A 144,179-nucleotide genomic window follows, 5' to 3' on the forward strand; every position below is an offset into this window, starting at 1 on the left:
TGTGTCCCAGGTATGCCGTTTTTCTTTTTAAAGTCCATCCTTCCATGCCATATAGGAGCACCGATATGCCATATAGCATTTTGTGAAACTTAGTCTTAGGTTTAGGTCAAAGTCAGAGTTCGTAAAGACGTTTCTGAATTTCATGAATGCACTTCTGGCTATTTCTATCCGACTTTTAATTTCCATATCCGACATCCAGTCTTCACATAGCCAGGTTCCCAGGTACTTAAACTTTCTTACGCGCTCTACATCTTGGTTGTTATATGCTAGTCTTGCATTTTGATGTTGACATAATTATTGACGGCTGATTATGAGGAACTTCGTCTTTTTATGTTGATGCTAAGTCCCATGTTCTCGCTATGCTCTCCAATTTTATTAAGAAGGTTTTGGAGGTCTTCTACATTGTCTGCTATTAAGACCGAGTCATCCGCATATCGTATTATTATTAACCCAGGTACCATTTATTTTGATGCCGTTTTCGCATTCCTCAAGAGCTTCCTGGAAGATACTTTCTGAATATAGATTGAACAGTAGTGGGGAGAGAATGCATCCCTGTCTTACACCTCTGAGAATTTTTTGAGCTTGCGTTGTTTCATTATCCACCTTGACGACAGCTGTTTGATTCCAGTAAAGAGCCTCTAAGCAACGAATGTCTTTTTGATCTATGTCGAGTTGTTTTGGTATATGTACGAGTTTATGATGTTGTACTCGATCGAAGGCTTTTTCATAATCTATAAAGCACATCATTACATATTTCCTTTGATCGTAGCAGTTCTAAGCTAGCCTTGGGTTGCAACTAGTGCTTCCCTGGTACCCAGGCCTTTTCGAAATCCAAATTGTGAACAACCAATATCATCGCATTTTGTGGAGATTCTGTAGTGAAGAACTTTGAGGAATATTTTTAAAGAATGGAATATATAATATGTGATAACAATTTCAACAAAGTTTATTGGTGCTAGGTAGAGGCATAAAGCGAAAATTAAGTTTAATAATAAACTACGCCCTTTTCCTATTAAACACGACGCAAATACCTAAACCGAGGTTCTTACTTGACTCCCTTTTAGCCTTTTTGTGTTGGTGACAAGTTAATTAAACATTTTAAACGGCAACTGTTTCCTTGTGATTTTCAATGTAGAAGGGTTTCGAAATTAAAATAACCTTTCTATTTAAACTCAAAATAATAGGTTTACATTTGAGTATTGAATTAAAAAAATGTCTTTTATTTAGAAATGTGTAAATAATAAAAGTAAACACAACACAAAAAAGGCACACAAAATAATCTTTATATTTAACAAAAAAAAATTAATGATGGTAAATACGCAAAATTTAGAAAACGGTATCAAATATTGCCAGGGCCACCTTCATAAAGATGAGAAAATTCTTCTGCAACAGAGTTATAAGCATCCCTCTACGATTAACAATGCTAAGAGGCTACGTATTTAGCACGCTACCATACGGTATAGAGGCCTGGACTCTCAAACAGAACAACATAAAAAATATTGAAAGTTTCGAGATGTGGTGCTACCGTCGAATGATGAAGATAAGTTGGGTTGAAAAAATCACAAACCTTGAAGTAATACGAAGGATAGGAAGAGACCCAGAAATTTTGTTAACGATAAAACGAAGAAAACTCGAGTATTTGGGTCACCTGATGAGAGTTCATAAATACGCATTACTTCAAAATATAATGCAAGGAAAAATAGAAGGAAAACGGAATCCACGCCGTAGAAGAATGTCATGGTTGCGGAATTTGAGAGTGGCTGCACCACTAATGAACTTTTTAGGTCAGCTGTAAACAAGGTCAGGGTAGACTTGATAATTTCCAATCTCCGATAGGAGTGGTACAAGAAGAAAAAGAATCAAATATTTTTGACTCCGTCTCACCCTTATTTTTAAAGAAAATCTCCAATTAACTGCTAGTCCACGAATCTGAGGGATTAAATCAATTCCATACAAACCGAAAGTTAGTGTAATAAAAAACCAGGATTGTTCTCTGGCTAAGGTCACCTGGTCACCAAAGACACCTGAAGCGGAACTGTCAAAATACGTTAAATTCTCTCTTTTCTATGCTACAGCCCAAGTCGAGCCCTCCTCCCCCAGCATTTGCCTCCAAGAATCTCTCTCTCTCTGATTGCTCTCCTCCAGTTATCCACCCTAAATATATCTCCATGGTATCGGTTCCCACTTAGTCTATACATCCCTTCCTTGGTCTTTCTACCATCATACGTCCCACCATAATTCCACTAAGGGCTGTACTTGGTGTTCTGTCATTATCCATTCTTATAATTCTTTGTAATATTATACCACGAGTTATATCAATATTACATATTTTGTAATATTGGTATAACTCGTGGTTGGACCTTATTCCCCATTCCCCATACAACATTGTCGCAAATGGTCCCCACTCTTCTACTTAGTATCATTCTTTCAAAAGTATTTATTTATTTATTTAATCAGTTAAGCCCATTCGTACCTTTCGGTGTTGGGCTGTTTACAACTAGTTCAATATCTACATTTCAATACATTTTAATAATTATACAAAACTTTTATTTTAACAATACAATTTTAATAAATATTAATTACTTATTTGACCCATTTTTCTGTCCATATGTTTTAATCTTGTGGTGCTTCTTTGATACTTCTTTTCCATGCTGTTCTATTTTGAGCCAATTGTTTTGCCATACTCCATTGCAGTCCTCTCTTCTCTGCTTCTTGTCTAACTTGTTCTTCCCATCTCATTCTTGGGCGACCTACTTTATTTTTTCCTTATACTCTGACTTCATATACTTTTTTCGTTATTCTTGTGTCGTTTAGTCTGTGGATGTGGCCCAACCATCCTAACTGTCGTTCCCCTATAATTGTCTCTATGGGTTTTATCTTTAGAGCATGAGTTATTGTGTCGTTTCTTATTTTGTCTCTTCGTGTGACCCCTTCTATTTTTCTCAAGAATCTCATCTCTGTAGCTTTGATTTTTCTTTTGTTGTTCTTTGTTAGCGTCCACGACTCACTCCCATAGACGATTGATGGTCGAACCACTTTTTGGTACACTTGTGTTTTGACTTCTTTGGGTACCTCTTTCTTTCCAAAGAACGTATTTCTTAATGTATTATAAATTGTCCCTGCTTTTCTTATTTTATTGTTTATTTCTTTGTCTATTTTACCATCTTCTTCAATAATTGTACCTAAGTAGTTGTAGCTGTTTACTTGTTCCAAAACTTGTCCTTCTACCTTAATTTTTATCACTTTTTTTGTAGTTGCCATAACCATTGTTTTACTTTTATCTGTGTTTATTTCCATGTTCATTTTTCTTAGTTCTTTTATATAAGTGTTTATTATTTGTTGCAGTTTCCCTTCCGTGTCAGCTAACAATACCATATCATCTGCAAATAGTAATTCTTGTATTTGTACATTGTTCATTTTCCATTTTCCCAATATCATGTCTTTAGATTTCTCCTTGCATTGCTTTATTGCGTCATCTAGTACCATTGAGAAAAGTAATGGACTTAGTACACAGCCTTGTTTTAGTCCTATCTTTGCCTGGAATTCATCAGATTCTTGATTGTGAGTCCTTATTTTTATTTTATTATTTTTATATAAGGCTTTAATTATTTCTATCATATCCTTTTCTATTCCATTTTTCTTTAAACATTTCCATATATCTTCCCTTCTTGTTCTATCAAAATCTTTTTTCAGATCAATAAAGCATATGTGTATCTCTTTGCCTTTCATCAATAGTTTTCTCCTATTTGTCTCAATATGAATATCAGATCTTGGGTACTCCTTCCTTTTCTGAAGCCATGCTGGGATTCTTCTAGTTTTATTTCTAGTTTTTCCCTTAGCCTTTTTTCAATTATTCTATTGAATATTTTGGCAGGAACGCTTGTCAATGTAATACCCCTATAATTTTCGCAATTTCTTGCGTCTCCTTTCTTAAACAGTGATACTATTATATCTGTTTTCCAATCAGATGGTATTTCCTTTGCTGTGATTATTTCATTTAGTAGTTCTCGGAATTTTTCTTTTGAATTTTCACTCATGTACTTTAACATTTCAGCTGTGATTTCATCTTGGCCTGGAGATTTTCCCAATTTTAATTTGTCAATGGCTTCTGCAATTTCCTCTTTTGTTATTTGCTGCATTTCCTCTGTATTTTCGAGCATGTCTTCCTCTCTTTCATGTTGATATTGTTTCCATTCTGTTAGTTCTTCAAAGTACTGCTTCCATCTTTGCATTATTTCACTTTTCAAAAGTATTATTAGGGTTAATTGCCTTTTCTCTCTTGATCTATGTTTCTACGCCATTATAATATAATGGCGTAAAGTTAAAATATATGAAACCATCATACGACATATAGCAATATTATTGCTATATACTATATTATTGCTATGGGTCGGATGATGGTTTCATATATTTTAACTTTACTTTCCTGTGGATATTTTTGGATCCAACTGCAACAGGGGCAAGTATGCTTTATTAGCAAGCATTATCCGTTCCCGTATTTCTTTGTCCTCGCTGCTGTCCTCAGTTATCCAAACGTCCAAGCTTGTGAGCTGTTTTACTACCTCAATATTAGCGTCTGTCATCATCATCATCATTAATGGTGCTACAGCCCTATGAAAAAGTCTCGACCTTCCCAAGTCTATTACTTCAGTCAGTCAGATCCATTGCCAACCGTTGTCAGTTTTCTGCACCTATTTTTTTCCCATCCACACCACACCATCCTTCCATATTAGTTTTGCCTACCCCTATTTCTACTTCCCACAGGTTGTGACATAAGAATTCTTCTAGGAGGGTTGTTCTGCTGTGATCTTGCTAGATGTCCTGCCCATCTTAGTCTTTCTATTCTTAGAAGAAATACTACGTCTTTACCACCAAATTTTTGTTTATATCTGTGGTATACCTCGTAGTTTTACCTCCTCCTCCAGACACCATTTTCACAGATTTCACCGAATATTCCTCTCAGGATCCTTCGTTTAAATATAAGCAGAAGGATTTCATCTGCCTTGGAAATGGTCCATGCATCTGATCCATATGTCAACACTGGTTGTATAAGGGTTTTGTATATATGGTTATTTTTGTTTTTTGGCTTAAGATTCTGCTTCTCATATGTCTACTCAGTCCAAATAGCATTTGTTTGCTAGGATTATCCTTCGCTTGATTTGTTCCGTCATGACGTTCTCCTTGGTGATCAGGGAGCCTAAGTACGTGAATTTTTCTACCACTTCAAAGGTAGAGTTACTAACCGTGAATGAGTCAGCGATGTTTCTGGTGGCTCTATTGTTGGGTGTTGATGCCATCATCTTAGTTTTCTCCTCGTGTACTTGCAGGCCCATATTTTTTTGAGGCATTTAAGCAAGTGGTATACATTTCTTCTATCTTGCGTGTTGTGCGGTCAACTAGGTCCACGCCATCTGTATATGCCAAAATTTGGGATGTTTTATTAAAAATATATCCTCTGTTGTCTATTCGGGCATCTCTGACCGTCTATATGAAGTACTAATTGTTGATAACGAGGATGACCTACAACGACAGCTCCTAACCTTTAATATCACACCAAAATAATTTAACATGAAAATATCAGTAGAAAAAACAAAATGTATAGTGATCAGTAAAGAGCCGCGTAGGTGCAAATTAGAAATACACGGCAAAATTGTAGAACAAGTAATAAAATTCAATTACCTAGGGGTTGAGATCACTAGTGATAGTAATATAAGAACATAGACCACAAATCAAGCAGCAAATGCAACAAGAGTAAGCGGTTGCCTCCGAGAAACCATATTAAGAAACAAATATGTGACCGCGGAAAGCAAAATAAAAGAATACGAGACAACATTAATACCAATCCTAACATATGCAGCGGAGACCAGGACCGATACAAGAAAGACGAAACAACAAATCAACAATATCGAAATGAAAGTATTAAGATCAGTAGCGGGCATATCATTAAGAGACTGGCAAAGCAACAGAAGTATACGCGAACAATGCCAAATTTAAAATATTACCAGGTGGATAAAAACAAGAAAAAAAAAACAAAAAAAACATGTAAACCGAATGGGACCAGATAGATTAGCAAACATTTGTAAAAACAACCGTATAGCAGAAGCCCCGCTGGAAGGCTGCCGAATAGCTGGAAAGACAATGTACAATGTACAGTCAACAACAACTAAAACAGAATAAGAGGCTCACAAACAGGATTAATCATAGTCGCACGAAGAAGAAGAAGAAGAAAAAGAAGAAGGAGAAAAAGAATACTGGCGTCGTCTTTTGTTAAATTTTACAAGTTTCGTTTATTAACTGCTTTATTAAAAAATTAAAAAGAAGGCACAAAAAAAACTCACTGAAAAATAATCTTTATAATCGACGAAAGAAATTAATGATGTTAAATACGCAAAATTTAGAAAACGATATCAAATATTTTTGATTCCGTCTCACCCTTATTTTGAAAGAAAATCTCCAATTAACTGCCAGTCCACGAATCTAAGGGATTAAATCAATTCCGTACAAACCGAAAGTTGGTGTAACAGAAAACCGGGAAGGTTCTCCGGCTAATGTCGGGACACATGAAGCGGAACTGTCAATATACGTTTAATTACACAAACTTTAACACTCCAACGGGCCTTAACCGTTTTAATTAATTTTATTTAGAAATTACATTCCACATGGCGTTGAAATTCTTTGCGTTTTACGTTGGGGGATAATTAACGAACGAGACCTCTCTTTCTCGCTCTATCTAGATTTTTATATAGAGATTGTGTGTAATAGTCCAGGGGATCGCATCTTATTTCTTTAGAAATGAATTAAGTCTCTTTCTTCTTCTTGGCATTCTATTGTCCAAGTTTGGACAAAGGACTCTCCCAAATCCTTCCACCACCGGTCGCATATTTACAAATGCTCCTATACTACGGCACCAGAGTGCCGAAATCGGTTAGCCTTTGAAATACACTTTTACGCTACAAACCCTCATTGATTTCGGCACCTATTAAATTATAATACTTCTATTAAATTTTGGTGTCTAAGTTTTTATTGCAGTTAATATTATTGTAAGTATTGTATATTTATATTTCAATTTATTGCTTGAAAAATAGGAATAGAAATGTCTTTTCTTTTCTTAAAAATGTCTTTGGCAGAGGCAGTTAGCCAGACTTGTTTGTGATTGATTGCAGATTCATAGTCATAAATTTCTTATTTCATAACATAACTGCTACAATATTATTTTTGTAGATACATAGGTACATTTAGTTGCTTTACTTTTATTTTTTTTTATAGAAATATCTAAACTGCATAGGTCTGGATCCCGCGTATGAAAAAAAAGTTGATTAATAGCAAGCTGAAAATTTGTTAATAGCTTAAGGGAGTCTAGTCGGACAAACTTTAATATATGGGAACACTGGAACAGGGGAAGTTTTAATTGTGGAACAGTGTTCCCTCCTTAATTGTGAATTAAAACTGCCTCTGTTACAGTGTTCCCTTATATCAAAGTTTATCCGACTAGACACCCTTAAGCTATTAACAAATTATTAGCTTGCTATTAATCAACTTTTTTTTCATACGCGTGATCCAGACCTAGCAACAAACCTAGCATATTTAAGAATGTGTTTTTTGACCCTAACCCGAGAAACAAATAAAACAAAAATTATAAAAAAAGCCATTGGATAAAAAAGAAATAAATATTTTTTATTTATTTATAGGTACAGATATATCAGAGGTATTACTCGTACACAGTGCGTTCATAAAGTATCGCAAAATTTCATTATTAACTAAATAAACAATATTATTAGAAATTATCGAAACAGGTCGACTTTTGATTTTAATTTATGATATTTGGCATATATATCATACTATTAACGTCATCCGTCTGGACGTGATGACGTAATCGATGATTTTTAAAGGAGAATAGGGGTCGTGTGCTAGCTCATTTGAAAGGCAATTCAATTCCCTATTCAATAATATAAACATTAACATAATTTTTTATACAGCGTGTTCTATTTTTTTTATATTAAATTAATTGACACAAAAAGACGAATGTGCGTAATTTATTTAATTAAAAATACATTTTACTGCTGTCATAAAAAAGAACTAAATTTTTTTATTTTTCAAATAAACATTACCTTTCGCTTACATTAAATGTTCAAATTGTCAAGAGGCAGGTAGGTGGCTGCTTAAACATTGAAATTAAGCAAAAAGTAATGTTTATATTTGAAATAAACATTATATTTCTGTTTTCTGACAGCAGTAAAATTTATTTTGAATTAAATAAACTACGCAAAGTCTTCTTTTTGCGTCAATCAATTTAATAAAAAAATTGTTTTTGAATACACTGTATAAATAATTATGTTAATGTTTATATATAACTGAAAAGAGTATTGAATTGCCTTTCTAATGAGCTATCACACGAGCCCTATTCTTATGGAAAAAATTATCGATTACGTCATCACGTTCAGACGGATGACGTCACTAGTATGATATATATGTCAAAAAATTCATAAATTAAAATCAAAAATCGACCTGTTTTGGTATTTTCTAAGGATGTTGTTTATTTAGTTAATAATGAATTTATGCGTTACTTTATGGACGCACTGTATACGAGTAATTATATCTGTACTTATAAATAAATAAAAATAAAAAATATTTATTTGTTTTTTATCCATTGGCGTTTTTTTTTTCGTTTTATTTGTTTCTAGGGTTAGGGTAAAAAACACATTCTTAAGTATGCTAGGTTTATTGCAATTTCGATATTTCTACAGTCGGAAAAATGGAAGAATACTTAAGAACGAACATATAAAACACGCTGTATTTTCCTGTCACCGTGTCACAAAGAAAATTGTCCAGTGCAAGTACATGTAACAATAATTATTACATGTATTTGAATACAATAAATTGAAATACACAAGACTTACAATAATATTAATAGCACTAAAAATTTAGGCACCATAATTTAATAGATGTCCGCACTCCTCTCTGTCCGCACATTGATATACTTACAGACCTCTTTCATCCATGGCTTTGTTTATTCCTGCCTGCCAACTTTTCCTCAGTTTGCCTCTTCTTCTACCTAGTGGTTTCCAGTTTTGCACTTGTTTTGGGATTGTGTCCTCATGCATTCTTTGTACATGACCAAATCATCTTAGTTATATTTTGTTAATTTCGTCATTTACTGTATGTGTGACTTTCATTATTTCTCGTATCCGTCCATTGGTGATATATTTTCTTTTTGATCTTCCTGCAGCTCTTCGCTAGAAATCCATTTCTGGGACCTCTAACATTTTATTTATCTTCTTCTTGTTTTGATTGTTTATCTGCTTGTCCCAGAATACTGAGTTTAGGAGCGTATATGCTTTTCTGCCCTGAATATTTCGATCTTTAATGCTCCGTCCAGTGTTCCGTTATTCGTGATTTTCATACCCAAGTATTTATAGTCATTACATTTGCTGATTGTTTCTCCTCCGTCTAGTATCAAGTCCTGCCGAGTCCCACCGATATTGATATATTTGGTTTTCCCTATGTTAATCTCTAGTTTTCATTTCCTCTATTCCCCTATTATTACCTTGCTTGTCATGTAACATATATCATCGTAGACTTGTGCTATTAGTATTTGGTCGTCTGCGAAATAAAGAGTATATTGTTTATGGTCATTCAATGACAGTCCCATATTCTTGCATTTCCGTTGCCAATTTTTCAAAGATTGTTCCAAATATGTTTTAAAACGTGTTGAAGAGAGGCAGCATTCTTGTTTGAGCCCTTAATTTGTCAAAAAAAATTTACACAAGGTTATTTTACAAGCGACCATAATTATGACAAGTGACAATGAAATGACATAAAATATTTTAATTCGTATTTATTTTTTATTTTACTGCTTGTGATATTTTGGAACAGCTTCGGATACAAAACAAATGTAATACTCAAAGACTTTAATCAGACTAATTTTACAATTAACCCGGGAGTAGTCGCGCTCACTTCTGTAACGTCGATAGTCGCGTGTGAGATTCTATCTCAAAATACGAATTTAAAACAAATTTTTATTTTGTACTATTTTTATCTCCTTTTTATATTGAAAATATATATTTCTAACAATTTTATTAAAAAAACCTGTGTTAACGGCCACATGCCAACATCGGCCACCTGTCCTAACGGCCTGTATAAAAATTTCCCAAACCAATTATATGTAGACTACAAAAATTGGCAATAGCGGCCACCTTTCTATATCGGCCAATAGTTCTTTTATTTTTTAGTGGCCGTTACTGACAGGTTTTACTGTATTACGAAAAAGGATGAAATGTGAGATTTTATCTAACGGCGCGACCACTCGCGGGTTAAAGCTAATTGGCTCTCCCCAAAGCCATAAATTCCACAAAAAGAAGAAGAAGAAAAAAATTCCTACGCATTACTACACCCTTCCTCGAGGCACTTAAGAAATTTTTTCAAAATCGCAAAATTTTTCATCAAGTTATCGCGAAAAAGGGTAAAAATTGAGATTCTATCTCACCGCGCGACTACTCGCTGGTTAAAGAATTTAAACTTTAAGGAGCAATATTTTTATTTTATTTATTTTATATGAATTTTGACTAATGAACTATGATTTTAATTATAATGATTAAAATTTTTTTCATAATAATAATTAAATTTTTTTATCTTACCAGATAGAGGAATACTTAATGTTTGCCTTGTACTCACCTAAAATAAGAAAAGACTAATTAGTACATAATAATGTAAGTTATATAAGTAGGTAAGGTGAAATAAATATAAACAATTTTTTTTTATAAAAACCATTACATTTATTAATCTAGTTTAATAAACAAGGCGAAAACGGCGGGTTCTTTGGAGAAAATATTCCCATGAGATTTTTTTGCATAATCACATTCGTGAGACATTCCACAATAGGATTCAAGAAGTCGCCCACGCGAAACGTGGTCCAAATTTTTTTTAACAATTTTTTTTAATCAAATTACAAAAATCAATGTTTTTGGCTGGAAAATTTTGTTTTAGGTTTTTTGGACCATTCTGGATAAAAAAGGTCTCTTAGAGTTTTTCTCTAAAGTTAATCGTTTCCGAGGTAAAAGCATTTTAAAATTGAAAAAATCGAAAAATGGCGATTTTTCAGCCAGCGCCATATCATCATTTTTTTTTGCTTTCATTTCTATGTGGTATCGGCTTACACCTAATTAGATTTCTCCATAAGTTTCTATCTTAAGATATATCAATGTGTACCTAAGTGTCTCCCCACAGGTCTTCTTTGGTCTTCTTCTCCTACTCCTTCCAGGACCCGCAGATCAGCAATTATTTACATTAGGGGAATAGCGTGTCGACGTTAAACATAAGCAAACCACATTAACTTGTACTTAATAAATTTGGACTAAATTCTTAATGTTATCCTTGTTTGTCACTCCACTCATCTATCGAAGCATTCTCATTTCCAACTGTATGCATTCGTTGTTCCGTACATCATAATATATCGTGTTATGGCTTTTTATAAAATTTTTTCTTCAGCTTCATTGGAATTTTTCTATCACACCCCACTCGCCTCCTTCCAGTTCATCTATCCAACCTTTATTCTACTGCATGTATCTCCATCTATTTCCCGATTACTCTGTATTTAATATCGATCGTAGGTACTTAAATCTATCACTTTTGACAATCATTTCACAATAGAAAGATATCATTTACCTATTTATAGTAGCTCCATTTTAAATGAACATTATGATACTATTTCAAGTTTTGTTCTAAGTCGCTCTCATTATTTTCTGCTAATACTAAATCATCAACATATATTAAGCACAAGGACAGATTACCTCATAGTGTCGCTGTCTTCTATTAAGTTTTTAAACCCATAAGACGTAAGTTTTTTTCTCTTTGTATTTTTTATCAATTAGTCTCTAACTAGGAGATACTAAAGATTGCAATAACTACCGAGGAATTACGTTGTTGAGGACAGTACTGAAAGTGTATGAAAGAGTATTGGAGAACAGATTGAGACCAATTTATTGAACCTACATTAGAAGAGTCTCAAAGCGGTTTTAGGAAGGGAAGAAGTGTCCAGGATAATATATTTGCAATAAATCAGATCATTGATAGGATTTTAAAGAGGAAAAAAAAACGTATTTTGCATTTATGGATTGAGAAAAGGCTTTTGACAGAGTACCCACGAATAAAGTTTGGGAAAGTCTTAATAGAAGAGGAACTCTAGAGAAGCTACTAACAGCCATACGAAGCCTATGCATGAAAAATGAAAACTACATCGCAACTAAAAATATGAAATCACAAACTTTTAAGACTGCTAACGGACTACGACAAAGAGGTGTATTGAGCCCACTACTTTTCATAGATTTTATGGATGACATCATTAAAATATGCAATGAAAGAACTCACAAACTATATATTGGACTAAGAAATCTGCAGCATGTAGAAATATCCAAATGCGCCTTTGCCGATGATGTAGTAAGCATGACTGGAAACGAAAAAGACCTACAAAAGAATATTACAATCTGGAATGAAGTACTAAAGGAAAATAATATGAGAATAAATGGGAAGAAAACGAAAGTTATGGTAATGGCAGAAGAAAAGCAACATTTGAGAATAAAGTTAGAAAAGCAAGAAATAGAGCAAGTTAGCCAATTCCAATATTTGGGAGTAATAATAAATGAAAATGGAAGAGAAGAAATCGAAGTGAAAGAACGAATAAATAAAGCAACGAAATTTTACTTCGCTATAAACAATACATTTATTAATTAAAAAAGAAGTATCTAGGAAAACCAAAATAAGTGTGTATAAATCAATGTACAGACCATTACTCACCTACTGATGTGAATCATGGGTGTTAACAAAAAGAATAAAAAGTCAAATAAAAGCTGCAGAAATGAAATACTAAAGAAGAGTTGGAGGAGTGACTAAAATGGATAAGATGAGAACTCAGCAAATAAGAAATGATTTAAAAGTACAACCAGTTTTAGAATTTATAGAAGAGAGACAGCTTAGTTGGTGGGGGCATCTCCAAAGAATGGACGACAAGCGACCAACAAGAACAATATGGGAAGCAAGAAGCGACTCACGAAGAAGAATAGGAAGACCAAAAGAAATATAGGATGATGGGATAGCAAAAATATTGAAGAATCCTGATAAGCCCTGGAGAGAAGCCAAGATGTTAGCTAGGAACAAAATGGAATGGAGCAGATTTGTACATAATAATTAAAGAGTAGTTTGTTATCATTTGCTATGCCGAAAGTACTTAGTTGATTTTAATAAATACTTTTTACATACTATCAGTTTTTCAGAAAATACCAGTATACCTGTTGCCGTTTGGGCAGTTTGGACTCATTGTTCTGTGGCTGACCATTATTGTTACAATAAGCTCTTCAATAAATTTACGTAGCTTTTAACGCTTTATTTAATTTCGTAATCAGATATTCTTTATCAGTTAATGTGTGAGCTGCACTAATCTCTATATGGATAGACAATTGGACCGTGTACAATTAAACTTGCGATTCTTTATTATTTTAACTCGAACAAAACGATGTTCTTGAAAATGACCGTTACTTTAAACGGTATAACCCGGACTATTATGTGGGTACACTGCTGGAAATTAGAAGGGGACTTTGTTGTCTTTATTTGTATTTAGTGTGATTGTGACAGCTTTCATTACCATTTGCTTTTTCTCTTTTTAGAGCTGCGAACTCGAGGAGTAATGACTTTGGCAATATTTGCCTTTTGATGGAAGCAGACAGAGCCGTGCGGTACATCTTTTCAATATGATGCAAGTCGTCGAAATGCCGCCCCTAAATATTATTGAAACCTAATACTAGTATTTATTTTTATTAAATGAAAATACACAAAATGAATGAAAACTTTTAATTTAAAAACAAAACATACTTAAAATTAAATAAAATATGTATTAACATTAAATAACATTTATGAAAATTACAATTTTATCCTTTTGATTTTAATTCTGGCAAACTCATCAATCAGATTGGTGTAGTCTAAAGTAGCAGCTAGTGAGGACTCAATTGAAACAAGTGCTATTTTTTTAGTTTCTTTTGTCTTATGGAGCTTCGTAAATAGTTTTTAATCATTTTTAATTTTGAACAACTTCTTTCCCCAAGCTACCGAGACAGAGAGTGTTAATAAAATTCTTAGGGCCGGTATTTTCTGCACCTCGCATGACAAAATTCCTCTAACCGGGGTTTAATTGGAACAGATAATACCGGCCCTTAGTGATACAACTATATTTGGGTATAAAGAAATTATTAGGATATTTTGGCACAAATAGTTCAAAACCTCTAAAGGTTTCATGGAGTATGGTATCATTTGGGATAAAGCATGCAATAATTTTTCTAGAAAATCATTTCCGATTTTTTTTCTATGAAAAGTATTGAATGAAGATTTTCTAGTATTTTGTCATCTTTCCCTTTTCTTATATTTCCCTCAATTTAAAAATATCATATAAAAATTTAAAAATTTTATTATGAGTTTCTAAAAGCGAAAATCGATCAATCAAAAAATTAAAGGCAATGTCTAAAATATAGATGAAAAAATTTATTTTAAATAATTGCTCTTCCTCTGTTGAGAGCTGATCCACAGATCAAATTGACGCATTTTTCTCTTGCCTCAATATTCATTTTCAGCAGGAAATTCGGAACTTATTTACAAGATTTTCTGCAATTTCATTATCAGTAATTTTCATTTGATCATAGCCAAATTGTTAGTAAATTTTCATTTTTTCCATAGTTTCTGACGACATTTTTACACAATCTGACAAATTTATAGTAACATGTTGCAACGTCTTCGAGACTGAATTTATATGAAATAAAATATCATGCCAAAAAACTGCATGGCATATAAATTTATAATTTTTAATATTTTTTACTAATCCTCGTGCTTTGACTTTAGTTTCTGAATCATTTTTGACGTCTTCTACTATTTCGAATAAGGCATTATATATTTCACAAAATTGAAATCTTAGAGGTTTCAATGCATCTATTCGACTTAACCATCTAGTAGTACTCAAAGGTTTTAGTGTTAGTTGTGCAACATGTCTCTTCAGAACTTCCCAACGCTTTGTAAAACCAGAAAAAAAGTGTACAGTTCTTGTATAATACAAAAAAGGTTGTTGTTTCTGTAAAAGAAGACGCTGCGTCATTTATGACTAAGGTGTGATGCACAGGGCACGTAAAATGCCCTCAGATATTTTTCAAATATTCTGTTTTGCACACCCTTTCTTATTCCTTTCATATTAATCCCGTTATCATAGCCTTGTCCGCTGAGCCGTTTTAAATCAAGAACTAATTTTTCCAAATTGGTCAAAATAAGTTATGTACCTTCACCGGTTAAATATTTTAGGCACCAGTTAATAGGGAAAAAAATCATCGATTTCACGTAAAAATGTTAAGCAGGGTTTTGAAGGTTTTAAACGATAGATGAGAGATAAATGATCATAATTCCGTGAAGACGTACAGCTAATTTTTCTTCTTCTTTTTTTTAAACAGTTACAAAGAATGAAAAACTCAGTTTTTTGACTATAAATCGTTTCTTGTGCATTTTAGAGAAGAATGTTTCAAATAAATATTGTAGACCTTAAAAAGTTATTTAATTTGTTGTGAAAAATATTAAAATATATAAACAATTGACCGAGATAATTGTAAAAAACTCTTATTTTTGCACTAATTTATAAATGTTAATAACTGTATTTTTTGCACAACGATATTTAATTTAACTACTTTATATTATGCCAATTAAAGGGTTATTTCAGTGTGATAAATTTCAACCAGATTGACCAAATAGTTTATGAGTTATTCAATTTGTTTATCTCAGAGAGCAATTGTTTAAACAACTGTTCTTGCCCTAACAGTGACTCTAGAGATATTTTACAAATCCCAATTGATTATTTGAGATTTCAGTTTTAAGACGTATTAAAAATGTTTTAAGATTTTATCAAAATTGTTATTAAAAAATCGTCTGAAGAAGACCCTACTTTTTAGGTTATAAACAATTGGAATAACTTTGACAGTTTTTATGATACACGCTTGTATGTAGGCTCACTAAAAAGCTGGTGAAAAAATACACATTAAAATTGAAAAAAAATTTTATATGGCCACTAGAAATCAAGTTACAATTTTTTTTTTCAATAAATCATATTTCCATTGTTTATAAACATTAAGAGCTGAAAATTGAATGAGTTGTTTAAGAAAATCTATATTTTATGACCCACTTCAATATTGCATATTATATAGTGAAAAAATAAAATGTCATGACCCGTGAAATTGATGGTACTCGTGAAACACCGCCAACGAATTTGAAGGTGAGAATAGCTTCGTTTTATTTTTTAGAATGGAATCCCAATTTAAAACAATTTACAATTAATTCAACTTTTATGTGCAGAGCTCAACAAATCTGGGTATCGAACTAAAGTAGCAGATGAAGATGCAGACATATTAATAGAGCAGACATCTCTTTACGAACATACATATGAACCTGACAAGATCGTTGTAATAATTTGTAATGATACCGATATAATCATAATATTGAGGCAACTCTCTGCTCCGGACAATAACATATATTTTGAAAAAAAAGCGAAAAAGGACAATCTATCTATCTATTATAGTTTTAATAGGTTTAAACATTCTCATATAAGAAAATACGTTGGGTTCTTATATATTTTTACTGGGTGTGATACAACTTTTTAGATCTGATAAATATTTTTTATGACGAGAATGCTAACAAGGACGACATCATGAAAAACGGATATCATATCATTGTTGCTTTGTATTCTGCTGCAATTGATGTTACATTTAAAAAAAACACAATAACATATTGACATTAAATGAGTTACGATTTTTACAATTTATAAGAAATACAGGGAAGAAAAATTTGCGTTTATCATCAATTACAACACTGGTTAGGTAAAAAACTGGATGCTACCCATACCCAATATGGACAGACAAAAACTGATATGGATTTTGAACCCATCTACACCTTAGATTGTTTGACTCCTGAAGTGATATTAAAACAAGTAACATGTAAATGTTCAACGGGTTGCAAAAGTACAAGATGTGGCTGTAAGAAATATGCTATAAACTGTACGGATCTTTGTACAAACTGTACAGTGGAAGAAGATGAGAAAAAATGTTGCAATCGCGCTGCAGTGGTTCTTGACGATGTCGAGTCAGACTTTGTAGACGATGAACTAACTGTAACTTGCCGAGAAGTTGTAGATGTTCACTAGAATAATCAAATTAAAATTCATAAACAATGTTTTATTTTTTATTTTTATACTTATTAGATGCCTACCTAGACAAAAATATTAATAGCTTCTTTCAATTAAAACATAATAAAACAAAAATTAATTTTTTAAAAACTATTAAGGACTTTTATATACTTTTTAATTATTGCAATTAAAATAAATATGTATTGTACTAATTTATAATTATTTTATGCTTATATAAAAAATATACTTTATTTAATAAAATTTAAAGATTTTTTACGAAATACTTGTAAAAATTCAATAACTTTTATAGTATAATTGAATCAATTTATTTTCAGGGGATTTTACAATTTTCCCGGAAGGTGAAATTTGCACAATTTTTATTATTTTCTTGAGCTACCCCAGTTAAAAAAAGAAGGTTGCGTGTGCAATGGAAGGTGATAATTTATTGCAGTTTTTTTTTTCAAAAAAGGAAGCGAAGCTCGAACAGTTCCCACCTTCACTTTCGTTGGTGGTGTTTCACGAGTACCGTCAGTTAACGATACCGTTATAATAATAAGTTTTTATTATTTCACTGTCTATGCAATCTATACACTTGATCATAAAATATAGATTCCCATAAATACAATATGTTCAATTTTCAGCTCTTAATGTTTATAAACAAGGCAAAATTGATTTATTAAAAAAGCACTAACTTGATTCCTATTACTCATATAAAATTATTTTTTCTTTTTTAATATGTATTTTTTCATCAGCTTTTCAGTGAGCCTACATGCAAGCGTGTGACATAAAAACTGTCAAAATTATTCTAATTGTTTATAACCTAAAAAGAAGGGGCCTTTTTCAAACGGTTTTTTTAATAACAATTTTAATGAAACGTTAAATTTTTTTAATATATCTTAAAAATAGAATCTCGAATAACTGATTGCGATTTGCTAAATATCTCTAGAGTCATTGATAGGGCAAGAACAGTTGTATAAACAATTGCTCTCTTGGATAAACAAATTGAATAACTTATAAACTATTTGGTCGATCTTGTTGAAATTTGGCACACTTAAATAGCCCTTTAAGTAGCATAATTTAAAGTAGTCAAATTATATATCGTTTTGCAAAAAGTAAAGTTATTAATATTTATAAATTAGTGCAAAAATGAGGGTTTTTTGCAATTGTCTCGGTCAATTGTTTATATATTTCAATATGTGTTCCACCAAATTAAACAATTTTTCAAGGTCTACAATATTTATTCAAAACAAATTTCTCTAAAATGAGCAAAAAACGTTTTATCGTCAAAAAACTGAGTTTTTCGTTTTTTGTAATTGCTTAAAAAAAAGAAGAAGAAAAATTAGCTGTACGTCTTCACGGAATTATCATCAGTTATCACTCATCTACCGTTTAGCACCTTCAAAACCCTGCTTAACATTTTTTCATGTTTTTTTACCTATTAACTGGGGTATGGAAGCAGACTTTATTTTTTTAGCCGAGCTCTCGGGATATATTCTAATTATAAAAATATAGCAAATATAAATTTTATATCTCGTGTCATTTACTTTTAATTAAAATGTGACGTATAATAGATAAACAAATTCAGACATGATTAGCACCATACAGTAAAAACTTATACAGTCAGATTAATCGGTACCGCGACCGATCCGGGTTATCGAAAATCCGGGTTAGCCGGAGAATATGGTAAAAAGCTCACTCGGTCATTAGCCATCTCATTTCATGTACTGCTTATGTTGTGTAATATTGTCCTAACTTTTCACAGTAATAAGCATAATATTATAAAATGATGAAAGGGTCGCCAATGTGAGTCCATTATACTATTGGATATAAAATTGAGTCAGTACTCGCAATCTTCGAGTTTGTATTTATTTGGTGTTACAAATTATGGGGCAACCGGTTTTCAGGCTTACATTATTTGCCTCATCATCAGGCCCAGTATATACAGTCTTCCACAAATTGAATCGTTTATGTCAGAAAGGGGTCAAGTAACTAATTTTGACAAAATGAGATTTTGGTGAAATTTTTTAATTTAAACGTAAATACAGCTTTTGTTGCAGAAAGGAATCAATTGCTGCCATAGTGTTGCTTTTGCAGCGCAGAGGAATTAATTAGCGTTTAGTGCAGAAAGGGGCCATGCAACGCATGACTCCTTGCTTAAAAATTGTGTAACCACCAACTTTATTTCAGAAAGGGGCCAAGTGCAATTAATTATTTATTTCTTTCTTAAACAAATTAACAAGATAAATTTTTGAAAAATACAATACTTTTTGACAAACACTACGGGTTATTAGTGAGAATTTTATTTTATATAAATAAAATTTTTGTTGAATGTAAACACCAACTTTATTTCAGAAAGGGGCCAAGTGCAAAAAATTATTTATTTTTTTCTTAAACAAATTAACAAGATAAATTTTTGAAAAATACAATACTTTTTGACAAACACTACAGGTTAATAGTGAGAATTTTTATTTTATATAAATAAAATTTTTGTTGAATGTAAACACGTTTTTTTCGTTTTTCTCAAAAGCAGGTTTTTGTGACTTGACCCCTTTCTGAAATAAACGATTCAATTACAAACTACAAGCTAAAAATTACAAAAAGACACAAATACATATACATATGCACAACAAAAACTATGTCTAAACAGAGTTGGGCGATACCCGGGTACAAGTACTCGAATTTTGTACTCTAAGTACATTTTGGGTACTCAGAGCCCAGAGCACGCCAAATAGAATTCTATTTTGCTGACGTCACAAAATAGAATTTTATAATGGGAGAATCGACGATTGCTAGGCAACGTGACGTCACTAAAATAGAATTCTATTTGGCGTGCTCCCGCACCAGTACCCAGTACCCGAGTATATTTTCAATAGAGTACTCGGTACTCGTACTCGTACCATGTGGGCTAAAATACCCAGTACCCGCGTTTATTATACGAGTACATTTTCCGAGTACCTTTTGCCAGTCTAAACTTGTCGCTGCATGTGGAAGAGCAAATTAATAGCAACACACAAAAACGCCGTTTCCAGGATCAGTTCAATAGGCTACAAAAATTATAGTTCGTCCCAAACCCTTTTTTCAATGTGTCATTAATTTTGACGTCATATAGGATTTTAAGAATGTCGCAAGTCATTACATGACCTTTTTGTTAATTCTGACAGTTTGTAAGAATATTTTATATTTATATAAACATCAATATTTCTACAAATATTTGCCAAAATATTAGTATTTTAAATATTTTAATATAAAAATAAATAAATATAAAATCAAATTTTAATAGGGTGGTTCATCTTATTCGCCTCGGTCTCTGTACGGAAAACTACTTGATACTTTAAAACAACTTCTTCACAGAAATATACAGGGCCTTTAATACTACAATCTAAAAATAATATGAATTATACAGGGTGCTCCAAAAAAGAGTGGTATATCAAAGTTATATTTTTTCTTATGGAATGCCCTATATCTGATGACATTACTAAATTTACCTTAAAAAATAAGCTATACTTTCGTAAGGGTTCCCTATACCTAAATACAGGGTGTTTTGATTTATTTCGATTTTTATGAAAATGTAAGGTTTTAGAAAAAAATTAATATCTATGAATCTAAGAATCAGTAAAAAATTCGTTCTTGAATCTTAATAATAGACTAGTTAGCATACTTAAACAGATGCTTACTGCAACAAAATTTCTTACAGGGTGGTCAAAATATGAGATTGTTCTATTAACAAATTCAAGCTGTAATAACTTACTTATTTTAAATAGAACACCCTGTATCTTACTAGTCTATCTCGTAGAAAATTTACTTAGCTTTCAATTTATATTAGGGTTTCCTATACCTATCTTTTACAGGGTGGTCAAAATATTAGATTGTTCTATTAACAAATTCAAGCTGTAATAACTTACTTATTTTAAATGGATCACCCTGTATCTTACTAATCTACCGCTTAGAAAATTTACTTTGCTTTCAATTCTTATTAGGGTTTCCTATACCTATCTCTCTTTATTTTTGAAATCTTTAAAGATTTCCTAATTTGTAAGCTTTAAAAATTATAATTAAGTACCTATGTCGTGGTTATGTACAACACATCACCAACACCGGCAATATACTTAAATATCTTAGTCAAAATACTTTCGTTAATAAAATTCATATTTTTATCATTTAATCACACAGAGTGTTCTTATTTTAAATGACATACTCGATATACTATTCTTTATAATTGAAGATATTTAAAATCTCTTCAATTCCATGTAAACATTCTCAATACACATGTTATTCTGTAAATGTAAATTCCCATGTTATTCTGTAAATACCCATTTTTACATATTTCTGTACAATAGGCTCGTTTTTGTCATAGTAGCCATTGCATTTAATTGTTTGTAATTGCGATTCAAAGATTCAAACAAAAAGTGGTGTTCTTAAAATTACTTAATAACCGTTGGTTTAAGATATGAAAAATACTTATACGAAATGAAATATAATTTAAATATCTTCCAGAATACGGCATCTAATATAGGGTATGCAGTTTAATATAAACATATTTATTCAATGCCACATGTAGGCCAAAATCAACTAAAATAATACAACACTCTGTGTGATTACATGATAACAATGAAAATTTTATTAACGTCAGTATCATGTCTAAGTATATTGCCGGTGTTGGTGATGTGTTGTACATATGTAGCCACGACATATTTACTAAATTCTAATTTTTGAAGCTTGTAAATTAGGAAATCCTTAAATATTTAACAAATGAAGGGAGATAGATATAGGAAACCCTAATAAGAATTGAAAGCTAAATAAATTTTCTACGCGATAGGCTAGTAAGATACAGGGTTTTTTTATTTAAAATAAGTAAGTTATTACAGCTTGAATTTGTTAATATAACAATCTAATATTTTGACCACCCTGTAAAAAGATAGGTATAGGAAACCCTAATACAAATTGAAAGCTAAGTATATTTTCTACGCGATAGACTAGTAAGATACAGGGCGTTACATTTAAATTAAATAAGTTATTACAGCTTGAATTTGTTAATAGAACAATCTCATGTTTTGACCACCCTGTAAGAAAATTTGTTGCAATAAGCATCTGCTTAAGTATGCTAAACAGTAAATTATTAAGATCCAAGAAAGAATTTGTTATTGATTCTTAGATTCGTAGATATTCATTTTTTTCTAAAATCTTACATTTTTATAAAAATCGAAATCAATCAAAACACCCAGTATTTAGGTATAGGGAACCCTTATGAAAGTATAGCTTATTTTTTATGGTCAATTCAATAATGTCATCATATATGGGGCATTCCATAGGAAAAAATTTAACTTTGATATACCACTCTTTTTTGGAGCACCCTGTATAATTCACATTATTTTTAGATTGTAGTATTAATGGCCCTGTATATTACTGTGAAGAAATTTTTAAAAAATATCAAGTAGTTTTCCGTACAGACACCGAGGCGAATAAGATGAACCACCATGTACAATGTACAATGCCCAAATATACAAATGACATAAAATATTTATATTTACGTCGCTGAAAAATACTAACTTAAAAATTACAATTGTCATTTTATTAGATGATATTGTGAACATACTGTCACGATCGATGACTTTTGTGTCAAATTATCTTTATTCGCATCACTGATTGGTTATATATTTAGAGTATACATCTATAAATGCCATACTCGCTACTACACTCGCCAACCAATTATACATCTTTAAAAATATAAGTCTTTTTAATATGCAAATGTCCGTCAACGAATACATAATTTTTTCAGTTAAATGTATAATAATCACGGAGGTACGTTTTTTCTGCCACTTCCAACTGTACCTAATCCATTAGAGAGAATTCGATAATCTATGACGCACTGAAAAAAGGGTTTGGGATGACGGATAAACTGTAATAGCCCTCGAAGAAATGCTGTAACTTATTAGTCCGTTCTTTAACGGTAAAATATTGCAAAATCTCTAAATGTTAAAGAACCGCTTGGATTGACATGAAATTTGGCTTACACATAGCTAACAAGTCAAAGAAAAAAGTGATATTGTGTCGATATGTGCTTTTGCCCTGGGGGTGGTTTTCACCCCCTTTTGGGGGTGAAAAAATATTCGTCCAAAAAAGTCAGGAAATGGATAAACTGGCTAATTTTAAGTAACTTTTGTTCCATAAAGTTTTTTCACTAAGTCAATACTTTTCGAGTTATTTGGCAGTGAATATGTTAATTTTTTCAACAAAATAACCACGCTTTTAGACGGTTTTTCGCAAATAAGTCAAATAGTAAGTATTTTGTCCAAAAAAAGTTCATAGCAAAAATATAGCCTGTGAAAAATTTATAAAAATGGTGTATATTACGTCTCTACGCCTAGTAGAAGAAGAGTTATAGCTAATGAAAAATAGGTTCATATTCGTCAAATTCCAAATGGAATACTTTAACGTGAAATAACCAAAAATGAAGCACATTTCAGGAGAAACTCACTACAACTGATTTAAAGTGTTTAAAAAAAGCTTCATTTTTGTTTTATAAAAAAATTTCTAGCATCAAAATTAAACAAGTTACGCTCAAAATAAAGTTAGTTCCTTTTGGTTTTGGTAAAAAAATCGAGAAAATCACCCACTAATTAGTATCTTAAATGAACTTAATCGTTACGACTTCACAAGTTTCTTGACTCGTGTATATATTGTTTATATGATCTGTAAGTTTCATCGGTTCAAAGTCCTTATTATTGAAAGGGCTGTAGTTAAAAGGGGTTGAACGAGTCACTGATCACGAATGTATGCAAATTTAGAAACACCAAATATTAATCAATTTTTGTCTAACAAAAATACATGATATTCAGAAAAGCAAATCTGACTTTTTTTTGTTTTTCGAGATTTTTGGTATCTCTAACAATTTTTAAGTTATTTTGAAAAAAAACATATTTTTCAAAATTTAAATTTTTAAAAATTTTACTTTGAAACCAAATATTTTCAAAAATAAGCACTTTGTATCGATAAAACTTACAGATCATATAAAGACAACATAAATAAAATAATTTCTGGAGCGGTAACGATTAATTTCATTTAAGTTGCTAATTAGGGGGTGGTCTTCCCGATTTTTTTTTGCAAAAACAAAAGGGACCAACTTTATTTTGAGCGTAACTTGCTTAAGTTTAATGCTAGAAACTTTTTGTAAAAACAGAAATAAAGCTTTCTTTAACCACTTTAAAAAAGTTATAATGGGTTCTCCCCAGAAAGTGCTTAATTTTTTGGATATTTTACGTCGAAATATTTTATTTGAAATTTGGTGAATATGAATCTATTTTTCATTGTTTATAACTCTGGTTCTTCGAGATCCAGAGACCTAACGCGTACACCATTTTTTTTACTTTTTTATAAGCTATATTTTTGCTAAGAACGTTTTTTCGACAAAATACTTACTTTTTGAGTTATTTGCGAAAAACCGTCTAGAAATGTGGTTATTTTGTTGAAAAATGAAATCACTCGCAAATAACTCGAAAAGTGTTGACTTGGCGAAAAAGCTCTATAGAACAAAAGTTACTTAAAATTAGTCAGTTTACCCATTTCCGGACTTATTTTGGACATATATTTTTTCACCCCCGAGAGGAGGTGAAAGTCACCCCCTGGGCAAAAGCACACATCGGCACAATATCACTTTTTTTCTTTGACATGTAAGCTATACGTATGCCAAATTTCATGTCAATCCAAGCGGTTTTTTAAAATTTAGAGCAAAAACCTTGAAAGAATGGACTATATATATGAAAACTTTGAAAAATTGGTTTAAAAAGCCAATAAAATTATTCAGTGAGTGCAAGTGGTATTATACTGATTATTAATCGATGATTAATTTTTAAAATCCTTATTTTTTTATTTCAGTTAGAATTGTGCGTTATTTTATGTTGTCATGACTTATAAATATATGTTTAGAGATGCAGAGATAATTATTATTACCTTCTTACCTTTTTTCGGGTTCTACTTATATTCGAATGTACTCGAAATAAGTACCCGAGAAATTCGGTTAATTGTACTTTGAGTATTGTACTCTGAGTACTTTTCTTGAGCAATGTACTCGGTGCTCTGTACTCGTTCCTCAAATATGAAAAGTACCTGGTACACTGTACCCGAGTACAATTTATCAGTACCCGGCCCAGCTCTGTGTCTAAATATGTGGTTTATTATAATAACCCACATATTAACACATTAAGAGCTACTAAACTAGTCTGCTGTTTGATGGAGCTGGTGACATTTATGAATATTTTTGGCTGTAGAAAAGTCTTGTTACTGATATGTAAGTACATACCTATTATTAATAACTTTATGTGTATTTTGATCGTATACCATCTTGTCAGGACTCCATATCAGTCCTTAATCACCCAAGGATTGATAGTAGTATATATTATATAATATATCAATCAATTAATAAATTCTCATCAGATTGGTCATTCCCAATGGCAAAATATCTCCATATATATTTTAAAGACTACTCAATTAAATACTCTACATTTGTTTGCTTTTACTGTATATATTTCTTAAATCTATATCAAGGCATAGTTGTTTTTGTATATTTTTGTCTTTTTGTGATTCTTAACTTGTAGTTTTTAATTTATAGAAGATTGTACGTACTGGACCTGATGATGAGGCAAATAAAGTACAATTTATCAGTACTCGGCCCAGCTCTGTGTCTAAATATGTGGTTTATTATAATAACCCACATATTAACACATTAAGAGCTACTAAACTAGTCTGCTGTTTGATGGAGCTGGTGACATTTATGAATATCTTTGGCTGCAGAACAGTCTTGTTACTGATATGTAAGTACATACCTATTATTAATAACTTTATGTGTATTTTGATCGTATACCATCTTGTCAGGACTCCATATCAGTCCTTAATCACCCAAGGATTGATGGTAGTATATATTATATAATATATCAATCAATTAAAAAATTCTCATCAGATTGGTCATTAGCAATGGCAAAATGTCTCCATATATATTTTAAAGACTACTCAATTCAATACTCTACATTTGTTTGCTTTTACTGTATATATTTCTTAAATCTAACTCAAGGCATAGTTGTTTTTGTATATTTTTGTCTTTTTGTGATTTTTAACTTGTAGTTTTTAATTTATAGAAGACTGTATGTACTGGACCTGATGATGAGGCAAATAATGTAAGCCTCGAAACCGGTTGCCACATAATTTGTAACACCAAATAAATACAAACTCTAAGATTGCGAGTATTGACTCAATTTTATATTCAATAGCATAATATTATGGTTTAAAATGACATCGTACGCACTAAAAGTTTTCTAACAAAGTCTTAATTCGAAAGCAGTGTAAAACAACAAATCTCACCGAACATTCCGCAACCTCATTGGTGATAGCGGGGTTTGTGTGAAACTACCTCAATTATAGAGATTCGCCGAGTTATGCGGAATTACCCACGTCAGTCGTGATGAACTTTGTCCATTCGAATGCGCAATAATTTACATTATTGAATTGCAATTAATGGTAGACAGACACGTCATTCAATTACTATATAATATTAATCTTCCATTATTGGAAATTTCCTGCTCACTTCTCCATTTTCAATTGTTTCAGCACGGAAACAGTGGCCGATGAGTTGCATATTCGAGTTGCACAAAAGACTGTCATTTAAATTCAGGCAGTATCGAAATTCGATAGCTAAACTTTGAGTAAAAAGCATTAGAGTATGGAATATAACATTATCATTCTAGACTTGTGGTGATTGTGCAGTTTGGCCAAAAACTGATTAATTAAATCCGACGCAACATGAAGTACTACTAGACCGTAAACCTTTATTGGCATAGGTATAGTAGTGATTATAGTTCATTTAATTTAATAAATTACTTATGGAGCCAATTTATATAATAATTATAATTTCTACATTCTAAGAATCAAATTAGTTAAATGGTATCTTCTTTAACTAAAATAGTGTACTCACGCCAGTTACGCTAATTAACACCAATTTTTAAAAGATTTATATAATCTGCCCATTAATAGTGTGGTAACAGACTAAGTTTTCATTCTAATAGCACATAAAACAACTCTAATGATTTATTTTGAATGACGTGATTTTTTGACGTAAATTATAAATTGTAAAATTCCCTCATCTTCTTTAGTCTCAGCATCCGTGATCGCTTGCAAATTTTGGAAGCCTCGGAGGTGTAACCAGAGAAGGTTCCCAGTGAACCACAATCTGGTGGGATGTAGAGTAATATTTTTAATTTTGTTTTATGTGCTATTAAATTGATAACTTAGTCTTTTGCTAGCAGTTGCCGCTAGGGTATCCCTGCCATTTCGTTCGTTGCAATCCCTAACTGCACGCCGAGGTTTGTCCTGGTTGGGTCAGAAAAAGCACCATATTATATGCCTCCTGATGAGAGACTAATAAGTTCCTAAACCGGTAGAGGTGCTTGCTGCACTCTCTGATTGAACTAGGATATGGTGCGGCTGTAGTTTCGTGTTGCAACGAAATTGAAAATGGTTATACAAATTTACAACAAATTTTTACAAATTTTCAACGTTATCTTGGTCCTCTTTTTACTTTCACTTTCCCTTGTATAACCAATTGCATCAAGTCAAATTTTTTATTTCTTAGTATGTGATCACACTAGCTCGTTTTTTGTTCTATCATAGTCATAAGTATTTCTTTTTTTTTCTTCTTTATCTTTCTTAATGTTTTCGTGTTTGTTACGTGTTTTGTCCATGATATTTTCCACATACTTCGATAACACCACATCTCAAAGCTGTGTCTTTTTCAGTTGCGTCGATAATTTTCCAGGCTTTAACTCCATATAAAAGGACAGATACCTACGTAGCAATGTTCTAGTTCTAATTCCTATTCCCAGTTTTCCATTACATAATCCTGCTTCATCTTATTGAAAGCGCTTCTAGCCTTCCCAATGCGTCATTTTATTTCAAAGCTGCAGTCCCATTGTTAATTTAGCTCACATTTCAAGTAATCGTATCTGGATTCTTTCTCTAAAGCATTTCTTTTAACGTAGAATGATTCGTATCTAATTTGGTTCTTGACAACCATGATTTTTGTTTTTTTTTGTGTTCAGAGTAATATCATACCTCTCGCAGTATTGCGTAGTGGGATCAATGAAAATTTGCAGCACTTCTCTACTGTCCGCAAGGCAGCCTGTATCGATGTCTTCTAGTGCAGGTATCACCAATTATATTCCCTGGGGGTCCGTTTCGAGAACCTATGATACATTCGGGGTCCGGATTTATTACTACCTGTTTCTGGTTGTTTTTTTTCTGCAACTATGAATAGTGTTCAACAATTTTATGGTACATATTTGAAAAGAAAAATAATGCATTTAAATTTTAAATTTAGTACTAGTTCAGGTTGAGAGGGGGGGAGGTTTGAAATTTTCTATTTTATTAATATTTTAAGTGAAGCTACATAACTTCAAGGACACTCTCTGAAAATTTCAGATTAATAGCCAGCGTTAGTGAACAGCCGTAGCACAGCGGCGTGATAACTGGTCTCATAAGCCAAAGCGCCCGGGTTCGAGCCCCGGCACAGACAATCCATTTTCATTTCTAAAAATGATACGAGCTGTTCACCGTGCCTCGGAAAGACCGTTAAGCCGTTGGTCCCCCTGGGCTAGTGTGTACATCGACACTAGTTACTTGAAACAGGGATAAAGATGTAAATGGCTCCGGAATCTGTAAAGTTCTGTTCCCCTTCTCTTTTGTAAATTACTCCACGATCTACAAACATATTCCTGCGTGCATCAATTTAGGATTTTACAGACAAAAAAAGAGAGTGAAAATAAAAGTTGTCAAAACTTTAAACTTATTATTCTCAAAACTGCTTTTTTCAAAGGCAGTGGACATTGTGAGAAAACTACTTGACCGATCTACCCAAAATTTTGCATATTTTCTTTAGAGATTTCATGAGGTAAAGCTGTTAAAATATTTTTTGTTTTATGCTTATTTTTTGTTTAACAATAATGCATATTATGTTGATTTTCACCCTTTTTTACGAAAAGTTTCGTTATTTTGTATTCTGAGTGATACCAAAAACTCAAAAATTGGATAGAACTAAAAAAACTAGACAGCGTTACCTCAAGAAACTCATAGGCTAATAAAATCTTTTTGAATTTTTATTTCACATGGTCCAATGAGGAGTTCTGACGTCCACCGCAAAAACCATTTTTTTAGGTGTCTGTAAAAATTTGCTATAATATTCTTTGAATCGTACTGAATATCGCACACCTAGTTCAATTGTGCCACAACTGCAAAAAATTCGAATTTTGGGTTAAGGCTGTAAAATATTGCCTATATAATGGCCCATCTAATTCAATACAGCCTGAACTAAAATATTGTTTTGGATAAGTATAAAGTAAGTTACTTCGGTATTTCACTGTAGGGTTTTTGGAAGTTTTGAAAAGGCAATATGGCCATAACTGGGAGATGTGGCGATAATATACATTGCCACAATACAACCGATGTAATTCAATACGTTCAATATGGCCACAACTGCAAAAATCAAGAGAGATGTGGCGATAATATACACTGCCACAATACAACCGATGTAATTCAATACAGCCACAACTGCAAAAATCAATTGCTTTTTTCATTATATTGCCGCCGTATCTCCTAGGTATCGTTTTATAAATGACTTTCTTCACAATGCAATATCGCCATAATTATAAAAATTATAATAACGTTTTATTTTTAATAAATTGTAATAAGATCCAGCGAATATCTGTATAATTTGCTACCTAAATTGTAATTTCGAAGCTAGTCATTCTCAAAATAAATTATTTACAAGGCATAGCGCGTTTGCTACAGAACGTTTTGCTCATGTCTCGAGAATATTGTGTTTTGCACTTGTGGCACTATTGAACTAGGTGTGCGATATGATTATTTAATTTAAAAATAAAATAATTCTACTACAGTTGAAAAAAAAATCACAAAAATTTGGTTAAAATGTTGATTTCAAACCAAATACCGCGGTCCGCTATTTGGTGACCCCTGTTATAGTGCATCTCCAAATATCTCTTCTGAGCATAAATTAAAAAGTAGAGGGGTTAGTACACATCTTTATCATACTAGAATAGAATAGAAATATGCTTTATTGTCATGAAAAATTTAACAATTTTATAGACAAAGCTTACAAGAATCATAAGAACAATAACAAATAACAAATACAATTTACTAAAATGATATAAATCGTCTACATAAATAAAAATAATGAAGATAAACAAAAAAAGGCAGTAAAAATCTATTGCAAAATTTAAAAAAAAATTGCAAATTGCATAATTTACCTTAAGAAATTTAATAAGTTAAGTCAGTGATTCTCAACCTGTGGGGCGCGCCCCCCTAGGGGGGCGCGCTTTTAGTAGTGGGGGGGGGGGGGGCGTGAGCATATAAAAAATACACCAACATCATTAACTAAATTACTAAAATCAAATCAAAACAAAATTCTGACAAAATAAAAATAAAATACACATGAACACTGAATAGGAGTTATAATCATAAAGAGCACTCAATACTAAAAAGTAAGATTTTACTGTTTTTTGTCAAAATTATTGAATGAGGGGGGGAGGCGCGGTGAAAATAATTATGGAAGATTGGATCGCAAAGGGTAAAAGGTTGAGAAACGCTGAGTTAAGCTAAGCTGCTGTATATGACACTCAAATATAGATTAAGATTATACTTATAAATAAGAATACTGTACTTTCTTAGTTATTGGTTAAGAAACTCTGCTGTTGAATAATATGGTCTTTCAGATAAATAGGCTTTAGTCATTTTACGGAACTTGGGGAAAGATGTTGCAGATTTAAGTTGTAGAGGGAGATGGTTGTAAAGTTTTTTTGCAGAATATAATATAGATTTCTTTACTAATTCACTGGACGGGATCGGTAAATAGATGTCAAAGGTACAATTTCTGGTGGAATAGTCATGTCTAGGTCTTGCTGGAAAGACATGTAGATGTTTACGAATTAAGCAAACAGTTTCTAAAATATATAAAGAAGGTAGTGTTAGAATCCTGTGATCTTTGAAGTAGCTTCTGCAATGTGTTGTTCTTCTGAGGCCAAACAGATATCTTATTGCTCTTTTTTGTAATTTAAAAATAACATCTGATTGGGCAGCCGTACCAGAACCCCAAAAAGGGAGACCATATCGAAGATGTGCCTCGAACAAAGAAAAATATGTTATTTTGGAAGAGGCTAAATTCATTTCCTTTGAAACAGATCTTATTGCAAAGCAAGCTGAGGATAGTTTCTTGCTTAACACATCAATATGAAGGGACCATTTCAGATTGCTATCTAAAAAAATACCAAGGAACTTTACAGAATCAACGATACTGATCTGGCTGTTATGAAGAGGTAAGGGTTGAAGAGCTCCTTTATAGGACAATGCTACTGTTTTATCTACATTAAAAGAGAGTAAATTTGAATCGGACCAAGATTTTATTGTAAGTAGATCAGAAGTTATAGTAGCATGAAGAGTTGCGATATTTGATTTGCTCCAAGTGATACTGGTATCATCAGCAAAAAGAAAAACTTTTCCATCGATTTTTAAGCTACTGATGTCATTAATAAAGATAAGGAAAAGTAGAGGACCTAATACTTAACCTTGTGGTACCCCACATACAACATTTTTGAGACTAGAGTCTGTATCATTTGCTCTAACCAGTTGTTTCCTATTATCCAAGTAAGATTGATACCAGTTCGAAGAAATACCTCGAATTCCATAGAAATCTAGTTTTTTTATCAAAATGTCGTGATTCACATAATCAAAAGCTTTGGCATAATCACAAAAAACAGTGGCAGTGTGCAGATTATTGTTTAATGCTTGACAAACCTCATGTAGTACAGAAAACATGGCATCTGTGGTACATTTATTATTTAAAAAGCCGAACTGATTTTGTGATAAAATATTGTTATCAACGAGAAAGGACATAAGTCGGGCTTTTATGAGTCTCTCAATAATTTTGGAGAGTACCGGTAGTAATGCAATAGGTCTATAATTGCAGGCATTTGATTTTTCACCACCCTTATGAAGAGGAATAATGATGGCCGTCTTTAGGCACTCTGGAAATTTACCTTTCTCAAAAGAATCATTAATTAGAGAGATGAGGACTCCCAACACACTGTCTGGGAGATTTGAGAAATTTTTTATGGATAGTCCATCGGTACTACAGGAAGATTTGCTTTTGATAAACTACTCTTTTGATACTCCTTTTTAGATTTTTATTGATCTACTTGTAATATGGCTTTCTGATATCGGTATGAATAGATCGATTTTTGAAAATTATTGAACACGTATTCTCCAGTTTTTTGATCCCATGTTCGTTTCGCGGAATATTAGACCATTACGCTACTTTTGGGATACCCTGTATATTACATTCTCCTTAACAAACACCTCGTTTTCTTCTCTAAAGAAAATTGGTTTCAAATGTTTACCTTTTACTCTACTAAAAGGAAATTGCTAAATATATTTTTGTCAAAATAAATTATGCCTTCACTTTGATTTCGTTAGTAGCAATAAAATTAAATTGAAAGAGAAGTAGTAACAGAATATTCGCATCTTCATCATATTTATGTTTCTGATCGACTGACTTTCAAGCCCACACATTTAATATTCGTGTTTCATGAAATTCAATTCGAGATGTATTTGAAACAAAATAGGCTATATTAAATTTACAAAAATTTCAGTCTTACCGTTCAAAGGGACAGTTTTCCTAAAAAAGGTATATAAAGCTCATATTATCAATTTTCTTTTAATATTAGATCCAAAATGTAGATACAATTTTTATTTTTAGAGGATTGCTATATTGAGCCAATAATGATTTATCTCCAACATCTATCGCTATTTCGCTCATCCAGAGGAAAAGTGCCGCAATTCAAAAACAACATTTTTCAGGAGTGACCAATACAGATTTTTTCTACGGTCGAAAGTAGCACTTTCCCGCACGGCGTGCGTGAAAATAAATTTTCCCGCACGGCGTGCGGGAAAGTAAAATACCTTGTAATATGGCATTACGATATATTATAATACATGCAATAAACTAATATTTAGATATTATTTACTAATTTATTTCAAATTTATCTTATTGTGTTCATGTTTTAATGAAATTAGCGCGATTCTTTGATTCATAGGAGATTCTAACCAATAGAAAGCTACAGAAATCTAAATTAAGCTGATTATTTTTTGATGATTTTAAGTTCCAATCGTATAGTAAGATATTTGATCACGTGTTTAATTCTGTCCAATCAGATTAAAATTTTACTAAGAATTATCTTCTGTAGAAACTTACCGATAGAATTTTTTTAAGTAGATTGTTTCTGTTTAATGGCAACCAGTTTCCTAGTTTTGACAACTGTCACATTTAAGAAAATATATCCATAATATACGTATTAAAAAATAATCATACGAATATCACACGAGAGTAAGAATAAATAAGAAAATAATGCTTCATTTTTACTCAAATTTGTTGTCATTGGGCAATAGCCAGTCGAGCCCTGCGGGCTCTCGTGTCTATTGCCAGACAACAAATTTTCGAAAAACTGTCGCATTATTTTCAATTTATTCTCACCCTCTTGTGATATTATACCCGATAATTTTTGATAATTTCCCGTCGTCAAGTATATTACGTCAGATGCCCTTCGTTGCTATGAAAAAATACATTCAGTGACATTAATGACAATTAATCTTTTAAAAATTATAAAAGTGATGACTTTCAACCGTAAAATATTTATAACCAATGTGTGTTTAATTGTACTAATTTGTACTTACATAAATAAATTACAATAAAATTTTGGTTTTGAACAGTTTTATTCATGAAATAATCGCAACAAATTGTACTCGATCTCTAAAATTAAGATAGAATTTTAGAGCTCTTTTGCAATTACTACTGATTATTTCAATCATAGGAGATTCTGACCAATAGAAAGCTACAGAAATCTAAATTAAATTGATAAGTTTTGGTAATTTCCCGTCGTCAAGCATATTACGTCAGATACCCTTCGTTGCTACGAAAAAAATACATTCAGTGACATTAATGACAATTAATATTTTAAAAATTATAAAAGTGATGACTTTCAACCGTCAATATTTATAACAACTGTGTGTTTAATTGTACTAATCTGTACTTACATAAATAAATTACAATAAAATTTTGGTTTTGAACAGTTTTATTCATGAAATAATCGCAACAAATTTCACTCGGTCTCTAAAATTAGTATAGAATTTTAGAGCTCTTGTGCAATTACTACTGATAATTCGATGAAATAAAATTATTTTGACATAATATTTAAAAGTCATATCAGTAGAAAATTACAATGGTTACAATGGTGCGAATGCTAGCGCATGTAGCTGTTCGTTAATTTTTGTTCTCTTAGCTTAGTAGTCAACTTTTTAAAAATTGTGACATTTTGCAATATTCACCTTATTTTTCAAAGTGACTGTGATGGAATCGAATAATTTAGGTAAGAATGAATATTCGTATATAACAACACAAGAGAGAAAATTTTGCCGGCAATATTTTCGACTGGTATGAAAGTTTGTTGCCTGGCAATTTTCGCGAATTAAATTTTAACTTAAATCACGAGACGTCAGTCTAGTGATTTTGTCAAAATTTCATAAGCGAAAATTACCAAAAGGCAACGAACTTGAATGAAACCAGGAGAAAATTTTGCCGGAAATAATTTTCTCTCGAATGATATTCGACAAGACTATTTCACGAGACAATTAATGCACCATATCAACGAAACATAATCTTTATTTATTTATTTGTTTATTTATCTTTATTTATTATCTGTCATAATTTTGTCGCTGAGATTTCACGTCGTTAAGGAGTTTTGTCAGTAGGAAACAAAGCGTTGCTATGCCGTTTTATCAGTTAAAAACAGTCTAGTGAAATAGTCCTTTAAATATTTTAAGAAAGTTTACTGTTATTTTATATTATTTTTAGATAGTCAATAGCAAGCCGTTTTATAGTGACATTTTTGTTTATTTTTTATGTTTATAATACATTTAGGTATATTATCGCCTCCGATCGAGCAATACTATTTATTTTATAGCAAACTGCATATATTTGGCTAATCAATGGCATACAATTTAGCTGCGGATAGCTGCGGATGCCAGAAATACAGGGGTTTTTAATTTTGCTATATAAGATGACCTCACAAAAATAAAAGTACCTACATATTTGTTTTAAATATTATAATTGCGATTTTGTTTTGTTTTAACTACATCTGGTGACTGCTCTGGCCTAAAAATAGTACTCCGTAAATATCTCTGAGACCAAATGGAGCTACAAGATTTTCCTAATTTAGAGGACAAATTAAAATATTTGGAAATTAACTGATTGAACTAATATATCTGATTATTTCATTCATAGTAGATTCTGACCAATAGAAAGCTACAGAAATCTAAATTAGACTGATAATTTTTGATAATTTCCCGTCGTCAAGTATATTACGTGAGATGCCCTTCGTTGCTATGAAAAAATACGTTCAGTGACATTAATGATACTAAGGGCCGGTTGTTCGAACGCTAATCAAAAATGATCATTATCAAATATTTAATTACTGTCACCAACTGTCAATGTCAACTTTGTTTGGGTTACTGAAAACATAATTATGGATTACAATTATGAAATTAGTTAATCAATTATGTTAATAATTGTTATGTTAATTGATTAACTAATCTCATAATTATAATCAATTATGTTTTCAGTAACCTAATCAAAGTTGACATTGACAGTTTTTGACAGTAATTAAATATTTGATAGTGATCATTGTTGATTAGCGTTCGAACAACCGGCCCTTAATGTTTTAAAAATTATAGAAGTGATGGCTTTCAACCGTAAAATATTTATAACAACTGTGTATTTAATTGTACTAATTTGTACTTACATAAATAAATTACAATAAAATTTTGGTTTTGAACAGTTTTATTCATGAAATAATCGCAACAAATTGCACTCGATCTCTAAAATTAATATAGAATTTTAAAACTCTTGTGCAATTACTACTGATAATTTAATCAATGTAAAACAAAGATGTTGGATACATTAGCTCAGTATTCAAGAAAGGGATAAACGCATATGCTCTAATTATAGAGGAATAACTGTTACCAGCTCAGAAGGGAGGTTGTATGGTCGAATAATAAAGAAAAGAATAGAATCAGAATACGAAGACGTGGAAGAACAAAGTGGATTTCGTGCAGGAAGATCGTGCACTGATAATATATTCGTTCTGCAGCAGGTAATAGAAAAACGGAAGGCAAGGAATCTATCTACCCACCTATTGTTTGTAGATTTGGAGAAGGCGTACGATACGGTACCTTTGAAAAAATTGTTTCAAACATTGACGAAGGTAGGTCTCAGTAGAGAGTATGTGGATGCTATCGCAAATATATACAAAAATGCAAGAAGTGTCGTTAAAGAAGGAAACTTTATATCTGACTCATTCCCTATATCAAAGGGACTTAAACAAGGATGTTGTCTGTCTCCGACTTTATTTAAAATATATATTCAATCATCGCTAGAGCAGTGGAGGAAACAAGTATCCGGAATGGGAATAGACATAGGCAGTGGTAAATGTCTAACAACTTTGTTTTTTGCAGATGATCAGGTAGTCGTAGCGAATGATGAGGAAGACATGGACTACATGTTTAGAAAACTAAAGAAAGAATATGAAAAATGGGGCCTCAATATGAATATGTCAAAGACAGAGTATCTTAAAATAGGGGATGATGAAGAAGATCCAGAGTTAGAAATTAGAACCACGAAAAGATGTAATGAATATAAATATCTCGGATCTATAATATCTAAAGAAGGCACTACCAAAAGAGACATCGAAAAGAGAACGCAGCAGGGCAAAAAAGCGGTAAACATTCTGAGCTCTATACTGTGGTCTAAAGATATAAGGCAAGAAACGAAATTGACAATATATCGTACCTTGGTAGAGCCTATTATGACTTATGGGGCAGAAGTTTGGCAGATGACAAAAAAAAGATAGGAAAAGAATAGAAGTAGTAGAAATGGATTATCTAAGGAGAGCGTGTGGTATATCTAAAAAAGATCACATCAGGAATGAAGATATTAGAAGGAGGACACATACTGTATATTCCAGTGTAGATAAAATTGAAACTAGACAACTAGTGTGGTATGGTCACGTGAAACGAATGAATGAAGATAGATGGCCAAAGAAAGCTTTAAATTACATACCACGCCAAAGAAGAAGAAGGGGAAGACCTTCAGTTGCCTGGGAAGAAAATGTACGGCACATCATGAAAGATAGAGCCATTAAAGAAGACGAATGGATGGACAGAAAACGATGGCGGTCGAAGCAAATAAAGATTGGTTAAATGGAACTTTTTAAACTTGTAGAAAACAAATAAATGGAACTAGCTCGGCTTCCCAAATTATTTGAGGACTCCAGTGAAAGGATGAAAAGAAGAAAAACAGAAGAAATACGTTCTTTGCTTGATGGTGAAGCTATCGTTCATGCAACACAGACATTACCGGCTGGTGAAAAAAGGAATGCTTCAAAAATACAAAAAGAGATCCTAGCTAGTGCAAGGAAATTCATAGTTGGCTAAAGGAAATTAAACTTCTTTTAACTTCTGACCAGCTATTAACAATTTTAAGAAGCAAGAAACGTGTAGAGAAAAGGATCAAACCACGGTCATTTTGTTCTCAAACTCCTTTGTTCTGGGTGACTCCAAATACTGAGTCCGATATGTTAGATACCGACTGAGGTATAAGTAAAAACTTGCATATTTTGTATTAATTTTAAATTTTGATTTTTTCTGTGAAAAATACAAGTCAGTTTTTAAAAAACAATATTTTTCTTTGATTTGTACCAGTTTTAGTAGAAATGTGCTGTAAAATAATTTTGGCCGCGTAAATCCATTAAATCGACCTATGTGGCCGTTAAGCTATTAAAAAATTTTCAGCTTCCTATTAATCAACTTTTTTTGGTACGTGGGATCCAGGCCTATACTATATTATTGTGCATTGTTTACTTTAAAAATATTATAGTAATATACGTGCCGTAACATAAAATGACCCTAAGTTATCACAATTATAATCACAGATATATTAATGTAGAGTGTCCAATACTCGGTGTCGAGCACAATCGTAGATCAAAGATATATGTATATCTGTATACATCCATCTCCACCTACTACATGTAATTAAACTATGAATAACACTAATGCTAGAGTAGCAAATTATATTATGCTTCCACTGTCTAATATTACAATGGATATTGCTGTTGACCTTAGATTGTTATATTGCTCTGCTTAATAGAGCAACATGAGGCAGTGCCGTTTTATGCACTGGCGCTTGGGGCGGGCGCCCAGGGGCCCGGGCCCCCGAGGGGCCCGTTCTTCTTACTAATGAAAAGTCCTCTAAATAATCTACGTATTTTCCAAAATAGAAAAAAAAACGACGAAATACCTGCGATTTCAAAATGGTCTGATTTTAAGACTGAGGACTTTATAAAAACTGTGAACTTTTAAATAAAAAAGTGATTCCTTGGAAAATTGTAAAAAAATGTTTGAAGATGGAGGAACAGCTTATTATAGAATATTAAATAAAAGTAACTTTTATAGAGGAAAACCCAATGGAGGCAAAGAAAAGAGAAATTGGCTAATATACGACGCAAGTGTTAGAGCTGTTTATTGTTACCCGTGCAAATTATTTCCATTTCAAAAAATAGTTTAACTGAATTTGGATGGACCCACTGGAAACATTTGGATATTTTGCTCAAATCTCACGAAGAAAGTAAATTTCATCTGAACTCTATGGTTACATTAATAACAAGATCATCATTGATTGGAGTTCTAGACGCTGCCTTGAAAGAGCAGGTAAAATGCAAGCTGGCTATTGGATAAACGTCCTAAGATGAGTTGTTGTCACTAATAAATGACTTGCTTCTAAGGACTAGCTTTCCGTTGATGACATGAGGATTTAACGAGTCATCATAAAGGAAATTACTTAAGTTGTCTTGTATACTAGGCTAAATTTGACTACTTCTTAGCTGAACATTTACAACGGAATGCGAATAAATGAAAAGGTTCAGTTAGCTATCTGTCTCACCAAATTTGCAGTGAATTCTTGGAAGTAATGAAATCAAAGCTTGTAGAAACTTTTGACGCTGTAAATGCTTTAGTTAAAAACTAGGGATCCATCAAACCTATTTTTGCCAGTTTAGAAATAACAGAGACGAAAAATTAGCAATTAAAAATAAAGCCAAGACACTGCAGAATAAAATCTTTGAGACAGCTCTATTGACACTGATTTGGACAAAAACTTTGGAACGAATTAATGCAAAAGCAATACGTGAACGTGAAGAAACTGTGGACTTAAACGTGTCAGTTGGAGTAGAAATAATGACATCTATTTTGAGATTTGTTGGAGACGTACGAAATATGTCAAGCGAAATTGAACTAGAAGCCAAAAATATTTTTTTGCGAAGAAAATAATATATGCTACAAAGACGTTACATCCGCTGTTAAATGATTTTTTACGCTAGATAAAGAAGCAGTCACGACGTCAATTAATGAAACCAGATGAAACCAAAGAGAACTTGCATAATGAAATTACCCATTCTATGAAATTATGCCAAAAATTGAATAAACATTTATAAAATTTGGTGTCATCCAGGATGTAAAGATGGTAAAGGCAACATTTCTCAATATTTTACCTTTACTGCAAGTTTATTTCACGATACCAACTTCGAATGCATCAGGCCAGCGGTATTTTTCGACTTTAAAAAGAATAAAAATATATGTAACGCCAAATTTGGGTCAAGAAAATCTAGACGCATATCACTATTGTATAGAAAATTAAGACCTGGAGCAACTGAATTGTGATAGTATTATCTGACAGATTGCTAATGCTTAGTCAAGCAAAAAAGTGATCTAATTTTTGTCATGTATTTTTTAGAATATATTTTTTTTGTTTGTCATGTGTTGTTTTGTGTAACTTTCTGTTTTTTTATACATTTTAAAATGTATTTTTTGGAATATTTTTTACGTTTGCTATTCTTCTTGTTTGCTAAAAATTGTGTATGTATTTTACGGGTATAAATACATGTATGTGTTTTATTGTAAAAAAATCTGACAATGAATAGCAATCCTAAATATTCAGCGCCCAGGGCCCGAAGTTAGGTTAAACCGGCACTGAATGAGGGTCAATCTAGGTAACCAAAAACCCTTTGACACAATAGATAGATATATACATAATATATTACATACATTATACAGAGTGGGCCACATATAGAGTGGGCCAAAGAAAACAGTGCACCTCGATATTTGGAAGTATGTATTTATTAGATTTTAAGGACGAAGCAGGTCGATTTTTGATTTAAGGGGGATACATTTTTACGGTACATACATCTGCCATTTGTCAACCCCCTCCCTTCCATTCCCGCACCCCTTATTTTTAAATAGGGAATAGGGGTCGTGTGCTAGCTCATTTAAAAGGTTACTCAATTCTCTATTTAATAATATCAACAATAACATAATTATTTATACAGGGGGTTCAGGAAAAAATATTTTAATTAAATTAATTGACACAAAAAGAAGAATGTATGTACATAATTTATTTAATTTAAACTACATTCTAGTTCTATCAAAAAACAGAACAAAAATGTTTCTTAATAAATAAACATTGCATTTCGCTTAATTTCAATATTCAAGCTACCACCCATCTGCCTCTTGGTAGATTGAATATTGACTCTAAGCGAGAAAAAATATTTATTTGTCAGATAAACATTTTTCTCTGTTTTCTGTCAGTAGTAGATTGTATTTTGAGTTAAATAAATTGCATACATACTTCTTTTTGTGCCAATTAATTTAATTCAAAATAATTTTTCTTGGACACCCTGTACAAATAATTATGTCAATATTAATATTACTGAATAGAGAATTGAATAAGCTTTCAAATGAGGTAGCACACGACCCCTATTCCCTATTTAAAAATAAGGGGTGGGGGAAATGGAAGGGAGGGGTTGACAAATGACAGATGTATGTATCGTAAAAATGTGTCCCCCTTATATCAAATATCAACCAGTTTCTTCATTTCCTTAAAATCTAATAAATACTGCCAAATATCGAGTTGGACTGTTCTATTTGGCCCACTTTGTATAATAATAATAATAATATACATACAAGTTAAGAAACAAGAACTGCTAGTTCAACTACATGATTAAAGCGGCCTCAGCAGTAGTATCTGCAGAAGAATACTTATTGGACGACCGAGCAAACGATGAATTGACAACCTTCCATAGATTATCAACCCGCCAATGAACTAGCAGAGTTGCTTACCAATAAACAGGAGGGGGCAGAAGAAGAATAGTTCTTTTGGTATGTTGTCATACATATGTACAGTGTACACGTTACGTTACATTTTTTGAGTTATTACGTCGGTTTCGCCATATACTGTTATCAAGGCATCCTGCCAGTCTATTTGTTTTTTTTAAGTTATACTTCTTTACGCACGAGAGTGAATTTTTATATTCCCGGGCGCATGCGCATACCGACAGTATGGTATTAGTCGCCCAAACGTTATACGGGATCTGGTTGGGTGTTAAATATTGAGATTATGGATAAACAAATGTTGTGTATATTAGTTTTTATTGTTGTGATGGCAGAGAAAAAAGCAAGCTTATAATTGAAGTGACTTTTTCAGCAACATTTTAGACAAATTTTAAAAGCGATAGGTACGTAATAATTGTAAATGTTTCAGTATCCTAATAAAAAATTACATAGGTACCAACCTATTCGGAAAATTTAAAATGAACCTACCTCCAAAATAGTATGTAATGCTTTGATTTACATAATTTGATTACCATCAAAATTTCTACCAATATTTGCCTAATATATTGTTATTCCACAAAATATTCCTTTAGTTCCATAAAAATCAAACTAATTTAATTAAATTCATATAAGTAAACAACTGTCAAAAGTTTATGGTTTAAACGATTAGTTGATATATATTCCCACATGACAGATACGCGAAGGTGGCGCAATGGGAAAGCACTTTAATTTTCGATCGGCGGGATCGACGGGAAGCGGGTTCGATCCCCATGCAAGTTACTATTTTTTATTTTTTTTTTATACATTTTATGACTGTAAGTATATTATTATATAATTTTTTTCAGAAAATACTTATTTAGTTACAATTTTTGGCAACAACAGGTAAGAAGTTATACTTCTTTTATATGATTCCAACGAAATTAATATACTTTAAACAGTTTATTTATATTTAATTTAAATATTAAACTAATTTTAATACTTACTATTTTCCAAAAAAATTTATTAAAACAATACCAAAAATTAAATTAATAAAAGAATAAAACACACACAAACACATTGAAAAATCCCACAAAAAAATAATTTCTGAACAGTAATTATTACTGTTCAGAAATTATTTTTTTGTGGGATTTTTCAATGTGTTTGTGTGTGTTTTATTCTTTTATTAATTTAATTTTTGGTATTGTTTTAATATATTTTTTTGGAAAATAGTAAGTATTAAAATTAGTTTAATATTTAAATTAAATATAAATAAACTGTTTAAAGTATATTAATTTCGTTGAAATCATATAAAAGAAGTATAACTTCTTACCTGCGTACAAAGTATACACATTCTTTTTTTACTTCATCGCTCACTGCTTTGTCCAGATCTCCATAGCCGGACAGCCGGAATGTAATTCCAACGTATTTAATTTCCATTAGTTGTTCAATACTGATGCCATTCATTTCTATTTATCATCTGATTGGTTATTTTATGATTACTATTGTTTTAGTTGTTTGATTTGAGATAGTCATATTAAATTCTATTGCTTTTATGTTAAGGTATAGGACTAAATAGGTCCTCATGTTTTCTTCCGTTGCCTATGTCTATAGGTTCTATTGTACATATTATGTACATCCATTCTGATTTCTATTTTTTTTTTCGATAAGTTGTACATTATATTCTGACTTTCATTTTGTTGCTTTTATAGATGCTTTCAATAGTTTTTATAATATTTAGAGAAACATCCCTATTATACAGAAGATAGATTACAGCTTTGAGTCTTACTCTGTCAAATGCTTTATTCAAGTCAATGGATTACAAAACCACTGGTCTATGGTACTTTAGTAATTCTTCAGTACAGTGGAACCCCGATAAGTCGGCCCCCGTAACCCGGAAGTCCGGCTAACCCGGACCGATTTTCATCAGGCAAATATTTTAACAATAAAAATGTATGTAATATATTTGAGAGATAATGGGTATTTGTGTATTTTGAACTATATGATAGTAAAAATGACTCATGGCACACGGCGTTCATTGTTTCGGATTATCGGAAACAACAGGCACCTGTTATTCCTTTATTTATTTCAAATTGTCTTAGCATTGTTTAAAAAAGACTAAAAGACTATTTAAAAATTCTTTTTTAAACAATGGTGTTAGTCTCTTCCTCCACTGTTCTTAAATAACATAACATTGTTCCGATTGTTACCGTATTGTGTGTACCTAGTACAGTTGTACATATTTCAATTATAACGGAGTTTATCTGTAAGTGTTCCGTATTTTATTAATTTTTACCATATCGGCCGTTGTTCCGATTAATCCGAGTTATCGAGGTTCCAATGTAATTTGCTTTATGAGAAATATTGTCGAGAATATAATTGTCGAGCTGGGCGTACCCAAGAAAATATCTACGGTAACACAAACGTATGTAAGTAACTGCTTTGCACAAGTTAATAGAGTTAATGTATTGGAAGAAGAAATTTACTAATTGAAGGGAAACAATATGCATTAAAACTAGACGCTTCCTTCTACTTTGACAATTTGCCGATATCGTTCTCGATCTTGTGCGGCATATAATAGTTGATCTGCTGATAAGTCAGTCGATTGACGAAGATTTCGGAGCCGTGAATATTTCTTCCTACCAATTCCACTTATTCCGTCTATTTTTCCGTTGAGTATTAACTGCAGCATCCTGTATCTGCTACCTCTCATTATATGCCCGAGATATTCAACTTTTCTCTTGTTTATCATTTTCCAGTTGTATATTTCTCATCAATTAAATTCAAATTTCCGTCGTATAGTACAATTCATAATATATTTCTCCCAGAATCATTCTGTTTCAGAAACAGAAAGAACATGCAAACCCTTTAAAAGTAAAATGAATAATTCAGAATTCCTGCAAATGAACTGTATGAAGATATCTGCGAATACTCTAACAAATCGCATTCTACGACCTAGGTGCAGTTCATTTTCATTCGTAAGGTTTTTATTGGCATATAAATCGACGATGTATGTACCCTTTAGAGAGAAAATCAAATAGATATCTACTACCGAACTTCTTCGGACGCAGGTTTCCTTTTGGATAATTTCCGAGTAAAGATAGGAGTAGGTGAGTTTAGGATGATGTAGTGGCGTGGAAATGTATCTTTATTTGCTGGGGGCTGCTTTATTGCAAGATATATTGCTTTGTAGTAAAGTACAGAAAGTTTTGCTTTATAGCTATTAGCTATTACTAAAGTTATTCCTTCAGTTAAGTTAAAAATAAATAGTTTAAGGATAACTTAATTCTACATGTAAATTACATTGAACTAAATACCTTAATGAATTATTCCAAAGTCCAAAGAATTCTAAAGGATACAAACACAATGAAATACAAACACAATGAGAATAACTTAGAAATAGTTGGTGCCTCCTTAGCTTCTTTTAAGAATCGGATTAAAAGGGCTTGACAGGTGTAGGTATTTTTTTGTCTATTTTATAATAAATTTTGTAATAAATAAATAAATAAATAAATAAATAAAAATCTCAATAAAGATGCACTAGAAATACACAAACCAATACATTTGAATGTTACAAGGAGCACTCCCAACTCCTGATTTAAAATATATTATTTTACAGGGTGATTCATTAAGAATGTCCAATCTACGAGTTGTAGATTCTAGAGCTCAAAATATTAAGATTTAACTCAAATCACTTAAATAGAATATGGCTCATTACTGAGTTACAGAGTGTTTTATTTAAAAAATTTATAATTATTTTTACCCAGTACTTTAAAACTGTATGATATATCCTTGTCATACTTAGCAGAAAGGTTAGGTACTGTACACCCTATTAACTTATGATAAACAAACGTTTCTGGCTACTACCAGAGGCGTACTATAGGGGTCAGTGAATGGTTGACCCTTACCAAATTCTACACGACTGGCGGAATTGCTATTTTAGTGCAATATTTCGATTCCCCAATACTTTCTCTATAAATTATATGCTCTTCATTTGTAACGATAAAGTCATTAGTTTTCGAGATATTTGAAGTTGATAATGAAACGGCACAGCTATTTTGGTTAATACCCATAAATTGTAATTGTACCCCTAAAATTTTTAACTTCAAATATCTCGAAAACTAATGATTTTATCGTTACGAATGAAAAGAATATTATTTACATGGAAAGTATTGACGACTCTAAAAATTATGCTAAAATAACAATTCCGTCAGTGGTGCAGAATGTGGGAAGGGTCGACCATTCATTTTTCCCTGTTGTACGCCCCTGGTATTCCATTAATTAATTATTAATGCAAAGAGGAGACTGACTTTTATTATAATAAAGCAGAAGTAAGTAACATAACCTAAATTTTGGATTTTTAATATTGCTCCACAGGCACTATGTATTGCTCCAAATATAATATAATTCTGATGTGCAATAATTATTAGGTAAACTGAATTTAATTAATTAATTGTATCTCACTGTGGATATGAATGCAATCGGAATCGTAATTGTTTACGTTTTTATAAACATTGTATATTGATATTTATATAAACATTGTTTATGTTTAAGTCAAGTAACTAAGTTAATTATTGATATAAATTGCAATAATTTTTGTATTAAATAAACAAGTTTAAGCAATTTTATTTGCAGTTTATATACGACTATTGTATTAAAAGTGCTAAAAATTCATGACAGTCTATTTCGACCTCAATATCTGTCACATATAAGTCACTAGGCATGTATCGCTTGATTAATTAAACCCGTGAGTAATGACTCGTGAGTAATAGACTATTACTCACAGGTAAAATAATGGGTGTTATTACCTATTCAAAAATAGTGTATAATGAGCATGTTATTAAACGGTCTTAGAAAAAAAAAATAATGTGTGTACTTTGTACGCACGTAAGAAGTTATACTTCTATTATATGATTTCATCGAAATCAATATACTTTAAACAGTTTCTCTACTACTTTCCAAATTTCTTATTAAAACAATACCAAAAATTAAAAAAATAAAAGAATAAAACACACAAACACATTTAAAAATGCCACAAATGATTTCTGAACAATAATTGTTGCCAAAAATTTTAATTAAATACGTATTTTCTGAAAAAATTTTTATAATAATATACTTACAATCATAAAATATATAAAAAAAAATTAAAAAAATAATAACTCGCATTGGGGCTCGAACCTCCTTCCCGTCTATCTCGCCGTACTAAAGTCAAAGCGATTTTCCACTGCGCCACCTTCGCGTATACGTCATGTTGGAATATACACAAACTGAACGTTTACACCATAAACTTTTTGACATTTTGTTTATTTATATGAATTTAATCAAATTATTTAATCAAAGAGAACCATATATTAGATGACGATTTGTAGAAAGTTTGTTCGTAATCAGATTATGTAAATTAAAGCATTGCCTGCTAATAGGTTAGTACATTATTTTTTTACATTTTCCAAATAGGTATGAAGATAATTTTTCATTGCAATACAACTGAAACATTTAGAATTACGTACCTGTGGCTTTTCAAAACTATTTAAAAAGTCACTACAATTATAAATTTGATTTTATTTCTGTCCTCACAACAATAAAAACTATTATAATATACAACATTTTTGTTTACCGATAACCTCCATATTGAACAATTATTGACAGATCATTTCAACACCCAATCAGAGCCCGTATAACGACTAATACCATAATGTCGGTGTGCGCATGCGCCCAGTAAAATAAAAATTCACTCCCAGTCGCGCCTAAAGAAGTATAACTTCAAAAAATACATTTTAGATGCAAACAAAATAAAAATTTTAGACCCATAAACAACTTTCGATAACATCTTCAGCAAAAGTGTTAAGAATACGAGTTAAATTCTAATTAAAATTCCTTTAAGACATGGTATAGGTTGGTGTACACGTTGTAGACTTCCCGAGGAGTTGATGTTAATCTGGCTGTCGCAGGATACTTCCATAATTGGAATTATATATTACTTATTATGTTTAGGTTTAAAATCGAATCAGAAACTTCCTTTACCTAGCGCGCCATTAAGCTGGTGCGAAGTGTGTTTCAATAATTAATCTGAAACTGGGAAATACTTCGGTGTTCTAAATACGTAATCCTCTAAAAGGTTTATGTCTGTATGAATGTCGGCATTACGTTTTGATCACCAATTTATTACACCTTATTTATTGGAGTTTGCGTATTTCTACGTATGAATAAATTTCTTAACGTCTGAGAATCTGATATCGATATTTAAGTATAAAAATTTAATGTTATAATATAATCGAGAAAATAAAGCATTACAGCTCTAACCTTTTTAACACATTGAGTGCCACCATGGTAACACAAAAATAGGATTCCACAGGCCGAAGTTTTCAAAATGAAGAAAACAAATATAAAACATGGTTTTAGTATGCCAGTTTAAGAAAAACCTGTAAAAACATGATTTGATTGTTATATGACGTCATTTTTAGGATGTATCCGCATTGGATACACGCGGCCACATGTATCCGGCCACACGTTTTTATGTATCTAGAAACAGTTTCATTTCGTTCATTTTATCGAAAAATACTATCTTTTAATTTGTTTTTTAACCTACAAATGTTTTATTATATATTTTTTTCTGCATAAAATAAATAAATTGTTTCATTTCCCTTTATTTTGTTTAAAAATATGTCTAGGCAAAAATCATCGCAGTACCAGCAGGCCAACCAGAGTTTTGGATTTCGTAGGCCACTACTTACAAGCACCCATAAAGATATTTAGACAGTGTGTATCTGGTGCGGATGTACACGGCTCAAAATACATAAATACATGTGCATCCACATTGGATACACGCGGCCACTAAATCACCGTGACGCGTGTATCCATGTTGGATACATGTGGCACTAAACGTGTTAAGTAAGACGGATTGTTATGAAACCTTTTGCATTCGATTCCTGAGAGCTTCAGAAAAAAGTTGACCTATTGGTATGAGGGACAAATGAAAATTGCATTAATGTAGGCGGAAAATGCATTTTCCAAAGTGTGAAAAAAATAAAAATTCACAACTCGGATTTTGAGGTCGCTGAACAAGAATATCATGCCGGCGAAGCTGTAAGAGGTCTTCTTCTTCTTGTAGTTCCTATCCGTTTCGGATATTGGCGACCATCATGGCAATCTGTACTTTACACACTGCTGCTCTAAAAAAATTGTGGTTGTTGTGTTGAACCACGTACGTAGATTTTTCAGCCAGGAAATCCTTCGCCTTGATGGTCCTCGCTTTCCTTCCACTTTTCCTGGCAAGATTAGTTGCAGCAGTCCATAGCTTTTACTGTTCCTCATGATGTGACCGAGGTATTCGATTTTGGCTGTTTTTATTGTGATAAACAACGCTTTTACTTTTTGTATTCTCAGCAAAACACCCTGATTAGTAATGTGGTCTGTATAAGATATCTTCAGAATTCGACGATAAAGCCACATTTCAAACGCCTCAATTTTCTTGCAGGTGGCGTCTGTGAGAGTCCACGACTCAACTCCGTACAACAGTATAGGAAAGATATGACATCGTAGTAACCTAATTTTTATGGGTATCGACACAAGTCATGAATTTGAATATCTTTGCCACTTTTTGAAATGCAGATCTTGCTTTCTCTATCCTACATTTGATTTCTATGGAATGGTCCCAATTTTCATTGATGTTCGTATCAAAATAGGTGTATATGTTTTTACTCTTTCTATTTGTTGACCGTTCACACTGATTCGTCCAAATTGCTGTTCCTTCTCAGATATTATCATACATTTTGTTGTCCTAGTGTTAAGCGAAAGACCGTATCTCTGACTGACCTCTGCGATTCTGTCCATTAGCTCTTGGAGGGCTTCAGCACTGTCAGCGAATACCACTGTGTCGTCTGCGTATAGTAAGAGGTACCTTTTTATAAAACTCTAGGATATAACGTACATGCCGGGCACCATGTACCTCGTACAGTATCGCCTCAGCTATATTCGTGTTCAGCGACGTCAAAACCTCGGGATATCAAGTTTCAATGATTTTCATAATGAATTTCTATAAAACTCTATGAGACGACGTGGGTACCGGAATACTGGGCACCAGGTACCTCTTACCCGATATTCGGGTTCATTGATCACAAAAACCGCCCAATTATAAAAATTGAACTTTGAGTTGGTTGTTAACCTCTCACCTGATCACAACCTTGTGCTAATTCCGAGCAAGGATGACATACATCCACATGTGATACATTTTTAATCTTAAGACATCGACTTATTGTCGATTACTATACAGCTCATAATGTAGCAATAATGTTATTTTGAGGTTTTACACCTATTCAAGTGGCTAGTTTCAATTACTTGTACACTGGACGTTTACACTGAGGATGGTCAGTTTGACCGAAAACGTTTTGTACAACCACTCCCTTGTGGATGAATTTTAAAAATTTTTTAATAAATTTATAATATACCTATATACAACAGAAGTGTTTACTTCATTCTACGTTGTCTTAACAAAGGTATACAGCCAACTACAGGGTTTACCCTTTTAATGTTTTAAAAATTGAACTCATTTTTATGATTAATTTCTGAGTTGAGAATTTTTATTTTTTGAACACTTTGAGATGCACTTTGGAAAAAGCATTTTCCATCTACAACAATGCAATTTTCATTTGTCCCTCATGACAATAGGACAACTTTTTTCCTAAAGCTCTCCCGAATCGAATGCAAAAGGTTTCATAACGGTACGTCGTAGTTTATAAAAGTTAAGAGGTTTAGGCGATTTTGGTGCTTAATATCCTCGCCTAATAATAAACGTTAATCCGTCCTTTAACGGTAAAATATTGCAAATCCTATAAATTAAAGAACCCCTTGGATTGACATGAAATTTGGCATACACATAGCTAACAAGTCAAAGAAAAAAAGTGATATTGTGCCGATATGTGCTTTTGCCCTGGGGGTAGTTTTCACCCCCTCTTGTGTGTGAAAAAATATTCGTCCAAAGTAAGTCCGGAAATGGATAAACTGACTAATTTTAAGTAACTTTTGTTCTATAGAATTTTTTCACGTTAATTCAAGTTAATTTTCGATTATTTATTTTTCGAATTATTTTTCGAGTTATTTGCCAGTGAATATGCTAATTTTTTTAACAAAATAACCACGCTTTTAGACGGTTTTTCGCAAATAACTCAAATAGTAAGTATTTTGTCGAAAAAATATTCTAGCAAAAATATAGCCTGTAAAATTTTTTAAAAAATGGTGTATATGTTATAGTCAAAGCCCGAATTTCAGGCACTCCTAGGTTTGACTAGGCAATCCTCAGGTCTGACTGACGGTCTTAGTCAAAGCCCGAAATAAATTACAGTTTCGGCCTTTGACTAGTCAAACCTAGGAGAGACTAAGTCGGTCAGGCAAAGGTTAATGAGGTTTAATAAATCGTATTTTTTTAATTTTAATGTTTACTATTTTTATATTGTCGTAATTAAAATAAAAAAATTAGTGTCTATTCTTACATATTGAGGCATTATGGCATTTAAAGTTGCACCATACGCTGTACCTTTTACACTTACATAATTTTAAAGAGCATTTCTTATTGCAGTAGCATTTTATCCTTAAAATTTAGAATCTTTTGTACTAATTTCTCTTAGAGATAGCTTAACGTCTGGAACATCTTCGAAATTAAGAAAATTCTCTTTGATTTCTTGAAAAATGTGTGTTTATTGTTCTGTATTTCGTACCAACTCTATATAAACCGTCAATTGTTTTATCTTATATATTATCCAAAATATTTCGAGCATCTCCTTTGGTTCTATCATAGCTGGAGATAGGTATTGTTACAGTTTTTTCGATCGAAATTGGAGTACTTTTTTTTTCTCTTAATTGTTTCATAGTATTAACAAGGGCATAAAGACCGTCAATCGCCTTTCCTTTATTTATTTTAATGTTTTCTGTCTGTGCACAACGCATGCATGTAACTTTTCTTTCACCTTCATAGTATGCACCAGTGTGCTTTTCAGCGCAAAAAATATGTGTATTACCCCAAAATATTTTTATTCTGTGTAAAAAATTTAATAATATTTTTAAATATTTAATGTTAAATAATTTTCTCATTTGTTATGGTGTAAATCTGTAAATAAATTATAATTATTTATTGGCGTAAAAATTTCGTCCAATTTCGATCGGAAAAACACTGTAAGAATTCCTATCCCCAGCTTTGATAGAGTCAAAGGAGATGCTCGAAACATAGCATATACAGTGTGACCCATTTAGATTGGAAACACCTCTATAAAATTTGAAGTTGTTAACCGATTTTAACCAATTTTTTTTAATGTCATGTAATTAAAGGTCAATTGCGGGACAAAATATGAAATATTTAGATAAATTTTCAGAGCATTCTACGATACTTTTTCTTCGTCGAAAATGGAGAATGTGTATTAGCGATTTTTTTATTAAAAAAATTTCTACGCCACTGGATTTAGAGTGGCTTCAAATAGCTATGACAAAAATTTCATTTTAAATTTATTTTAAACATTTTTTTGTCTAGTAGTGGTTTATTATTAAAATTATTTGAAAAATAATTAGTTTTATGTTTATCTGTTGCTACAGGCTGTTCTTTTTTGACTCGTAGCTTAGTGAGTTTTAAAATTTTAAGTTGTCGTAGCTTCGTTATTAATAATTATATTTTAACGAAATTTTTGTCATAGCTATTTGAAGCCACTCTAAATCCAGTGGCGTATAATTTTTTTTAATAAAAAAATCGCTAATACAAATTCTCCATTTTGGACGAAGAAAAAGTATCGTAGAATGCCCTGAAAATTTAACTAAATATTTCGTATTTTGTCCCGCAACAGACCTTTTATTACATGACACTAAAAAAAAATTTGGTTAAAATCGGTTAACAACTTCAAATTTTATAGAGGTGTTTCCAATCTAAATGCGTCACACTGTATAATAGGGTTGGTACGAAATACGGAACAATAAACACACTTTTTTCAAGAAATAAAATAAGAGAATGCAAAGAGAATTTTCTTAATTTTAAAGATGTTCAAGACGTGAATGAAGCTCTAAGAGAAGTTAGTACAATAAGTTCTAAATTTTGAGGACAAGGCTTTATAAAAAATTTGAGGACAAGGCTACTGCAATAATGAGAAATGCTCTTCAAAATTATGTAAATGTAAAAGGTCTAACGTATTGTGCAACTTTAAATGCCATAATGCCTCAACATGTGAGAATAAACACTAATTTGTTTATTTTAATTACGACAATATAAAAATAGTAAACATTAAAATTAAAAAATTACGATTTATTTAACCTCATCTAACAAATTACGACATTTTAATAGCTAATCGGGGTTTGACTAGGCAAACCCCGATTTCATAAAATTAAATTTCGACCTTTGCCTGACCGACTTAGTCTCTCCTAGGATTGACTAGTCAAAGGCCGAAACTGTAATTTTATTTCGGGCTTTAACTAAGACAGTCAGTCAGACCTGAGGATTGCCTAGTCAAACCTAGGAGTGCCTGAAATTCGGGCTTTGACTATAACATATATATCACGTCTGATCTTCCACAGCAGGTAAGTAATCCAACAGAGCCATAATATATTATTTCATTGTAGGTAAGCCAGGAAAGGCTATACGCAGGATTTGCTTATTAATACTAAAATAACATTTGATTTTATTTTTCTGCTAAATATTTATGTCTATTTGTAGTGAAGATACATCTATTAGTCGAAGTATGAAACGTAAAAGCTGTAGGTATGAGGAAGATTTTTATTGAATAGCGCTGTCCGTTAAAATAGAGTTCCTGTACCAAATTTTTGTTGACATTGTAATAAATCATAAAATTCGTTACACTTTAAGTTAATACCCCAGTACGTCTCTGATTCCCACACATCTTCTAATAACAGCGGCTTAATTTGACACCGCATATAATCCACTTAATGGCCAACGTTGAAGCTGATGACTTTTTAAATAATAATAAGGACAATTTTAGTGAATTTGACTGACATCGCCGACGTTGATAATTTAGACCAACATTAACATCGTTTACACCATCATAAATTTTATCTTGGCAATGAAAAAATGACAGACTATGATTCATTAAGTAAAATAAGTAAGTAGAAACATCCTACATTAAATCCCCACGTTCCGAATTTTGGATACCCGATCACAAAAGATGATTATATAAAATCAAAAATCGTAGCAATAGTGCGGCAGCAAATATACTACACATATACTGCCGTGCTAGGCCCAAAGGCGGTAACTAACATTTGAGAAAATGGTGGCAAAATCGATTTCAAAATTGAATGCTAAAATTTTGGCCCGTTAGGGATTTATGGACTAGCTAATAGTTTTTATGCATGGATATATGCCCCAGTTTATTAAGGGAACCGTTAATTATATTTTAAAACACAGTTTTATATAAAAAGAGGTAGATACCGCTAAAACGTTTTATCAAAACTTACTATAAAACTAAGCCTATTAGCGGTATGTGGTTTATAGTTGTGATTGATATGAAATAGAAAGGTTTTCTGTGTATTCCAGTTTATTAAATTGAAAAAATTAAAGTACTATTAAATGTTATTATTTTGTTGAGCCACAATATGACAACAACAAATTGACAATATTTAGTTGTCGTTATATCTGTTTTCTTTCAAGAGTCAATAAATACATATTGGTTCATTAATATTAATGTTCTATTTGCAATTCAATATAGACAATTTAATAGACAATCGAACACCATACCTTGTGTCCGGTACATACACAAACCTATTTAGTATTACAATGGTATTACCTCATAATTATCATTTTTTTATAAAATCTTTTATAGTGCGTCTAATAATTTGGGCAGAACTGTACTTACTTATACAACGAAAAACCAGAATCCGTTCAGATTGTTATAGCTGTTTAAACATCTGCGTTTTAAAGAATTCTTCAACTGTAAATGTGATTGTAAACCATACTTTTGACTTTCTCTTCTCAGCTATTTTTATTTTGTTTCTTGAAAACAAATTTTTGGATCATTATCCAGGTACCTGACGCATTCTTAGAAAATTTATAAAGGAATAAAAAAAGCATTTTTGTATAAAACTTATGTAAATGATTCTCAAAACGTAAGGTAAAGATATCCCAAATCTACAATCCCGTATCTATAATAGCATTGTATAACTAGACTACTATTAAACATTGTCTAGTTAAACAATGATAATAGCTTGTATTGAAACAAAAAAAATGCAATCAATGGGTTGCATTGATTTAGTTGTTGCAACCTAACAAAGGGTTTAAACATACATATAAATCATCCACTTGGCGCAGATTCACATTGTTTAGGACAACATAAATGGTTAATTCTTGAAATAGTATAAACAAAAATGAAAATATATTTCAATAGATATAATAATCTCAAAAAGTTCTTACCATCCTCGCTAATTATTTCTTTTACTAACACAACTCTTTTAACTAACACAATAATTTAACCTTGTAAAGTTAAGCCGAATTTACTTTGTAATACTAAGGCGATTTGGCGGTTTCTAACTGTAGGCGTAGAATTCTTGAAAGTAGATTAGCGGTAAGTGCAATATGCTAAGGTATATGGACGGCAACTGTAGCAGATACCGTCAAAACGCCATAATATTCAAAAATCTTATTTTCGATAAAAAATCAGATCCCGCCTTTGGGCTTAGCACGGCAGTATAAAGGTTCAAAATTAGATAGAAGGCCATCTCAGATTTTGCATTTTACAAAAATGGCGGGGATTCAAAATGGCGACTATACATAATGTGTGACTAATATCACGATAACTTTTAAACGAGATGTCAGATTTCAACCAAATTTGGTATAAAGGTTTTTTTTATGAATAATATCGAGGTCTTAAAACGGAAGAATCGCTTTACCAGAATTTGTGTTTTTACTGTTTTTTTATGTTAAAATATGTTGTTTTTTTTTTCAATTATTTCACCCTGTATATATTAATTTTTCAAAAAGGTGATAAACGGCGTTTTAAAGAGCGTAAAAATATTTTTTCGGAAATATTTTGAATTCTTTAGTTATATTAATTACCATTGAATACATGCATAAATTATCTTCACATGTAGGTTGCGGCAGATTCGTGCAAATAATAATATAAGAATTATTGTGCATTTAATGGTAGGAGCATATAATTTGAACCACACATACTACACATACAAAGATTCAAATTTAGATATTAGGCCATCTCAGATTTAGTCTTTTGCAAAAATGGCGGGCATTTAAAATGAATCTGCCGCCCATAGATACATGTGAATATACGTTATGCATTTATTAAATGATAATTAACACAACTGAAAAGTTCAAAATAATTCCTAAAAAATATATTTACACTCTTTTCAATGGCGTTATTACCTTTTTGAAAAATTTATATATAAAGGGTGAAAGAATTGAAAAAGAAACAATATATTATTACATAAAAAAACAGTAAAAACACAAATTCTGGTAAACCGATTCTTCCGTTTGAAGAAGTCGATATTTCTCATCAAAGAAAGAACCTATATACCAAATTTGGTTGAAATCTGAGGTTTCGTTTAAAAGTTATCGTGCTATTAGTCACATATCTATAGTCGCCATTTTGAATGCCGCCATTTTTGTAAAAGGAACAAAAACTGAGATGGCCTCGTATCCAGATTTAAACCTTTTTATGTGTAGTATATGTGGTCCAAATTATATGCTTCTACCATTAAATGCACAATAATTCTTATAATATTTGCACGAATCTACCGGATAAAGGTACATGTGAAGATAGGTTTTGCATTTATTAAATGGTAATTAACACAACTAAAAAGTTAAAAATATTTCCTAAAAAATATTTTTACGCTCTTTTCAATGGTTGTATTAACTTTTTGAAAAATTAATACATACAGGGTGAAAGAATCGAAAAAAAAACAGCCTATTTTTACATAAAAACCAGGAAAAACACAACTGGTAAACCCATTATTCTACTTCTATCATTAAATGCACAATTGTTTCACATATCAGCTGCACATACATTGAAAAATCATATCTTGTTTAAAAATAGTCCGAGATTATTTTACAAACACCATTTTAAACTAAAGAAAGTAAGATTTTTTTTATTCAGAAATGTATATACCTAAATGAACAAGAAAAAAAGTAATAATAAGAAATTTAAAAAATAATCGTTAAAAATATCAAAAATCGTTAAAAGTATAAAATTTTGAAAAACCCTATCTTGCTTAAAAATCTTTATACAACCTTCTAAAGTAGACCATTTTTAAAGAAAATTTACTTCCCTTTCTACTAAATGTACCAATGCGTATACCTAAAACAGCGTAGAAAAAAGTTGCAGAACAATGTTTGCAAATTCTGGAAAATGGCTCAAAAATGCTGTGAGCGGCGAAATTTGAAAAATTATATTTATATCAGGAAAATATATTATATCCTAAAACTTATACCAAACGAGGTTTTAAAGAGGAAGGATATAAGTCTTTTTTCTGTGAAACAATGCCTATACCTACATATATCCCCGTGGAAAAAAGTTATGGGAAAAAAACAAAATCGCTTTCTTTCGTGTCCTATTTTTCTTTTTTTGAAATATAGTTTTACAAAAAATATATATACATTTGACTTCAGAAAGTGACATTTCAATTGAAAATTTAATTTGAAACAATTTTTTTGTAGATGTGTTTGTACGAAAAGCGCCCATAACTCACACAAATGCATCCTAGTGCATAGGGACTAATTCACCCTTTTTCAAAAATTCACCCCTTTAAATGGTATCTAGCAACTGGAACCAATTTTTTTGAGTAGGGTGGATATCTATATTAATAACCTATATGTTTCCTGAAGCCGATGTTGATAATATGCATAGTTATAAACAAATGAATGTCAAAAAACGGTAAATGTTTGCTTTTTTCGTCTATTACTGACGATGCATTATATGATGCATTATAAACAAATGATGCATTATAAATGCATTATGATGCATTATAAACAAATTTCAGGATAAGAAACTCATAAATCGTAAAAAACTTCAATATGTCGTTCGCTGAATATATCTATCCTTATTTGTCGCTTAGAAACTTGCAAAAGTCATAAATTTTGAGATTTTACAAATGTTCATAACTTATATAAATATTAAGCTAGAACCTTATTACACGGAATGCTGAGAATTCTTGTGCTTAAATTATATTTAAAATTTTAAAGCAATTGGTCAAATAAACTGTTCGTCAAAAGTTAGGGATATAGAAAATTCTGCTGAATTTTCATAGTAGATTTCTTCGTGAACAGATTAACGGATTCCGCTAATTTTTTTTATTATTTTAGATTTTTCTTTAGTATTTACACAGTTATGCAAAGGTTTACTCAAACTTTTTTTTTGTACTTATACCGGGTGGAAGAAAAGAAATGTTTTTCTTTTGTTAAGTTTGAGACGCCCTGTAGGGAGGACGAGGTACAAATGTGAGTATACATCGAAATCGCATTGTAGTCTTATGTTTTGTGAACATTTTTTTCAATGTCCCTGATATCTTTAGAAACAAAAAAATAGACTGTTTTGTAATTTAACATGTGTTTTAACCGAAACAAAATTTGAGACACCTTGTAGGGAGAAAAAGGCACAAATGTGAGTATACCTCGATATTATGTTGTCGTCTCATATTTTGTGAATATTTTATTTTTTTAATTTCTCTAATATCTTTAATAACAAAGAAACTAGACGGTATTACTCTTTAATATGTATTTTAACTGACGACATGCATCACATCACACATGTGAAACATAGAAACACATATTAAAGAGTAATACCGTCTAGTTTCTTTGTTATTAAAGATATCAGAAAAATTAAAAAAATAAAATATTCACAAAATGTGAGACGACAACATAATGCCGAAGTATACTCACATTTGTGCCTTTTTCTCCCTACAAGGTGTCTCAAACTTTTGTTTCGGTTAAAACACATGTTAAATTACAAAACCGTCTATTTTTTTTTGTTTCTAAAGAAATCAGGGATATTCAAACAACATGTTCACAAAACATAAGACTACAATACGATTCTGATGTATACTCACATTTGTACATCGTTTTCCCTACAGGGTGTCTCAAACTTAACATAAGGAAAACATTTCTTTTCTTCCACCCGGTATAAGTAAAAAACATAAATTTGAGTAAACCTTTTCACAATTGTGTTAATACTAAAGAAAAACCTAAAATAAAAAAAATAGCGGAATCCGTCTGTTCGCGAAAAAATCAACTATGAAAATCAGCATAATTTTCTATATCCCTAACTTTTGACGAGCAGTTTAGTTTAAAAGTTATTTAATTTGTTTTTCCCAATTTCATTTTTTTTGCGACGCTATCATTCAGAAAATTATGAGGTTAGAGTAATACTTCGGACAGTTTATGAAAGAAGAACATTAATTTATACTATTAACTTAATTAAAAAAAATGACAAAAAGTAAATTTTAAACAGTGTAAAATGTTTTTGCAACACATGTCGATTTGTTGCTTACTTATCAACAATTATAACCTTTTAACCGTTACCAGTAGAAAAATTATTTTCTCATATTTAGAAAGACTGAATTTTTATACCCATTTAGAAAGAAAAACAATTATTGTCCTAGGACAATTAGGGACGAAGTTAGCCTCCCCCATTTTTTTAATTCATATGTTCTTTCAAAATAATTTTGCAATATTTAGAATTATTTTTTTATCATTTTTTTAATTCAATTAATAGTGAAAATCTTCTTCTTTCATAAACTAGCCAAAGTCTTAATGTAACTTCATCATTTTCTGATTTATAGTAAGGCAAAAAACATTAATTTGGGATAAACAAATTAAATAACTTTTAAATTGTTTGACCAATTGCCTGAACTTTAGGGTGTGATTTAAGCACCAGAAGTCTCAGCATTCCGTGTAATAAGAAGATTCTAAGTTAATTTTTACATAAGTTATGAATATTTATAAAAACTCAAAATTTATGATTTATTTTGCAATTATTTTCTAAGCAACCAATAAGGATAGACATATTCAGCGAATGCCATATTGAAGTTTTTTATACAAGTTATAAGTTTCTTACTCTCAAATTTGTTTAAAATGCTTAACTTTTTGGTAATGGACGAAAAAAAACGAAAATTTACCGTTTTTTGATCTTCATTTGTTTATAACTATGTATAGCATCAAAATCGGCTGCAGGAAACGTATAGGCTATTATTGTAGATGTCTATATTACTCAAAAAATGTGGTTTCGGCCCGGAGGGGGTTGTGTCACCAACAGGATATTTTTTTTCCTTATTTCTCTGAACTAAATATTTATTTAAAAAAAATATTATTTACAAAAAGAAGTAAAATTTACGACACGCGCTCGCTCATATAAAATTAAAGGGCGCGCCCCCTGAAACGTTAAATTAATGTTGAAAATGCCTTTCTCTCTTGACATGAGCATTTTTACCTCTCAGCAAAAATTGCTACTGCAAATTTGGTAGTAACAAGAAGTACGGTATGCGACAAAACAAAGGACACTGAAATCAGGAAGCCTGTGAAATATAATCGCGTCATATGAAACAAATGACAATAGTTGTCATGGTAATTTTAAACATTGTTTATTCTAACAAACTGTCAAGAAGATTCAAAATGGTGCTTACAATGCAAGAAAAAATATTTATTATTGAGTATTATTTCCGCTTATACGGGAATGGACGATCGAATGGACCTAGTTTGTTAATGGTTGCCAATCAATTTCGGGAAGAGTGTCAAATTTTGACACCATCTTTTATTGATCTCGAACAATTCTGTCGTGCCAGAAACTTACACTGCCGTGCTAAGCCCAAAGGCGGTAACTGATTTTTTATCGAAAATGAGGTTTTTGTATTTTTAGGTAGAATAGGGTATTTAGTATATATTTACAAAGTCTTTGGAGTTGTAGAAGCATTATATTTTAAATAAAATTGCAATTTTGTTAGCGGTATCTACGCTTTTCAGCTAAAATACTAAGCCATTTGACGGCAAATGTTAAATACTATGGCGTTTTGACGGTATCTGCTACAGTTGCCGTCCATATACCTTAGCATATTGCACTTACCGCTAATATACTTTCAAGAATGCTACGCCTACATTTATAAACCGCCAAATCGCCTTAGTATTACAAAGTAAATTCGACCTAACTTAACAAGATTAAATTATTGTATTAGTTAAAAGAGTTGTGTTAGTAAAAGAAATAATTAGCGAGTATGGTAAGAACTTTTCGAGGTTATTATATATATTTAAATGTATTTTAATTTTTCTATATAGTATTTCAAGAATTAACCAATTATGTTGTCCTAAACAATATGACTCTGCGCCAAGTGGATGATTTATATCTTGAATTAGGCGGTAAGAGATTTTCATATTTAAAAAATATTTTTGTTTTATTAGGTTTTAAAAACTTAATAATATATCCACACGCTGTTCACAAGCACTCTAAAAAAAAGAGACTTAAAATATTTTGTTTTTTTTTTAGAAAATCAAGTAGAGTCTAGTAAGAGTTGTGAAACACGAGGTGAAACCACTGAAGACAATATTATAGAAAGAGAACAATTTATTGTAAAGCAATTACAAGAGGTGGAAAAAAATTATGTTCAGCCTGTACAGGCGCAAGGTTTGTTTCATACTTAAAGTTTTCTGTAATTAACTCTTTGTTGGTCGTACATGGGATTAGCAGTCCCATTGATTGCATTTTTTTTTGGTTAAATACAGGCTATTATCATTGTTTAACTAGACAATGTCTAGTAGTCTAGTTATATAATGCTATTATAGATACGGGGTTGTAGATTTGGGAAATCTTTACTTATTGTTTTGAGAATCCTTTACCTAAGTTTTATACAAAAATGCTGGTTTTATTCCTTTATAAATTTTCTAAGAATGCATCAGGTACCTGGATAATGATACAAAAATTTGTTTGAACATTTTAAAAATCTTATATATCCCATAATTAGGTATTTTTCGGCCTAAAAGACAATGTGATCATATTTTAATCATAACATATAACTAGTTTGTACAATACAACTAATAAAATGTTAAAATTTGCCCTAATTACTGTAAGTAATGGTATTTTACCGAATATAATATTGTGAAATACCCAATAATATAACAATGCATAATAATATTAGGGTAGGTGTCGGCGATCATAAAAATTTTAAAGCTCTATAATAACATGTAACATAGCAAACCTTTGTCGCTAAAAATATAATAGCTGAGAAAGTGAAAAGTATGGTTTACAATCACATTCACAGTTGAAGAATTCTTTAAAACTTTTAACATGAGCAGATGTTTAAACATCTATAACAATCTGAACAGATTCTGTTTTCTTCGTAGTATGAGTACAGTTTCGGTCAAATTATTAGACGCACTATAAAAGATTTTATAAAAAAAAAGTTAATTATGAGGTAATACCATTGTAATACTAAATAGGTTTTTTGTATGTACCAGACACAAGGTATGTTGTTCGGTTGTCTATTTAATTGTCTATACTGAATCACAAATAGAACATTATTATTAATAAACCAATATGTATTTATTGACTCTTGACAGAAAGTAGATATAACGACAACTAAATATTGTCAATTTGTTGTTGTCATATTTTGGCTCAACAAAATAATAACATTTAATAGTGCTTTAATTCTTTCAATTTAATAAACTTTAATACACAGAAAAGCTTTTTATTTCATATCAATCACAACTGTAAACCACATACCGCTAATAGGCTTAGTTTTATAGTAAATTTTAATAAAACGTTTTAGCGGTATCTACCTCTTTTTCTATAAAACTTTGTTTTAAAATATAATTAATGGTTCCCTTAATAAACTGGGACATATATCCATGCATAAAAACTATTAGCTAGTCCATAAATCCCTAACGGGCCAAAATTTTAGCATTCAATTTTGAAATCGATTTTGCTACCATTTTGTCAAATGTTAGTTACCGCCTTTGGGCCTAGCACGGCAGTACAGTTGAATACCCAATGGTCCCAACAGGATAGGGTTACTTGTCATACCACGACAGCATCCTTAGATCTGATTCGAGAAAATTTTGAAAACCGCCTAATTTTCCGTAACATGAATTTTCTTTACCCTTCTCATTCACCTGATCTAACAACACTTGATGCGTAATAATGGGGTATGCAGAAATAAGCCGTTTTTACAGAAAACCCACCGGCAACTATTGATGAACTCCGTGAAAAAATTTTGACTTTTTTCAGAAAAATACAGCAGCCTATTTTTAATAACATGCTAAGCAATCTTGTTAAGCGTTATGAGAAACGATTGCAACGCAATGGCGAGTACTTTGAACACATTTTGTATAGAAGCAGAACTTAAAATTCGCATTATTTGAAATGTGGTTATTTAATTTTTCATGTTTAATAAAGCTTTAGTTTTTCAGTGTCGTTTGCTTTGGCGCATACTGTACGTACCTATGCTTTAAATATCGACTGAATTATACAAAGTTGCTTAGAACGAAGTTCTTGCAACTATTGCAAAGCTTTCAAATTAAAACTGTGAAATATGTATATTTCTCCAAAGGTAAACTCAAATTAATGAATCAAAATATTTCTCTAAAGCGGGTTTAAAGTTATAAAAGCTTTATTAAAACAGCCCATTCCTCGTTATTTTTATTTCGCTTACATTAAAATTATTTCATAATATTTAAACTTCGCCATTAAGCCCCATTTTGCAGGTCTCAAACTAAAAGCATTACTCTAACCTTATTACTCGGCAAAACAAGATGCATCCGAATGAAAAATGATTCTAGCCGTTTTAGTTCAGCTGTTCATCCAAGCAATAAAATTTTTACTCCGGATAAAAAGCTTTTCGGTGTAGAGCGAAGAAGCTTTCTCTTAAGTTATCAAAAGTGTCGCAATTAATTTTATTATTTAATAAGAAACTTTTGGAAACCCATAACAGCGAGGAATGATACGCTCAATTTGTCTACCAGGCCCCGGGCGTTTGTAATCAAGGGTGTAGCGACAGAGAAAATAGAAAAAGTATATGAGGCTTTCCGTGAAAACTGTATTAATGGTTTAGCTAACTTGAATGAGGTCGTTTGTTGTAGTGCAAAAAGTAAACACAACATTTTTGCTCCAACGTATTGGATTTTGGCTCCGCTTCGATCTGGCGCTCTACTCTTCAGAAACGTTGATTTAAAGCTTAATTGTTTTTTTTTAGATCTACAACCCATTTTTTATGACCAAAAACTTCAGTATTGGCGTTATCTTGCAATAAAACAGAAATTTACACAAAATGTATTACAAATTTATGCCACTACAGCAGATTGCCTTTCTCAAATGGTGTATTTCTAGTAGGCATCTACACAGTTATTAACTGAATAAGTTCAGGGGGAGCTGCTTCTGTCAAGTTGGTGATTCAGAATTACATCTTCTATATTGGTTAATTTATTAGATTCTATAGATTATAATAATGATAGCTTAAAGCATTTATTTTGAATATGGAGAATTTGAGATTGGTCATTAAAAGAATGATTATAATCCATAATTTAAGGTGCGTACGTAGAATCTGTTTTTATATTATTGAAAGTCCTTTGGTGTTCTGTTGTATGTTTATTAAATATTCTACCAGTCTGGCCAATATAAGTTTTTGGATATTCGCTACATGTAAGTTTATATAAACCCCTTTGTAAGTACTTTTCGTTTTGGCTCGTGTTGTTCTTAATATATTTGCTTAAGTTGTTTGTCTTGAAAGCTGGTATTATTCAGGGTTGTCTACCAGGCCCCGGGCGTTTTGTAATGAAGGGTGTAGCGACACAGAAAATAGAAAAGTATATGAGCCTTTCCGTGAAAACTGTATTAATGGTTTAGCTAACTTGAATGGGGTCGTTTGTTGTAGTGCAAAAAGTAAACACAACATTTTTGCTCCAACGTATTGGATTTTGGCTCCGTTTCGGTCTGGCGCTGTACTCTTCAGAAACGTTGATTTAAAGCTTAATTGTTTTTTTTTTAGATCTACAACCCATTTTTTATTACCAACAACTTCAGTATTGGCGTTATGTTGCAATAAAAGGGAAATTTACACAAAATTTGTTACAAATAAATAATGTCATTACAGCTGTTTCTGCAGAGTGCCTTTTTTCTCAGTGATGTATTTTAGTATGCGTCCACACAGTTATTAAGTGAATAAGTTCAGAAGGGGAGCTGTTTGTGTCAAGTTGGTGATTCAGAATTATTATATCTTCTATATTGGTTAATTTATTAGTTTCTATAGATTCTAATAATGATAGTGTAACGGTCCGTCACGTTACTAAAGCATTTTGAAATTATTTTCTCCTAATCTCTTAATTAATTTCTCTAATTCTTTTAATTAATTCTCCAATTTTCTCGTAATTAACTATTTATAATTATCCACGAGGAAAAAACTTACTATTGTTGGCTGTATACCATTAATTACAAGTGAAATTTAATAAAAAATTTTCTTCTTGGTAAAAGGTATATTAGTTTAAAAAGCCCTAAAGGGCTACAACCATATGAACAAAACGTTTTCGCTCTGTAACAAGAGCATCATCAGTGTTACAAGAACATGGTGAGCCAACCAAAAAATACAAAAGTCAAAGCCTTTCAAAAAACAGACAAAAGTCTTATATAAAAGATAAAATCGTAAAATCCAAAGGATGGATAAAATTCCTAAGGATATAGCCCTATATTAACATATGACTCCCACACGTTGTAAGTGGCTCAAAAGGTAACTAGGTCATTCTGTTATGAGAGGTGGCAGGCAACTAAATTAGTTCAGGCAACTCTCATAACAGAATGACCTAGTTACCTTTTGAGCCACTTACAACGTGTGGGAGTCATATGTTAATATATAAGGGCTATATCCTTAGGAATTTTATCCATTCTTTGGACTTTACGATGTTATCTTTTATATAAGACTTTTGTCTGTTTTTTGAAAGGCTTTGACCTTTGTATTTTTTGGTTGGATCACCATGTTCTTGTAACACTGATGATGCTCTTGTTACAGAGCGAAAACGTTTTGTTCATATGTTTGTAGCCCTTTAGGGCTTTTTAAACTAATATACCTTTTACCAAGAAGAAAATTTTTTATTAAATTTCACTTGTAATTAATGTTATACAGCCAACAACAGTAAGTTTTTTCCTTGTGGATAATTATAAATAGTTAATTACGAGAAAATTGGAGAATTAATTAAAAGAATTAGAGAAATTAATTAAGAGATTAGGAGAAAATAATTTCAAAATGCTTTAGTAACGTGACGGACCGTTAGACTATCATTATTAGAATCTATAGAAACTAACTAAACTAACTAAAACTTTATTATTTTTGATCGGTCTTACAAAATTATGTTCTTTAATTTCCAGATAATTTTTTTTCCTAAATTTTGTTTTTTTTAGTTATATTTTTTTGGGTGACACTTTACACCGTTAGGTAGAAAGGTTAAGATTATATATATTTTTTTTAGGCACGATTGGGAAAATTTTTGATATATAATTTTTATAAAAGCATCAGTATGGAGTACGCCCACTCGACAGTCTGAAATTAGTTGCTAAATCTTTTTTACGTATGTATCAGTGCAAATGAAGTGTGAAAAATACATATTGGTGTTTTAAGTAAATATATTTTATTATAATTTTTGCCAAGCGTACTTCATACTGTTGTTTTTATAAAAATTCACTCAACAGTTTTCCCAATCGTACCTAAGAAGTATAACCTAAAAACATAATTAGGAGAGAAAAAATTATTTGAAAATTCTAGACCATAATTTTGTAAGACCGTTCAAAAATAATAAAGTTCTTTATCTTTTTACCCCGAAGTCATTTTAAACGTCACGGTGACTACCTTAACGGAGCTGAATAGAAAATGAATGATTTTAAATTTCCTCGAAACGAGAGAGTTCGCATACATATAAACTATAACCACAAATAACCTAACAAACCCTTTCTAATCCTTTCGAAAATCCCCAGTTTACGACTATTTCCCATATAAAACAATAAAAAGTCTTCTAACATTCACAATAATTGTCCGGTCCCTTCCTCGCCATTTCCTTCCTGGGGCCATGCTCTGTGAGCATTGTTATGGGGAGAACAGTTAGTAAGAGAAATACCATGGACGATGTGAACTGAATTAAGGTCAAATAGGCAAAACATTAAAATAGCGTTTTTAAAAATAGATACAGAAAACTTTTGATTTTTCTAAATTGTATTAGATTTTACTTTGCATACATCACACAATACAAAATTTAAGTGGTATACCTAGGGCTTACAATACCGAGCCAAAATCTCAATACCGGTATTTGGTATTTAAAATTTCAAATACCGGGATACCGGTATTAAAACCGGTATTATGAATAAAAAATATACACGTTATATTTATACTATAGTCACTTGTTATATGATTGGCTTGATATTAAATAATATATGAAACCTATTAAATTTTGTTTTGAAATGTGTAGATGTTGTTACAGTAGTAGTACAAAAAATGTGCAAATAGAAAAACTATATATTTGATTCTAGGATAAATTTTGCATATATAATAGGATAGTACTTTCAGTTATGGAATTTGCTATTTGTAAATTAATTTAACTTTAAAATATATTAATACAAACATTAACTTACTCTGACAATTATTTTATATGGATTACTCTGTATTTAGACCGCTATATAAATATGGTAGGGGAGCAAAGTATGCTAAACGTGCAGTCACTCGAGCGCTTTGGGGACCTATTGGGTTGTGAAGAGTAGGTCCTAAAACCAAAAAAAGTTAAGTAAAGTTTTCCATTTTAGTGGGCGCTTGCCATTTTTTAATTTAATTTTCCATTTCCAACAATCGTTTTTCCCGAATATAACGCCATCTATCCATAATTTGAAAAAAATATTTCGAATAAATGTTACTTATTTTTACGTAAGGAATCCAAATCTGCAATAAAAAATGGGGACTCCTATTTAGGATTTTAAAGTAACCCCCGACCCCATCTCCATGGGATATCGTGTGTGGTGCCATTGTATAGATTTATCAAAAATATTGAATAAGTGTATTTTACAGTTTTTCGATCTGATGTTCATTTCGCGAAATATCGCGGGATTCGTATTTAAAATATTAAATTTACCCCCACCCCTCTCCGTGGGAAGTCGTGTTTAGTATCATTCGACAGATTTTTAAAAAATATTGAGCACAAGTTTTTTAGTTTTTCGATCTGTCATTTATTTCGCAAAATATTCGCTTTTTTCTTGTGAAATTTTGGGACTCGCCCATTTCCTTACGCCCGGCTCAAATCGTCAGATTTTTGAAATATACACTCTTTTGCATGTATTTAACTTACCTTATCTTAATCTGACAATTTTGAGTTTTTTTAAGGATAGATTTTCTTTTTCGGGCCCCCCTTAACGAACTTCCCTGTGTTAACAGCCAATATGGTAGAGGTACATCTGCAGGGTACCAGGTTTCTCCCCATATGATAATCTGACGCGCTCGAGTAACTGCAAAAATCACCGCTTGGGCTCCCCTACTATTATTAATAATTCAGAAAATAAGTGAGCCTAATTTATACACCACAATACACAAAAAAAATGAAAAATAGATCTGAAAATGTAAAAACAATTCTGATTAATAAATCTTACGGCTTATTTATAAAATAAAGTAGTCTAATTTTAAATATTTAAGAATTTTTATATAACTCATTTTATGTATTTGTATAGATAGTCCATTCTTTCACGGTTTTTGCTCTAAATTTTAAAGAACCGCTTGCATTGACATGAAATTAGGCATGCGTATAGCTTACATGTCAAAGAAAAAAAGTGATATTGTGCCGATGTGTGCTTTTGCAGTGGGGGTGACTTTCACCCCCTTTAGTGGGTGAAAAAATATATGTCCAAAATAAGTACGGAAATGGGTAAACTGACTAATTTTAAGTAACTTTTGTTTTATAGAGCTCTTTCGTCAAGTCAACACTTTTCGAGTTATTTGCGAGTGAATATGTTAATTTTTGAACAAAATAACCACATTTTTAGACGATTTTCCGCAAATAACTCCAAAAGTAAGTATTTTGTCGAAAAAAACGTTCTTAGCAAAAATATAGCTTATAAAAAAGTAAAAAAAAATGGTGTACGCGTTCGGTCTCTGGATCTCGTAGAACCAGAGTTATAGCCAATGAAAAATAGATTCATATTCACCAAATTTCAAATAGAAAATTTCGACGTGAAATATCCAAAAAATTAAGCACTTTTTGGGGAAAACCGTTTATAACTTTTTTAAAGTGTTTAAAAAAAGCTTTATTTCTGTTTTTACAAAAAGTTTCTAGCATTAAATTTAAGCAAGTTACGCTCAAAATAAAATTATTCCCTTTTGTTTTTGCAAAAAAAAAAATCGGGAAGACCAACCCCTAATTAGCAACTTAAATGAAATTAATCGTTACCGCTCCACAAATTATTTTACTTATGTTGTGTTTATATGATCTGTAAGTTTCATCGATTCAAAGTGCTTATTTTTGAAAAAATTTGGTTTGAAAGTAAAATTTTTAAAAATTTAACTTTTGAAAAATATGTTGTTTTTCAAAATAACTTAAAAATTGTTAGAGATACCAAAAATCTTAAAAAACAAAAAAAGTCAGATTTGCTTTTCTGAATATCATGTATTTTTTGTTTTTCTGTTAGACAAAAATTGATTAAGATTTGGTGTTTCTAAATTTGCATACATTCGTGATCAGTGACTCGTTCAACCCCTTTTAACTACAGCCCTTTCAATAATAAGGACTTTGAGCCGATGAAACTTACAGATCATATAAACAATATATACATGAGTCAAGAAACTTGTGAAGTCGTAACGATTAAGTTCATATAAGACACTAATTAGGGGGTGATTTTCTCGATTTTTTTACCAAAACCAAAAGGGACTAACTTTATTTTGAGCGTTGTTTAATTTTGATGCTAGAAATTTTTTTATGAAACAAAAATAAAGCTTTTTTTAAACACTTTAAATAAGTTGTAATGAGTTTTCCCCGAAATGTGCTTAATTTTTGGTTATATCACGTTAAAATATTCCATTTGGAATTTGACGAATATGAACCCATTCTTCATTAGCTATATCTCTGCTTCTACTAGGTGTAAAGACCTGATATGTACACCATTTTTTTAAATGTTTTACAGGCTATATTTTTGCTAAAAATGTTTTTTGGACAAAATAATTACTATTTGAGTTATTTGCGAAAAACCGTCTAAAAGCGTGGTTATTTTGTTGAAAAAATGAACATATTCACTGCCAAATAACTCGAAAAGTATTGACTTAGTGAAAAAACTCTATAGAACAAAGAATACTTAAAATTAGCCAGTTTAGACCTTTCGTGACTTTCCTTGGACGAATATTTTTTCACCCCCAAGAGGGCGTGAACACCACCCCCAGGGCAAAAGCACATATCGGCACAATATCACTTTTTTGCTTTGACTTGTTAGCTATGTGTATGCCAAATTTCATGTCAATACAAGCGGTTCTTTAAAATTTAGAGGTTGTGCAATATTTTACGGACTAAGACGAGATTTAATAATTTGGTTGTAGAAGCTGATATAAGACTTCGCCTTAAATTAACGACATTCACGCTTTTAGAACTTGACTTGTATGTGTAATAAACCTGTTTAATAAATATTTTTTACAATGATATGGTTGTTTATCTTCAAAAATAATTTCTTGTAATAGCAAAAAATATCTTAGAAGAAAGTTTATTGTGCATCAATTCACTTTTTGTAAATTAAGCTAATACCGAAATACCGGTATTTTTATTATAAATACCGGTATCGAATATCGGACAAAAATCGTCCGGGATCCCGTAATTACGGTATTGTAAGCCCTAGGTATACCCCAGGTACAGTTTATTTCAACCGCAAGCAAGTTTTGCACCAAAAAAATTTCGCTCTTCTTCACAGTTGACTTTCTGGTAATAGTCTAGGCCCTAGGCGCCTAGAGATGCATCAAGTCAAACTAGTTTGATTTTACTCAACCAACTTGACTTGAAAACCAAACTTATTTTGTAAAAAAGTTTGACTTGACTTAATTTCAATATCTTTAGGTTTGACTTGAAATCAAACTTCTTCAAACAGTTTGAAGTTTGAATATCATATTGCTTTCAGTTACGTTCGTTGTGAAGTGTGTGCTTTGTGCGATAATGTCTCAGTGGCGGATTTACGGGGGGAAATAGGGTAAATCCCCCCCCAATTAAGGCCAAACATTTTTTTTTTATAAATTTTAATAAACATGGAAATGTTTTAGCTGGTATGATACTTAAACCTCAGAATAAAACCCTATAAACGCGCTAGTTTGGATAATTTAGAAAACTTAATGCATATAGGTATATATTTAAAATTTAAACCCAAACATAACATTTGTAGAATGTATTTGAAAAAAAAACATTAAATTATAGGCATAAAATCAATAACCCTATTAGTATTACTCCATTATTTTTAAATATTTTCTTTTTTACATAAATTATAATCATCAGGGGTAGGCGGTATTACAGCACATGAAATATAATAACGAGCGATCCACAATTATTGGAATCAAAGCTAGCCGTGAAAAAAATTACGTATGTCTTGTTTTAATCTGAATTTATATCATTGGTGTATCAATTAATTTTGATTAACATTATAAAACATAAAAAATCAGTCAAAGCGTAACACCGAACATTAATCAGAAATAAAAAGAATTAACAAAATTATAAGTAACAATAATAAATAAAATCAAACAAACTACATAACCTAACTTTTCTTGTTAAATTGACGTACACTGCAAAGTTGACATAAACTGGAACGTATATCTGAATTAAGAGTAGACATGCACTGTATAGCTATCTCTGTCGTTCAAAGCCACCTATGGTGACAATCATTTTGGATCACACGTTATGATGTAAAAAGGAAAAACAACCTTTAAGAGGTAGATTATTTATGCACAGCATAATCTTGAATTAAAAAAAAATATTTCTGTATTGTTACGTTTTCGAAACTGACAGCTTGACACCATATTATGTCGTTTTCGACCTGGACTTCAGATAAAAGAAATAGTACAAACATTCTCATAGATATTATCTCAACTATTCATTGACAAATCCCAGTTTATCGTTTTTAATTGCATCCCTTAACGAGAATTCTTACTCAAGTTTTATTGCTGTTTCAAAATCAAACGAATATCCGTTTCTGCTATGGCTTGCGGTCTACGAGACATAATTAGTGCCGGCAAAAAAATCTTGAAATCCTACAAACTGAATAAAACGCATAAATTATGAGAATTATTATTTTAATTGTTAATTAAATGTAATGTAATTAATACTCTGTTATACCAATTTACTATTTTAACAAATATAAAAAAAATTATTGGCTATTCGTGTATTGTTCTTGCGAATGCATAAGTCTGCAAATTTTCATTCATTTGCATTGAAAAAAAGTCAGTATAATTAACGTTTAAAGATTTGACCCAAACGATTGAAGTAAAGAAAAGCGTTTACTAATAATGCGTCTTCTTTTAATTAAACTTATTATCGTAATTTAATATCCACAAGAGCAAGTTCGCCCCTGCAGGCGTCTATCCCAAGAATTGTGGCGAGAACAACCCCTAGTTGATAAGTGTTAAAATGCAAGATGAGGAGAGATTCGAAGTGATAAAACTCTGGGGAGTGTTTTTAATAAGAGTAAGAGAGAAATGAGAAAGTTTTGTACACAGAGAGGGTCAAAGATCAGACGGGACTCCGTTCATCATATAAAATGTCGGAAGTAAACACGAAATTTTCTCAGTTATGAAGTTAGGCTTGGGGGGTTAATTTAAGTTTCTTGAATGTGGTTGAACTGTTATGAAAAAAATAATTTGGGTAAAATGTTATGGAGTTGTGCGGGAGACGTGATAAAAATTGAATAAGTAAAGCAAAGATCCTTTATGTTAAACATGTGATATATTACTTTAAGTTTAAAAGTTAATAAGAATTTCAGGCCGCCTTAACTTAATATAGAGTTTTCTTGTATGGAGACATATTTTGGGGAAAACTAAATAAAAGATAATCAGCAGAAATTAGGAAAGATTAAAGAAATTATAATATTAACGTAATTACTTAATCAGAAAAGGAACAAAAATATTTAAAAGTAATGAAAAAAAACTCAGAAACCGTCAGGATAGGACTTTTTATTTATTTATTTATTTATTGTTTATACATATGACCTGGCCTCTAGTGATTAATCCAGGTCATTTTTCCTGATGGGATTACAGATATTTTTTTATATTTTTACATTTTTTACTAAACTACTAAATCCATGTTTACATTTTATTAACTAATTTGCCATAATCTATTAAATACATTTAACATATTTAACTAAAAAATATACATTTGTTAAAATATTTTTGGTACCATCAACTCCCTTCTAAGTTATGAAGACAGACTCTATTTCAGAAGAGAGTTGGTAGTCTGTTTTTTTTTTTAATTTAATGAAATATTTATTGAATTATTATTTTTATTTATTTATTTTATATTGAATTATTATTATAATTGCAAATATCTATTTTTGAATTTATATTTTATTTTATTTATTTTAACTTTATCTTACTCAACTTCGTCAGGGTTGGATTATTTGTTGTCTTCTTCTATTAATATAAATTTCTTTTTGTTTTTTAGATATTATTTCTGTTAGATTGTTTAATATTCCAAAATATTCTTCATTTTGTAATATATCTCTCTTATTTCAATTCTTTCTAATCTTCTTCTCATTTCTTTATGTTCTTCATTTTCTATAGTATTTTCACAATGTAACACTATATGTTCTAGTGTACCTAGTTCTCCACATTCACAATATGCATCATCTTTTAAGTTAAATATTTCCAAATATGTTGGGTACGGTCCATGTCCTGTTAAAAAGTGTACTAAACCTTTTTTTGGATTAAAATAATTTGGAATGTTTCCTAATATTGGTATAAAGTTGTATATACGTCTAGATTTTCTTGAATTTTCCCATTCATTTTGTCTTTTTCTATTTATTATTTCTTTTAATTTTCTTTCATTTCTTATATCTAATCCTATTATTTGTATTATTTTTTCATATTTTTCTTTTTTTAGCCAATAATTACATGCTCTTTTTTGTGTTTCTAAATGCATTGGAATTACTCCAGTTAAAACTGTGAGTGCCTGTGTTGCAGCTGTTCCAAATGCTCGCGTCATTCTTACAAGAAGTCCTCTCTGAGCTCTATATAATTTTTCTGCATTTTTTTTATTTATTAATCTATGTGCCCATACACTTGAACTGTACCCTAGAATTGATGCAAGTATTGTACTTAGGTATATTCTCATCTGTCGGAACGAAATGCTATATTCCTTCTGTGCTAGACTAGCAATGCTATGCATGATCTTTGTTGCCTTTTCACAGACACAACTCGTGTGTTTTGTAAATAATTTTTGTTCGTCTATTATAATACCTAAATATCTTGTTTCCATTTTTCTTTTTATTGTTTTCCCTCTAATTTTTACAATTGGATCTCTTTCTAAATTTCCTTTTATTAAACTATATGTTGTTTTTTACATCCAAACATCCAATCATTTACTCTTATTAATACTTCCTTTGATTTATTTTCTAATTCTCTTCTTGAGTTTGCATCTATTATCAACAACAAATCATCTGCATATGCTATGCTTCCAAGCACTTCAGGATCTATAGTCAATTGTTCCAACAGTTCCTCTAGCATTACATCCCAGAACATAGGTCCACATACTGATCCTTGTGGACATCCTTTTGTGATATGTTTTGTCTTTTTTCCTGTTGGACAGCTTAGGCTTGCATATCGGTCTTGACAGTAGTTTCTGAGACTTCCGTACAGATTCTTTGGACATCTCATTCTTCGAAGTCTTTCAAAGAATGACGGTCACCAAAGATTGTCAAAAGCCCCAAACACGTCTATAAAGATCATTAAAACCTACTTTTTTATGCTTTCATTTACTATTTCAAATACTTTATTTATTGCATCTTCTGTTGATCTACCTTTCCTAAAACCATGCAAGTAAGGACTGTCATAAACAGGGATATAAAGTACTTTTACCCATTAGAGTGTAAGAAATAAGAGCAGCTTTAGGAAGAATGAAGAAACATCGATTGCCGGGCAATGACGGACAACAGAAATGTTAAAATATGGAGGAGCGCAGCTATCAAACAAAATACACAAATTACTAAAAAAACAGATGGGAAAAGGAAGAACTACTAACGGAATGGAAGCAAGCAATACTATGTTCTCTTTATACAAAATGAGATGAAGCGGAATTTCATAATTTATGGCACTATTAAAAAATGTAGTACATTTATAAGATTTTAGTAATCCACATAAAAAACAAGTTAGCAAGAAATCTGAACAATAGCAGTGTGTGGAGAAATAGGAGAATACCAGTGTGGCTTTAGAAAGGAAGTACTATAGAAAACATCTTTAGTTTAAGGGAAATACAAGCTGTGATTTATTAATAAATATAATAAACCGACAATCAATGGCCCTCCCCATAGATTTTAAGTTAGCTTTTAAGAGAAAGGAAATATAAAACATGAAAAAATAAAAAAGTTTTACCAAAAATAATAAGAATGAAAAATACTTACGAAATCAAAAAATAAAGCGAAGATAAATAATCGACTAACAGAAAAATTTGAAGTGACAGAAGTACGACAGGAAGGTACTGCAGAAATTAATAGACGTATATATTATCTAGAACAGTGATACTCAACATGCGGCCCGCGGGCCGCATACGGCCCTGTAGCATTTTTTATGCGGCCCGAAGGCTAAATAAAGGGCCCTGTGATCAAATTATTTGTCAAATTTCACGTGTTTTTCAAATTATTTGATAGTGTGCGGATGTGTTTGAGGCGTGTTTGGGCGTGAGGCAGACAATTTAATGACTTTAATTTTAAATTATATTGAATTTTTTAAGAACTGATTAAAAATCACGGTATTATTAACTTTTAATAATAAATTATTAAAGTTAATAAACAAATACTCATTTTAAAAATAAATCAGTACTTATTTACTACACTGCAACGACCCATTTAGTAATCACAAGAAAAAATCAGGTCCGGATTAACAAAAAAAAAATTAAAATAATTTTGACCTTGAAACAACACCCTGTATATTAAAATTTTCAAAATTCGTCTGCACATTTGAAAAGAGCACAAAAAGCTAAGTTTCATTGCTCGTTTCAATTTTTTGCGCAGATAATTTAATGACATTAATTTTGAAATTATATCGAAATTTTTGTTTTGAAAGTTCAAGTTTTTAAAAATTTCGACATAATTTCAAAATCAAAGGTATTGAATTGTGAGTGCAAAAAATGGAAGCTCCATTAAAGCTTTTTTCAAATGTGCAAACGGGTTTTGAAAATTTCAATATACAGGATGTTGTTTAAAGGTCACAATGAATTTATAATTTTGTTTAATCCGGACCTGGATTTTTCTTGTGATTAGAAGTTGGGTGGTTTGGGTTCTAAATGTGACATATGTGTACCAAATATCAGAAAAATATACAAGGTGGTTCCAAAGTTATGGGTCCAGAAAGAAATGGGCAAAATCGATAAAACACCCTGAACTCAGTTATAAAGTCGGTGAAGCAATAAATCTAGTATGTCTAGAACCTCTTAATTTACCTCTATTCACCATTAAAGTATTTCCGTTTCCCAATGAAACACCCTGTATACTACTTCATCTTGATTGCGGCCCGCAAGCTGTGGTAATAGCTTCTATGTGGCTCAGGAAAGAAAAAGGTTGAGTATCGCTGATCTAGAAATTAGAGCATACTTTCGATTAAAAAAACTTTAAATTTTAATATCATACATAGTTACAAAACGAACGAAAAGTTCAATGTTATTCGAACTTCCAGTGTTGCCGGTGAAAATTTCTGCTCGTATACGTATAACATTTCGAAGGACGTTCAAAAATGCACATTCACGTTCGTATACGAATTTTTTCATTCGAGTTAACTCGTATGCGAAAATATTCGATTATATTCGAAAGTACGACCCCTGGTCACTGGTCCATGTATGAATACCGTTGATTGATGAATATACCCCCTATATTCATCAATCAACGCCAATACTATGTGCGTTCATTTTCCAAGCTGTTAATATTCTTCTTCTTTTTTTCTTCTTCTTCTTCTTCTTCTTCATCTTTTTGTGTAGACATAATTCTGTCTGTTTTTCAATGTGCCTCCAGTAAGTTGTTATTCCATCGTTTTCGTGGTCTTCCCACTGATCGTCTTCCTATTGGGGAACCGTCTGTCGCCGTCCTTACTACTCTATTTGTTATCATTCGGCTTATTTAGTCGTTCCATTCTACTTTTCTGCTTTTCACCCAGTTATTAATGTTGTCCACCTTGCATCTCTGTCATATATCTGCACTTCTAGCTCTATCCCATAGTGTTTTACCATCGATTTTTCGAAGTGTTTTCATCTCTGCTGTTTCTAGCATATTTTTTGTCCTGCCTGTATCAGGTCGTGTTTCTGCCGCGTATGTCATTATTCGGCAGTTCATTCGATATTATGTCCTCTCCTGGCGATTTTCTATTTTTTAATTTCCTTAATGCTTCCGTTACCTCTGCTATTAATATTGTAGCGTAAATCTACAGTTGTTAGTCCTTCGGCATTCTTTACCCCATTTTGTGGTTGTTTGTCATTTCTAATATCAAGTGTGTATATTTTTGCTTGAGTTAAGAAATACTTTGGTATATTTGATTAAACCAGGTCGATACAACAGGAGTAGAAGAAAATAAAATAAATAAAACATCTCGTCAATAAATTTTTAAGTAGGTATATAAAAATAACAATCAAATATTGGAAATTATATTACACATAAAAAAATATGAAAAAATATTTTTAAGAAACGCTTTTCTGTAGTTACGAGTGACTAAAATTAAACATCATAAAAAAATCAACGAAAAAGCAACAAAATAAAAAAAAAATTGAAAAATCTAACACATTCGTCAAAGAAAAGCGTGGCGCGTCTTCATCGAATAAACGGTTTTCCCACCACGCTTTTTTTTAACGAATGTGTTAGATTTTTTCATTTTTTTTTTATTTTTTGCTTTTTAGTTGATTTTTTTTATAATGATTAATTTTAGTCACTCGTAACTAAAGAAAAGCGTTTCTTAAAAATATTTTTTCATATTTTTTTATTTTTTACTTTTTAGTCTTACACTTTTCAAACATTAAAATATATCGTCATGTTTATTAAAATATGTATAAAACATATGATGTACAAACATGGAATGTAGTCGGAATCGGCAAAAAATTTGAAAATTTATTGTTGATATAAGAAGCATAACGTAAACAATTAATGTAAAAAGTGAAATTATGTATAGTTCATTTAATTAGCTACAATCTGTAAAAGTTTCAAGTTTCTTCATTGTAAAAAACCAGAGAATTTAAGCATTTTCCGTTAAAATCGTTTTTTATTTAAACAATTAATAAACAAAAAAAATGTTATTGAATATTCGTGTATTGTTCCCGCGAATGCATATGTCTGCAAATTTTTAGTCATTTGCATTGAAGAAAAGGCTGCCAAATTAACGTCCAAAGATTTGACCCAAACGATTGAACTAAAGAAAAGCGCTTAATAAATTAATTAATACGACAAAACGAATTCTAATGTTAATTGTAGCACAAAACGTCTCTACCGGTGGTTTTTCTAAGACTACGATAAAAAAACGAATTTTTCGAATTCGAGTTTTGGTTGAAGTTTTGTTTTGTATCGTATTGAAATTTGACACGAATAAACGCCGATTATATATAAACAAATATATGAGCGTTCAAAATTTGAAGCTTTATTGTTTATTTATGAAGCATAACGTAAACAATTAACGTAAAAAGTGAAATTATGTATAGTTCATATTATTAGCTACAATCCGTAAAAGTTTCAAGTTTCTACAATGTAAAAAACAAGAGAATTTAAGCATTTTCCATTAAAATCATTTTTTTTATTTAAACAATTAAAAAACAAAAAAATTTATTGACCATTCGTGTATTGTTCCCGCTAATGCATATGTCATATATTCATATAAAGAAGAGCGTTTAAAAATCAATATAACTTGCATATATATGAAATTTGCCCTATCTACAGGGTGTTTCATTAATAATTGTCCATATAGTAACTGGAGAAACCTTAGCACAAAATACGAAGATTTAACCTAAAATACTTAAATAAAATGTGGTTCTTTACTGAGTTACAGGGTGTTTTATCAAAAAATTTAAAAACTATTTTTGCTCGGCATTTTAAAACTGTTCGACGTATCCTTTTCATAATTGGCAGGTGGTATAGGTACTGTACAAACTACTAAATTAGGTTAACCAAACGTTTCTTGCTATTACCAGAGGCGTACGACGAGGGAAAGTGAATGGTTGACCCTTTCCAAATTCTACGCCACTGGCGAAATTGCTATTTTAGTTCAATTTTTGGATTCTCCAATAATTTCTATGAAAATAATATACTCTTCATCTGTAACGATAAAGTCATTAGTTTTCGAGATCTTTGAAGTTAAAAATGAAACGACACGGTTATTTTGATTAATGTATTGTGTCGCTTTATTTTTAATTTCAAATATCTCGAAAACTAATTATTTTATCGTTACGAATGAAGAGAATATTATTTACATAAAAAGTATTGCAAAATTAAAAAATTACACTAAAATAGCAATTTCGTCAGTGGCGTAGAATTTGGGAAAGGTCAACCAGCCACTATCCCCTGTCGTACGCCTCTGGTAGTAGCTAGAAACGTTTATTTATCTTAATTTAGTGGGGTCTACAATACCTACACTTTCTGCCAAGTATGATGAGGATACGCCAAATAGTTTTAAAGTATGTACTGGGAAAAATATTTTTTTAATTTTAATCATATGAATCATATCATAAATTAATCAAAATAACTGTTCCGTTTCATATTTAATTTCAAATATCTCGAAAACTAATGACTTTATCGTTACCAATGAACAGTATATTATTTACGTAAAAAGTATTGGAAAATCTAAAAGTGGCACTAAAATAGTCAACCTCCAGTGGCGTAGAATTTGAGAAGGATCAACCATTCACCATCCCCTGTCGTACGCCTCTGGTAGTAGCTAGAAACGTAGCTATTTGGCTTTGAATATTTCATATTATGCATTTGACGAAAAAAGCTAACTTTGAACATGCCGTATCTCGGTTTGTATTGGTCATAAAGATATTATAGGACAAGAATTTTGTTTGTGTTATTAAAAGATACATTTCGATATCTACAGTTTTTTTTGATTAAATGCATATTTTTCGAGGTATTCTCAAAAAACCCTCTAAAAAAGTCGATTTTTTTCGTCGAAAAACTGTTATTTTCAAGCGCGAATAACTCGAAAAATATAGTTTTACGAAGAAAATGTAAAAAACATTTTTTTCTTAGAATCACTTTTTTCTTCGAATTAGATGGTTAAAATGTAATAAAAAATTACCACCTCCGAGATGGGGTGGCAATCACCCCCAAGGTTTTAGCGTATGATAGCGGCATTATATATAAAATTATTCTTGGACTATTCTTTACCTTCTGTGAAATTTTCAAGTAAATCCATGCTGGGCGAAAAAATTGCGAGCCAAAATGCTTCATTTCCTCAATCGACTATTGGGGCCGACCGACCGGCTCTGTCCCGTCATACAGCTGACCGACTATAATAACTTTTATTTATATTTAATTTAGAATGTGTGTACTGATTTTCAGCCTTAGTAAATGGAAATAATTACCTTCGTAGGAAAGCAACTTTGATACCCTCTCAGTAACCCCTGTTCTACGTTTCGCTTGACCGACCGCAGTATGTTTCTCTACACACTCACAGTAATCAACTGTGAAAAATCAAGCTTTAGTAAATTCAAATAGATTTTTCAGCGCTGCCTCTTGGTCTACAAGTTTCGCTGAAGTTTCGCGTCTGCAATAAACCTCATTTGCGCCAAAGTTTACCCTGGAACAACATATAGAGCTATAAAATCCGAATTATTTTCCCCAACCAACAGCTGGGATTTATCTTCCCATAAACCACTGATAATCTCTTATCTAGCTTTCTCCCTTTTTATTGGAGCATCATTAGTCTCTTCCGTAGAGCGTGCCTTTCCCCTCCCTTATATACCACTCTCCTAGTAAGTAATTATTATTAGAGCGTCTGTTCTAATTCTTCCCTATTTGTGTTACTCTCATAGTAGCGCTGCTTGTTGACACGAGTATAATTGAATATAATCGGGGGGAATGTTATCCAAACAAGATGGAGACTCTTCGAGAAAATAGTGTTAGACTGAAATAACAATGCTGTTTGTGATGTGAACAATAATGCATTATAAAATAGAGTTATAGAGTTATTTTTTATTGACATCCCCATTTTTTTAAATCTGATTTTTTTACAAAGTAAGCATTAAGTAAATCGGGTAAATTGTTGACATGTGACGAACATATCAATTAATATGCCGCTCTTAATGTTAGTCAATTGAACTAATCACTAGTTCCGGCAAAAACATAATTAGCACACTTGTTTTTTGCTCAGACTAGATCACTAGGCACTTTATGTGGTAACCTATGTGCTGTAATTACTTGCATCAAATTCCTTGATAGGTAATTTGGGTGTTCCCGCAATCGGTTTCTTGTATTTTTTTATTCTATAATATGTAACTAATTTCTTCCTTTACAGCAGTTTTTTCTGGTAGCGTTGTTGGTGATATACAATGGTATACTTACTCATCCTTAGTATTTTGGTTTGAAACCTTTGTATAATTTATAGAATTTGCCGCTGTTCCCCAAGTAGTTATATCCCATAACACCGCTTTGCATCAAAGTAATTTTTTTGAGTTGTTAATTGGTATTGTTTTCGTATAAGCCAGTATTTGTCTCTCACTTTACGACCCAGTTGTTTTATTTTGGAGAATATCAGGAAATTTTTCTATCCAGGTGAATTCCAAGGTACTTTATATTATATCTCTGTGATATTATATTTGCTGTTAATACATACAGATTGAAAAGGTTACTCCACTGTTAGAACTGTTACAAGTGTTGACTTTTTGCTCATTCTGTTTAATTCTACATTTTTTTCAGCCATTTTTCGCCTCCTTTAAGTTATTTTGCAGGAGTTCTGATGAAATGTGTGGATCCTTGTTGGAGCACAAGATGGTGTTATCATCTACAAATGTAGCTGTTGCTGTGGCAGGTGATATTATCAGATCATCAGTATAGAGTAGGTATATGACAGACCTCAGTACACTTCCATTTGGGGCTCCCGCTGTTATGGGTAGGAGTTCTGTTATTTTATTGTCATATTTGACTCTAAAACTTCTATTTTGTAAGATACAATTCTAGTAGACCAGGACTATATTCTGTAAAAAACGTGTATTTTTGGATGTGAGAGGTGGCATTCGGATTTTTGCAGATAAAGTTAGGTGACCCCTTCAGTAATAATAATTGACTTATGCTCCTTCTCAAATATGCCCAGAACATTAATAAAAAATTTAAAATATTTAAAAATTTCGAAAAACATAGACTTTTTTCTGCTTTCTTTGCTTATAACTTTAAAATGGTTCGTTTTGGAACAAAGTCGTAGAGAAATAAAATAAAGATAATTGAATTTTGTATGATATACGACTGGTCAAAAATGTCTTAAGGTATTACCTTTTCTGCAATATAGCAATAAATACAAAATAAGGGGGCAAAATACGCCTGTTTATATTCAATATTTCTTAACCACTTTGGTGACACTTAGAACCTTAGTAATTCGCTTAGAAAATTCTTATAACTTAATTAATTGGTGTACCAAATTTCATTAAAATCGACCCAATAGATTTTGCATAATAAATTTGCAATACAAATGTTTTTAAAAAAGTTCAAATTTTTTAAAATCTTTTTGAACAAAAAGTACATAGACCATTTAGAATTTGCATAATTTTTTTACATATAAAGAGGTGCTCTACCTATCTAATACACTTTAAAGAATTAAAATCAGATTGTTTAAGGGGCCTCAGCAATGTTTTAAAATTATAAACAATTTTTTGGCTTATAAACAAATAGCTTTGTTTATTAATAAAAAAATTAATTTTTTCTACAACCGTGTTAAAAATGCAATTTTTAGCACTCTATACGAGCGTTAAAAATACTATTTTAAGGCACTAGTGCTTTAAAAAAAATTTCAGGCACTGCAGTTCGTATTGACCGAATTTTGATGTAATGTCAAAAAACGCTGGACGGAAGGGCCGTCCGAGAACTTTCTCGTACCGATCTATTATCATTATGGTACTATATACTGGCATTCTATAAAGATAACAAAATTACTCGTTATTTTGATATTTTAGAAACAACTTCTGTACTTGAAAGTATTTTATGGTTCTACGCATCATTAATTCCTGCATTTGAGAAAATGTTCGATGCCATATTTCGGGGACACACTATAGATGTATAGATTATTGCATAAATAAATAGAATATTATAGTCATACTTTCATTTCAAATTAGTTCATTTTTCTGAGAAATTAATAGTTTACAATATTTGCATTTCATTCTATTTCGATTACGCAGCCAGTCAATGCGCGAGATTAAGAACAAGATATTATCTCCGAATTCTATCCTACTGCATGGATTTTAATGAAATTTTGGGAGTAGCCCAATCTCCTAATTCAAAGAGATTGCTCTTAATTCAAAGTCTATCCTATATACTATGGCACTTTTATCATGGGGGCGGTTCCCACCACTTCTCAGGGGTGAAATATTTTTATTTTCGAATTACATGGAGAAAAAAGAAGATTTTTAAGAAAATTTAAAAATTCATTCTATAATTTGATCACATTTTTTACAAAAACCATTCATTTTAAACCCGTTCAACTTTTTGAAAGTAGAAATAACACTATATTAAAAGGTATTGTAGAAGGAAAACAATGCATTTAAATTATGGTGGATGGGGAGTTAAATGTGTATATTCTTTTAATTTTTCCTTAAAGTACATTAGACATATATTTTTTGCACCATATCTCGCTTAGTTTGTAAGTAACCGACGTTTAACGGTGCTCGTTTTAAAGGCCTTTTCAAACACTACAAAAGGTGTTGGTAGCATTATACACCTAAAACCTACCGTTCCTCTGTTATTTCAAGTTGAATACACCAATTTGAGCATGCACCAAAAAACAAACTATTTTCACCTACCATATCTCTTTTTGTATTATAAATAGAACATTTACGAAGGAACGAATCTCTTTATTATTTATAATCTAAAAAATGTTTTATATAGTGTTTTTAGTTCGATGCATAGTTTTTAAGGTATTCACAAAAAATCCGTCCGACAAGGTGTCATTTTTCAATGAAAATAGCCAATTTTCAACTAAGCCTAACTCAAAAAGTATTTGAGTTCTCAAAAAAAAGTATAGACCAGTTTTTGCTTAGAAATAGGTTCTTTAGCCACTTCCGTGCTTATTTTGACCAACAAATTTTCCACCCCCTTGAAGAAGTGGGAACCGCCCCAAGATAAAAAGCGCCATAGTATATAGGGTAGATTTTGTTTCTTGAGCTATTCCCTACTTACTGTGAAAATATCAAGAACATCAAAGTAGTAGGATGAAATTCGGAGCCAAATACCCTCATTGACTGCCCTACAATAACGCTCTGCTATGAACGCGTGAGAGAGGACACACAGAAGATTATAGCAAAATTCTATTTACTGTAACTTTTCGAGTTTTTGAGCTACAGCAATGAATTTTATGTCATTGGAAAGGTAATTTTGCATTCTTTCAAAATGTGTTAAAATATACAGGGCGTATCTAAAAAAATTAAGATTTTTTATTCATTTCCGGTTCAGCCGGAAGCCATATTTTTGGTAAAATTTATTGTGATAATAGATAATAAAGTACCATATATGTCTCCGAAATTTTAAATTTTAGTTTCTATTAAGAAGGAAGTAACGGGCACTCGAATATTTTTTTATAAAAAATTCATAACTCCCCTCTTATGGGGAGTTAAGATATATCACTAATGTCATTAAATTTACTGATAGGATATCAAAAATATATCAAAAAATAAAAAAATTCCTTGGAGCCATTTTTGAGAAAATCTAGTTCAAATTTATGTCAAAATCTGACCCCTTAAATATAGGCAACCAGTAACTTTTTCTGAAAAACGATAACATCCTTCTTATAGCCCCATCTTTAGGCTATATAACAACTTTTTCAAATTAAACTTATCTTAAACAAGTTTTTAGATAGATAGGGAAATGTGTCGGGTGGGCTGTCGGCCATGTTGGCCGCCATTTTGAATTTGGAAATGTCAAATTCCGTATTTTTATTTACCTATCATTGAGCTTACTTTGAGTTGAATTTCATTCATTTCGGTCAAAATTTGCAAAAATGGGCCCTAAATAACCCCCCTATTTCGGCCCCCCTTTGAGAGGTTTTTTTTAAAAGCTTAGTTTCTCGACAAAATTCGCTAAAACTTACTCATACCGAATTTCATCAAAATCGGTCCAGTAGTTTTTGCTGGGCGGTGGCGACATACGTACGTACGTACATACGTACGTACGTACGTACGTACGTACGTACATACTTCCGACATGTTTTTTTTATTTGCTTTTTAGACTGAGGGGGACTCAAAACGTCGAAAAAAAGTGAAATCTGAAAAAAATTTTTTTGCACGATCCTATAACTTTATCTATTATACTATACTACGTATATAGTACGATAAAGTAAAAATATAAAAATGGAATGTCAGTCAAGTTCAAGTAAAAGTTTGTGTAGATATAGTCCTGTAATTACGTTTGTAGAAAAAATATTGTATGATATGCGTGTTAAAAAGTACATTTTTAAGGCACTCATGTGAATTGCAGAACTCGCTATCGCTCATTCTGCAAACTTTCACATGCGTGCCTTAAACGTGTACTTTTAACACTTATATCATAAATAACTATTAAGCAATGCAAATAATTAAAACCGGTATCATTTGACTTAACCTTTCAAATGCTGTCAGCAGAATTGCTATTTTATTTTTTAATCAAAAGTTATTCTCGTTCAAAAATTGCAATTATTCGATTTTTTGAATGTTCCACCGCGTTTAACTCGAAAACTATGCATCCTATGAAAAACTTGTAGGAGAATTTTTTGCTTAGAATTACCCAAGAAATACAAAAAAATGTTTTATTTTGCGAAAAATCGATGTTATGTAATTCCTCAAGTTCTTTGTTTATAACAATCTTATCGACATCCGGATCAACTGTTACCCAACAATTTCGTGTTCCACGGGTCAAATAACATAAAAAACTTGGGTAAGTCTATCTAAATAAAGGAACCCGTAGCACCCCCTCTTGGACACAGCACTACTTTGTTTAAAAGCCAAAAAATTGTTTATAATTTTAAAACATTGCTGAAACTGCTTAAATAATCCGATTTCAATTCTGTAAAGTGCATTAGATGCAGGGGTGGGCAAACTTTTTCTAGTAAGGGCCACAAAATGCTTTTGGTCTATTACCGAGGGCCGCAATATTTATTACCTTAACATGTTCGAATTTTGAACTGTTTACTAACTTGGGGTGGGGGTTGAAATAAACATTTCAAACATATTTTTGTGATTTTTTTAAACTATAGTATAGTTATTTTATTTTTAATTTAAATAAACATATTCAGTACAATTAAAAGAATATTAAAAAAAAATTCAAGAACAAATATTGAAAATTAGTCAACGCTGACAAATTTTTACAGACACCTAAAAAAAATGGATTTTGCAGTAGATATCTGAACTCTTCATAAGATCATTGCATATGAAACAAACAAATATTTTATTAGCTTATGAGTTTCTTGAGGTAAGGCTGTCGAGTTTTTTTAGTTTTAACTATTTTTGAGTTTTTGACATCACTCAGAAGTCAAAAAAACGAAATTTTTTTAAGAAAGAGTGAAAATCAACATGTTCATTATTGTTAAACAAAAAATAAGCGTAAAACAAAAAATATCCCGACAACGTTACCTCACGAAATGTCTAAAGAAAATCTATGATAAACTTCCGGTGGATCTGTCAAGTAGTTTTTGAGTTATCCACCGCCATTGAAAAAGGCACTTTTGACAACAACGCGTTTAAAGTTTTGACAACTTTTATTTTCAATTTCCTTTTTTGTTTGTCAAATCGTGATGCACATCGAAATATGTTCTTGAATGGCGGAGCAATTTACAAAAGAGAAAGGAACAGTTGTTGAACGTTTTTCACTACGCTCAAGCTGCTGCAAAGCTAATCGAAGATATGGATATTAAAGATGCTGTATTTCTGGTAATTTTACTCCGGTCAAACTCATATTTTCATAGAGTATTCTTGAAGTTATGCCTTCTTCTTCTTCTTGTAGTTCCTTCTCCTATCGGAGGTTGGCTATCATCACAGCTATCCGTACCTTATTGGCGATTGCTCTGAAAAGATCTACTGAGCTGCAACTACATCACCCTCTTAACTTTCTCAGGTCGGAAATTCTTCTTCTATCTATGGATCTTTTACCCTGCATTATGAACCTCAATATCTCATATTTAGCACCTCTGGTAGTATAACCCAAATATTTCAGCTTTCTTGTTTTGATAATCTGTATCACCTCGCTATCCTTTTGTAGCCTCCTTAACACTTATGCATTTGTTGCTCGTTGGATCCATGGTATTTTCAAGATCCTTCTATAGCACCACATTTCAAATGCTTCCAACTTCTTTATATTGTGTACTTTTAGTATCCAGCTTTCCATTTCATACAACAAAGTCAAGAAAACGTAGTATCTTAAGGCTCTTATCCTCAACTCCAGAGGAAGGTCTCGATTAACAAACATTTCTATAAATGCTTTTCTTGAAAATGCGTGTCTTAATTTCTCTACCTTGGTCATTGTTTTCATTTACCCAGTTATGTGTACTTTTATGTTATTAAAGTTATGTACTTTCATTTACTTACCTAAAATAATAAAAAAAATCGAAAATTTCAAAATTTTTAAACCATACCCGTGTCACTGCCTAAATAACATTTGCACTTATTTAAGCACGCTATTTCCCTCAAATATATGTATATAAATATTTATTTGTTTTTATTTTATCTAAAAACCTATTTCTTTTTTACTAATATTGTTCAGAAGCTATTTCCTGGCGGCATCTTTGCAATTTACTATTTCATTTGGGAATAAACCACAATTTAAGTTTGAAATTAAATTTATTTGACGTTTCGATTTCCACTTCGGAAATTGTTATCAAAATACAATACATTAATAAGTTAGCATTTATTTAATTAGTTTAATTTATTAATGTTTTGCATTCAATGCGATTCAATTTTTTTTCCGCGGGCCGCAAAAAAATGTCTACAGGGCCGCATGCGGCTCGCGGGCCGCACTTTGCCCACCCCTGAGATAGATGGAGTGCTTATTTATATGTAAAAAAAAATTGACAAATTTTGTATGTTCTAGTTTTGGTTGTGCAAAATTTAAAAAAAATTTAATTTAAAAAAAAAATTTAGATTGCAAAATTATTATCCAAAATCTAGTAAGTCAATTTTATTGAAATTTGGTGGACGGTTTTAGCACAGTACAAATTTTCTAAGCGAATTAGGATGTTTCCAAGTGTAACCTAAGCGATGGAAAAACATTGAATAAAGACAGGCTTGTTTTGCCCCTTATTTTATATTTATTGCTATTTTGTTATAAGCAAAGAAAACAAAAAAAAAACCAAATTTTTTAAAATTTTGTAATGTTTTATTTTTTTTATTATTGTTCCGGGCATATTTGAGAAGGAGCATAAGTCAATTATTATTAACGAAGTTATCATCTAACTTTATCCGCAAAAATCCGAATGCCACCTCTCACATCCACCTAAAAACAGATCCTTACTGGTCTATATAGACCGGGCAGTATCGTCGCCCCCGCTAGTGCAATTATTCCGATTGGATTTTTTTGCACAAACTTACTCAAAAAGAGGTCCTTGTAACATATCTACAGGGTGCCGGGCGGTGCCGTGGTCGAAAAATTTCTTAAACAATTTTTTTTAAACAAATGCACAAAAATAATTTTTTTATTTCCAATAATTTTTTTTAGATAATTTGGATCATTCTGAGCAAAAAAGGTCTCCCGTCATTTTTCTATAAAATTGACTGTTGTCGAGTTATACGCGATTAAAAATTTGAAAAATGCGAAAATGGCCATTTTCAAGGCTTAATAACTCGACTAAAAATGATTATTATGAAATTCAAAAAGTTAAAAAATCAAGATTTAAATACCTTCTTTAGCGTTCTGAAGAGATTTTTGTCATTATTTTATTACAAAGCTGTTATTTTTAGTTATTAAAAATTAGCGGTATAGTCAAACTGTATCGTCGCCCCCGTTAGCGGAACTATTTCGATTAGATTTTTTTGCACAAACTTACTCAAAAAGAGGTCTTTATAACATATCCACAGGGTTACGGGCGGTGCCGTGGTCGAAAAATGTTTTAAACAATTTTTTTTAAACAAATTCACAAAAATAATTTTTTTATTTCCGACAATTTTTTTTTAGATAATTTGGGTCATTGTGAGTAAAAAAGGTCTCTGGTAATTTTTCTCTAAACTTGACTGTTGTCGAGTTATACGCGAATAAAAGTTTGAAAAATGCGAAAATTGACATTTTCAAGGCTTCATAACTCGATTAAAAATTATTATTATGAAATTCAAAAAGTGACAAAATCAAGACTCAAATATCTTCTTCAACGTCTTGAAGAGATTTTTGGCATTATTTTATTACAAAGCTGTTACTTTTAGTTATTAACAATTAGCGCTATAGTCCAACTGTATCGTCACTCCCGTTAGCGGAACTATTTCGATTAGATTTTTTTTGTACAATCTTACTCAAAAAGAGGTCCTTATAACATATCCACAGGGTGCCGGCCGATGCCGTGGTCTAAAATTTGTTTAAACAATTTTTCGATCACCGGCCGGCATTCTGTGGATATGTTATAAGAACCTATTTTTGAGTAAGTTTGTGCAAAAAAAAAGGTTTTATGGTAAATCCTGTTAAAATTAGCTATGTGGTAATAAATTTATTATTTTAATAAATTTGACATATTTGGGGTGTCCGGCGCGACATATGACCCAATATTTTTGTCCGACAAATTTGGTTTCGCTGTTTATATGATAAGAAAAATATTGATTAAAATAAAATGACCAAAATGGCTATAAATTTTTTTCTTGCATAAAATTGACAACTTTGTGACAGCTTGACTGACAAACGCCCCACTACCATAATGCGCCAAGCTCCAAATTTGTCCGACTCCACCCAAATAACAAGTACAGAAGTTTCGACTGTGTGGTCATAAATAATAATTTTATACAAGGTCCAAGGACTATAATTGTTATTTGTATAAAAACAAAACAGAAAAAATCGGCTCTATCTGGGTTAACCTTCCGATCACCAACCTTTTTTTGTTAATGTCAAAAATGACATTTAACAAAAAAATTAAGTTTTTTTATGGCATGGACTTTATGTCATTCAGCCAGTCTCAACATGAATATTAGTGTCATGTGTAGTGTGTATGTTGAGTCAGTGTCTTGTTACTTTGCAAAGTCGACGCATTAGCGTAAAACTACTTGGAATTACACATTATAGACCGTATTTTACTAAACATCAACTTCAGGATATATTTTTTATTCGTAAAATATAGGGAATTTTTTTTTATTTCCAAATATGAGGATATCTAGAATGATATTAAAGTCAAATAAAAAGATAATGGGTTAAAAATTGAAAATACTTTTGAATTTATTAAAGAAAAACTTACGCTTGGGTCACAAATTCCCCCGCTTGGTCATCCGAAGGTTAATAAACAACACATAAATAGAATACTAATCTGACGCCTTTGCCTTTTCACGTTTAACTTACCGGCCAATTTGCAAGAATCCCTCTAGGTTTCCTAAAGCAGCCTTACCATTTCGCTTTGTTTAAGACGTCATATTATAAATGCTGCAGGGCTTCTGAGATTAAAATACCTGCGAGTGTATATCTTATGAACACACTTCTGAATAATATGCTAAATACGACGTAGAGTATGTTGTATTACAGTTTATACAGAAAATTAGCTCTCTTGTGTAAAGCAAAGGAAGTGAAAATGATAAATAAATAAGAAAGATTACGTGGCTTGGAGATTTTTCTTCATTTTCTGTATATTTAGCAGGAGGTTGAGACATGCTAATACTCTAAGCAGCAATGTAAATATAGATACAGTGTGAAACACCACATTTATATGGTATTTAAGACTTTCTAAATATCTTAGCATTGAGTTGAATAACACAATCTCATAGTATGGCGGCTCGTTTACAGTTTTCATATCAGGCTTTTTTTACAAGTGCAGGTTGTTGGTCTTCCGCTTGACCCTTCTCCTTTATCCGGGCTTGGCATTAGCGACAATAAGTGTTAAGCTACTAGATCCACGCAACAGTCCTTGCAGGCAAATTTTTAGATGCTATCGAGGTATTTCCCAGGCTTTACGAGGAAAATAGGGCTACCCACTGATTAAGCTATTTTGGACAAAGGTTTTAGATGGAAACTATTTTAGTCTGGGCTGATTATCGGAGAATAGGCCATTTTTGGGAAAAGTTTATTGCGGGAAAAGACATACCAGCAAATTTATTGCTGGAATCGAATTATAAGATCCTATATATTAATAATATAGGTATGTAAAGTCCTGAGATAGTGTGCTACTTTTTTATAAACAAAATGGCGCCCGAAAATCGTGTTTTTTCAATTATTGCTCTATAACTCCGAAGATTTTAATTTTACAACAAAAACACCCAAATAAAAATTAACCGTGATTAAATTCTGCATAGAGACGTGTTTTTCCCGATCTGCTCCGACGAAAATTTTCCTCGGCAAATGCGGGTATTCCCAACAAAATCTTTAATTTTCAAAGAAAGTTTTAGATAAGTAATTATCTACCAATAATTAAATAATTTGGTGACTTAAAAGCCTTCTTGGTTTAGATTAGATATAGTCCCAGAAGCTGGTGAAAACTAAACAAATATTTTAGCAACAATTCAATTGTTAATTAATAATTTACGGTCGCAATAATAACCAAAATAATTATGACACACTGATCAAACTTTGAAATCTTATAAAGATGAGAAGCGTATTTAACATTTTGTCGACAAAATATAATTTTTTAATTTTTTTGCAAAATCTTTAAATGTTTAAAAAAAAATAGTTATAAACAAATTAACGTTTCTCAGAAACTTTTTATTATATTATAATTTTAAATAATAGCTAGAATGCGCATTTCAAATATCTTGAAAATGAATGCTTTAAATCTTTTTTGCAACCATTTGCAAAAAAGTTATGAAACAGCAAAGTAAACATACGATTACTACGGTGTTTATTAATAAAATATAACCATTACACTAATTTTTGACATTCTTTGTGAGTGATTAGTTTGTACCATATACTCACATTTAAGCCTTGAAACAATTAAAACAAATTATAAACAAAGGAGCAATCGTATATTGCTATATGCTGTTTCATAATTTTTGTGCAAATGGTTGTAAAATTTTTTTAAAAAGCATTCATTTTCAAGACCTATGAAATACGCATTTTAGGTATTTTTTAAAATTAGAATAAAATAAACAATTTCTGAGAAATGTTAATTTGTTTATAACAATTTTTTTAACTTTTAAAGATTATGCAAAAAAATTAAAAAATTTATATTTTGTCGACAAAATATTAAATAGGCATCACACCTTTATAATCTTTCTAAGTTTGATCAATGTCTCATGATTAATTTGGTTGTTATTGCGACTGTAAATTGTTAATTAACAATTGAATTGTTGCTAAAATATTCGTTTCATTTTCACCGGCTCCTGAATTTATAATATATACCAAGAGAGCTTTTATTTCACCTAGCTATATAATTATTCATAAATAATTACAGGCCCAAAAAATTTATTTAAAAATTCGAGATTTTGTTGGGAAAAACCACATTTTCCGAGAAAAATTTTCGTCGGAGCAAATCGGGAAAAACTTGCCTCTATGTAGAATTAAATTGGGGTGAATTTTATTTGAGTATTTTTGGTGTAAAGCTAAAATCTTCGGAGTTATAGAGCAATAATTGAAAAAAATACGATTTGTCGGCGCCATTTTGTTTATAAAAAAAGTAGCACACTATCTGCGGACTTTGCATACCTATATTAATAATATATAGGATCTTATAAATCGATTCCAGCAATAAAATTGCTGGTAAATAACCTTTCTTTGTACTTTACTTATTAGACCCAAGTTATTCAAATGTTATGATTTGTCGATACCCATAAAAGTCAGGTTACTACGATGTTATATCTTTCCTATACTGTTGTACTGAGTTGAGTCGTGGACTCTCACAGACGCCACCTGCAAAAAATTGAGGCTTTTGAGATGTGGGTTTATCGTCGAATCCTGAAGGTATCATAATATACTGATCACATTGTTAATCAGGATGTTTTGCTGATAATGCAAAAAGAACAAGAGCTGTTAATCACAATAAAAACAGCCAAAATCGAACACCTTGGTCACATCATGAAGAATAGTGAAAGATATGGACTGCTACAACTAATCTTGCAAGGAAAAGTAGAAGTAAAGCGAGGACCAGGAAGGCAAAGGATTTCCTGGCTGAAAAATCTACGTACGTGGTTCAACATAACAACCACAAATCTTTTTATAGCAGCAGTGTGCAAAGTACAGATTGCCATGATGGTCGCCCACATCCGAAACGGATAGAACTACAAGAAGGAGTCTTTGAAGAGTGATGAGAAAGGTCGCACAAGATTGCCAAGCTGCCTTTTCCACGAAAGTACGGAACCATAAGTTCAGTATATTCGTGGAAAGTCGTGTCGCCCTGTTCAATTTTGACCTCATTGGTTCTTTCTAGTTCCTCCCCCACTCAGTCTAGTAAGCTTCGTCTTATTTGTGAAGGATACTAATTTAATTAGATAAGGGTTCACGGAGAGGTTCCTTTTCAGATACTAATTCTCTATGTAATGAATGGGAGGGGGACAAATATGAGAGGAATCTGTGAAGGAATTATTTCAAGGCCAGAGATTTTTTTTATGTAATTATGTTTATTTACAATCTACATGATTAAAAGAGTAGTAGGTAAATTTGTTTTATGTTTTTGGGCATGAAGAAGAGACTTCCAATGATGTCTTATCTTATTCTATTTATGTTTACGTTTTAAAATAGGTCCTGAGGCCACGTTTCATCTAGTCTCCTTGTGACAGGGCCATTATGGAATAATTCCCTTACTAACTCATTTTCATGGTGAATGGTACGCTTGTGTTTTGACTCCGTGGCTCGATGGATTTCTTCTCTGATGAAAGGTACATATATTTAAGTCTTCCTGAAGTGTTTGATTGCTTACGTACCATGGTGCATCCACTATTGATCTTAGAACTTTAGACTGAAATCTTTGGATGATATTCAGTGATGTTGACTTTGCACAGCCCCAGAGGTGTAGTCCGTAGTACCAAATAGGTTTGAGTATTGCTTTGGTTCTGGATGTTGTGTTTTGATCTGTTCCCAAGGAGCCAATACATTTGCCGGAATTCCAAGTCTAGCTGTCTTCTTTTGGTCTGGATATGTTTTTTCAAAGTAAGACGTTGGTCAAGATGGAGGCCAAGTTGGTATTCGTACATTTTCCATTTTAACAAACAGGCATGTGTTGTGGTGGTTGGTAAACGTTATTTGAAATGATTTTGTTTTGTCTACTTTTGTTCGCCATTTTGTTTACCATTAACTGATTATGTCCAGATGTTGTTGCAGGTCTTGTGAGGCTTGTATGGATCTTCATTTGCAGCTAGTATTGCTACGTCATCAGCAAATGAAGCGATCGTAGTATTATGAGACTCTGGTATATCGGCTGTGTAGAGTGAGAAAAGCAGTGGCCCGAGAACACTACCTTGCGGAACTCCGGAGTAAATAGGACAGAGGCTGACAGACCAGAGATAAGAAAATACTTATATGAATGGTCTTAGAAGAGCAGAGATTACTAAAGCAAGTTTGTTTATACCCGGAGATCGATGAAAATTCATAAATATCCGGTACAGATCGAATACCAAGGGATTTATTAAAATTATTTGATTACAATAATATTTAAAGTTTTATTAATTTATTTTGTTTTTTGTTAGAAAAATCAAAAGTCACATCTTACACATGTACATATTCACAGTTTTTTACAGCCCTGATAACAAAGGCAATTTTTACACTACCACCATTAGAGTTTTTGCTTTGCATGCGGATGGTAAAAGCGCAATCAATATTACTTTTAATCTAATCACATCTGCACTACACCAGATAATTCTATCAATATGGTACTCATTACATTATCATTCTGAACGGATTCTATTCAATAAAACCTCCGTTCCTTGTTTTAATGAAAAGAACGGAAAATTAAACTGAAATTTTCATTTTATAGTGCAGAGCGCTCTTTGCGAGAAGATATGGCGGAATTAGGATGCACTTTCAATAAAATTGATGAAAGACTACCTACTGGAAATAAGAGTAGTAAAAAATTTAATAGTAGCGAGGCTTAGACAAGCTTCATATTGGGTTTTACGTCAAGTATTTGCTGCTGTATAATGTCACCTCTTGTTTCTTGTTTTTACTTTTTTTTATACTCGTTGCTGTTTGAAGAAGTTAAATAAATAATTATTAGCGGAAATTTTGCTTAAATCGACCGTAAATTATAAACGTGTGTTTACAAACAGGTCTCACAAACAAGTCCGTATATATTCCATGATAGATAGGAAAAGATATATATGATAACAGAACAAAAACTACAAGGATTGAAGGAATCTATAAAGGAATTATTTCAAGACCAGAGATAAGGAAATCCTTACATAAATATAATCTTAGAGAAGACAACATTACTACAGCAGAGGTTGTCTATGCACACAGATCGATGAAAACTAATAAATATGCGGTATAGATCAAATACCAAATACTGCAACAGCAGAGATGAGAAAATTTCGAAGAGTCGATAATAAGACGGACAGAGCTAGAAGTACAGATATACGACGGAGATGAAAGGTGGAGAGCATTAATAACTGATTAAGAAACAGAAGAGTAGAATCAAACGACCACATAAACCAAATAACAACAAATAGGGTAGTAAAGACTGAGAGAGAGGGTTACCCAATAGGAACACGATCAGTGGAAAGATTTCGAAAACGATGGAACCACATTTACTGGAGGCACATTTAAAAAAAACAGACAGAGTTATGTCTATAAAAAAAGAGGAAGAAGAAGAAGAAGAAGAAGAAGAAGAAGAAGAAGGAGAAGAAGAAGAAGAAGAAGAAGAAGAGATACTAAGATGAAACTTATTTAATGACAAGTTTATTTAAAGTTTTAAATTAATTAGTTTGTTTTATGGAAACAATTAAGTAACAAATAAAAAATGAAAAATCAAATCTTACACATGCACAGAGTTATTTTATGGCACCGAAAACAAACGCAATATTGCTTTTATTCTAATCACATCTGCACTACACAAGCTAATTCGATCAATACGGTACTCATTACATTTTCATTCTGAACGGATTCTATTCAGAATTCTACCCAAAAAATATACAACAAAGTCGGTGTGTCAGAAGAACAACAGGGTTTCTGCCCAAAGAGATCTACAATAGACGCTATCTCTATCATGCGACAATTACTTGAGAAATTAATAGAATTCGACAAGCCCGTGTTCACATGCTTCACAAATCTCAAACAGGCATTCGACAGAGTACGATTGAAGGACCTGCTCACTCTCCTTATATAGAAACAGCAATTGGACAGAAATATAGAAAGATAATCAGAGAGCTCAATAGATCTAACAAAACAAGAATAAAAACCGCAAACGGGCGGCTCACCGAAGAAATCAAAGTCAATGTTGACATTAGACAAGGTGACAGCCTCAGCCCATACCTAGTTAATTTGATAATGGATGACGTTGTAGCTAGTGTTAACAAAATAAATCAGGGATACAGAATGGGTAACCGAACCATGAGAATACTTTGCTACGCAGATGATGCTATCTTAATAGCCGAAAATATTTAAAATAACCGCCGAAAAGTATAACCTGGGACTATCAAGAGAGAAAACCCCATCGATAGTAATATTCAAAAACCCAATTAGACCAGTACTGGCATATGCAGCTGATACCAGGACCGAGATAACAAAGACCAAACAAATATAATGAGAACAACAGAGGTGAACTAATATCTATAAGAGGTACCGTAAAGTGAGGCTACTTTGTGATACATGTGGTTATTTTGTGACAGGGGCCTCTAAAGTCAAACTTATTAACTTGACCGAGGCATTAGAAATGCTTTAAAAATGGTTTATTTCAATAGTAGACTATGTGCGCTATCTAGGGGGATCATAACCAAATTTCTTAGTGCAAATTCGCTCGTCCTGGCACAGATGATTTGATCATCGTCAAAACAGGTGATTTTAGTTTGGCGCGCAAACTTTGACTTGCCTACAAGAATTTTTAGAAGATATTTCTGACAAAGTAAATTTATATTTTAACACAATATGTTGCCTCCATTTAATACTAAAATGTTGTATGTACAAAATGTACGGGTCTTTCTTTGTGCCACAGTTAGAAATCCATATAAATATCGCAAAAAATAAACGTGTTACAAAGAAACCCCTACCCATGGGGTGACTTTGTGACAACCTTTTTTGACATTTTATTGATTTCTACAACATATAGCGCAATATAGTTTTCACTGAAAATAGAGGAAAGATTGAGCTTTAAGGTGGTATTTTTAAAATTATAATAAACCGAAAGTGTATGTACTATATCATCACAAAACCTAAGAAAGTGTCACAAAGTAGCCTTAATTTACGGTAACACATTCAAAGATAAGATAAGAAATGAAGACACATTGAGAGAGCTAGGCATTTAAGATGTAACGAGATGGACAAGAGCACGACGACGCATGTGGAGGCACCACGTAGATCGGGTGGACCCTGAACGTATGACGAAATGGGCGAATACACAGAAGCCCAACACCAGGCGACCCACAGGAAGACCCAAAAAGACGATGATACGAGATCTGGAACTCCAGATCGCAGCAGAGGCTGTAACAGAAGAAACAGGATAGTCCTATCAAAATATGAAAAAGAAGAATAAATTGTTAATGGTTGACTATATTATGCTTAGGAAGGCTTTGGATGAGGTTAAAAGAAGCCGACAATTCAAAAGAATATCAAGAGGTTTGAGGGAAAAATCAGTAGGTACGCTCCTCTTCCTTGTCACTTAAGAAGGCGTAAAGTTTCTTCTTCTTCTTCAAGTGCTCTGTCCGTTGCGAACGCTGGCTATTAACATGGAAATTCTGATCTCTGAAAAAAACTACCGTCCTATCAGTCTGCTATCACGCATATTATATAAACTTTTCACAAAAATTATCAAAAAAGACTGGAGGCTAAGTTAGACTTATATCAGCCTAGAGAACCAGCTGGGTTTAGATCCGGATATAGCACTAACTACCACTTACTGGTAATAAAAAATTTAATAGAGAAGTCGGCGGAATACAACAAACCATTGGCACTGATATTCGTGGACTACGAGAAAGCGTTAGATACCATAAACCAACAGAAAATGTTAAAAGCATTGACAGAATGCTAAATAGACCATCGCTACACTAACATGTTAAAATATATCGACCACATTGCAACGGCTAGCGTAAGACCCTCTGACCAACAAACTAATAAAATCTGTATGCAGCAAGGAGTACGGCAAAGAGACAATATCTCACCAAAGCTGTTCACAACCCTTTTAGAACACACTTTTAAGAATGCAGATCTGAACGAATATGGTATCAATATAAATGGAGAGAAGCTCAGTCATTTGAGATTTGCAGATGGCATCGTCCTTATAGCCGATCGTATGTATGATGCAATAATAATGTTGAACAAGTTATATCACGCTTCCTTAGAGGTCTGACTAAAGATTAACATCAACAAGACGCAAATAATGACTAATCTGGTGCTAAATCGTAATCTGGTGCTAAATCGTAAAAAAGTGAAAAGCATGGTGTATATATTAGGTGACTATACCTAATAGTAGAAGCAGAGTTATAGCTAATGAAAAATAGGTTCATATTCGTCAAATTCCAAATCGAAAATTTTAACGTGCCATAACCAAAAACGAACCACGCACTTTTTTGGGGAAAACTTATTTTAACTTTTTTAAAGTGTTTGAAAAATGCTTATTTTTGTTTAAAAAAAATTTAGCATCAAAAGTAACCAAGTTACGCTTAAAATAAAGTTGGTCCCTTTTTTTGGTAAGAAATCGGGAAAATCACCTCCTAATTAGCATTTCAAATGAACTTAATTGTTACTACTTCACAAGTTTTTTACTCGCGTATGTATTGATCATGTGATCTGTAAGTTTTATCGGTTCAAAGTCCTTATTTTTGAAATAGCTGTAGTTAAAATGGCTTGAACGAGTCACTTATCATGAGTGTATGCAAATTTATATACACCGAATCTTTACCAATTTTTGTCTTACAAAAAAACAAAAAATACAAAATATTCAGAAAAATAAGCCGACTTTTTTATTGTTTAAGATTTTTGGTATCTCCAATCATTTTTAAGTTATTTTGAAAAAAGCATTTTTTCAAAATTAAAATTTTTAAAAATTTTACTTTAAAACGAAATTTTTTCAAAAATAAGCACTTCGAATCGATGAAACTTACAGATCATATTGTAAACACAACATAAGTAAAATAACTTGTGAAGCGGTAACGATTAATTTCATTTAAGTTGCTAATTGGGGGGTGACCTTCCTGATTTATTTTTACCAAAACAAAAGGGACCAACATTATTTTGAGCGTAACTTGCTTACATTTGGTGCTAGAAATTTTTTTTATAAAAACAGGAATAAAGCTTTTTTAAACACTTTAAAAAAGTTGTAACGTGTTTTCCCCATAAATGCTTCATTATTTGGATATTTCACATTGAATTATTCTATTTGGAATTTTTCGAATATGAACCTATTTTTAATTAGCTATATCTCTGCTTTTGCTAGGTATAGAGACCTAATATATACATCGTTTTTTTCACTTCTTTATAGGCTATAGTTTTGCTAAGAATATTTTTTTCTTTGTGTTATTTGCGAAAAAACCGTCTAAAAACGTGGTTATTTTGTTGAAAAATGAACATATTCACTTACAAATATCTCTAAAAGTATTCATTTGGTGAAAAAACTCTATAGAACAAAAGTTGCTTAAAATTAGTCAGTTCATCCATTGCGTGACTTATCTTGGACATATATTTTTTCACCCACGAGATGGGGTGAAAGTCACCCCCAAGGCAAAAGCACACATCGGCACAATATTACTTTTTTTCTTTGACATGTTAGCTATGCGTATGCCAAATTTCATGTAAATCCAAGCGGTTCTTTAACCCTTAAATGCCCAATCGGGGTCACTATGGGACCCCAGACATACATTTTTGGCTATAATATCTTTATTTGAAACATTTGGCAACCGCGCAATCAGGTATTTGTGTGGACGTGTCTCCTACGTTTTCTGTTAGTATACCACGAACATTCGTGAGGTGCAGTGGTCTGTAAGAGAGATTTAGATAAGTGGGGTCTCGCTGTGACCCCGATTGGGCATTTAGAGGCACCAGAATATTTTTATTATTTTTAACATTTTTCGTCAGTTTACATTGAAAAATGGACCGTAAGAGAATGAAAATGACAATAAGCGACCAAGAACATGAAAAAATTATCCGAAATATAGAAGAAGGGATATCAGACTCCGATTTCGACTATGAGATTACCGACGAATCAGATAGCGAAGAGCAAGATGTTTTTGAGGAAAATGTTTCGGAAACTGAGGACAATTTAGAAGTCAACAGTGACGAGGAATCAGATGCAGAACCTACCGAAGTGGACGATAATATTAGTGAGGTTAGTGGTCCAACATATACATCCAAATCTGGAATGCAGTGGAATAGCCTACCTTTCGTGAGATCCAAGAGGCAACAAAAAAATATTATAAATGTACATCCAGGCTTAACAAACTATAGTAAAAATTCCAACACGTTTTTAGACTATTTCAATTTATTTTTGACCGAAGAGATGAAGAATGTCATATGCCTTCATACTAATGAAGAAGCTGTTAGGCGTTATCAAGAGTGGAACGAAAAACATCCGAATAACAAAAAAGAGTGGACGGTGCTTACCAACAATGAACTGGATAGCTTTTTAGGAGCACTTATCAAAGCTGGTGCTTTAAGGTGTGGGAAAGAATCGACACGAGAGATATGGTCTACAGACACCTCAATACGCCGGTCATTTTTTACAGCCGCATTAGCTAGGAACAGATTTGAAGAATTATCGAGTTTCTTGAGGTTTGATGACAAAGTGACCAGGGTGGAGCGGAAGGAACAGGATAAGTTAGCGGCGATACGAGTAATTTGGGACATGTTCGTCTCTAACTGTGACAAAGCCTTTGAACCATACGAACATATAACCGTTGACGAACAGTTAGTGAGTTTTAGAGGAAAGTGTCCTTTTAGACAATATATAAAATCAAAACCTTGCCGCTATGGGATAAAAATTTGGGCTGCCGCGGATGTTAAAACATCTTATTTATCAAAACTTCAGGTGTACCTTGGAAAACTACCAGGTGGTACAATAGAGAAAAATCAGGGATTTCGTGTTGTGAAAGATCTGGTGGAACCATATCATGGCAGTTGGAGAGGAATTACAACTGACAACTTTTTTACCAGTGTTCCTCTTGCTCAATATCTTTTATCTAAAAACCTTACTTTACTTGGAACCGTCCGCAAAAATAAACCTGATACACCACCACAACTAAGTTTGACAAAAAGACCTGCGGAGTCGTCAATATTTGCTTTTACTAAAGAATTAGCTATGGTTTCGTACATACCTAAAATACACAGGATGGTACATCTTCTTTCAAGTCAACACGATAGTGATATAATTTGTCAAGACTCTCAAAACAAACCCTTGATGATTTTAGACTATAATAATACCAAGGGTGGTGTTGATAATGCCGACAAACTGATTAGGGAATATTCCTGTAAAAGAAGAACTGCTCGTTGGCCATTCAGGCTCTTTATGAATATTATAGACCAAGGGCGGATTCAGGACCGATTTTCGGGAGGGGCCATAAACTTTTTTTGGGGAGGAGTACCAGAGTACGGGGGTAATTTTTAAAAATTAGGGTTACAATGGTGAGTTTTAAGTTACTTTTCACACACTTTGAGAAGTGCCTTAAAACTCACCATTCCTGCCATAGTACCGATTCCTACACATTTCTTCGGATCCAAGTGCAGTTCTTTCAACAAGTTTATTACTATTTTTTCCAATGCTTCTCCTGCCAGTCCTTGTTCTTTCCCTCTTTCTTGATTTTCACTAATTATTTTTAGGTTCTCATAAGCGTCAATGAATTTGACAAAGTCCTCACGAATGTTGTTATTGTGTATGTATCCCAAATTAAGAGAAAGCTGTTCCACGTGGGATACGTCAGTCGTTTCGTCAGTCGTTTCGTCAACTATTTCTTCACCACAACATGTGATTAATCGATTGTGACTGCTGCTACTAATGCATGTTGCTCAGGAAGATGCTGTGGATAGGTGTTATTTAAGTGTCTTATCTCCTGATGCGATTTTAAACCTTAACACTGTGGTGCTAAGGCAAAACTCGATATGTCAAAAAACGTGATTTTGCAGCAGATGAGTTTAAAAGTTCGCGGTGTTGTTGTAATAGTGGACATATCGGAAACAATTTTATTATCTACTGGTTACATGGATGCGTTTAGCCATGTAGGGTTTTGTCATCACATTCTTCATCGCTCAATGTACATATTGGCATTAAAAACGAAAAATCGATAATTTTTGACATATCGGGTTTTGCCTTAGTACCACAGCAATTCTCCTCATTCCTAGGCCCAGCATCTTCGTCCAGAAGCATAAGGATCATCACGATGGTCTGTTAGAGGAATATTTTGTCGACCTAAGAACACTATAGACCCTACTATTGGTCGTAGTCTTTCTTTATTTTTTGTTTCTGTTTATACCTCTGAGAGTCTATCTGGTTAATGACTAACTTTTGAGGGTTGCGATAACTTTTTAGAAAATCCAGCTCGACCTGAACGCACTCCTTGTAGTATGATGTTTTTTCATGGGTTTATATGACTCCGTCTTTGCTCATGAGTTTGGCGAAAGATGTTAAAGGTTTCGTGACAAGGCTTTGGGCTGTCATCCCGTTATTGTGACCATATTTTTCATAAGAAAAATAAAACGCAATATTTGTAAAACAATTCCTTTTGACTTTGCGAAAATACCAACCAACTCCTTTGTTTTAAGTGCTAGTGACCCAAGTAAAGCTTCACTTCTTTTTTATTTTTGTGTGTATAGAATATGGAAATTTATACGATTTTGATGGCTGTCAAGATCGTTCTAACAATTGGCACTCTGTAAAATTATCAACATTTTGATTTATAAAAAACCCAAAAGTCATTCTTGAAGCTTCTCCGTTACTTCTTTTTTTTTCAGTTCTAGTCCAGAAAACGTATTTATGCCCTGTTTTGTACATATATATCGCACACCTAGTTCAATAGTGCCACAAGTGCAAAACACAATATTCTCGAGAAATGGGCAAAACGTTCTGTAGCAAACGCATTATGCCCTGTAAATAATTTATTTTGAGAATGACTGGCTTCAAAATTACAATTTAGGTAGCAAATTATACAGTTATTCGCTGGATCTTATTACAATTTATTAAAATTGTGAAGAAAGTCATTTATAGAACGATACGTAGGAGATACGGCGGCAATATAATGAAAAAATCAATTGATTTTTGCAGTTGTGGCCCTATTGAACGTATTGAATAATTACATCGGTTGTATTATGGTAATGTATATTATCGCCACATCTCCCAGTTATGGCCATATTGCATTTTCAAAATCTCGAAAAACCCTACAGTGAAATGCCGAAGTAACTTACTTTGTACTTATCCAAAACAATATTTTAGTTCAGGCTGTATTGCATAAGATGGGGCATTTTATATAGGCAATAATTTACAGCCTTAACACAAAATTCGAATTTTTTGCAGTTGTGGCACAATTGAATTAGGTGTGCGATATGTGTTTGAAATTAAAAACATTTGAACTGCAAATATTTAAATTTATATTATTCTAAATAATTCTCGGAGGGGGCCATGGCCCCCATGGCCCCCTCCCTGGATCCGCCCTTGTTATAGACATATGTGCACTAAATGCCTATATTTTATACATTGAAAAAAATCCTGATTGGGAGAAAAATAATTTTTCACGAAGACGTATTTTCCTGTTACAATTAGGGGCTGAACTTGCTCGAAACAACATTGAAAAAAGAGCGAAATATATAAAACATAAAGCCTATGTAAAATCTGCTCTAAAAGATTGTGGCATACCAATGGTAAACCCAACTACCGAAGTTGCAACTCAATCCGTCCATTCAGCTAAGAAACGTGCTCGTTGTTACCAGTGTCCTCGAAACTGTGACAGAAAAGTGAATACCGTTTGCTCTTTTTGCAAAAAATTTATATGCCAGGTGCACAGAAAAGAAGAAAAAACTATTGTATGTAAAAATTGCAACTAAAAGTTATATGCTTATATTATTATTTAATTTTAATTTTGTTCGAATTGAAAATAATTTGTTTCTAGAAAAGCCGTTAATTTTGTATGAAAAATAAATAAAAATTATTCAAATATGCTTAAAATTATTTTTAACCGTGTTTTCCTTTTAGTCAGTGCTAAATGACGTTACTAAATTGAAAATTTTAGTGGGGTCCCTAGGAGACCCCACATGGGCATTTATGGTTATTTTCATATCACGGGCATTTAAGGGTTAAAGTTTACAGCAAAAACCGTGGAAGAATCTACTAGTACTGAAATAAAATTAGATAAAATATAAGGAAACGTATAAGTAGTGTCTGAAAAATATTTTTCCACCTACCTCTACCGAAAGTATACTTTTCCGGACCTGATTTTAGGGAGCAAAGTTGTGCTTTTCCTCCCTAGGGAGGAAAATATTTTTCCTCCCTAGGGAGGAAAAGTAAAAGTGACGTCATGGTATTTCATTCATGAAATGTAACTTATTGACGCCCTGTACAATAGCTATTTTCTATTACGTAAGTTTCTATACATTTTAACGTTTATTTATAAAACACTCTGTATTTTGCAGAATGGTAAAAAACAGTAAATTGTTATTTTGATTTAACAATGTTTACATTATTAATTTGACTTATATTTGACAGTTGACAGTTATATTGTACGTACTTGTTAGTTTTAGTTCTAATACATTTTGTTGGTTAGTTACATAAATATATTAAGTAAAAATGAAAAAATGACTTGTTATTTGAGGAAGGTGGAAAAACCATATGTATAACATGGGAGTAAAGTGCCTTTTCCTCCCTTGAATGATTACTGCCCTCCGCTACGCGTCGGGCAGTAAACTTCATTCTCGGGAGGAAAAGTAGCACTTTCCTCCCTTGTTATACAAATAGCTATTTCCACCTACCTCTACCGAAAGTATACTTTTCCGGACCTGATTGTAGGGAGCAAAGTTGTACTTCTCCTAGGGAGGAAAATATTTTTCCTCCCTAGGGAGGAAAAGTAAAAGTGACGTCATTGTATTTCATTCATGAAATATAACTTATTGACGCCCTGTACAATATCTATTTTCTATTACGTAAGTAACTATACATTTTAACGTTTATTTAAAAACACTCTGTATTTTGCAGAATGGTAAAAAACAATAAATTGTTATTCTGATTTAACAATGTTTACATTAATAATTTGACTTATATTTGACAGTTGATAGTTATATTGTACCTACTTGTTAGTTTTAGTTCTAATAAATTTTGTTGATTAGTTACATAAATAAAATAAGTAAAAATGAAAAAATGACTTGTTATTTGAGGAAGGTGGAAAAACCATATGTATAACATGGGAGTAAAGTGCCTTTTCCTCCCTTGAATGATTACTGCCCTCCGCTACGCGTCGGGCAGTAAACTTCATTCTCGGGAGGAAAAGTAGCACTTTCCTCCCTTGTTATACAAATAGCTATTTCCACCTACCTCTACCGAAAGTATACTTTTCCGGACCTGATTGTAGGGAGCAAAGTTGTACTTCTCCTAGGGAGGAAAATATTTTTCCTCCCTAGGGAGGAAAAGTAAAAGTGACGTCATTGTATTTCATTCATGAAATATAACTTATTGACGCCCTGTACAATATCTATTTTCTATTACGTAAGTAACTATACATTTTAACGTTTATTTAAAAACACTCTGTATTTTGCAGAATGGTAAAAAACAATAAATTGTTATTCTGATTTAACAATGTTTACATTAATAATTTGACTTATATTTGACAGTTGATAGTTATATTGTACCTACTTGTTAGTTTTAGTTCTAATAAATTTTGTTGATTAGTTACATAAATAAAATAAGTAAAAATGAAAAAATGACTTGTTATTTGAGGAAGGTGGAAAAACCATATGTATAACATGGGAGTAAAGTGCCTTTTCCTCCCTTGAATGATTACTGCCCTCCGCTACGCGTCGGGCAGTAATCTTCATTCTCGGGAGGAAAAGTAGCACTTTCCTCCCTTGTTATACAAATAGCTATTAAATCCAACTAAGCAACAGAAATCGTTTCGAGGAATAAAAAAGATTATCCTCCTTACCATTTGCGCAATTTCAATACTCACTCGGCTCCAATCAAATTAGTTTGATTGGTACAATATTGAAACCACAGACAAAAAGAATTATAGTGGGTCGAACATGGGGTAGCAAATTGATCGACTATTGATAAACGGGGAAGGAGAAATGTATTTATTAACATTCAGTGGTAAGATTATCCATTTTTATTTCCAATAGAATTTGGCTTTTTATTACAACAATATAAGGAATTAAAATATTATAGCATTGATCTAGTAAACAGCATCTCATTACACCTCTATTTCTATCCACTAATAATTATTTTAGATTTATCAATAGGTATAAATATATAAACTGTTATTAGTACATTCTTTCACGGTTTTTGCTGTGAATTTTAAAGAACCACTTGAATTGATATCAAATTTGGCAAACGCATAGCTAACGTGTCAAAGAAAAAAAGTGGTATATTGTGCAGATGTGTGCTTTTGCCCTAGGGGTGCGTTTCACCCCTTCCCGGGGGTAAAAAAACATACGCCCAAAATATGTCCGGTGATGGATAAACTGACTAATTTTAAGCAACTTTTGTTCTATTGAGTTTTTTCATTAAGTCAATACTTTTCGGATTATTTGTGAGTGAATATGATCATTTTTTAACAAAATAACCACGATTTTAGACGGTTTTTCGCAAATAACTCAAAAACTAAGTATTTTGTCAAAAAAAAACATTCTCAGCAAAAATATAGTCGGTAAAAAAGTGAAAAAATGGTGTATGTATGAGGTCTCTAGACCTGGTAGAAGCAAAGTTTATAGCTAATGAAAGATAGGTTCATATTCGCCAAATTTCAGATAGAATATTTCAACGTAAAATATCCAAAGAATGAAGCCCTTTTTGAAGACAACTCATTACAACTTTTTTAAACTTATTAAAAAAAATTTTATTTTTGTTTTTATAAAAAAGTTTCTAGAATCAGATAGAAGCACATTGTACTCTAAATAAAGTTGGTCGCTTCTGCTCTGCCAAAAAATTAGGGGAAAATCACCCCCTAATTAGCAACTAAAATAAATTTATTCGTTTTAGCTTCACAAGTTGCTTTAGTTATGTTGTGTTTATATGAGCTGTAAGTTTCATCGGGTCAAATTGCTTATTTTTAAAAAAATTTGGTTTTAAAATAAAATTTTTAATTTTGAAAAAAAAAGCTTTTTTTCAATGCTTTTTTGCTTATTTTGATTAAACAGCAGGGGCCACAGAACACATCGTTATCTAATTTCCCTCATAATTACTACTTCTCGGATGTGAAACGTCACTCTGGCATTTTGGTTCCAGTACAAGTTTTCTATCACGTCACATTGGAACTACTAAAATCGATTATATATAACAAGAAATCGAACATAACTGACTGATTTGGCAACATAGAGAAACAGTCAACGTTATCACAATAGTGTGCCCAATTGCAGTATTACGACTGCTCCTATTTGTGTTATCGCATGCTCTCAAAAAAAGATATAATATTATATATTCCTGCCAAACTATTTTAGCGTAAGATTCAGATGCCTGATCCGTGAAAGTGTCGTGACACCGCAAATTGTCATTGGATAAAAAATGATTTTTAACCAATGACAATTTGAGACCACACGACATACCAACGATCACGTTCTGAAATTGACGCCTGAGCTTATGTTGAGAATAAATGTAGTATAGCTCCCAACAAAAAGGTTTGTGTGGTCTCAGGAAATAAATTTATTTTAGTTTAGTTAGTAATGTCGAGTTTATATATTTTAATTATTATTTTTGGTGCTTACAACTAAATTTGTTGTAATTTTTCGAATGATTATTACTAGACTTAGGCAAAGATGCAAATTGCACATTTTGCATATTTTAAAATGCATAAAAAATGCAAAAATCTCCAATTTTGCATATTTTTATATAAGTGTGCATAAAGTGCATATAATTTTAAATGTTGGTTGTAAGTATACATATCTTTTTATATCACTGTAACAAGTAGCTTGGAAATCTCAATATTTAATTTTGTTTTATAATCTCTTGGTACATATTCAAATTTTGGGTACCTGAATGTAGTAACTAATAAAAGAGCGGCTTATTATATGTACACAGTTTTGTCACGTTTTGATTACAAAGGTTCCAAAATCAACCAGTTTTTATCTCTAGTAGTATAGTATAGTTGATCCAAAAGATGGCATAACCCAGACATCCAAAGTGAAAGTTATCCTTTAACACCAAATTGTTCTATATGGTCCACACAATGTCCAGAAAAAAGTCACACCATTTTAAGCGTCTGGTTTGGGGGGAGAGGGTGGAGAAATCGATAAATTCGTAGTTTTTTAGGTTTTTCGTCAATATTTCTTAAAATATGCGGTTTAGCGTGAACAACCTTCCATACAAAATTATTGTACATTAAATTTGAAATAAAAAAGGCCCTATGCATAATCTTTCTAAAATGCATGGTTCCAAAGTTACGGAGGTAGCATAGTATAACTGGTTCAAAAAAGGCCTAACCCAAACATCCAAAGTAAAAGTTTTCCTCCAACACCAAATTGTTCTGTATCATCCACAGATTGTTCAGTAAAAGTTACACCATTTTGACCGTCCGGTTTGGGGGGCAGATGGGGGAGAATTCGGTAAATTAGTAGTTTTTTTACGTTTTTCGTCAATATTTCTAAAACAAAAAATCTTGTATACATAATTGTTATAACATCAACGGTTCCAGAGTTACGGAGGGTGAAAGGTCGAGGTTTTCGATACTTTTATATTTTTTGGGCAATGTATGGTATAACTAACTATACCAAAAACCCAGAAATCCAAAGTGAAAGTTATCCTCCAACTCGAAAACCTCCACTTTTCACCCTTCGTAACTCTGGGACCGTTGATTTTATAACAATAATGTATAGAACCTTTTTTGTTTTCAATTTTATGTAGAACATTTTTCTATAAAACATTCTTTACGCTAAAGCATAGTTTTAAAAATATTGACGAAAAACGTAAAAAAACTAATAATTTACAGATTTCTCCCCCATCGCACCCCCCCCCCCCTGCCCCAAACCGGATGCTCAAAATGGTGTAACTTTTTACTAAACAATATGTGGACCATATAGAACAATTTGGTGTTGAAGGAAAACTTTTACTTTGGATGTCTGGGTTAGGCTTTTTTTGGACCATTTATACAATACTACCTCCGTAACTTTGGAACCGTTCATTTTAGAAGGGTTATGTATGGGCCTTTTTTATTTCAAATTTAATGTAGAACAATTTTGTTTAGAAGGTTGTTAATGCTAAACCGCATATTTTTGGAAATATTGACGAAAAACCTAAAAAACTACGAATTTACGGATTTCTCCCCCCTCTCCCTCCCAAACCCGACGCTCAAAATGGTGTGACTTTTTTCTGAACATCATATGGACTATATAGAACAATTTGGTGTTGGAGAATAACTTTCACTTTGGATGTCTGGGTTTGGATCTAACTATACCATACTATAGGTAAAAATTTTTATTTTGACGGCCCATTTCGCTTTTGTTGTAAAATAAGCCGTGAACACGTGTCTTCGTAATTGTGAATAATTATTGTGCTTTGAAAATGCTGTAAATAGACAGTTCAGTGTCGTGGTGTCATTAATAAAATCAAACTATAATTTTGTTCAGAAAACTATTACTCAATTAGAATCCTCCAATTAATTATCATTGTTAGACTAAAAGAATTTGAATCATTTTTTCAAAACTTTAAAAGTAATACATAAATACATATTGGATAGGAAATTTTTCAAAAATTTAAAGCAACCATGGAAAAAAACAGTGGTTATTACCAGATTCTTTCTCAAGCGGTTCAAGTACTAGCTGGGACATTTTTCGAAGCACTTAATTTGGGGTATTCCCATCTCGGCTCACTATAATCCTTTAGTCCCTTATGATACCCCAGGTACATTTTAAAAACCCCCAGGTCGGCTCGAAGATTAACAGGTAGGTATTAGTAGGTATAATAATAATTTTATCTTGGAATTATAGATTAGAAAACTTTCTTATGAACAGAGAAAAACATTCTACCCTGAATACCCCTTCAATATTGTACAGAAATTTTGGGTTCTTTGCGAATTTAAGAAACAGTTTCTCTTGGTTGGAAATGTTGGCAGTGGAATTGATTTCGCTACTGATACATAGGATAATTGCAAAGCTTTCATCAAAACAATGGGAAAAAATAAGAATCGAATTACAACTAGTATAAACAATAATCATAAACATATTCCAGAATCAGAAAGGCAGGTCTTGAATATGTTAAAATACTTGAATATGTTATTGTATAATATCTATTTAATAAATTTATTATATAAATGTATTTTTTTTTCATTGAGATGTAAATTTATTTGAGAGTAACAATTAATATCCCATGAGCCGAGCTGGTATATTTTATATCGGGCAGTTTTAATCTTTGCGCCGACTTGGGACATGTTTAAAAGACCTACCTGTTTCTTGGGCCGAGATAGGTACTGCCCCTTAATTTAGAACCAACTATTATCGTAAATTTGAACAATGCCCCAATTACATCAGTTAATATCGAAAGAAGTTTTTCTATGTAATCAGATAGAAGCCATAAGTATTTGTTAGAAAATTTTGAACAGCATTTGATAATTATTTATTGTTACCACAATTCGAAATAATATCAATTAATTATTTGTTAAAATACTTAAATACTTAAATATTTAATTAATTAGCTTAGTTAGTAAAATATGTACATGTTAATTAATACACCATGTGGAGATATTGTAAATATGTTTGTAAATAATAAAATACTGTAAATATATTTTTAATTACATGCACATTTTCTAGATAAACGTGCATATTTTTGGGTAAAATACTGCATATTTATGCGCATATTTCATACCTTTTTATTTGCATGTTTGCCTAAGTCTAATTATTACTATACATATTTAAGTTATATGTTTGAATAAGATTTAGCAACAATTGTCGATGTAACGGAAATTTAATTTTGACGTTTAACGTTTCGAACCTAATGTTTGACGTTTCAGAACGATTATTGATAAATGATAACTTTTATAACATACCAATTACCGCCAATATACAAGCATGTGTGAACAAACATTATCATACAGTGTGTCAATTTTAAAACTTACAATGGGCTATATCTCACGAACAAAAGCTGATATCGAAAAATGCTTAAAACCGTTTCTAGGAAAGTACGGGGGAACTAAAATGACAAGAAAGAGAACTCACCCCCATCAACCCCCTAGGCCCCACCCACCACAACCAAAGAATTTTAAATTGCAAAACCCTACTTGTGATATATCAGTTAATAGACTATAAAAAATGCTATCCAATGGTATAAAAAATAATTATACAGGGTGTTAATATCAGCTGGCTTACTATGACTTTTATATTTGTAATGCTATCTCCCGGACTATTATTGTGATTGATAAATGTCCGTCGGTACATTTTTTTGTATAAAAACCTGATTTGCCGTTTTTGCAAAACAAGTTAAAAACAGCTGTTTTTTGGTTTCTGTCAGATACAACAATTTTTGGTTTATTTGAGACCTTTAAATGTCATTAGTTTTCATCATTTGTACGTTCGGTACTGTCATTAAGCTGTAGTTGTCACGATGGTTTACAGTATACCTGAACGCGTGGAGATCATTTTTATATTTGCGTCTCAGAACCAGTGTTATTTACGAACAGCTCAAATATTTAATGAAAGGCATCCGGACAAGAATTTAAGTCACGTGTACGTCCGCGATTTAGTTGAAAAGTTTAGCGAAACGGGATCAGTGCAAAATAAAAAAAGGGATGCCCCAAGATTACTGAATGACGCATCCCAAATTGAGCTCCTTGGAAATTTTGCAATAGAGCCTACTGCATAGTAGTCACACTCAATATCCTGAAAAACTGAATGTTTGGGCAGGAATATTAGGCGATGCTATAATTGGCCCTTGTTCATACCAGGCAATTTAATTGGCGACATTTATCTCGATATGCTTGAAAACACCATCGAACCTTTAATTGTGCATGGATTAGAGCACCAAAGGGACGACCAAGGCAACCTAGCTCTAGACGAAGATTTGCTGCACTTCCAACAGCACCTCCTCACTATGCAGCTCCAGTTAGTCACTGGTTAGATACTAATTATCCGAACAAATAGATTGGAAGGAGAGGTCCTATTGAGTGGCCACCGAGATCACCAGACTTACCGCCACCTGACTTTTTTCTATGGGGTTACCTCAAGTCAGTTGTTTATAAAACTCAACCTGCGTCACTTGAGGAATTGAGAGAAAGAATTACGCAAGCATGTTGCGCTATTACAAGAACAACATTTGCCAAAGTTTGTGCAGAATTTGAAAATAGGCTGTATTATTGTTTACAAAACAACGGAAGCCACTTTGAACATTTATTTAATTGACATTTTTAACAAATTTGTAGTTCAACAAAAACCTTATTAAATTTTTCATTTAAGCCAAAATTTCACAATTATTACTTCACCCTGTATAATAATTATACAGGCTTCCGTTGTTTTGTAAACAATAATACAGCCTATTTTCAAATTCTGCACGAACTTCGGCATAATTATTATTATTTATACCATTGGATAGAATTTTTTATAGCCTTTTCAATGATGTATCACATGTATGGGTTTGCAATTTAAACTTTTTTGGTTGTGGTGGGTGGGCCCTAGGGGGTTGATGAGGGTGAGTTCTCTTTCATGTCATTTTAGTTCCACCTTACTATCCTAGAAAACGTTTCAAGCATTTTTCGATATCAGCTTTTGTTCGTAAGATATAGCCCATTGTAAGTTTTAAAATTGACACACTGTATATAATATATGTATAGTTTCCAGTTCGTTAGATAAAATACATCATATTGACTTATTTCTTGCTGCTCTTTAAACATATTCGTAGTAAGTTATCCAGACGAATGCTAAATATCACAAATGCCCTACAAACAAAACTCTAAAATGTACCATATTTACCTTCGATGATAAATTGCAGTGTGCGGTCAGAACTCATGATTTCCATCAGTTGCAATAGGCCACCGACGTTACTAACCGACACTAGTTCCCGCCTAAGGGGAAATACAAATTACCAGCATGAACTTGTTAATAACGATGCATGTCTCCATGGACATCGTTGTATGCCCCAAGGCCAGCGTCCTTCTATCCAACCATTTTCGTTCCACTGACCAATCTGTTTAATAACTTGTAATTGAAATATAGCCAGGCTTGAAGATAGAGCGCTGGTTAACTAATGGTAATTAAGGATAGACGAAGCGTCAGGATATGGCATCCTAATTCACAGATATACCGATTGCCTACTAGTCCATAAAGCCACTGCGCATCCGCTAGGAAAAATATTCTGATTCGGATTTTTTGCACAATCTTACTCAAAATTTTTACAAATTTGCATGTTGCCAGATCCAAAAGTGGGTCAAAAATATTTTAAACTTTTTTTTTTGTTTTTTCCTAAAATTATTTTTTTTACATAGAACATAGTTTTTTTAGGTTTTTTGGATCACTCCAAACAGTAAAGGTCTGTATTAGGGTGGTGCGAAAAAAGTCAAGTTGATAATGCCGTATCGCTATAGTGCGGAAAAGTTGCGATTGGTAATTACAAGACAAACAAAAAAAGAATTATTCAAATCGGACTTTATCTTCCGATCCCGCAAGGAGCCTAAAGATTATGAAAAAAATGAAATTTTACTTTTTTTTTCAAAAATTTTTATTTAGCCTTCGTGTACGTTTTATTTATCGCTATAGTAAAATCTATTTACAGTTTGCATGGTTGAGTAATAAAAAAAAATAGTTTTACGCATTTAACGAATATCTTCCGATCCCGCAAGGTCAATCAGAATCTATAAAAATTTGAAATTTGTGATGATTCTGATAAATTAAAAATCATTTAGTTATATCATTTTTCTGCTACATTGTGAAGCTCTTAGTTTGTTTAGATATTGTGTGACAAAATTTAAACAACCCAGAATTCAAAACGAGGGGGAGGTTTTACTTCTAGCTCCACACGCACTCTTCTCTCCAACCAACCAATGAGTGGGTGTTTTTTACATTATTTACATATGTACCTTTCTTTTTCATCTGTCTGTGTCCAGCTCTTAAACACCAGCTTTGTATTGTGATTTCTTGGTAAAATCTGGCAGCATGGACCTTGATTTAAGTGTTGTCCGGATGAATCCATCTTTTAATTGGGGCCCACATACATTAGCAGTAGACGATGCTTCCGTGGCCAACTTTAGACACCGCTCGTTAGCTTGCGTGTGAAAGGGATAGTTTTGTTCATTCCAGTCTGGCATTTCGCCCGATGTAATGCAAGAAGTTATATCTTAATTTGAAATTCTTCGAGGTAGTGTTTAGTCCTGTGCTTCAAAATTTCAAGTAGTAGGGAGAAAGTAAACACATTATAGAGTTAGGGCCAAGGAGAGTGTTAAAAGCAGAAAAGACTAAAGCCAAGGGCAAAAGTATTAGAAATTTCATCCCTCCTACTTTAGATTTTCAAGCACAGGACTACACTGAAATAATAGACTGGAATGTTACAAAACTATCTTCTCCACCAATTCTTCGAAGAGTTGCCAGACAGGAATGCGATATGCCAGACTGGAATGTACAAAACTATCCCTGCCACACGCACGCTGACGAGCAGTGTCTAAAGTTGACCACAGAAGCATCGTCTAATGCTAATGTATGTGGGCTCCAATCAAGAGATGGATTCATCAGGAAAACACTAAAATTTAGTATATATTGTATTGTGATTTGTTGGTAAAATCTGGCAGCATGGACCTTGATTAAAGCAAGGTCCATGCTGCCTGATTTTAACAAGAAATCACAATACAAAGTTGGTGTTTAAGAGCTGGACACAAACAGATGAAAAACAAATGTACATACATATGTAAATAATGTAAAAACACACACTTATTGGTTGGTTGGAGAGAAGGGTGCGTGTGGAGCTAGAAGTGCAACCACCCCCTCGTTTTAAGTTCTGGGTTGTTTAAATATTGTCACACAATATCTAAACAAGCGAAGTTCACAATGTAACAGAAAAATGATATAACTAAATGTTTTTTAATTTATCAAAATCATCAAAAATTTCAAATTTTTATAGATTTTGATTGACCTTGCGGGATCGGAAGATATTCGTTAAATGCATAGAACTATTTTTTTTTATTACTCAACCATGCAAACTGTAAATAAATTTTACTATAGCGATAAATTAAATGTACACGAAGGATAAATAAAAATTTTTGAAAAAAAGGTAAAATTTCATTTAATTCATAATTTTTAGGCCGGTTGCGGGATCGGAAAATAAAGTCCGATTTGAATAATTCTTTTTTTGGTTTTCTTGTAATTACCAATCGCAACTTTTCCGCACTATAGCGACACGGAATTATCAACTTGACTTTTTTCGCACCACCCTAGTCTGTAGTGGCTTTTCTCTAAAGTTGATAGTTTTTGACATATAAGCGATTAAAAATTTAAAAAAGCTGAAAATGCGAGCATTATCATAACGAAAACTTTGTTTATTTGCGTAGATATTTTAATTCATAATATGAAAAATTGCTATTATAAAAAGTTATTTAGAATTAAAAATTATGTTTTAATGTGCAATTATATCATTCTAATTTAAATATTTTGAACTGTAAAGGTACTTTACTCTTGATCGAAATTCATATTTTTATATACCTCGTATAAAATTAATAAAATTTAATATATGATGGTTGCATCATAAATCTTAGACCATGAAGAGCTTTTTATGAAGAATAACTTTTCTTCGTCAAAATTAGAAATAAAATAGTTATAAATGAAAATGTTGTTGGTATCCATAATTTGATAAAATTTTTAAATATTTTTTTCCATTAGAAGGATGCACAATGCACATATCAGACCATAATTTTTTTTCCAAACAGCATTTCATATAGTGGGTTCGCTAAACTCAGACACAACTGGCAAGTGATTTTAGTCAGTAATTTTGCCAATTCGGCGAAAAAAAATAATTACTAAATAGTTAATAATTACTAAATAATTAGTAATTTTGTCAAATTTGGCAAAATTGGCAAAAACACTAAAAAATTACTTGCTAAAATCACTAAGCCAGTTATGTCTGAGTTTAGCTAACCGACTATAATAACAATTTTCATTTCATAACAAATGAAACAGTCAATTATTCCCATTAAAGGGGAGTCCGTATACTCGTATAAACTTTTTTAAAGTTTTTAATAAATTATTGCTTTCAAAATATACTCAAATTGTATTTTTAAACATCTTATTAATTTTATATTATAATAATTAAATTCACTATCAAATGTCATTGATATTTTATTAATACTTCATTTAAAATTTAGTTTGACATTCACGAAGTGTCAAACTCAAATGTAAATAACCTATGCTTTGCTTGACAAATTCAGATTAAAAAACTAGCCTACTTACTAGCAACGATTCCAGCTGACGGTTAGTGTGTCGGCAGAAAATAAAATGATTGTGACGTCACATTTTAGATTTTTAGGTCGATTATCTCGAAGACGGTTAGAGATATCAAAATGCCGTTTTCAGATTTGGATTCAGAAGATAAAACTACATAAGAAACCATCAATAAATAGGCTCTAAGTATTGCAGGAGCGACAACGCAATAACAAAAATTTTCGTATAAACGAAAAGTTTTGGTTGAAAATGCGAAATCGGACATTTTTAACCCTCATAAACTATGTGAAAAACTGAAAATTTCAAAGTTGCCAAGGTAGGTAGATATTCTCTAAATATCGGTTGATGAAATCCATAAGAGTTTTTTGCAATACAATATCGAAAACCCTTTTGTTTTTTAATTGCCAATCAAGCGGGCGCGACACTATTTTCAACCGTTTCAACCACTAATCTGCGCGTAGCACCAACAATTTTTAATGAATTGGCGCACATTTATTTTCACTTCCAATCGCAAAGAAGTATAACTTCAAAAAGTTTTTACTTCAAAGTTGAGTATTTTAATTAATATGGTATATAGCCAACTCCCGCTAACTCTCCCACTTTAAGCTTATAAAACGATATTCGCTCGATGGATTGTATCTATCGATATTATTTGGAAACGACACTGCTTTTTAAATTCAGTTCAAAACAAATATTGCATTTACGATTCATGTTAGCAAGTATCTTTTAGTCTAGCACATTATGTTAACGTTAACTAATGGTTCACGATTGTGCAAGTAATAACATGAAATTGCTTTTGTTTTTAAGATCATTATCATCAGTAGCTTCTTTTACTGTAATCGCTCCACATGTTACGTGCAACCAAAATATAAAATAAGTTATCTCCACGGTATTCGGGATCATTGCACGAAACATGTCAGTGACTGGCACTGAAGTAAACAACCACCAACGCATCATGATTATGTGGGGTGAGCGATTTTATGAAATTTAACTAACGTTTTATAAAGAAACGGACTGTAATTATATAGATTTGCCATGTTTTCTAGCTTTGGTAATCTAGCAAATAAAGCGTTAGTTAGGCTATAAATATAGTCAACGGCTTTAACCTTCCTAAAATTATAATGTACACTAATTAAAGAAAGTATCGCATAATTTTTAAAACAGAAAAAAATTTTAAAAATAATTTTTAAAAATAATTTTTAATTTTTAGCAGAATGTTATAATACTCGTCTATGGTCTTCTTTAGCTATCTACATACCTAAGATACTTTAGGTATCTTCTTCTTCTTTCAGGGCCTATTCGTTTCGAATATTGGCGATCATTCTCGCTATAATTAATTTATTAACTGATGCTTGAAATAGATTAGTTGTTGTTGTGGAGAACCATTTCCTCAGGTTCTTTAACCATGATATTCTTCTTCTCCCAATTACTCGCTTTCCGTATACTTTACCTTGAAAAATTACCTTCAGTAATCTGTATTTAGTGCCGTTTCTCATAATGTGTCCGAGATATTTTCACTTTCTTCTTTTAATGATATTTTCTCCTTTCTTTGCCCACTCTTCGTAATACGGTCTCGTTGGTTATATTGTCCGTCCATGATATCCTTAGGATTCGCCTGTATAGCCACATCCCGTAGGGTTAAAGTTTTTTCTTCATTGCTTCAGTGAGTGTCCAGGACTCAACTCGGTAATACAATATTGAGAAGATATAACATCGTAGGAGCCTTATTTTTATCTCCAGGTTAAAGTTGTGGCTTTTAAAGCGTTTGGCCATGTTATTGAATGCACTCCTAGCCTTCACTATCTACATTTTATTTATTGTGAGGTATCTAACAAACCCAAAACATTTTAAGTTAAAGCGTGTGTTTGCAGAAAAAAAAAAACAGTAAACAAAACGTTGTTAAAACGGAATATTTATTTTGGACATTTGTGTTTGAAGAATTTGATCTGTGCACTATGTCTGCGTGAGTTTTCAATGAGGAGGTGCCTTTTTACAAAAAATGAGTAATATAACAATAGAACAAGCAAACCAAATTATTATAGGTTTAATTGGAGATGGACGATCGGTTGGGAATCCACCAATCCAGCATTTGAAGTGTTTTAAGAAAGTATAGAGAAAGTGGAGGATACACATTACACATACACAAGAAGACCAGTTACAGGATGTCCCAGGTGTACGAACTACGCAGCTCCAAACGGTTCCATCTCGAGAACATTCTCGCTAGAGCACGATATACGTGGAATCGGCGGAGAAAGACGTGCGGTATGTGGAAGGTCACACAATAGCTAGAGGTGGCGAAGTCTGGAATTATCGAGAATAACGATATTTTGTATTTGAGCAAATTGCGGTATTAGGAGAGTTTAGTTTAAGCTTGAGTTTGTAAAAGAAAACTTAAAATAAATATATTATAAATATATTAAACGTATAAATAAATTCGTATAAACCAACCGAGAGTATTATTTTAACCGTAATTACGCTACAGTATATACATTGTAAATTACGATTCGGGAGTGCTCCTAGTAGCATTTAACGTGTCTTGGTTTGTTTATTTCTACTGCATCTTGATTTTAAATTTGGTATAGATAACTGTGAGATGATGTTTTCACAGCTCATAATGTTTACGGGACGTAAAATGTTTAAGTTTTGCACCAGAACATGTCGATTGGGACATTAACGACTAGGCTAAAAGCTGCAAAATACAATGGAATATTTTTGGAAGAGCATCCAACACCTGCTCCCAACAAAAGGAGGTATTGCAAATTTTGCAGAAAAAAAAACAGATCATATCGTGGGCGTACTGGGAAAATCCACTAACTACATTTTTTTTTAATTTTGACATTTTACTACCATTAAATCCACAAACATTAATATGTTAACAGGAAAAACCCTATATCTCCAAATTAGTCATCCACCGTGCTTAAATCGGTACATTCAATGACAAAGAAAATCAACTAACTCCACAAAAAAAAACAGATCATATCGTGGGCGTACTGGGAAAATCCACTAACTACATTTTTTTAAATTCTGACATTTTACTACCATTACATCCACAAACATTAATATGTTAACAGGAAAAACCCTATATCTCCAAATTAGTCATCCACCGTGCTTAAATCGGTACATTCAATGACAAAGAAAATCAACTAACTCCATCTTTTTCTAAGTTTTTATGAATAAAATAACGTTTTTCCAAATATTTTTATGTACATGTATGTGCACAACACCTGTGGTTAACATCCTTCAAAATCCTGTCCAGTTACCAAAAGTTGAACAGCCAGTATACAGTATACCCGATTTTTGAAAGGTAATCCATAAGGTATAATAATATTCAAATGCATTTTTCTCAAAACTTCCCTTTTGTGAGTTAGTGGATTTTCCCAGTACACCCACGATATTGTAAATTCTGTAAGTGTTTGCTCCGTATTGTACGTCCTAAAAGTATGTCCTAAAAGTTTTGGCACAAAATTCAATGGCTTTAATGCAATTAAAAAACAAAATAATATCAAGTTGTCCTTTTAAACAAAAGCATGTTTACATTGTCTAGTGGTAGTTAAGATTTATTTATTTTAATGTTTTCGCTTTGAGATGCAGTACAAATTGGAGAAAAAGAAAAAAGATGAAATCAGTCTAATATTTCAGAATGAAAACAATTCATGCAGAACTATTTATAGAAAAACAATGGAATGCGTGCCGAGAATACCATGGCTGAATCTGCCAAAATGTGGAAAACCACCAGCTTGGAATGAAAACTTGAAGATTGGCTCGTCAATACAGATCTTCTAAGAGTACCTACTGAGGAGGAATGGTTTTAAATATCGAAAGAGAGGTAAGCTCCCCAAAAACTCTCAAGCGCAACTCCTTCAGATCTAGTATTTTACTATTACCCAACAGATACCCAAAACTAGTTTCTACAACACCAAATACCCTTTGTTCCTAAAAACGATAATCCTCAAAATTAGCCGCAGGCTCGCCGTATAGAAGATTTTTGGGCTTTTCTGTTTAGGAAAGTTTATCACGGAAGCTGGGAAGCCCTAGATGAAGAACAATTAAATGAACAACTAAGAGCTTGTTCATATAAAAGTGGTTTGCCAACGTCGACGCCACAATTTACCTGTTTCCCCTATTTTCCTTGGTATTCGGGTGAAATTTCAAAGGCGGCATTAGGGTGAGATCAAGTAAAACAGGGGAGAAATAGGTAAACCGCGACGTCGACGTTGGTAAACCGCCCTCTATGAGCAAGGCCTAAGAGAAATTAAACTGAATTCCGCCCAGGACCTCATGAAAGACATTCGAAGAAATTTGCGTCCAGTAGAGAAGAAATTAGAAGACGCATTGAAATAGCAAATTCTGGCTTCATGAACATGCGTAAAATGCTCTGTAACCCCAAGCTATCAGTCACAATAAGATTGAGAACATCAAAGTGTTATGTGTGGTCTCTATTACTATATGGCTCTGAGACCTGCACATTAAAATAGTATGACGTCAACAAACTGAATTCATTCGAAATGTGGATGTACCGCCGAATGCTAAGAATAAGCTGGACCAGCAAAACTACAAATGAAGAAGTACTGGAAATAATGAACACACGTCCTCATCTGGTCAATACAATCAGAATTAGAAAGACGTCAGCTTCAGGTAATATTGGAAGGCAAAATCGAATGTAAAAGTGGTATACAGGAAGAAAGAAAAAATCCTGGCTCCGAAACATCAGAGATTGGACCCACACAACAGGGAATGACTTAATCCATCAAGCCCAGAACAAAGAGAAATTTTCCATATTGATCGCCAACCTCAATAGAGAAGGCACTTAGGAGGAGGAGAGAAGAATGGGTTTCTCCACATAATTTGATAGTATAATTTAGTTAAGTATTGAGTTGCAATTTATGGTAACTAGTTAGTATTTAATTAAATTTCTTCACTAACAAAAAAATTTGATAAAAATTTTGTGTCAAAACTTTTAGGACATACGGTATAACACCATTTTGCAGAGAATGTGATGACCGTATTTGATAATCAATGTTTTCTGTACGGACTTTTTTTTAACATTGTTGTTTTTTAATTATTACAATGTTATTTTTTCATTAAAATGGAATACATATTTAATTTTGGGTAAGCTTATCTTATTTCGTTGTAAACTAAAAATAAAAATAAAGTGTTGAGAATTTTTATATACTGGTTTATTGCTAAAAATCCTGAATATTGTAATTATATTGAAACAGTAAACGCTACTACTATAAACAATAAACAGTTTAAGAAAATTTATTTCATGTTTATGTTTTCCGAAATTTTTTATTTTGGTTCTAAAAATCCTAACCCGTGTATTTCTTCTTTTTCTTCAGATGTCATCTTCGCTACGGAGGTTCGCAATCATCATCTTTTGCCCCTTAATTCGTCCAATTTTGAACATAGGCTTTCCCCAGTTTCCTCCATTCGCTTCTGTTTAGTGCTTTCTGTTTCCAGTGCGTTCCTCCTATCTTTTTAATGTCGTCTCCCCATCTCATCTGGGGTCGTCCTCTTGCTCTCTTTCCTGTCCATGGTCTCCATTGTTGTATCGTGGTATTCCACCTATTGTTTAGCGTTATGAAGCTCCATTTTAGACTGGCTATATTATCAAGATTTCGGAAATATTATGCTTTTTTTTATTAATTTTCATAAATTCGGTCTTTTTGATATTGAGAGAGAGTCCGTTCTCCCTGTGTGTGTTATTAGCCTTAAATATCTTTCATCTGGTTTTTTGTTTTCTAGAATTTCCATGAGCAGATCATGTTTTACTTTATAACTCTTCATTTTAGTGTATAAAACAGACGTAAAAAGGACGTTTAAGATTCAAACATCTCTGTGTCAGAACGTTGAAGGAGAATAATGCCTCTCTGGTACCCATACCATTGCGAAACCCATATTGAGTGTGACTAATATCTAGTACAGTTGTATTCTGGCGCGGATAATTTTTAACAGAATTTTAAAATATGTGACATTAAGCTTATGGTTCGATAGTCACTGCACTCTTTGGCATTCACTTTCTTTGGCAAACACACAAATGCTGATGTCAACATTTCTCTAGGGATGCCTCCCGTAGTATACATAGCGTTGAACAGTTCTAATATTATGTACAGCTTTTTCTCGTTGACCAACTTTAATAGCTGGCTTGGTAATTCATCTGGAACAGCAGATTTATTGGTTTTCATTCACAGTTTAATTCCTGACTAACCTCTAATTTGGTTATCTCTGGGCGTACATCTCCCGTTTGGCTATCTACGGATGTACTAGCGTCTCTATCGATTTAGTATCCTTGATATATGCTGAGAATCTCCTGGACAGACAGAATAACCAATGAGGAAGTGCTAAGGAGAATACAGAACAGCAGGGAGATACTGGATTCCATCAAAATAAGAAAACTTCAATACTTAGGTTATATAACACGTGGTGACGGATATGAAATCCTAGAATTAATTATGCAGGGAAAGATTCAATGAAGGCGCAGCATAGGTAGAAGAAAAATATCCTGGCTGAAGAATCTCAGAGACTGCAGAGCAATGATGATTGCCAACCTTCGTCGCGAAGATGGCACGTAACGAAGAAGAAGAATATATGCGGTAAAATAAACAGTACTGAAATGAATATTGAAATATTTATAATTATTTGTATATTCAGAAAAAGCATATATTTAGAAAAAGCATATGATAGGATACCTATCTCGAAACTATGGCAGGTACTCCAGGAAACTTCAATCAATCATACACTCATAAAGGCTATTCAGAATATATACAACAACATGGAAGCCCAGATAAAATTAGGCAACAGAATATCGGAACCATTCAGAGTCAATAAAGGCCTACGACAGGGGTGCTGCATATCACCGACACTTTTTAAAATCTATATTGGTAAAGCTCTCCACCAGTGGAAATCGAAATGCAAAGAAATGGGCATACAGGTGGACGATGATACTTGTTTTTATACCCTCCAATTTGCCGATGAGCAGGTGATATGTGCAAATGACAAAGAGGATCCCTAGTACATGACACTACAATTGAATGAGAAATTTGCTAAATGGGGTTTGATAATGAACATGGAAAAGACGGTGTATCTCTGCGTTGGAGAGGAAACTACTGACGTGCAACTGGAAAACAATAAAACAATAAAACGGTGTGAAGAATGTAAATACCTGGGAATAAATTTTAACAAAGAGGGAACGGATGATGCAGAGATAAACAGTAAAATAAATAAAGCTAGAAAATTAATCAAATCTCTGAATGGAATATTATGAAGTACTGAAATAGGAAAACAAAGAAAATTGAGAATATATGACACAATGATAAAAAGTAGGGCTTACAATACCGAGCCAAAATCTCAATACCGGTATTTGGTATTTAAAATTTCAAATACCGGGATCCCGGTATTAAAACCGGTATTATGAATAAAAAATATACACGTTATATTTATACTATCGTCAGTTGTTATATCGACTTGTTATTAAATAATATATGTAACCTATTATATTTTGTTTTGAAATGAGAAAATGTTGTTTATAACATTACATAGAGAGTAGGAATAGATAGATACAAAAAATGTGCAAATAGAAAAACTAAGTATATATTTAATTCTAGGATAAATTTTGCATATAATAGGATAGTACTTTTACTTATGATTTGCTATTTGTAAATTAATTTAACTTTAATAGTTATTTATGATATAAGTGTAAAAGTACACGTTTAAGGCACACATGTGAAAGTTTGCAGAATGAGCGATATCGAGTTCTGCAATTCACATTAGTGCCTTAAAAATTTACTTTTTAACACACATATCATACAATATTTTTTCTACAAACGTAATTACAGGACAATATCTACAAAAACTTTTACTTGAACCTGACTGACATTCCATTTTTATATTTTTTTGACATTACATCAAAATTGTCTATACGGTCAATACGAACTGCAGTGCCTTAAAAATATTTTAAAGCACTAGTGCCTTAAAGTATCATTTTTAACGCTCGTATGGAGTGCTAAAAATTGCATTTTTAACACGGTTGTAGAAAAAATATATTAATACAAAAATTAACTTAACGTGACAAATGTTTTATATGGATTACTCTGTATTTAGACCGCTATATATTTTCAATTATTATTAATAATTTAGAAAATGAGTGAGCCTAATTTATACGCCACAATACACAAAAAAATGAAAAATAAATCTGAAAATGTAAAAAGAATTCTGATTAATAAATCTAACGGTTTATTTATAAAATACAGTATTCTACACAATTCCGGAATATCAGACGGTGGGTCGATCTGCCCCCTTCAACATTTCGCATATTTACGCATCATGTGGCGATAGGTTTGGTGAGTGGCGATCTTCCAAAATGATTGCGCAGTATTCGAAGAAACTCCCTAGCCGTGTGACAGGTTGCCTCGTTCTGCTGAAATCATTGTTGATTTTAACCTTGGACCATTTTCGCGACCTTTTCCGTATGACCGAAAATATTATTCCACGATAAAAAAAATTTTCTGCAAAACTGAGAACCATTCTGCAGTACCTAACATTAACACGACATTCACATAAGTTATAACGACGTTCAGAAACCATTCAATACGTTTCGTTGCATGACTCATACAAAGTACCCCCGCACAAAGCTTATGGAAATTAGGTCCCAGTGGATTTCGTTCATACTTTGGGAAAATAAATACCCTTTGAATCATCCTGATAAAAAATTCTCATGGGCACAACTCAATCGTATGAAGGATTTTCAAGATATAGAGGCACAAACTCGGAAAATTATAAGATTTACTGGGTATTCCAATTCCCTGAGTTACTGGTTATCTGGCAACATGTAGAAGTTTGGATCAAAGAAAAGTACTAGTAGTCTAGGATTTCTTCCTGGCTATCCAATGGCAGCCTTTACTTTGATATTGACCTTCAACGGACGTCATATTCTAGAGTTTCGAGGGTTTTCGGCATTAAATTGATATAAACAGATTACTCATGGGTTTTTGGGATCGCTAAACACGGATATGCCATCAAAATTGACCTCCAAAGGACGTGGTGACCAGGGTCACTGCAAGGGACGTCATCTTCTACAGTTTCGACGGTTTTCGGAATTTAATTGATGCAAATGAATTACTGGAGGGTTTTTTGAGGTCACTAAAAACGAATATGCCACCAGAACCGACTCCCGGAGCACCTGATTTCCAAGGTCAATGAAAGGGGCTCCTGTAATTTCGAGGGTCTTTGGTACTATATTAATGCAAAAGGATTAGTTATAGGTTTTGGGGTTGCTGAATACGTATATAGACACAGGAGCACCTGCTGCCTAAGACAGGTTATCTTCTGGAGTTTCGAAGGAATCAAATGGAGCAATCAAATGGATTACTCTTAGGTTTTTAACTCCAGAAGATAACCTGTCTTAGGCACCAGCTGCTCCTGTGTCTGTGCTGATCACGTATTCGTGTTCAGTAACACCACAAACCTATAACTAATCCGTTTGCATTAATGTAATACCAAAGACACTCGAAACTCCAGAAGCGCCTTTCATTGACCTTGGAAACCAGGTGCTCCAGGAGGCGGTTCTGGTGGCATATTCGTATTTAGCGACCTCAAAAAACCCTCCACTAATTCACTTGCAGCAATTAAATGCCGAAAACCATCGAAACTCTATAAGATGACGTCTCTTGCAGTGGCCCTGGCCACCACGTCCTCCGGAGGTCAATTCTGATGGCATTCTGATGGCATATTCGTGTTTAGCGATCCCAAAAACCCACGAGTAATCTGTTTATATCAATTTGATGCTGAAAACCCTCGAAACTCTAGAAAATGACGTCCGTTGAAGGTCAAGGTCAAAGTACAGGTAGCCATTGACCCGTGTTGAGCTGCCCCCCCCCCCACTTGCAAAAATTAAAAAACAAAGAACCCTGATTTATGAGCTATTTATGAGCTTTCATATTCCGCAAACTAAAAATTTTGAACTCGTTCCACTGAGCAGGAATTTAATACTTTAGTGGGGGGCAGAGTCAGCCCCCCACTACTTAAAAATAGGAATATTGAATCGGTTTTTGCGGCAGAATTACGAGCTATTTATGAGCTCTTGAAATTATACAGTTTCGATTTTTGAGCTCATCCCCTTCACCCCCAAACAACCCTTTAATTGATTTAACTTAAGAGAAAAATGCTGAGAAAACTTAAAATATATCGTATTGCCCCCCCCCCCCCACTAAAGTATTAAATTCCTGCTCAGTGGAACGAGCTCAAAATTTTTAGTTTGCGGAATATGAAAGCTCATAAATCAGGGCTATTTGTTTTTTGATTTTTGCAAGTGGGGGGGGGGGCTAGCTCAACACGGGTTAGCCACTGGATAGCCAGGAAAAAATATTAGACTACTAGTACTTTTCCTTGATCCGAACTTCTACATGTTGCCAGACAACCAGTAACTCAGGGAATTGGAATACCCAGTAAATCTTATAGTTTTCCGAGTTTGTGCCTCTATATCTTGAAAATCCTTCATACGATTGAGTTGTGCCCATGAAAACTTTTTATCAGGATGCTTTAAAGAGTATTTTCCCAAAGTATGAACGAAATGCACTGGGACCTAATTTCCATAAGGTTTGTGCGGGGTACTTTGAGGCATACGCATTTCAGTACTGTTTATTTTGCCGCATACCGTATATTAATCTTGCTAGTGAAAGTAATGATTAGTTGTTCCCAGTGGCGGCTCGTGACCTCAGTATGCGGGTAGGCTACACATATACTTCGGGTAGGCGACGAGTAGGCGACAAAATATATCCTACAATTTGTAATAACTTTTGAGCCGTCTTGCAATACTAAATGTAATCTATGAGCGCAACGATGTGTAAAAATTGCTTTTGGAGCATCTACTTTAATTTTTGATTGTAATCCGTTTAAAGAGCCAGCCATTACACTTGCACCATCGTAAAATTGAGCAATTAATTTATTTTTGTAATCATATGGCTCAAGCACGTTTGAAATTAAACTATATAGAGCGTCTGCAGATCTATTCTCGCTAACATCAAAAAACCCTAAAAATCTTTCTGTTATGGTTTGTTCAACAGTAAATGGTTTGAGTTCAATTAGTGCGGTCGTAAATATTATTAAATTTATCTGACCTGGCCCATTGTTAAGACCCACCCGGAGCGATAAGCCACCGAGGTAGACAGAGTTGGTCTTTTGCAATTAACACTGACTAGACGGTACTTCCATAATAAAGCCTAAAATAAATTTTACCTGAAACCGGGCCTTTTATACTATTATCGGTTAATCCGGGCTGTTTATAGTGGTAACTAATTGAACTTAACCATTTACTGTTTAACATACCATACCTGACCAACTTTGTTAACAAAACGGATTGTTAAAGTACACTGTGATTTTTCGGTTATATCAGCAGTATCGTCCGCTAGTATAGAAAAAAATTGACTTTCATTAATTTCTGTTGAAATTTAATTTTTTACGCAATCGGCAAGACAATCTATTAAATCATTTTGTATTGTTTTTGACAAACCCGTGAACACCCCTTCTATTTTTTAACATGATCCTGGATTTCCTGATCGCGTTTAACTAATAAATTAAAAATTTCTTTAAAATTACCCATGTTTGAAGAATTATGGCTCTCACCACGACCGTGAAATGCAAGTTCTTGTTTTGCTAACAGAATTGTAACATCAATTTCTTTAACTTCTTCAATCTTTTTCAACTTCTTCATTATATATCTTATTAGATAGAGACATATTATGTCCAGCTAAAGCACTGTCAATAGTTTGTTTATTTTTTTTCTAACCGTTTTAAACCTAAGCAATTGTTTAAATGTTCTTCCGAAGATTCATGTTTTTTACACTAGCTAATAAATTTTTCAAATCTGAATATCCCTGACTCACCCAAACATTTTGCTTCAAATTTGAGAGCAACAGACAAGGCCAACAGAAAAGTGAATTTTTAAAATAACTTCCGCTTAGCCATTTATGATTTTCATACCATATTGTTTTAAACGATCTCGAAAATGGTCGACTGTCTTTTGTCTTATCTGTGGATAAAATTGTTAAATTTGGTAAAGGCCGGCCCATTGAAATAATTTCTGATCTTTCTTGATTTTGGCGCCTTGAAAAAGGCGTCTCGATCAAACTGCATATTACATCGTTTAAAATATTCATATTCGATATTCGATGACTAAAGTTTTTCCACCAATAAAACTAACACACCTACGTTTCAACAACGTCAAATATTATTTATTTTATTTATGTATCAAATAATAATTTACTCTTCGAATAAATTGATAAGTTAACAATTAACCTCGCTTTAAATTTTTAATTATCTATATAATCTAATAACACAATTCGTCAGTTTAACTTTAAATTATCCAAATTGTATTGAAACACAATAAAATATAATGGACGACTGACAAATAACTATTCACAGATTTATTTGTCGTTAGTGAATTATTACTAAATTAATATAAAATTAAAATGCCCTTCAATAGACCGATCTCAAATTTACCTGTTTATTATTCAGTTTTCATAAACAAATTTATATTGTCCTCCTAGTTTTATTGAATACTTAACCTACTAATAACAGCCAAAATCAAAAAACAATTATTTAAAACAGTTTCACAAGACACAAGAGAAGCAACTGATAAAATTTTGTAGGTCCGGCTATAATAGCCACTTTACACGATGCAAGTAATTGCGCAATTAATTGCACAATTTCTTGCGCAAGAACTTGTGCAATAAGTTGCAACTAACTTTCTGCAATAAAGTGATTACACGGTGCAAACAATTGCATAAACTGACATGAAATAGACAGAAACTTTGACAAAATAGCATAAATTTTAGGTTATGTTTGTTTTTACAAATTAAATGTAATTTTTTGAGTAGAATTATCAGATATTAGATTAAAGATGTTAGATTATAATTTGAGAAAATTATAATATTATGTATTAAGTATAACAAAATCAATTAATACCTAATCCAAGTATGTAATACATATTATTCATTTACAAAAGGAAACAAGTTGTAAGAAATAAAATAGTTTTTTTTAATCCCTATGTTGCATAATTAAAGTTATTCACCTGAATAATATTATCTGTGAAGCGTGAAATTGGTAAAAAGTTCCTCTAGTTTTGTTAATAAATTGTTTGGTTTGAAATTTAAGATGACAGAAGTTCAATGTCATCAAAATCTTTTATTTGTTGACAGCAGAAAAGTAAAAACAAACACTGTAGCCTTAAAAGTTACTAAAAATATAACCAAATTGCAGAAAAAATTGCATGAAAAATAGGACATGTTCTATTTAGCTGCAACTTATTCTTGCAGCAAGGAGTTGCAGCTTTTCTGTGCAATTCGCGTATGACACGATGCAATTTCTATTGCTGCAAGAAATTGTGCAATTAATTGCGCAATTAGTTGCATGGTGTAAAGTGGCTATAAGACTCTGTGCCTATCCGCCCTTTCAAAATCGTGGCCAGCAGACCTGCTGCAGGCCTTTAGTTCGCGTAAACAGAGAGAGATCGCACGTCCATTCGGTGTTGGCGTCGTTCTATTTCAGGCTACGTTTTCAAGTGCCTGACCAAGGAAGAATATAGGATCTTATACAGTACTACTGATACTACAAGGAGCGTACAATAATTATAACTACAGAGAAATTTTTTTGGATATTTTTAAAAATAATTTGGATAATTTTTGCTATTTTATTGTAGGTACTGTGTCAAAATTTAAAAATTACAATTTTGAAATAAGTAATTCATATTAATAATTTATATTATTGTACTACATTTGAAGAGGGTAGGCGGCGCCTACCTTGCCTACCCCGACGGGCCGCCCCTGGTTGTTCCCCGGTTTTTGGGTATTGAATAAAGACCGTTCTTTGCCTCACAAATCCGTGTACCTCTAATGTTTATTTCTCAGCAGTATCAGCACCAGACCTCAGCTTCATCAATATTATTTACAAGGATTCGTCTTTCAAACTACTTTCGTTTTACTGAGTCTGGTATCTAATAGAACTACTGGTCTCAGAACTAAAAATATAATAATAAAAGGTGTACGTATCTAGTTCTGCTTATTGTTCTAGTAAAGCTAAACATTTTTCTACTTTTTTTTTCTTTTTATTTAAGATAAATCAACAAAATAAGCATTATTGCGCTAGTTTTATTTAGTAGTGTATATTGTATATAGTTGGTATTTTGCTAAGTAAATATGTCCAAATTAAATTCTTTCATGACTATTTCCCAAAATGTTGTACATTAGTCTCATATAAACGATTCCTTCCTTCGTGGCAAATGCCTTTCCCTAATTCTCCCAGAGTTATTTTAAATAGAATTGTCCTTAAATTAAACACAAAAAGAAATCTACACCAATTGTTGCACGATGTAATTTCGCCCTTAGTGCAGTATCAAAATTTTCTCTCGCTGTATGCATGTTTCTTCAAGTGTTAAATGTAAAATACACACCGCATTAAGAGACACTATATTTGAGAATTTCAAGGAATAGTTTCTGCGATAAAACTTTTATGGACCAAGCGAAGATACTTTAATTAAAGCGAATAAAAGAGTTTCATTGTAACAGCTGTAAAAGTCGATGTTAAACAAAGAACGTATGTTTTCAACGTCTCTGTAAAACCGAAATAAAATAGCTAATTTATACGATGGCGGAGTGGTGTACTGGGTGCGGAATAAATGTCGTTTACAGAACAAATAAAAATCAGGATAGATATAGTTAAGTAGGCACTAAACACTGTTTGAAATGGAACAGGGTAATTGGAATAGAGTCAAGAACATACTCAGTTTGATTTTTATGGCTAAATTGTTTTGATTTCAATTTATTTTCTACTACTGTTTTAGCTTAACCAAAGAATTTGCTAAATAAACTAATATAGGAAGTACTTAGATATTTATATAATAAATATTTTATTTTACTGTAATTTCAAAAGCCATTCCTATTTCTGAAACTTTGAGATATGGAAACGTCAGGGTAGAAACGTCATATTTGATTTATGCAAGGAAAAAATTGAACCTGGACAACCTGAAAATACTCTGGGCTAATTAGCAAAATACAAGGAAAAGTTATTTACCAGCAATTTTATTGCTGGAATCGAATCTTATGATTGTATATATTAATAATATAGGTATGCGAAGTCAGCAGATAGTGTGCTACTTTTTTTATAGACAAAATGGCGCTCGAAAATCGTGTTTTTTTCAAGTTTTGCTCTATAACTCCAAATATTTTAACTTTACACCAAAAATACCCAAATAAAAATTCACCATAATTAAATTCTACATAGAGACGTGCTTTTTCCGATTTACTTCGACGAAAATTTTCCCCGGAAGATGCGGGTTTTTCCCACAAAATCTTTAATTTTCAACTAAAATTTTAGATAGGTAATTGTCTATCAATAACTAAATAACTTGGTAATATAAAAGCTCTTTTCGTACGAATCATAATTTTAGAAGCCGATGGAAATCGAATGAACAGTTTAGCAACAATTTAATTGTTACTTAAAAATTTACGGCCGCTATAATAACCACAATAATCATGATACATATGCATAACTAGACTATTGTATAAATAGATACTGTACCTATCTAATGTACTTTACATAATTGAAATTGGACTATTTAAGAGGCCTCAGGAATATTTTAAAATTATAAACAATTTTTTGGCTTATAAACAAATAGAATATCTCGGGAAATATTAAATTAAGTTAAATCATGAAAACGGTGTTACAAAAAAAAGCGGCAAAGTACTTCTTAAAAAAAAAACGTTTAATTGTGATAAGTTGTTCCTGGGATACAGCCAGTCAAAGTTGACCGGCATTTACGGCAAAGACATAAATAATAGGATCATAGTAGGATCATAATTTTGGAACCATAACCTTTTTATTTTTGTCCTCTTTCTCCACACCAATTTTCATATCTTTAAAATACTGATAACATATATTATTATAATAAAAACTATCGATATTACGAGTAAAAATTGCCAAAAATAGCAAAATTCCAATCAAAAATTAGGTTGGAGAAAATGTAATCTTAAAGTTCAAAATCGGTATACGTTAAAAAATGCATTTTATCGGCTTCCCATGGAGCAATTTTCTTCGTTCTTTTTTTGTTTCCAAGTAACTCGATTAGAGCCATCTAACGTCATTCTGGACGTTAAGCTTAGCGAACGCAAATCAATTGAAGAAGTAAGAAGACAAACAAAAGTAATATAATATGCAATCCAAAAGATTCATCATCATCAGGGCTTTTCATTCCAGGTGGAATGTTTGCCGCTCTTACTTAGAGCTCTCAGATTCGCTTATTGCGGTGAATCACTCCGAATTCCACTTGTATGTTGTCAAAGTTTGTTGTATGACTTGGCTTTAGTTACTATTTTCTTCCACTCATTTCGATATGTGCATAGTTCCCTCCAGTTTCTCACTTCCAGAATTTTGATATCTCTCATGACCTGGTCCTCCCATCTCTCTCTGGGTCTTCCTCTTGGCCTTTCAGTTGCCGGTTTCCATCTGGTGATCTTCTTAACCAGTCGGTCGTTTTTCATTCTTTCTATGTGTCCCAGCCATCTCAGCCTCTGTGATTTAATAAATCTAACTATATCTTCTCCCTTCATTATGCCTCTTAGTTCATGGTTCATTCTTCTTCTCATTTCTCCGTTGTCCATTCTTATCGGGCCCATGATGCGTCTGAGGATTTTCCTTTCGAATATTCTCAATTTTTCTTCATCTTTCTCCGTGAGGCACATTGTCTTAGCTGCGTACGTAACTACTGGTCTGATTTCAACTCTGTATATTTTCATTTTTGTATTTCTGGATAAGTTCTTGTCCTTCATAAGCCTATGATGTCTCCAGTATATTTTGTTGCCTGTTAGTATTCATTCCGTTACTTCTTCACTTCTCTTGTTTTGGCCATTCACTATTACTCCCAAATATTTAAATTGTTGGACTCTTTCAAAAGTGTAGTTTTCTATTTTGATTTCTCTCATCCTGTTATCTTGTCTTCTAGAGCAGAGTAGATATTTTGTTTTTCCTTCGTTAATTTCTAGACCTATTTGCCGTGCTTCTTTTGCCAGGATTGTTACTGCTTCTTTTAATCTTTCCTTGTCTCTTCCCATAAGAACTAAATCATCTGCATATGCAAATATTTGTGTTGAGGAGTGGGCTATAGTTCCTTTAATTTTGCTGGCCTTGACAAAAGATTACCATGTTAAAATATATCTGGGCAGAATACATAGGAATAACGGAACACAACCGTAGAACGAAGCGCGTTGTTAAATGTCGATAAAGACAAATAAGAGAAGTAGAGACAGACCGCAACCAGATGAACCGATGACATCAAGTGAATGGCTCGTCACGACTGGATAAAAAAAAACAACGATCAGAAATAAATCAACATACCTAAAGAAAGCTTACATCCGACCATGGATGGAATAGCTGTTGATGATGATGGATGATGATAATCTTTTTAGCATTTTTAAGATTTTAGAATGGATTCTAATTAAATACACACACCGGCAAAATTAGCCGAACACCTTAAAAATGGGACATGTTTGATGTCTTGAATTTCCTAAACCTGTTGCCCGATTTGAGTGATTCTTTTAGTATGTTGTAGCCTTATTAGTCAAGAATATCGGTGTAATAATATTGTTGCTAGACAGGTAAATGTCATTTTATACCGGGTGTTAAAATCGTACTGTGTTTTTTTCTTAAAGTTCGGAACACCCTGTGGAATATTCTAGCATATATAAAATATTAAAATTAAAACTCGACTGTAGACTTAGGCTTTCTTAACATTTTCTTTTTTGTTTCATTTACTTATGTTGGAAAATAAAAAAGTTATGTGCTTTAAGAACTAGCCATGCTTTTTATCAATAAATCCTCATAGTAGGGGAGGAAAGTATGCTAAATTTGCAGTTACTCGAGCGTTATGGGGACCTATTGGATTTTTAAGAGTGGGTCCTAAAACCAAAAAAAGTTAAGTTAAGTTTTCCATAAAGTGTGGATGTAAGGTAATGGTAGGGGAGCAAAGTAAGCACAATTTGCAGTTACTCGAGCTTTATGTAGACCTATTGGGTTGTGAGTATTAGGTCCTATATCAAAAAAAAAAAGTTAAGTTAAATTTTCCATTTTGGTATGGACCATGGTATGGTATATCCATTTTTTAATTTAATTTTCCATTTTCACCAATCGTTTTTTCCGATTATAGCGCCATCTATCCATAATTGGAAAAAATGTTGCGAATAAAAGTTGCTTTTTTTACGTTAAGGATCCAAATCTGCAATAAAAATTGGGGGCTCCTATTTAAGATTTTAAAGTAACTCCCCACCCCACCTCCGTGAGGGGTCGTGTTTGGTGCCATTCGGTAGATTTTTGAAAAATATTGAATAGGGGTATTTTGCAGTTTTACGATCTGATGTTCATTTCGCGAAATATCGCAGGGTTCGTATTTAAAATTTTTAATTTACTCCCCACCCCTCTCCGTTGGGTGTCAAGAGCCCCCACGGAGGTGGGGTGGGGGATTTAATTTAAATGGTACCAAATATCGAATTAAATATCGAATGGTACCAAACACGACCCCCCAAGGAGGTGGCCCCCAAGAAGGTGGGGTGGGGGGTTACTTTAAAATCTTAAATAGAAGCCACCCTTTTTTATTGCAGATTTGGATTCTGTACGTTAAAATAAGCAACTTTTATTCGACACATTTTTTCGAATTATGGATAGATAGCGCTATAATCGGAGAAAAATGATTATTTCAAATGGAAAACTAAATTAAAAAATGAAAAGTCCCCCACTTTATGGGAAACTTAACCTTTTTCTGATTTTAGCACATACTATTCACAATCCAATAGGTCCCCATAACGCTCGAGTAACTGCAAATTTAGTATACTTTCCTCCCCTACTATGAGGATATATTGATGAAAAACATGGAAAGTTGTTAACGCACATAACTTTTTATTATCTCACATAAGTAAATGAATCAAAAAGCAAAATGTTAAGAAAGCCTAAGTATACAATAGAGCAGCGTTTCCCAACCGGTGGGTCGCGACCCACTAGTGGGTCGCGGACTGATTTCAGGTGGGTCGCGGCGTGGCTCTTACAGTAGCTGAGTAGCGTACAGACCGGTTTTCTCCCAGGCGCCAGTCCGACTGGTTTTCTCCCACTCGCTCTCTTACTCGGACTCATGACCCAAACACTCGGTTCTTGTTCTCAGTTGTTCTCAGTTTGGCTCTGGTATCCCACGTACTGTCATCGCCAGTTAACTTTGCGAGACGCACAAACCCAAAATTGCGAGTGGCTTAGGGGATGGTTATCAGTCTCTGTGACGTTGTGCGTATTCTGTCGCCAAGTTAACTGGCGATTGCAGTAATAACATACCACAGTGGCTTGATACTCTTTCTAGCGTTGTTTTCGTTTAAAATTAGTGCACTTTTTCACTACTTTTTATACTGTTTAACGATGGAAAACTGGCTGAAAACTGGGTCTTATGTTAAGAGAAAACTGCAATTTACTGGCAAAGGTGATCTTATCCGTCCATCTTCCAGCAATGACGCTAAAGTACCTACAATATTTTCAAATGTTAAGAAAGGGAAGAAAATGTTACGAAAATATTGTCCTGAATACCGTCAATATGGTTTCACGTTCATAGGTACGGAAGAAGAACCTATACCCCAATGTACCCCTTTGTTTCGAATCCTTGGCTAAACCTTTTGAAAGTGTTTAAAACTTCATTTCAACCACATTTCAACCAAACATCTAGAAACCTGAAATAAACCTTTGATGTTTTTTTCAAACAACTGATTTCGACTCGGTAGAATGTGGAGTCAGGACAAGGTAATAAATAAAATTAGCATGGCTTCTTACCAGCTGTCTTTGCTAATAGCAAAAAAATAGCTCTCTGCACACAGCAGGCGAGAACCTCATTTTTCCCGGGGCAGAAATAATATCGTCACTTCTGTTTGACGAAAAAGCAGATCAACAGATATGTAAAATTCCCCTATCTATCCAACACTACAGTGAAACGTCGAATCAAGGAAATGTCTGTTAACGTAAAGGAGAGGTTAATATCTGCTATGAAAGAAAATGACTTTTATTCTTCAGATATTGCTGACAAAGTTAATTTGTTATGCTTAGTAAGGTTTAGTTTCAATGGATTGGTTGAAGAAGAAATGTTATTTTGCCACACACTAAACACCACTACAACTGGCCAAGACCTTTTCGATTCCTTGGATAGTTTTATTCGCGAAAATAGAACTAATTGGTCCAAATGTGTCGGGCTTATAACCAATGGAGGTGAGGGATGGGTCGCGAATATGAACAAGCATCACAAAGTGGGTCGCCAGATTTAAAAGGTTGGGAACCACTGCAATAGAGTGTTAATTTTAATATTTTACATATGCTAGAATATTCCACAGGGTGTTCCAAACTTTAAGAAAAAAACACAGTATGATTGGTACACCCGGTATAAAATGATATTTACCTGTCTAGCAACAATATTATTACAATGATATTCTTAAATAATAAGGCTATAATATACTAAAAGAATCACTCAAATCGGACCAGTGGTTTAGGAAATTCAAGACATCAAACATGTCCCATTTTTAAGGTGTTCGGCTAATTTTGCCGGTGTGTGTATATTGTCGTAAATAAATAAAGGCAGAGAGGAAGAAGAAGAAAATCTAACTATCCAAAGTATAATAATTTGTATGCATAAATTTTGTCAATTTGTATTACGTTAAAATAGTTCATTTTTAAAATATTAATTTTTTTCATACCTGTAAAATAGATACCGATTGAAATTACCTAGTATTTTATTAAGTATGTCTTTTAATAATGGTAAAATAATTCTATGATTTTTAGAAAAATGTTTATAATCTTATCAGTGCGGCTAAATTTAATAGAAAATGCTTCTAAGAACAATTCGCGGGTGAATGAGATTATACGAAAGCCGTTTTTATTATCGGAGTTACAAGAAATATTTGGAAAAAGTCGGGATTTTCGATTTCCTAGAAAGTGGTAAAATTACTGACGGCTGTACTGTACAACAGCTACCATTTATCACTGAATGTAATTTTAACTATAAAAACATTTACTTATGTAGTACTTTCTGTTTACGGAGCCTCTAAGGCTTTGATTAATGACGACCGACACTTTTTATTTTTTTTAACAACACAAACTGCCCCTTTCAGCTATCGAGAATACACTGCCTATTTTTTTCTCTTTGCCAAAAACTGCTTGGCTCAACATCCCCTTCCATCAATGCCATACCGTCAGTTCTCTTGGTCAAAACAAATATCCCCACTGCTTCATATTTCAACGTCTCCAAATTTTCCAGCCGTCAGTAATTTTACGTAATTTTCAGTAAAATTACGAAATTGTTTATGTAAAATTTATGTCCAATTACACTGGAGTCTTTAGGTAGACGTCGATGAAACCAAAGAAAACCGAAATCCTCGCAACGGAAATATTGATAGAGAGAAATATAGATCTTAATACCGAAATCCTCGCAACGGAAAATATTTATAGAGAGAAATATAGATCTTAATACCTGTGTAACACAGGTATTAAGATCTATATTTCTCTCTATCAATATTTTCCGTGTTACACAGGTATTAAGATCTATATTTCTCTCTATCAATATTTTCCGTTGCGAGGATTTCGGTTTTCTTTGGTTTCATCGACGTCTACCTAAAGACTCCAGTGTAATTGGACATCAACTTTTACATAAACAATTTCGTAATTTTTTTAAATTAATTTTTGTTTATTGTACCTATACTGGGTATACTGTTCAGTTATAATTCATTATTGTACTTATACTGGGTAACTTTCTATTTTAGATTACTTTGCGGTATTTTCCATATTCTTTTACATTTACATATATACATAATCGTTTTAATTAATTCTATCATTAAAATTTGTCTTTAGTCCTTTGGTATAAACATTTTTTTTAATATACGGTTATATTTTACTTTTGAATTTTATTTTTCCATGAGCTTCCTCTGAGTATTGGTTTTGCATTTCTGTGATTGGATGACGTAAAACCCTAAGATAATTTATCAATTTGAGCTAGCCTAATATAAGTTTTGTTATATTAATAATTGAAAATAAATATACAATAAAACCTGTCAGTAACGGCCACTTAAAATGAAAGAACTATTGGCCGATATAGAAAGGTGGCCGGTATTGCCAGTTTATAATTGGTTTGGGGAATTTTTAAACTAGGTGTTAGTACAGGTCTCCGGTTTTGGCAGGTGGCCGTTAACACAGGTTTTACTGTATGTATAATTTTTAAATATCTACATAAAGAAAATAAGAAGAATCAAAACAATATGGCCTAGGCCAAACTAGTTTGTCCTATCGCGCGTAGGCCAAACTAGTTTGTCCTGGGTCAAACTAGTTTGTCCTGGGTTAAACTAGTTTATCCTGATATAAATGCACAAACTTCAGGCCAAACTGGTTTATCCTGAAGGGTATGTTTTTATATCAGGATAAACTAGTTTAGCCTAGGCTAAACCAATTTAATCTAATCGAAAGTAATTGATTACAGACTGGTTGCTGATTTAAGGCTATGGGTACATAATTCGCAAATATTTTACGTGTATCCCTATTTTTTTTGTCTTTACACGGCAAATTACGTGTAGTAAAATTCACACTGGTATGGATATGTAAACATTACTAGAATGTCATTCCACTTGAAAATGTCATCATTAATTTAAAGAGATGGGTTTTGAACGTTCTTTGATAACTGTTATTTTTATAATTGCAAATTATTAATTCAGTTAATAAATGTGATAATTTTTTCACTAACTATGTATTCAGTGATTGTAATAATTTATTTGTACAACAAAGACTAATACTCAATCGAGAAAAGAGGAAAAGTGTTAAAGTGATTTTTTAATAATATATTGTTATGGAACGCTTACAATTTTGAACATATTTAACAACAAAATACTTGGATCACAGAATATATTATCCTGATGTATTCTCTGCTTGGATCTTCCACAAATAATACACAATAAATAACTTTTTATTAAGTTCACGTCTTAAATCAATTATTTATCAAATACACTATATATCAATAATATTTAATCAATTACTCAACATATTCCCGATGCAATGTCAAATATTTAAAATTGTCACTGATTGTCAGTGTCTGACTGACAATATATGCTGACAATATTATATTCGGCTGAGTGCGTTGTAAGACAAAGATAGATTTGGAAAATATTACCACGGCATTGTGTTCATTTTTTTCGAATCCTGAAAAAACCAATAAATATTTTTGAAAAATTTAAACGCAGAATAAAAGACTAAATTATTACCGAGGGCCGAAAGTCCCTTAGAATAAATAAAAAGTTTATTTTGAATGATATATTTGAAATTAAAAATCACACTAAATTTTCTCTTAGTTTTTCACCCCTGTAACTTATTAAAATAAACATTATAGAAGTTCTCAGGGACTTTCGGCCCTCGCTAATAACGTAATCTTTCATTCTGCGTTTAAATTTTTCAAAAGTACTTATTAGTTTTCTCAGGATTTGAAAAAAATGAATCCCCATTTGATTAGCATTGCAGTCGAAAATACGTACCGATCCTCTTAAACGTAAGTTTAGAAGAAACTATTTAGAGTTGTAAAACTTTTAAGTATTTACGGTAAATGATAAACCGAGATGGCACTTATATGAAAGCAGGGCTGCTTTATCCATTAGGCAATATAGGCAGTTGCCTAGAGCGGCACATTATGAGAGGGCGGCAAAATACTGTACAAAAAATATTTATATATAAAAATTATGAATCTAGGTTCTGTCGTTAAAGAGTATCTCTTTCCACTTTACCGCAAGGAAGCCAAAAAATTGTGCCCAAATAAAACATATAAAGAAATAAAAGAAAGAGAAATTCAATTTGACGAGGGCGCCGATGATGAACTAAACTTTTCAGCTAGTGATAAGATGAAAATCCACACATTCTATGTTATAATCGACACTCTGATAAGAGACCTGAATAGACGTTTGGAATCTTATCGACTTATTTATCAACGTGTTCGTGTTATTAACAGATTTGCCGAAATTAAGCAATGAAGAAATTACTAAAGAAGCTAAATACAAAATAAAGACGACCAAAATAAATCATTCATACATAAATGCATTCACTTAAAGGGTCATTTGGATACCACAATAAAATCACCAATTGACAAATCTTAATATTTAAAGAAGAGGAATTCTAGGAAATGCGAGATATGACCATTCCCGTTGCCATACTTAATCTTTTAATAGACTTTTAAACTTTTATAATATAAAATATAATTTAACACTACAAATTTAATACTATTTAGTATCAAATTTAGGGGAAGTAGAAATAGAACAATAAATTAATATGACAATATTTTTTATCTATTTATTTGTCATAAGTTTTGAACTGAATTTAACATCGTGTCGTGTCATCTAGTCAAGATCAACTGACTAACTGGCGATGAAACGGCCGGCGATGAAATGGACTGGCGATGAACCGGCGGCATCGAAACGGCAGTCTCTGAAGGTGGATATGAGCTATTACCTCCGATTTCATTGAACCTCCATCGATTTGCATGAAAATTGGTGAGTGATTAGAGGATATCTCAAGGAACAAAGGTGACATGGTGTCAACTTGCGCTTTTACCCGGGGGTGGATGCCACCCCTTCTCGGGACTGAAAACTATTTTTTTAGAAATATCCCCTGAAAATTAGAAATTTTATTAGAAATTCGATCAAAATTTGTTACATAAAGTTACTAAAATAAATAATGCATGTTTTTTACCGATTTTTCATAAATAACTCAAAAATTATAAGATTTTACATAAAAGTTATTATTACCAAAATTAAAGCTAATAGAAAAAGAAATAAACTCGGTACTGGAAAAGCCTTCTAATGTTAACTAAAAGTGAGTTATACGTAACTGAATGTGTATTTTTTCGGCAGTTACCCAAATAATATAAGTATTCAAGCTTAAATAACGGGAAATGATGCATTTCATAACAGAACCTTATTAAACATTTGTCAAAGTACTTAGAAATATCTATCAAATGAGCCCCCGGACAAGTTGATAGCATTAAAATTTATGCACAAAATATTTTTTGAAATTTATCTTTTAAATTTTTTTTCAAAAAAGTTATTGTTATTTTTTTAAATTTAATTTTAACTCCGTTAGTATTTACGATATGAGGTTTGCCTAAAAACCATCTGAAAGTTGATTTTAATGGCTATTAAACAACGTTGAAATTAATCTTTTAAATCCCTTACTTTTTTAAAAATAAAATATTAAATGGCCCCGGTTACATGGTTCTCGCAGCAAAATTTAAGTTTTAACGTTTCTATCTGGGTTATTTTTTACCCTGCAGAAATAGTAAAAAGCATATATCACTTTTTACATATATTGAGCATTTTTGGAGTGAAGTATTATCAAAAGAAAATAACAATTACGATAATTTTAAAAATTCTGATTTTTTTATATTAAATCTTTTTTCAAAAACCGCATTGCAACCGCAAATGCATTCTAAACCGGTCAAAATTGTTGAAATCATTATTTATGCTAATATAAAAAGATCCTTCTAAGGATTACTATAAATTTTGATTTTTGTGAAAATGGCGTATGTTTTATTTTTCACTTATTAATAAAAAGTTCTAAAGGGTTCTCTTATTTTCATCATAACTTGCTTAATTGTGATGCTATTAACTTCTACTGGAGCTCATTTGATAGGTACTTCGAAGTGCTTTGACAAGTGCTTAAGAGGTATATTTTATAAAATGCATCGTTTTCCCATTATTTAAGCTTGAATACTTAGATTTGAGTACTCGTCGAAAAAATATACATTCAATTACCCATAACTCACTTTGAATTAACATTAGTTTAGTTCTTTAAGTGGGGAATGTCTTCAGCTTTTTATTGTCTTCATTTTTAGTAATAATAACTTTTTTGTAAAAGCTTACAGTTTTCGAGTTTTACGTGAAAAACCGCTTTGAATTATGCATTTTTTACGAAAAAAATAATCTCTGATTTTTAATAACTCAAAAAGTATTGATTTATATTAATAACTTTATATAACAAATTTCGCTTAGAATTTGTCTCTCTATCGATTTATGGTATTATTTCTTTCACCCCCACTTAAAGTGGAAGTTTTTACCACCACGGTAAAAGCGCAAGTTAGCATCATGCTACCTTTGTTCCTTGAGGTATCCTCTTACTACTGACCAATTTTCATGAAAATCGATGGAGGTTCAACGAAATCGGAGGTGAAAACCTTCAATGACTTCACTAAGTGGATTGAAAGATATTTTCCCTAATTTTGACATTGCTTTGCACATTTATTTGTGTTTCCCAGTTGCCAACGTGTCCGCTGAAAGGTCATTTTCGAAAATGTCAAGAAATAAAAATATTTTCCCATTAAGTATGACGCAAGAACGTGTTAACAATTTGTCGATTTTGTCCAGAACAATTTTTTTTGAAAAGAAGTTTTTTCAATGAAGAATGGCAATTTTTTCTATTATAGGCATATAAACATCGTAGTTTGATTCCATTTTTAGTGTATTCTTATTTAAATAAAAATTTCTGCAATTTTTTTTTCGCAAAAATAGTACATGTTTAAAGGGCGGCTACTAGAGAATTGCCTAGGACGTCAATTGACCTACACGCGGCTCTGTATGAAAGATAAAGAAATGAAAATAGTACGGGGAAAACAAGCCACGAAAGCACTCCATGGAGTGATATGGAGGAACACTCTAACTAAAGAAAACAAAAAAAGGATTTTTCAGGGCATAGTGCTGAATACTACCCTACAAGACCGGAAGAATGGCCAGTGACAAACGAAATAAAATACGAACAGTTAAATTAGAGTTTATGAGAAGGTGTTTTAAAATCACCAGGTATTGAATAAGAACAGATGAAATATGAAACGGAATAGAAGTAGAATGCTAAATTACAAAAAAGTTGTGGTAGTAAAAGTAGAGCCCTGAAATAGTACGGACATGTACAAAGAATGCCGGAGCACAGGTGGCCTAAAAGTTTAGGTACTGGACTGAGACCCGCGGGGAGGGAGAGGGAGACAAAGACCTGCTGTGAGATGGAAAAGTCACATAGGAAATGCTGCGACAGATAGAGACCTCAGAGATGGCGACTGGGAGAATAGAGTGCTATAGAAGACGAAAACGGCAAACTCATAATGGGAAAAAGCCAATAAGAAGAAAGTAATTCAGCGAACTAGTAGGTACTCCTTAATATAAATAATAAATTAAATAAAATACTTTGTTCTTGGAAAAATAATCATTTTAATTAAAATAATAATTATTCGTAACAAAGAAACAATAATATTGAGTTATATTCGCGGTCGGACGGACAGACGTACAAACAGCCTAGGTCAAATTTTTCACCTTTGGTACCATCCTTGGAATATAAGCTTATATTTGACACCTCATTTGTCATTCTACCTGGTATAATGACGGAGGAGTTAAGTTCACGGACAGACAGACGGACGAACGGACGGACAGACTTACGTGTATAATTCAACGTTTTCACATTTTTTCAAAATTGGTGAATACAATATAAATTCGTGCTCGATTTTATTCGTACGTGTATCTTTTCTTTTAATTTTTGGAGAAAACCTCCTCATTTTATTTATTATCTTTTAA

This window comes from Diabrotica virgifera, chromosome 8, assembly GCF_917563875.1.
Source record: "Diabrotica virgifera virgifera chromosome 8, PGI_DIABVI_V3a".
Classification (NCBI taxonomy): domain Eukaryota; kingdom Metazoa; phylum Arthropoda; class Insecta; order Coleoptera; family Chrysomelidae; genus Diabrotica; species Diabrotica virgifera.